This window comes from Lygodium microphyllum, chromosome 12, assembly GCF_053477565.2.
Source record: "Lygodium microphyllum isolate KBCC chromosome 12, Lygodium_microphyllum_v1.1.10, whole genome shotgun sequence".
Taxonomy (NCBI): Eukaryota; Viridiplantae; Streptophyta; class Polypodiopsida; order Schizaeales; family Lygodiaceae; genus Lygodium; species Lygodium microphyllum.
The window spans coordinates 129,977,061-130,110,946 of record NC_141146.1 but is presented as its reverse complement, the minus strand read 5'-3'; the positions used below and the strand labels follow the sequence as shown (position 1 = coordinate 130,110,946).

Here is a 133,886-nt window from a genome sequence, read left to right as displayed (position 1 = left end):
AAAGAAGTTCAATGACAAGAGGAGCTTCATCACAAAAGAAAAACAAGTTCTCTGAGTGGCTATGGCATTCTCACTATCACAACTTAAACAAAGGTATTCAAAGTTTGCTTACTATGGGCTTTACATGTTTTTCATGGGACACTCCTATTGTGAAGGAATTTCTTAAATGGTTTTGGAGCACATTTGGTGGTGGGGGCATCATTTTCACAATTTCATTTTGTTGGGAAAGGCTTTTTTGTGGTGGTTGTTGGCTCATGTGCTAAATGAGAGTGGATCATCAACTCGTCATTGGGATAGAGGGGCAACCTTGTACATCATTGTTGTGGACCTTTGAGTTCTCCCCAGACGATGTTCTCCTACAAGAATGCCTAATGTGGGTCTCCTTTCTAGGACTCCCCATGTAGCTCAATAACAAGGTACCAAACTTGGCAAAAGCATTGGGCAAAGTGTTGTACACTCTTGTGGTTGCTTATCAAAGTGTCACTCTCAAACCAAATAAAAAAGTGGCACTCTCAAACCACAAAAACCACAACTTGACATGCTGGAGGTCTTTGATGCCAATGGAATTGAGGTCGCCATTGACATCAAATTCTTTGTTTGCAAGGAGTATAGTCACTTTGCAAAGGAGTACCCCAATAAGATTGCTAAAGGTGAAATGCTCTAGAAGACACGTGAAGAAGCAAATGTTCTAGAGAAGCCAACACAAGGAAGAGAGATTGGCCCAGCTACAAACCCCTCCCACAAGTCCCATGTGCAAGAGGCACAAAAAGGAGATAGAGCAAAAGGACAAAAAGTAGCAGACATTCCTAAGACTCAAGAAGGAGAAGGGAGAGGCCCTCCTCCCACCAATTTTGCTACTCAATCGCCGCAAAATGAAGGTAACAATGAGAATATCCCCCCCAAGAAAGCTACAAAATGGGGTCAACTCATCCTCACAAGCAAATCACCCAAAAGGTAAAAAGAATATCTCGTTTCACTGACAACCCTTCTGGTTAGCCGTAACTATTTTGTACTGCTTGATGGAGTTGATGAAATGGGACATGATTTTTATAATTGCGACTACTAGAATGTAGACCCCCAACCTAATAAAATGCATAGCAAACTTGTGGAAAGTATGAGGCATGAGAGGTCTCAAAGGAGAAGAGAGGTTTTCTATGCACTACTTGAGAAGAGCAAGCCTAATACAAGAAACCAAACAGGGCAAGGATGAAGCACAATAGTTGCAATTCACAAATTACAAAGTATTCCATGATTATTGGGCTCAAGGGAGAAGAAGTGTCGACCGCTTTGAGGCACAAGATGTATGGGCCAAAGGAGATGGAGTTGCATGGAAGTCAAAGTATCAACTAGCAAATGAGGAATGGTGGCATTTATTGTATATGGTCCAAACATCTCTGTTGAGTGGGCCACCTTATGGAATTTGTTGCAGGAAAAACTCAAGGACTCAAATACCATACTCCTTAGTGACTAGAATATGACTATTGAGCAGGTTGATAGAACGCAAGGAAATGGCAACGCATTGAGCTAAGAGATCAAATGCTAGCAACTACTAGAGAAAGCACACGAGCTAGTTGATGTGACGTCCTTGGTTCATCAGAAAAAGACACCCTCCCCCACACTTGATACAATAAGCAAGCTAGTATGAACTAGAGGGCAACATGGCTTAATCGAATTTACATGTCTCAAAGTGGACATTAAGCATCTCCTAAATCAAAATACCACAACCTCACTGGGGTTATTTGACATGATCACTTTAATGTTTCTTTCCTAAATGACTCTCTCTTTGTTAAGGAGATGGGAGGTAGGTAGTGGAGACTATGCAATGAAACACATGATGATCCACTTGAGAAGTGGAATGCTACTATATAGGGCACTACCAAGCTAGCCAAATAGAAGGGGGGGCATAGCTAAACAAAGGCATTCTTGGAAAGTGCAAGAGATCAATTCTTAAGAGCCTAGCATTGCAGCCTAATGATACAATACTACAAAGATTGTTCAAGGAGATTGAGGATATTTAAAAGCAACAAGAAATAATCAAAGTAGATGTAACCAAAATCCAACAGAAAGGTAAGTGGATCCTCATGGGGGATGCACCCAACAAAATTTTCCTAGATGTTAAATCTAAAAAGCAAATAGAACTTATTTTAGCATTAGAGGATGAAGATGGAATAACGAAGAAGAGTGAAATATTAGAAACATTTATGCTTCACCTGTCCTCACTTGTAAGTTCACCACTAGAGAAGAATCCCAACTATGAAGAAAGACTATAGGCCTTCTTGGGGGTGAAGCCAGACCAAATACCAAAAGAGGAGGCCCTGCCAGAAAGACCATTTACAAAGGAGGACTTTCACTATGTGGTGCTAAAAATGAAATAAGAAACTTGCCTAGACTTGATGGATTGCTGGTAGATGTATTCCATGCAATTTGGGATAGCTACTTAAAGGATATAACTAGCCTATTGAATCACATTAGAACGCATGGCTCTTTTCTCAATGAATTAACATTGGCTTGATAGAGCTAATACCAAAAAATAGCACGTAGGAGGAGAATCATGCAATTGCACCCTTTGGATGTAATCTACAAAATAATGACTAAATGCGTGATCAACTAATTTAAGCATTCACTTGGGAGAATCATCTACCAATGCAAAGATAGGGAGGAAGAGATAGCAAGAAACACAAAGAGAGAGAGAGAGAGAGAGAGAGAGAGAGAGAGAGAGAGAGAGAGAGAGAGAGAGAGAGAGAGAGAGAGAGAGAGAGAGAGAGAAGGAGAGGGAGAGAGAAAGGCATAGTTTTGTCAAAGAAAGAAGGATCCATGATGCTATTTTGAACCTAATATTCTCAATGGGTTATGCATAATCATCAAGGTCAAATTTTATGTTGATTAACACAAAATTTTAAAAATCCTATGATAGAATACGCTGTGACTTTATCCTTGAAGTGATGAATTCCGTGGGTTTGGGGAGTAGGTTTGTGTAGATATCCAACACACTTTTTTTGAATGCTTTAGCTATAATTAGCATAAATGGTAATATCTCTCACCCTTGCAATTTGGCCAAATCAATGTGTCAAGGATGTCCAATTGCTCCTTTGTTTTCTACTATGTAGTTATAGATCCCCTCCTTAGGAATCTAGATAAGAAGATACAATGGGCAACAACGAAAAGTCTCCCATTCAATCAACCATCAACCTTCTTGGGCTAATTCTTTGGTGAAAACAATTCTAATGTAGTCAAGGCAAAGTAAGAATCAGTAAACAATCTATTAGGAATGTACAAAATATTCATTGAGCTCTCTAAATCAAAGATAAGTAAAGCCAAAACTAAGCTCATCCCACTGTATTGGAAGGACCCAAACCCATGGCTAGTTGTTCTAAATTTTAAGATAATTCATCCTTTCCAAGTATTTAGATACTTGGGCTAGGCACATTACCATGAAGTAAAGGGCAGACTAGCTGGCTACTAAGTCAAAGACAAGTTACAAATTATGATGATCTCCGGAATACAAGTTACGATCCAATCAACCAACCAACAACTAACACTGCAACGTAGCAAGCACTAATGCAAAATGCAATAATATCCATTCACAAATACTAACACAATTGCTTTTCACTCTTTTTTATAGATAAACAACATTTGTAAACGCAAAGATGACTCCAGATCAAGTACACACAACACAAATAAAAAATCTATTAAAAACCCAACAATATAAAAACATCTAATGACATCAAACTTTGCATAGGTGATCAAGCTATACATTCAAAACCACAAGAACCAACAACAAATCGAGCACTGTCTTGATAATGCACAACAGTGCAGGTACCTGACAACAAAATCAAATGGGAATGGCAAACACCTATGGCCATAGACCATCAACATACATCAATGGCTTTACAAACTACACCAACCTCCAAATTTTAATGGACACATCCAAGTGTATACTCAACAAAAATCCGATTGGAGAACATAATAGAATAGTAAATAGTACAAATACTACTATCATCTTCAATACTTAATTTTCCTAATAATCTAATCGTACTAGCACAAACACGTCTCATTGTGCAAGACTTTAAAACACATACTTGACAAATTCCAACTTTAGTATGAAGATATATAGGACAATCCACTATAAACAGTTTTCACCCAAGTTCTATTAGACACTAGAACAAACGGATTCTCCACATTCACAATTGAAATCTTGCATTATGGATTCAACATCTCACTTAAGGACCCATCAAAAGTTAAAAAAGGAGAAGCCAAAACAACACTAAAAATATATATTGCAGTGAATAAGTACACTCATGATTGTGAAAGGCTTGCCATGACCATCGAAAAGGTCATGTACTTACTTAACAAAGATGTCTACACCCTACTCCATGTACCCAAAGCAATCCATTGAGTGCTATCATATACCTTCCAGGCAGGTATTTAAAACATAGCTATTTTAAAACCCACAATATGTTTAACACAAAATATAAAATATATATCAAACAACATTAAGATTCCTTGCAAAAGAGCAAAATCCAGCAAACCAACAAGAAATCAAACTTCTAACAACACCAAAACACCAACCTCATCCACTACAAATGCTGCCACCAACTCAATCATAGCTATATCATCTAGCATCAACTCTAAGCAACACCTATCAACCAATCCAAAAATGATAACGTAAGGAGACAAGAGCTTGCACTTTATCTACAACATTAGATGTAAACAAAATGGAAAGGTCTACGTACGTCACACAACAAACATTCAAAAAAGATTCTACCAACACAAAGGATTACGTGCCAAAAAGATGAAAAAGGACATTCAAACTTACCAACCGTTCAAAGAAAAATTTGAGTTTAGCATTGAGGCAACAATGGATAGCTTAGAAAAGGCCAAGAACTTGGAACAATAAACGATTCTAAAAAAGAATTCAATTACTATTGGCTACAACAACTTATACAGATACCCAACAAAATATAAAAAATATCACTTTTAAAAAGAATAAACTTTATTTAGAATAGCAATATATTGTAGGTGATGTATTCAGTGCTTCACGACACTTAATAAATAAATACACCTATCACACTTTGTATTTAATTCATCTCCTTTAGATTTTTTAAAAGTCAAGTATATTCATCGTTTCTAATGTTTTTTGGAAATTATTATTTGTTAAAATAAATCTACTGTGCCTATGAGTGTCAACCTAGTTTGTAAAATGTCTCTTTTTGATATGTAAAAGCTTTGTGCCCATGTCCTCCCCCAGTTTCAAAAAAATTACATGCCTACACTTTGAGCAAGGGTTGGTTGCGTCTCTCATTTGGTGTGTAACCAACCTTAGTGTGTAATATCCCCTTCGACTTCCTTGGCCCTTGTTTTCGTGCGGTGACGGATCCGATCCCTCTCTCAAAAGCGAGCTTGGCTAGGGAACGTCTTATTATTATTTTTCTCGTAAATATGTGCACCGACCGAGGGGCACAATAATCGGTCGTGAGGGAAAAACTGAGTCCTTCTAATTTTTATGCGGCCCATCCTCGTTCTCAGACAATAGGTAGAGGTAGCGGCAGCGGCAGCGGCACGCAGACGCAGCGGCGGCGGCAGCAGCGACGACTCAACAGCGAAGCAAACGAGAGAGAGAGGAAGCGTGCCTGCGTTTTGCATAATCTTCTTCGGTTGGAGAAGATATTTCTTTAATATCGTGACGAGTACCGTAGCTAGAGCCAGAACCATAGCCATGACAAAACCCTGGGGAGGAGCAGGCGCCTGGGCTGCCGACTCCGAGCTTGCAGAATCTCAACAAGAGCAACCGTCGGTGTTTTCCAATGACGCAGCTTTCCCATCCCTGGGAGAGGCCGTCTCCGCCAAAATTCCCAAGAAGAAAAAGGGCCAAACCCTAAGCCTGTCTGAGTTCACCACCGGTGTCTATGTGGGGCCTGGGGCTCGCAGTGGTGGTAGCTTCACCGATTCCAAGGGGCTCACACCTGGCGAGCTGCTGATGCTTCCCACAGGTCCTCGTGACAGATCTGATGAAGAGCCTGCCCCATTTGGCGGGCTGGGTGGTGGTTTCAAGGATTACGGGGGCTATAGAGGAGGCCGAGACAATGGAGATGGTAGAGACAGAGATGGGGGGCGATTTGGCAGTGGTAGATCTGACAGGGAGGGAGGCTACAGGACAGGAGGTTTTGGAGGGGACAGAGATCGAGGTGATGAGCCATCTCGTGCAGACACTCATGATGACTGGGGCGCCTCAAAGAAGTTTACTCCTTCCTTGAGTGGGCAGTTTGATGGTGACAGGCGCAAGGGCGGCAGGATGAATGACAGGGACTTCACATCAAAAGCTGATGATGATGATCACTGGGGCTCTTCCAAGAAGTATGTACCCCCTGTGAACAGTGGTGAGCTTCGGAGGGGTTCAGGAAGGTTTGAAGATTTCCCATTGAGAGGCAGTGGCTTCCAGGATCATTCAGGCCTATCCAAAGCTGACCAAGTGGATAACTGGGGGTCTTCTAAGAAGTTAACATCCGGTGGTGGTTTTGATTCACTGCACAGAGACAGGGATTTTGGCCTATCCAAGGACCCAGATACTGATTCTTGGAGTCGCAAAGACTCTGAGAGGCCACGTCTTGTGCTGCAGCCCCGAAGTCAACCAATTGATTCATCATCGACCCCTGCTGCACCTGGGAATGATAATCTTCCAAAGGCAGAGGACACCATAGACCCTTCTTCCAAACCTCGGAAAGTGAATCCATTTGGTGAAGCAAAGCCACGGGAAGTGATACTGGAGGAGAAAGGGAAGGATTGGAGGAAGCTTGATGCAGATTTAGAATCAAAATCTCCTGACAGGTATTTAGCTATTTAAGGTTCCCCTATGAGATTAGTTAGTTCTGTATGCAAGTTTTTTCATTTGATCTTATCTTATTAGCACTGTATCTCATACTTATCATGCTTGTCTAACTATCTAGGATGGTCTCTTTTTGTCAAAGACCAATATTTCATTGCTAATGAAGAAAGGTTTTGCAGCAGACTGGAAACTTGATTTCTGCTATGTAACAGTCACGATAAGAGAAACTGCTATGTTGTGAATACACTCTGCCAAGATTCACTTTATGTATTGCTAAACTAAGAACTTATTTTGCAAGCGTTCAGCAGATATTATGGCTAGCCTAATTAAAATTTGGGCCTATTACATGTATCTTTGTGTTGATTTGAAAACTTCCTGTCTTTCTTTTGAACAACAACATGGTATGGACTAGCTATGTATCAAAGCCTGTTTCCTGCATCTTAAGATTTCAAGACCCAATTACTGTGCTGCATGGTAAACACATGGTGTTAGTATAGAGGCTTTGAAGGATGCATAGCTAGTACGAACAAGCCGTGCATCAAGGCTTGTTTCCTGCTTGTAAGATCTTATGATTGCTACTGTATTGCATAGGTAGTATGAACAAGCAAAGCATCAAGGCTTGCTTTCTGCCTCTAAGATCTTAAGATTTCTACTGTATATGAATGTTTGCTAAGAGCTTCAGACCCAATACTGTGATAGTATAAGGCTTTGAAGGATATATGTCCACACTAAATTTGTTTCCCTAGATGGTCTGGCGTGTTCCTCTTATGTTGTGTTGTGCCTTGTGCAGGAAGTTGACTTATGTTAATCCCTCTGATCTGATACCTTAGTCCTTGTTTCTCAGTTGAGATAGGCTCTAGCATATTGTGTTACACTTTGCTTATGAGCAGTGGCTGTAAGACACGAATGATTATTCTGCATCTACCCTTTCTGCAGGGTGGAAACTGAAGAGGAATTATCACTCAAAGATGAAATAAAGGCATTGCAAGCAGCTATAAAGTGTAAAGATGAAGGACCTACAGAAGAAGTGGAGTCAGAATCATTACAAAATTTGCAAGAGAAGCTTGTTCAAAAGGAACTAGAACTGGAGCAGCTGATGACATCATTGAATGAAAAGGCACGTTTGTCTGGAGCATGGAATGAAAGGCCATCTTCTCGATCGGGAGTCAGAGAGGTTGGCAGTGCTTGGGGCAAATCTCATGGTAATGGCTCACTAGGAATCGAGAGGAAGGGAGGCCGTTGGTGATTTTTAAAAAATCAACTGTCAATGTAGCTAGGTACTTATGGCATGAGTGTATTTTTGAGGATCTAGCTGTACAAGTAGATTATGGAGTGCTTTAGGCACCAACGGGTTCAATTTGTTAACATGTGTTATTAATACACTGGAATGGAGAGATGCTTCTTATTTCATGATCTCTTGAAACTGCTGTGAAATGTTTTTTGATGACCAAATTTTGAGTAACAGATTGTTGGTATCTTTCTGTCTCTTGTCAAGATTTTGTTTTGGCTTTTAGACCATTTGAAAGGTGCAGTGAGAATGGACTTTGCATTTAGCAAAGCTTTATATACTTGTGGATTACTCTTACTAACTGAAGTGTGCAGTAACTAACTTGAATCAAGTAGGTTGTGCCTGCTCTTTTTCCATGGATCAACAAAACCCTAGCATACACTCATGAACTGCTTGTATACGTTCTGTACCATTTGGTTATTCCTGAACACTTACATTCATATCGAGAGAGCCTTGAGAGCTTCCTTCCATCTACCAGTTTAAAGGTGACCATGAGTTTCATAGCATGCTCCTTACATTATTGTTGGTTTTTCGTGTACTTTCTTGGCATCCCTTTGTCATTTCTTAAATGTTATCAGCAGCCTTTCATGGACTTTATTGCTGTTGTGTGTTAGACCAACTTCATTGATCATTTGAAGTGTTGATTTTGCCTATACCTCGAGTTAGTTCCTGTTAAGGTTGAATGCAGTTTCTGGTTGTTGTTTTGATCTGAGCTGCTGCATTTTGGAACTGGTTTTGCTAAATCTATTTTTCCTTATGAGAGCAATCTCTCCAATCTAGTAATTTGTGGAGGGTTTTGCTATTGTTTCAGAGTTGATGACAACCAATCGTTAGCTTATCAGAGTCTGCTACATCTTGGAACTGATTTTACTAAATCTGCTTTTCCTTCTGAGAGCAATTTCTCCAATTTAGTAATGTGTGGAGGATTTTGCTACTATTTCAGAGTTAATGACAACCAATCTTAAATAATTGTATCAGAGTCATCAGCATTTCATATAGATGGAGAACATGTTTGTATAGGGAACTTAAATTTTAGAGAAGATTGCTTTGGGTCTTAAATATAGACAACTGAGTCCACTAAGTGTCACCACCGAAAAGCAACAAGTGCTGTATCAACAGTGCCGCAGCAACAAGGGCTGTACTGTAAGGAGTCTTAGACGGCTAACTTTATAGAATGCTTGGGAGAGTTTTTTTTGAAGTATGCTGAATGGAGGAGCTGAATGCAAATTGCAAAAGCTGCCTCAGTTGCTTATTTCACATGGATCGATTCACCTGTTTTTTATGACAGAGAAACTGCATAGTGGCTCTTGAATCCCAAATTCTTTTTCAAACTCCAGCAGGGGATTTCCCTGGGGGGATACTAGAACTTTGGATCAGCTGTGCATTGATGACTTCAAAGAGATGTTTTCAATGACTCAGTAGGAAGTTGATTGAGGTACTGGACCTTCTCGAGACGGTCATTGCCTTCTCTGTATAAGTCGAAGTGAAGATTCTGATCACCTAATGTCATCCTGCAGTTGTTTAAGAGTAATATGGAAGAATTTACAGAAGTATGGCCTACCTCACATCAGTGTATCTCAACTTTTAAACTAGTCTGGAATTAGAGGGGAAAGAGACTGCAAATGGATGCCTATGTTTAGTCATAGCCTTTTGTGTAAGAATGGTCCTGCAAATGTGCAACTCTAACTTGTAAATCTAATTATGTTGGGGTCAGAGGAGAGAAATGCTCCAAACTGATGCCTTATCTTTGGTCATTGTTTTCTATGCAAGCATGTAGTTCTGCGATTGAAGAAGTTACAGAAGTGGTTGCAAAAGGATTATCTGCAGGTCAGGCTGGCTTGTTTCTAGAGGTGTGGGGTTTAGCCTTGATATGTGAATCTGAGTTAGGCCTTCAGTTACATTTTTTTAGTGCCAGAGGATTCATAAGACGTTAATTTGTTGCTAATGTAAGAGGTTCCAAACTTCTTAGTCCAAAGGGAATAAATTATTGAATCAAGATTTTGTGCAAAAAGTGACGAGCAATCACATTGTACATTTAGGAACCAAATTAGTCTCTAACATTTTTAATTGCTTTGAGTAACATGTTTGGAAGTGAGCCTAGCAAAGCTATTTGGGTTTGTGATTTATCAAATTAGGTATGGGAGGTAATGAATTCAATGGCTTGTGGATAAGCAGCTTGGATCTAGTGCTGAACCTTAGGATAAATCTAAGTAAAGAAGTGCTATTTTTCATTCACGAAGAGGATTAAATGCCGACTAAATGGTAGCGAGGAAGGACATGTGGTGAACCTAAGGTGATCCAATAGCTTAGAGAAAGTAGGCTTGCTTATACATTATGGAATAGTTAGAACAATGCCTTGTAATACCCATTAGAGTCATGATAAGAAGGAAAGCCTAGAAATACAAAATATGTGAAAAAGGCCTAGGACTTATAAAACGAGTCATGAAGCATTAAGCAAGAATCTAATAAAATAGGACTTACAACCAACTCACAAGAACATATGATCATATGATGAAGCTAGGGAAGGAAGAGTTGATAAGGGCAATACATTTATTTTGTTAAGGGCAAGGTATGGTTAAGAGAACGGTAGTAGCGTTGAACTAAGGGGTGGTTCAATTGCAACATGAAGGGATCATATACTCCTATAGGCGAGATTATCTAAAGGTCTTAATTAAGGGTGTAGAAAAACATTAATTGATTGAGTTGCTAAGATTACAAAGTTACTTTGTACTCGTGATAAACAAGGAATTGTGGTACCTAGGGAATATAAGGGGTAGGATTAATAGATTAAACTATATGAAGAGGAATAGTGGAAGCCTAATAGAATGTGAATTTTATTATGCTAAGGAGATGTAGGATTGTTATAGCTTGGAAGGAATAAGGACACCACTTACAAATGATGTAGGGAGGATGAATCAAGACCAATTGTTGTGTTGGTTTGTAGAATTAGTATACAAAAGCATGAATTGAATGTTTTGAAAGACTAGTTTGGATTGTATTCACATGGGCTATTTTGCATGATATCTTGATGGCGGTTCTAAGAAAGATTATAATGCCTTATACTACACGTGTACAGTGGGGCAAGAGTGATATATAATTCAGTAGGACCTTAAGTTCTCTAGCCATATTGTCAAAAAGGGGAATTGAATAAAAATCGTTCGATACAAAGTCCGAATATCAAGCGATAACAATGGCCATGACAATGTAACCATATGGTGTATTGAGAGCTTAGTGGGACCCTAAAGTCAATCCCCATGGTCCAATTTAAGATGACAATGAATGCTTGCCATTGTTGGAAGACTCATTCTAGATTGTGGTTTTCTTAGATTTGGTAAAGAATTAAATCAATGAAGGGTTTTGTTGACCTTTTCACTCGATGATGGGACATTGGCAGAACTCTTATTGATTCAAGAAGAGTCTCAACTATGTTGGTTGCACTATCTCTCACCTAGTGGCAACACTCTTCTATCCGAGAGTTCATCCACTTATCTATCTTGCTGTAGTCTTCGTCATTCGGTGACTCACAAAGTGGCTCCACAATTCAAGTGTGATGGCTCTCAATCTACTACTCCGTAGCTCCTAATCGATCCGTGCATGCTCCAAGTGATTGCGAATGAAGAGAAGATCAAAAGAATACAACAAAAGATGGAGAAGAGCTTCTTTAATAGTTATACCCACACCACCCCCCCCCCCTCGGCGGCCCGTGTGTGTGTGTGTGTTCTCTAATGGACAAGGTAGAGGCAAGAAGAAGAACTCTCAAGTTTGCACATACAAGAATAACCTCTTTGTTCAATTTTCCACTGTTTAAACACGGATCCAATTATTAGGGTTCCCCCTAAAAGATGGGCATTCTAACCCCTTCTTGAGCTCTTAACTAGTCCTTTTAGTGTAAACATGCATTTAGAGGCTTAATTTTGGACTCTTCTCCTGATTGAGATTATTCCAATTTGGTTGAAAGTGAGCCTGACTCAGTTTTACAATTGAATATAATTATATTTTGAAGATCATTATGTATATTTCTATTTGATGAAGATCATGTACTTGTATTCATAAAAATTATCCTTCTATACTTCTTTAACTTGGTTCGAAATGAGGTTAGCATGACCCCCCTCCTAGAAGAGTGCTAGTCCCTTGGTGCAGAACATCATGAAACTTCATGTATGGGACAATCGTGAAGAGATGGCCTTGCTAGAGAAGTGGTTGCCTTTCTTGATGGTGCAGTAGGGTGGTTGTTGTAGCTCCGATAATGGTAACGTGAGGAGGTGGGCGATGATTCCATGGATATAGAGTCATTGTAGAGGATAAATGGCTACTCATGTTGTTGAGCATCCTTTTCTCAGAGTGAAGTAGTGTGGAAGCATATGATCAAGACAGAGAGAGAGAGAGAGAGAGAGAGAGAGAGAGAGAGAGAGAGAGAGAGAGAGAGAGAGAGAGAGAGAGAGAGAGAGAGAGAGAGAGAGAGAGAGAGAGAGAGAGAGAGAGAGAGAGAGAGAGAGAGAGAGAGATGGAACACTGAAAATTTGCAATGAAGAATGCTGTATAAGGAAGTAGATATCTACATGCACGAAGAGTGTATGTCTGTGTATGTCTCCCCCTCAAAGTTCTCACAATTCGTGAACCCCGAGGCAATCTCCATGATCAACAATCAGGAAACCTAAGATTAGAATTCGTGAAAGTGTGCTGAAAACAGGCAATAAATAGGCTATGAAAAAATGGGAAAAATATGATATCAATTGCATTTAATGCAGAGTGGATTGTACTACCCGACTGCCTGTGCTACTACTATCCGATTGGACCAACTGACATGGCAATTAGCTGTGCATTGCCATATGGACTCCTGCCTGCTAACGTGGCATACTTGCGGAGTGAACTAAATTGCAAGAACACACAAATGACAGGAAATGTCTGTATAAGAGTTGACAATCTCTAACATCTCCTCTCAGATCCTAGACAATAGGGCAAAAGGCTAAGGATTTGGAGTGCTATTGAACAACTAAAGCCTGAGAAAGCATTTTCGTAAACAAGTTTGCAAGATTGTCCTCTGTCTTGTAGCAGATCAAATCAATACTCATCTAGAAGCTTCTCTTGAATGAAATTGCATTGGATATGTATGTGCTTCATCTTAGCATGAAACATAGGGTTCTAGGCCAAGACAATTCAACTCTCATTATCGTAGTGAAGGATTGGTCCGCCTCGGTTGAAGATAGGGAAACCATGGGTTGCTTCTTCCTACTCCATGAAATAACACCGGCACCCTAAGGTAAAGCAATAACCTATTGTGGACCTCCGGTGATCCACATCATCAGCCTAATTTGAATCACTTCATTTTGTAAGTACCAAGTTTGCATCACCTATACTTGCTAGTGGATAATAGATCCCGAGATTAGGGATCCCTCGAAGGAACCTCAAAATCCTCTAAGCAGCTGCCAATGCACCATCTTGGGGTCACTCATGAACCAAGCTAGTACAGCTACAGCATAGCATAAGTCAACACGAGTATTGAGAAGCCATATCAAGGAGCCAACCAACTACTTATAATGGGTAGCATCCAACAAAGGAGAATTGGAATGAGCTGTAGCCTTCTCGTTTGGATCCACAGGAGTCATAATAGACTTGTAGCCCTCCATTGCACATGTAGTCAAGAGCTCTTGCACATACTAATGCTAAGAAATAAAGATCCCCCTCGAAATCTGATAGATCTCATGACCTAGAAAGAAGTGAAGAAGTCCCATATCCATCATCTTAAACTTTTTATGAAGTGATGCCTTCGTATGCTCAACTATCTAGGCATGGTTACCTGTCACAATCAAGTCGTCCACATAAAGGACAAACAACACATAACCTCCACCTAAGGAGTGAACATAAAGCTGGGGATTGGCCTTGGAACACTGATACCCCAATCTCTCTCTTGGAGGAACGAGTCAATCTTCTCATTCCAAGCATGGGGTGCTTGCTTAAGGCCATAGAGGGCCTTTCTCAACTTGTACACCTTAGCACCAGAAGAACCGAAGCTTGGAGGTTGCTCCAACATAGATCTCATTCTTCAACTCCCCATTTAAGAAGGCAGACTTCACATCTGGCTAATAGACTAGCCATCTCCTATGGCCAGCCAAGTCAAGAATTGCATGAATAGTGGCCATCTGAGCTGTAGGGGCAAAAGTATCATGGAAATCAATGCTTGGGCATTGTACAAAACCTTTAGCAACATGGTGGGCCTTGTGCTTGTCCAATGTGCCATCATTGTGGTACTTAGTCTTGAAGACCCATTTGACTCCAATGACTTTCTTATGAGAAGGCTTAGGCACAAGGTATCAAGTGCCATTCCTCCCAATCGACTCCATCTCCTGCTCCATCACTCTCCCCCAATGATCATGCTATAAAGCCTCCTTTATGGAGATGGGTCCCTGCTCTATCGCTCTCTGCCAATGATCATGCTATAAAGCCTCCTTTATGGAGATGGGTTCCCGATCCTACATAGCACGAGTCATCAAATAGTAATTAGTGTACACAAGCTCGTTGTGGTGTGGTTGGTTCCTCCGAGAATGCCGTGGGCCATCCTGCATGGCCACTCCTTAGGGACCCCCTCAATCCCTACATCACAAAGAGTGTTAGGAGCTCAACGAGGAGGAGGCTAGATCTCTCCTCATCACTCTCCATTTGTTGAAGTCTTTAGAAGGTCCACCAACTCTGTTGGGGCTCAACCGATGAGTCCGGTGTGGCTGAGAAATAAGCTCCTCATCCGAAGAAGAATCCTTAAGAGGCGGAGCTCCAGATGAAAAGTCGCTGGCGCCCAACTATCACCAGGATCTCCAAGAATGAGGTGTTTCTCACCCCCCCTCTGAGGCTAGAACTTCCACAATTCCAATGTCATAGCTTATTTAGACACTTTGCTTAATGGCATCATACAATCGGTAACCTTGAGACTGTGAGCTATAGCCCACAAAGACTTGTCTTTTGGAAGCCGCTTCAAATTTGTCATGTGTTTTTGGAATGTGAACATAAGTGTCACACCCACAAACCCGGAAATAAGAAACATTTGGCTTAGACCCAAAAAACACCTTATAAGGGGTCATACCAACAATAGCGGAAGTAGGGGATCAATTGAGAGAGAGAGAGAGAGAGAGAGAGAGAGAGAGAGAGAGAGAGAGAGAGAGGATGTGGGAACTCCAATAGTCAGAATGTTTGACGGGCCCTTTATTCAAATGTCACTAAAAGAATAAAGAACGATGTGACAATGATGGGCACCCGCCACACCTACAATGTGTAGGTGTGTAGGTATATGGATATTATTAGATTGACTAATACATGGGTGGCTAGGTGCATGCACCTTTACCCCCAATAAAAACTCAAAAGAAGATGTAACTACTAATCTATGGAGTCAAAGTACAATTCAATCAAGAGAGATAATTTTGTCACTTGAAGTATGTGAATTTGTTCTTACCTAGAGGCTTGGCATTTACAACAACTTGGACATTGGGATCCATGGTCTCATATGAACCAAAAGACAAGCAACACACAATCTTTTGATAGCCTCAATGTGCTTTAAATCCTCGTTTAAATACATGACATTATTTGTGTTAGTAAGGAAGTCACTATCTCTAAAATTGCTAACCATAAGAATCCTTTCATTGTTGTTAGCATGAAGGGCTCGAGGCATAAACAAACACACTATCCTTTGTGTCTCATAATAGTTTGCCAAAACCAAAGGTTTTTGGACTGGCAAGTGTCATGGATAGTAGGAAGTCTAGGATTTAGTATAATCAGACCAGTCACTTTTGGGCTAAATCTTAAAAAAAATGGTATCAATGTTGATATGAACACTCCTTATAATCCTAAGAAGCATTAGGGCCAAAAACGTTTCAAAAATGACACTTGTAAGAAAATGATTAAGTTACTAATTAGTTGAGGTTTTAAAATAATGGACCCTCCAAATTTGGCCATTCAGACGTGATTAATGAGAGAATTTATTATTCATTTAAGAGGTTAGCCATTAAATGCCTAAGGACGTTAACTCATGTCAGAGGTCACTTTTCGGCCATTATTCTTTCATTTTGAATATTTTACTATCACGTTTCCCACCAAAATCACGCTTCTTTTTTTGCCTCCATTCATTTGAATCATCGTTCTCTCCTATTCACTTTGTTTCTTAGTTCTTAAAGTAGATTTTACTCTGTCGTAAAATTTCTCACCAAAATCACGTCCGGTTCTTACCAGCAGCGTGCATTGGTCTTCCTTCGTCTCCCTTCCTCTCCTTTCACAAAATCTTGAGAAGGTGATCAACAATCAAAAGAATCTCTACACAGAGGATCAGTACTACTTACTTGCCGATTGAGCTATAGAGATATGGTCCTCCATGGACCTGAGACGAGATCATCTTGTTAGTTTTCAGCAGACTCAACTAGGTTGGGACATCCAAGCCGCATCTTTACTTCAACCCCTAAGATATCCATTCTGTAAGATTTTGTTTCAACTAAATCCAAGCTTTTTCTTCAATCTCTTCAATTTGATTCATAAGAAAATGGGTAAAAGAGTCCCATGGTGTTGATGCAAATTGGTAGGGATAGATATACTAAGGATAATCCTTAAGCTAATAGAATAGAAAGTGAAATTTTTCACTTTGATCTTGACACTTGAAAATAGAATATCTTCATTATACAGTGTTGTAATATCAACTTTTTAGCAAGGACTAATTAATAAGACAAGGATAATATATTATAATTAGAAGAAAGGAAGTACTTTGATTTTTGGGAGATAAAAATATTTACCTAGTAATAGATTAAAAATATTTATTATTCAATTTTATCTCTTAAAATATAAAAAAATTAAACAAGTAATAGATAGAAGTATTAGTGATATTGTGTATCATATCAACTTTAGGATTAAGATGATTTTATGTGTGCAGGATGCTTCGAAGAATATGAAGGATACAACCTCTTACTTAATATTAGCTCTTGGGAGTATTTTTCTCATCATACCCTCAACTATGATTAGCACTATGGGGTTTCAAGTTTCAATATCTTCAACTGTGATTCTTATTAGCACTATCAGATTTCAATACCTAAATGGTCACTTGATGTCATGGGGTGATACTACTCATGATATCATATCCTAGCAAATCTCTTAAGATCTATTCCCTTGATTTGTAAGAAGAAATAGAAAGGACTTGAATCTATTTCTTTCTCTTAAAACTCTGATTCTAAAGCAGACTGATTTTATAATTGAAAGCATCACTACATTATTGATGCTTTATCCTTGTATATCTTTTTTCAAATGTAATATATCTCAATTTCACAAAAAAAAGATCATCAAAATAATCAGTCTCCATTTCACAAATTTTTTTAATATAACTTTATTAGGCTCTGAAAAAATTTTAGAAAATTTTTAAGCTTTTTTTGAGCTTGTTTGCTATTTTAAAAATATTTTAAAGCAAAAAAGGCCCAAAAGAGACCCAAAAAATCACAAAAAAACCACCCAAAAAAAGCATTGCTTTGGGTCTCTTTTAGGCCTTTTTTGCTTTAAAATATTTTTAAAATAGCAAAAGAGCTCAAAAAATTCAAAAAAAATTCAATGAGTTTATTAGGCTTTGAAAAATTTTTAGAATTTTTAAAGATTTTTTTGAGCTCATTTGCTATTTTTAAAAATATTTTAAAGCAAAAAATGGCCCAAAAAAGACCCAAAAAATCACAAAAAAACCGAGACGCTCGGGTATCCATATTCGCGTTGTATCGGCAATGCTATTTTTGGGTGGTTTTTTTGCGATTTTTTGGGTCTTTTTTGGGCAATTTTTTGCTTAAAAATATTTTTAAAAATAGCAAATGAGCTCAAAAAAATCTTAAAAAATTTCTAAAAAATTTTCAAAGCCTAATAAACTCATGGAAATATTTTGAACTTTTTTGATAGGTTTAAGATCTCACAAAAAATAAGTCATTACAAGGGGGGTGTACTTTGCACGTGCATGTTTACTCCTTCACGATACTAAGGGAGGAGGACCCCTATGGAGATTTTGTTGTGCCACTCTTGCACCATATCAAGTCATCCATGATATGCAGCGAAAAGTATAGTACCAAACATTATGCTTTTTGCCACGCTCGCGCCGTATGAACTGCTCCACGATACGGTGCGAATATGACCCTGCGAAAATTTGGCTTTGCTGCTCTCGTGTCATATCAACTTATCCTCACATGGTTGAGTTTATGAATTTATGAATTATCCTTACATTGTTGCTGCTCATGCTTATAAGATCACCCTAATGAATAAATATTTTAATATGATTAGCGGAATAAGGTACCGAGGATGATGTTTGCAAGAGAAAAATCGATGTACTTGGACTTGTTAATTATAAGAGAATGGGTGAGGTGTATGGGCAAATGGTTATTAATGTTTCTTGCACTTCTGAGGAAGAGGACTATCTTAGCATATCTCATGAGGACAAGTCCATGCTAGTTATAAAAAGGATATTTAATTGTTAGATTCTGTAGTTTATTATTGCATAAAGTAATGCATTTTGACTCTAAAAATTTTTAGTATATAGAATAATTATGCTATTGATTGCAAATAACACTCCTTTATTTTTATTACATCGGATACACTCACCAGAGAAATTATCCTCATGAACTCTCTAAGTGGTATCCATGGCCAAGGAAGAATGTGGGTTGAATGGAATACTGCTTGCTTTTTGGTTAATTATTTATTTTATTTGATTATCTATTTTAGTTACATGTTTCCATTTGTAGTGTTGGCAGGCTCTTGACTACCTTCTTGGACACCACATATGAGGATATTGTTGATCCTAGAAAACCATATAACTCACTCTAACAAGAAGTACAATTGCAAAGTCACAAAGTCATACATATACTTATGGAAAAAGAGTGCTTTTCAAATGTCTGCAGGACAATAGATTCAAATATACTCAAGATAGATGGAGTGAATGTAAGTCTCTTTCATATTGTTGGTTTTTTAAGGGACCCCTTTTTACCAACTTGTTACATTTTTTCTCGCAGTGCTGGCAGGCTCCTCTTCCGAAAAGTTTCTACTTAGCCAGGATACCTTCGTTCTTTGTAAATTTGCTGTTTTGAAGCAAGCCACGAAGATATGGAGGGGTACAAACCATGATAAACGTATTCTTCTTGAGATCCTTCCAGCTGTCATGGACTTTTTAATATCCTGAGATATTTTGAATTTGAAACTCTGCACCGTTACCTTGTCAGGAATCTCCCAGTTTAGAGATGAAAGACTTGGCAATGGCAAATTTTCGATATTCCCATACCTATCCGCTTTAGAGGGAACCACATACTGTGCATAATATATAAAAAACTTGCATTCACTAAAAAAAGACACAGTTTGATCGGCATAAATAATGTCTGCCAATACTTTATGAATGGCATGGAAAGTCCCACTTAGGCTTTCCACAGGTTGCCATTCAATACTTGTTGACGGAAAGATATCTACAATGACGAATCGTTTGTTAAAACTTGCATAAATGGAAAAGAATTATATACGTTATTCAACTAATAACTTACAATGTGTTTGTTGGGAAACACATTCGTTTGGAGGCAAGTGCATATCCTTGGCCATGTAAACATGTTGCACCTTGACAAACCAGCCTTCGGGCATAATTTTGAAGGCAATGATACGCCCCTTCCAGTGATGTTTTATATCATCTCGTTTTCTTCTTCTCACCTTATGAGAGCCCTTGCAAGATGGCAGCATGGTAACCCAATCGTTTACAGCAACGGTTTTGGGCTCAAAATTTCCATCTGCTCCCTGGCTATAGACTGTGCAAGAGTGTATTAAACGAGAAGGGCGCCTGGAGGAAGCCATGAAAAGAATGAAAGCGCAGAGAAAGAAGCTCAAAGAGGGGTGGATGAACTAAAAAGTAGCGCCAAGAATACAAATGAGTATGTATTGGGCGCCAAAAACAATATTGAAAGATCTCTCGACTTTCAAAAAACTCATTATTAATTTCATCACATCTCTGTCACGTATTTTGTCAGATTTGTAAGTAAATAACGTCTTTGGGACTCCAAAACATGTCAGACTTTAGGGGTTTTGACTAAAAAAGAAGAGAGAATCACGAAATGGACTCCACTATCTCTAAAAAAGAGGAGACAAGAATACCATATTCTTGCACACGTAGTGAACTCTCTTTGGCCCTTTCCTTAATCCCGTGATTAACAAAAGTGCATTTTTTGAAGCGTTTTTGGCCCTAATGAGATGGAACTTCAATAACCAAGGTAGTGGTTATGGAGCAAGCAACTACTTGAGCTTGTGTATGTGCCATCGACAACAAAGAAATGAAACCCTCTCTTGAAGAAGAGATGGAAAGAGGCTTTGCCCACACTATACTGGACAACCATAGATAAAATCTCAATTCTCTATGATCTAAATCCCTACTACTTATAAAAATACTCCTTTTAGATTGCAATTGATTGTAGAAGTATCCACTCATTCATCTCACCATAACGTATAAAAATGCTTCAATTAGGATTAGAACCAACTAGAAAATTACTAGCCGAGTTAGCAAGTAATAAATAATTCCTCCTAACACAAGTTCTTAGCAATGTAGAGTTTCAACTAGGACTTAAAGTTTGTTTGACATCCAGTTAATATCAAACACAAAGCATGGAGGAAGCTATCCCAAAAATCACCTTCAATCCTAGGTATGGACATTATGATTCATTGTTATGTTCTTTGGATTAACCAATGCTCTTGTTACCTTCAATAAGTTAATTCAAAACATCCTTAGGCCTTATCGTGATGAATATGTACTCAAGTTCTTCAACAACATTTGACCCACTCAAAGATAGATAAGGAATACCCAAATAGTATTCAAATTGTTTGAGAAAACCTGAAAATGCACAAGCCTTATGCCAAAATGAGAAAATATGCTTTCTTTGAAAACAAGATTGAGTATTTAGGTTTTATCGTTTTTGAAGATGGGATATATAGTTGGTCCTCCCAGGGTCTATGATGTACAAAACTGGTCTTCACAGTAGAGATAGGAGAAAATAGAGGCCTTTTTAGGTTTCTTGGATGATACCGTATCTTCATCAAGGATTATCCTTTGATAGCAATACCTCTCCACTATATCACTCATGAAGTAGATTCAAATTAAGAGCAAGAGAGTTTAGAGAAATTAAAGGGGTGTCTTGCCACTATGCCTATCTTAAAGCTACCCACCTTCACTAAAGAATTTAAAACCATAACTAACGTCAACATCCTTGTAGTATCTTGCTACCATGCCTATCTTAAAGCTCCCCATCTTCACCAAAGAGTTTAAAGCATACTCCTCTTGCAAGTTAAATCCTACAATTAGACCTATGCTACCCATGACCTAGAACTTTTAGTAGCGATGCATGCATTAGAACTCTATAGACATTATCTACTTGGCAAAAGGCTTATTCTTGTAACTGATCACAAGAGTATCAAAAGTAGATATTCAGTATAGCCAGATCTTAATACAAGACAATGAAGGTGGATTAAAGTGCTTCAAGAGTTTGACTTTGAGATCAAAGACCATCCATGCAAGGGTTATGTGATTGTAGATGTGCTTTACTAGCAAGGCTTTCTTGAGTCCATTGTTGATGGAAGAGCCTTCAATGTATGGTTTTGCGCAACCTACTAAAGGAGAATCTAGATATGTTTGCATGGTCCTACAAGGATTTGAAGGGGATTGATCCTATTGTATGCTGACATAACATCGGTCTGGAGTTGAATGTCATGCAACTTCAATAGCACTAATGTATGAATGAGTCCAAACTACCTTGCTCTAGTGAAGATTGAGTTATTGATGCTCTTGGATGTAGATTTCATTTACCTAATGGTCCATAGTGAATGGGTTTTGCACATTGTGCTCATGCCCAAGAAGATTGGAAAGCTTCAAATCTATCTGGATGTTTAGAAGCTTAACTCCAAGACAAAGAAAGTTCATTCTCCTATTCTGTTCATGGATTAGTTATTGGGCACACTCGCAAGCCATGAGCTATACTCCTTATTGCTGGCTAGATTCTATGAATAGAATCAAGTGCACATTGCAAAAGAAGGTCGGTCTAAGACTACTTTTACAATAGAAAGGGGAACCTATGCATATAGTCGATATTGTTCATGCTGTGTAATGCCCTAATTACCTTCCAACATGTGATCATAGTAGCCTTTTAGAATCAGTTACATAATTTCATTGAAGTTTATCTAGATGAATTTTATATCTTCAATCTCTTCTACAAGCACTGGGAACACTTACAACAATGACTTGATCAATCCAAGAAATATGGGATATCTCTCAACCCAGACAAATGCATTTTTGGAGGGTCTTTATGAGGGTTTCCTCGCCACATCACCTCTGCATAAGGGATAGCAATGGATCCCAACCAAGATCATGAAGATTGCAACCTTGATTGTGCATGTAAACTTAAAGAAACTGATAGGATTCCTAAGTCATGTGGGCTATTACAGAAGATTTATTGTGCAAATGTGGAGTTTATTTGGACTTCTAAATGTGAAGAAGTTTTCAATACTCTTAGAGAGTGCCTGATTGAAGCACCCATCCTTCAGTCTCCTAATTGAATGAAAGAGTTCAATGTGCACAGTAATGCATTAATATAAGAAGCAGGTGCCATTCTACGCCAAAAAGGGTCTTCCAAGCACCAACCTATTATTGCAAGCCACAAAGTCATTGATAGAGAAAGGAATTACACAGATAGAATTGCAATGCTAGCTATGGTATTTACATTGAAGAAGTTTCAACATCACCTTCAATTGATTTTAAGTCCATGGATCATGAAGCTCGGACTTTTTTAATGAACAAATTAGATGTGAAAGACCGAATGATGCAATAGTTACTCCTTTTTCAATATTTTGGCTTAAAAGGGATAATAAACCCTAGCAACTTTCATGTACTTGTTGATTATCTATTGCAGATCTCTCAAAGTGAAAAAGAGGAGCATGTTGATCCAAATCTTCCAAATATGTCCTTATTTCTAAGGAGATTATTACCCCATTGTAGAAGGACATTGCCAACCTTTTGGCTATACAATAATACCCTCCTAGACTCTCTAGCAAAGAGAAGAAGAAGCTACTATTGGAATTTGTCTCCTACACTTTGCTAGGTAGTGCATTGTACAAGAAAGACAAAGATGAAGTGCTTCATAGATGTATCACAAGAGATGAGATTGGGGTCATATTGAAGGCTTGCTACTGTGAAGAGCCATGTGGTAGATATTTCATAGGAGAGATGCAATAGCCAGAAAGGCTCTTCTTGAAGGGTATTGGTGGTTTACACTACATAAAGATGTTTACGATTACTATAACTATTTTAATGCATGGCAACAACAAATGGGAAGCTAACCAAAACAAGCACAATATACCACTATAACCCATCCTTCCCTTAAAGAAATTCGAGAAGTGGAGCATCAACTTTGTACGGTCCATCAACCCTCCGATTAGAAGAAAGAATAACGAGTATATCTTTGTATGCATTGATTATGTGACAAAGTGGGGTGAAGCCAAAGCTCCCAAGTGAGATGATGGAATAGTCAATAAAATTGGAAGATCTCATTCAGGTGTATAAGTTCTCCATGTCCCCTTTTCCACCTTTTCCCACTCCCCCTTTTCTAGCCCCCTTCCTCACCCCTCCATCACAAACTCTCATCTTTTCCTTCCATGCCCCTAATTCTTTGGTGTGCACCCACCATATTTGCATTGTGATGAATAAGCTAGAGGTAATCAAAGTCCTTGAGTACCTATTGGGGGCCTTGAACAACCACTTGACAAAGTAAACTTCAAGCCCCTAAAGAACTCTTGGAAGATCAAAGGTGAAAGTGGATCAAGGAGTATGACTGAAACCTCGTGTACGATTGGGCTCTTTCAAACAAGAGGGAGCTCTATCAAAAGACCAAGAAATAGAAAACGAATCTTCAAAAGAAAAGTGCTTGGATAGTTACTAGACTAATTATGAATATGAGGAGGAAGCCTCTAACGTCGATATAGTGAGACCAAACACTATGACATAGATGGACAAGTGATAGAACAAGTCATCATAGACGCTAAACCAAATGATCATAGTGCTTTTTTCATTGATGGAGGGGTAATTAGAATGAATTGTGATCAAAGTGGCTTGAGTACCTTGAGGTGGTTGACTATGAATGAGTATGAATTGTGATAAAATTTGGCTATAGTACCTTGAGGTAGTTGACTATAAATGAGTAGGACTCAACCAAGCCAAATCCATAGTGCTATATGAAGTCAAAGTCGAATTTGAGCTATGACTCCCAAGTGATATACCCTCATCTAGTGAAGGATGCAATTTCAACTCTGAATCTGAAGTTAACTCAAAGAGTGACTAGAGATTCCTCAATCTTCGAAAACCTAACGCACGAAAGGCAACCTTTCTATCCATCTAAGGTGCAAAAGGTTGACGAAGGAGAGAAAGAAAATGATAAGGAGTCAGAAGTAGAGGTGACGTAGAAAACCTCAAGTTCTCCCCAAATATTTCACAAATTTCAAGAAAGGAGGTCATATGGTACTTCTAATAGGAACTAAACAAGAAGGACATGCCAAATCCTCAAAATCGCTTAAGAGAGTTCTTGGATGTGTTTGCTTGCTCGATAGAAGAACTCAAGGGAATAGATTCTAGTATCATCACACACTACATTCCAAAGGTCCTTGACACCACACCAACATGATAGAGAACATATCCCATGAATGCCAAGTATGCATGCATTGTCAAAGAAGAAACTGAGTCTCTTGAATACTAAATTCTTCTTTGAAATTGAACACACAGATTGGGTATCTCCAATCATCATATTGCTTAAGAAAATGGAAAGATTAGTGTGTGTGTCAATTAGAAAAAAGTCAATGTAGCAATGAAGTGGGACAATTATCCTTAGCCACATACTAAGCACATGCTTGAATGAGTGGTTGGGAAGGACATTTTATAGCTTTCTGGATGGAATCTCTAGGTACATACAATTAGGTGCAAGTTCATCCAAATGATAGGCACAAAATGACATTCACCATGAAGTGGGCAATGTTCGCTTATATAGTCATCCCCTTCGGCTTAACTAATGATCCGACCACCCTTTTCCAACTCATATATACAATTCTCCAACATATTTAAAGTGCTGAGGTATTTGTATATGATGTTTGCATTCACATCAATTGGGAAGAACACCTAGACAAACTTCAGATAGTTTTCGAAAGATACTGACAAAAAGGCTTGTCTCTCAACCCTTGAAGTGCTAGTTTTGGGATAAACATGACTACATTTCAGGACATGTGGTTTCAAAAGATGGTATGTGGTTCTGTTGTCCACCAATGACAAGGGTGTTCGATGCTTCCTTCACCATACAACATATGATAGCTAATTTGTGCTAAACGATGCACTGATTGCTACATGTTTGTACAAATTTCTCATTGCCTTTGAGTAGACCCTAGGATGTTAATATGCATACGAAACTTTGAAAAAGTTCGCACCATAACATTGGTCTTATGAGCTCCAAATTGGCAAATAACCTTTCATGTGCACATCAATGCTTCCAAGCTTGCTATGAGAGCCATATTATGCCAACCTTCAGAGTACAACATGGACTTTCTCGTGAGCTTCATAAGTAGACAGCTCACAGATGCTAAAATGAACTACTCAACCATCGAGGAAAGGTCTAGGAATGGTGTTTGTAGCTGCTAAGTCTTCCCATTATCTATTAGCAGTACCTTTCAGATTCTTTATTGATCATCAGGTATTATCTATTAGCACCACCTTTCACATTCTTTGTTGATCATTAGGCATTTCTATATCTCATCAACAAACCTTGCATAGCTGTGCACATTGTTAGATAGTTATTTCTTTTGTTGAAATTTGATTTTTCAGTCATGGTTTGCTAGGCCAAACTACATGATTTAGCAAACCATATGTTCTTGAGCAACAAATGGAGAACCCGCATGAAAAGGGATCATGGATAATCTTCTAGGTACCCATTTGTTTACTATTACTAGGGGAGAATAGTTATATAAAGCGGACCTTACTCCATATTGGGTTAATGCTATCATAGAAATCCTTAAGAAGGGATTCTAGAGTACCTAGTTGAAAAGGAAAGGCTCCAATGCCTACTTGTTAATATTTAACCCTATCAAAGCTGATTGCAAGTTAATTATATGGATTAGGATAGGATGGCCTCATGAGAATATGTGTCTATGAAAATTGGGTACAATGTGTGATCATAAAAGCATGTGGAGGAAATGTAGGAGGACAATTTGATAGAGACACTATTGTAAGGAAAGTTCTTTATTCCCCTTTGTGGTGACCCACCCTATTCCGTGACATGGCTAGATTTGTCAAGCATTATGACAAATGCCAATATACAAAAGTGTTGATTGGAAATCTAAAAGGGAACTAACACCTATCATAGCCCGTCAACCCTTCAAGTAGTGGGGGTATTGATTTCATTGGGCCTATTAGCCTTGCAACCTAGTACTCCTCACAAGAAAAATGTATCAATGTATTGACTAATTATATAAACAAAGTGGGCTTAGGTAGCCACTCAAAGAACTACGTGTCACCAAAAAGAAGGGTGTCTATATGGAGTAGAATTGATGCGATGAAAATGCAATAGAAGTTTGCAAAACCCAAGAAGAAGAGTTGCACATCTTGAATGGAGGTAGGTGTTCCCCATTCAGGAATGGTCTTCCAGTTCTTTGGGTCCATATCAAATTGTCCTTTGGAGATAATATAGCTCGAAAAATCCACTTGCATACTATGAAAAGTACATACAAGTTAGTCTTTTGCAATTTATCAAGAAGTATGCTTATATGATACTCATATTCCTCTTAATTTTATCATCTAGATACTCACGAAATATCATCATCAAATGTTAAAATTATGTTAAAACATTTCATAATAGTATACTAAACATAGTCGTATCTTATACGAAGTTGTCTTCCATTCATCTCCTTCTCTTATTTGGACAAGGTTATAAGCATTGTGAGGGTTGATTTTTGGTAAGCATCTTGGCTTTACCAAATCAGTCAATGAGTTCTAGGAATAATGGTAGGTGTAGGGGTTCACTTTCAAACCTATATGACCTCATTTTGTGATAACTTGAAGCTAAAAGATAGTTGGGTTTCCCCTTATACTATAATGGCACAATCATCGGGTCGATGCCCAAGACACAAGTCTACATTCTCCTTTTCAAATATTGGTGTTGTAACACTTCTATGCTCTTATCCATGGTAGAGTTATAAATTAAGAATGTTGGATTCCTTTAGTGCTACATGTAAAGACTTTGGCTCCAACAAATGGTTTTTCTTATCATAGTATGCTTCCTTTTCTTGGCTCTATCTTTCAAAGTCTCCAATTCTTGTTTGGGTTGTGTGACTCAAGCTAATGTAGACCAATAAAAGTGGAATTTGTTGGATAGTTGAGAATATATAAAATTATCCTAGATGCTTGCTTATGTAAGGTTGCCCCTCATAGGCATGGTTTCATACTTTACCTATTCAAAAGCAATCAATTGAACATCAATAACCCTTGTAATCACTAGATAGGGCTTTCCCGCAAGCATGATGTTTTGTTGCCTTGCAAATTTATTGCCTATGAAGCAAGTTACATCTCCATTGTTCAATAATGCTTGAACTTCCACTTGATCATTTGGTGTATATAATGGTATTCATATGATAAATCTTTATGTAGATCAAGAGGTAAAAAGAAACCTATATGATTTTGGGAATCTACATTGTGTAGCTACATGGTCTCCAGTGAGGTTGGTCATCCATGTTTTTTAGGTTGATGGGGTTGCAATGTTGTGCTCAAAATTTTCCCTTTTAGGATAACTTTGGGACATATGTCCATGTTTATTGCAATACATACATAAGCCATTCACCCATTGGCATCGTTTTCCTTGTGCTAAAAGTGACATGAACCAAGCTACATCAATTTGCGCAAGTTCACTGTTAAATCCTTCAATATTTTGGGTCTTAAGAGTTAGAAGAAGAAGTCAAATTTGTTAAGTTTGTCTACTATTACATTCTATTTCTTAGACAACGGATTCATTTAAATATTAACCTTTGGCATAGAAAGCATGAGTGCCTTCCCATTGTCCCTTTAGCCCAACAAACTTAACTGATGAAATAATCATTATGCAAAGTTAAATCACACATGACTTATCAAAACTCATGCATAGATGGACATTGGGAAGGACCCTTCTCATAGCTTTCAAAGCTTGGTTTCAACCACTCTTACTCTCTTATGGACACTAATACCTATATGGACAACAATATAACCATGGACAACATTCATGGACTTCTCAGTCATATGCTTCCCATGAGTACCATGGACAACATTCATGTACTTCCTAGCCTTATGCTTCTCATGGGTACCATGGACAGCAATATGATTATTCTATTGCTGATCTATATAGTGAGATTTGGGCAATATGTTTCGTGCTCAATGAGCATGAGCATGCATTACCCAAAAGACACGTGATAGTGTCACTATCAAAACCATATATATTCGTGTTTCGTGCTTATTTGGTTGGGGATGTTAGGTGAAAGTGTTCTCTTCTTAAACCTTGTTTTTGATGTTTCATAAAATCTTTTGGTGTGGTAGAAGTAGGCATTAACATTAACATTGCCTACTTCTATTACACATATCTACTCATCGAGTAACATTAACATTATTACTAGGCATTGCCTAGTAATAATGTTACTGGATGAGTAGAATGAGAGTCCTCTCTTCTTAAACCTTGTTACCGATGTTTCATAAAATCTTTTGGTGTGGTAGAAGTAGGCATTGCCTAGTAATAATGTATTTGCGATGTAGTTTGAACTTTCTCACCATAATAAAAATTGACATATATGTGATTGTGGATGTTTGCCTTGTGTCCAAGCGAAAACCTATTGGTGTGAGATGAGGAGAGGACTGATTGGTGGAGAGATGATCAACTTGTAGAAAAAGTTATTCCTTTTGAAAGCTTGTTGGCAACTAGTGCTCCATAACATTTCGTGGCAATCTATTAGCTTCACATAATGTAGGGAAGTAGTGTGGTCCACACGACTGCCACATTTGTGTTGCACCCTCTCAAGTTGCAATGATTTTTTAAAGAGTCTTGTTATGTAATGGTCAACAAGAGAGCTAATGCAAATTTGTGTTGCACTCTTCAAAAAGTGGTTGGGGTCCATCACCAAAGTCATAGTATACCATTATTGTAAGGTTGAAAAGCTTATGCATTGGTTAAAGACAACTAACATCTCAACTATTGCACTTTTTGGACATGAGGTTGAATTTTTACCAATAGTGGTGTTGCAATGTCCTTAGAATATTTTGCACAAGGTCATAGTAGCAAGCTTCAATCTTCTTCCACAAGCTATCATGAGTATCCAAAATTATTTTGGACCTTCATCCGATCTATTTGCTTTAATGTCTACAACTTTGGATTTGAAGCATATCATATATACTATACTTTATTACCTCTTAATGGTATGTGACTCTTGCCTTTGATTTCACTAACATTGTGTTGACAATGAGGTTATAAAAGATGTCCATCTTGTGAGCTAGCAGAAAAGGTGGTCATATTTGTGCAAGTCGATCAATAGTTGTATTTGAGTTGCTCTTGAGGGAACCTTAAAAGAGATGACTAGCACCATCAATTAAAACTTGGTAGCCTTGGAGCCCTAGACACTAGCTCAAGAGTATCGATCCCTTATTGCCCTATTCGATGATATCATATTCATCTCAAATACATAGAACGTAATGCTAAAAAAACCTTGGAGGCATTGAAGACATTTTGTTAGGACAAGGACCTCATTGTGAACCTTGTGTAGACTAATGCAACGACATTTTCCACCTTACAATGGTGGATAGGGCTAGTAGATTTCACTTTTAGTGATGAGATTGTACAAAGTCTTAAGTAGATAGATTTATTTGGCAATTATCTTTTCTGGATCACACTTTATAATAATGAGGATTGAAAGCTTTATTTGACTAAAGGTTATGCTACACTTGAAGCCATATAGAACCAATGTGCACATCCAACTTCACGAGCTTCGAATGAGGTTTTGTTTATTTCACACATTGTTTACACTTGTGCTTCATACAACACTTTGGCTTGGGGTTGAGCCCCTACCATGGACACAAAAGTGGATCCATAGTAGAGTATCCAAAATCAAACACACGAGTTCTATGATGTATGATTAGGAGTAAATGTAGAGACTATTGGTGATGATCATCTTGTGCTTGAGTAAGAGTAATTCATCAATGGAGCATGGTGTTGGAGTAGAGATGGGAGCTCCACGAACTTGGCAATGCTAGTTGCAAGACTCCTATGAGGTGAGTACTCTTTGTGTTCATGTATTCTAATCAAAATTTATATTGTATCCAAGTCTTCTCTTGTACATCTTTCTTGCACAATTAAGATATACCACTTGTATTCAATCTTACGGTTATAATAATGTGATTCTTAGTCATATTATCATCATGTATTTTTTGTTCTTGTCGTGCTCATATTAGTTTGGCAAAACTCCCCCTCTCATAATTGTCATGGTATCGCAAGGTGAGGTTGCTATCTTGCGAAGCATACAAGAAGAGATAAAATTGTAATGTGAAAGAAATATTGAATTGCAATTAAAAAACCCCCAATCCTGGAGTCCAATCATGCAAGAGCTCCAACATCAAGTCCAAGAATTATGTGAAGCTAATAGGGGCCGAGCCAAGCAACATCAGGCATCAATCTATCTGAAAATTTTGATAGGACAAGATCAAAGTTCAAAGGCCTTCTGTGACTAGTTCCGTTACTCATCTACATGGAGTGAGAATGTGGTCCTAATGGTGCTTCCCAAATCGGTCTATCTTGGTTTGCACCCTTGCTTAATAGAGAATCACCTACGAACGGAGATACTTGTAGACAAACCATGTGCTGCTATCATCGAACATCTTACGTTTGCTTTCATGGTGCAATCAATCGTACTTGAGCTTTTGTATATGCTATATGCTATGAGTGCAGTTGTTGGAGCTTCGCCGCCATGATTATCTCTGCTTTTATACGGCAATCGTTGTTACGCTTTGGTATATGCACATGATTCCGTTCAACCGGCTAGCTTGGTTCACTTGACAGTAACGGGTCTTTCATAAGGTTGCCGATTATAGCAATGGAGCAAAGGCTGTAAGTCGCACTAGTGACGTGATGTGCAATAGCTTCTCTAAAAGCATTACATAACTTTACTTCTCTGAACGAATTGCATACGACTCGTACCTTACATAGAATGCAAGGCACGATTTCACAGCTCCCCGAAGTCAGCACATAGACTCATAAAGCAGCAAAATATGATCTGTAAATAGGAAATTCCAAACGCACAACTTTACAACAGTTCTTTGCCCTTCGCGAAACTAGTTAGGCAGCAACCATCCAAACATTCCGAAGGGTGTGCTAACATTCTCTTTATACCTTTTGAAGCTTTCCCAAATTCTGCACTAGGCTTTTCATGTTTTAGAATATCCAGGACAATCTCTTCATTGAACCAAAATATATGCCGGGAGACGGAGATTGCTTAATGTGTAATTGGCTGCTGAGAACCTTTGCTGACTGATACAAAATCACCTGAAAAGTGGTGCAATTACTGCATGTGCATCGATATCCAGCACCTCAGGCATCCTGTAAATAATGGAAAACACAAACTTCAGTAAATGCCCACCTTAATAATGCATTATGCATTTGTGCCATAGTTGAAAACAATCGCCAATATGTAAGGTTGGCACACCTGCACACATGTTGACCTTTTTCTATCGTGCAAGGTATGAACCATGCTCTTCTCCAACAAGACAACTCCAATTGCATGAAAAAACCGTCGGACTGGCCATGCTTCCATTTTCTTGATCCAGAGCCTCTCCATACCTAACAAAGAGAAACAAAGTCCACAGCCAAGACTCACTCAGAGATCCAATATGTTCACCGTTAGGTCAGACCTGGTACCTGTGGGATATGTCAGACAACACACACGATCTTTTTCGGAGAAGCTTAAGATTGCTACTGCTTTTGTAACAGCATGAAATACAGCAATACCTGTGGAAATGCAATGCTTCTTTTTGAAACAACTAAGCAGGCTGCAATTGATGCGGTATCAACAGCATGTTGTCTTAGAAAAGAGACACAACTAGATAGTGTATCTGGAGATTCAAAGGCCTGTACCAATTAACACAGACAATAAAGCTCAGTGAATTACACATTACCAAAGAGGCTAGTAGGTTACAACAGAGAGCATGTCAATTTAAAAAAACTACATTGGAAAAGAGATTCTCTTTTCTTGTTTTGCTGGTGTTTTGCAACAGAAGATGGGGCATGAGACGGATTGCCCTAATAGAGAATAACATAATATGATGACATTCATGTTTTCTGTGAGAATATCTAAACAGCTTCAAGAAATCCAGCTGAAACATCTTAAGTTGCATGCACATAGACAGCTAAATACTCTACCAGTAATGAAGTATCATAATCTTTGTTCATCACCTACAGCAACAGACTTGACATATAGCTTTGAATGGCACCCGTGTTTGTGGTTTACAATACTCAAGGAAACCCATCATTAATCAAATGTGCGTGCATGCAAGACATAGAAAAGTAAATTGTGGTAATAAGCTCTATTGTCCATGTTGGACTATAACAGTTCCATCTATGGTTCACCATGACTTTATAACATTGTTAAGTGGCAAACATGAAAAAAAAAAACATGAATAGATGATATTTCTTTCGATTGCAGTGATGATTTCTTGGCTAATATAGAGGATGCATTACTTATGTTTCAGCATGGGATGCTGCACTCTCACAAGAATCTGAGGGAAAATTTTCAAAGGACAGATATCACAGGTTTAAAGGATTTCAGAAAGGTGAGGACACTTGGTCTCAAAAGGACACTTTCTGGTCCCAAAGGGAATTCATATGAAGTCTATCATAGTTCTAGAGAATTATTTCAGTTGCTAAAGATTCAAACTGACCTTTGGCAGCTATCTTGAAATCTTAACCATCTGAAAGATTTTAAGAGTAAAAGGTTTAGAAGTTTCTTTCTCTACAAAAGTGACATGTGGCATCCAAAATAAGATGTGTCATTTTGAAGAGACAATTGTCCCTACACCTGTCATTTTCAGAAAAAACTTGTCATTTGTAACCTCTACTTTCCACTTTTGAGCACCTAAACCCTCTTAGATATGCTCAATGCCCCACCCTCATAAGGTGCCACCAATGATCCATGGTGCTCAAAGTTGTAAGGCTCCCATTATGAGGAGAAACCACATGTAAGCCCGGATATTGGTTGAGTCTTGACTTGTATGTCAGATGAGGTCTATGTGACCGGATAGCAAAAAGGTGACCGTCGTGGGTCTAATCTTTGGGTTAGACGGAGTAGTTAAGCTGGTAGCAACTCGAGGCATATTGCATCTAGTTACGGGGTAAGGGAGTTATTAGGAGCCTTGATAGTAAAGGAAATATTCCTTGGCCGACTAGTGGAGGCTCAAATGGTAGGTCAGTCAAACTGATCTAACCGCCTTCGCGGGCCATAAAAGCTAAATCCCTTCACAACCATCTATCATCTATCTTTCACCCAATCAAAGTTGTTCCAGCTAGCCTTAAGCTCTTCACTCATCTTATGTCTAGATCGCCATCTAAGCTTCACAATGGAAACGCATGGGTGGACAAAGCTATCTTTATATCAGTTGTTTGGAGCTAAAGAAAATTTTTTCCTCCTCTTATCTATTGTGTACTCTCCTCTATCTCTTTCTTAGATTCTATTCGCTGCGCCGTGTAATTTTTTCAAGCCCCACAACTATATATTGAGGACCTCTCTCTTCATTTGGAATAAGTTCTCACGCTCAAATTTCAACCACATACTTCGAACTCTCCTATCTATCTCTCATCCAAGGAGCACTTTCTACTTAGCTTGATCTAATCTAAGCACTAAAGAAGCAAATCAACTTACTGCCAAGAGTTTCCAAAATTTAGGATTTCAAAACCCTCTTTTTTAAAATTACAGCAAATCAGTTCTTTTATATATGATTCAGGCACTCAGTACCTGTGGTTTGTTTCAATAAATTCTTGTGAGGGGGAGGGGCTGATTCCCCTCTCAAAGTGGTGTGTCATCTCTCTCTCTCTCTCTCATGTTCATGGTGATAATTGATGGAGTTGGCTAAGTTGAAAGAATTGTCATTCTCACGTTATTCCCTGCGCTTACATTGGTATTAGAGCAAGCACTTCTTTCTTGCAAGAACTTTTCTAGGGGGGACAAAGAACGTTGGGCCCAACTTTCTTACCATGTCAAAAGGTGAAAAGAATTTTGATAAACAACCAAAAGGCTCCTAACACTATATTTGTATGCTTCTTTGATTATGCGAAGATACAAAAATTGAAAGCTGATTCAAAAATTCAAGTTTTGATGGAGAGAAGGACTAAAGCACAGGCTGATGCAAAGGTTTTTGAAGATTTTCTAATTGAGAAGGCTCTTGAGACAGATGGTATTACCGCTGAGAAGGCTTACCTTAGCATGAAAAGGTATCAATGTCATTGATGCAACTAAGCCCGTGAAAGGTAACACATCACCTATCATTCGAGGATCCACCCAAGCGGTAACTTCAAAGTCTCATCATACACAAGCTGCCTCATCTTATCCCAACAATCCCTTAATGGAGAAGGGCAAGGAGAAAGTCAAAAAACCGCCTCTTTCTGTGGTAGTTGAAACTCCAAAGATGCTTTTAGCAAAGAAAAATGATACTAAAAGAGACTTTGAGCCTAGAGAAAAGAGCATTTGTTGAGAAACCACTTTTTTAGTTTACACTCTTCATTTAGGGTTTCGCATTGATAGCCCCAAAAAGGGATGGTGTCCATATTCTTATCATTTTTCATCAATGGACGTCCACTCAATGGTGCACCACCCTTGACAGCTTAAGTCCATAAACTAGACGTCACTTCATTCATTCTTAATCCACTTTAGTCGTTCTTCACTTCTCATTTTTCACTGCCTACATCTCTATTGGAGGACATCGCGGTTCGTGGGCGTCTCTTGTCACCACTCACCCTTGCGTCATCTTCCCTCGTTACACGTTAGATTTCCTTATCCAAGTGTCTATCTCAATCATTTGGCATCATTCTACTTCTTGCATTTGCAACATTTGGAGAATGGCTGAAGTTTTGCATGTTCGTCTTTCTCGATCTCTTAAAATTGTGGAATCCTCATATTTTTCTTTCATCGGCTTTGAATTTCTGTAAAAAATTTGCATTCATCCACTCCTTTTCGGCACTTTATGGGTCTTTAAATGCTGCCCTCAACAAGGCCCTCTTAGACTTGGTCACTCCATTTAACATTAGCTCCAGCAAGTGACAAATTGATTCCACATTTCTGTGTGGATAGCTGCAGTCACCAATCCAAATGGCAAAATGTCCCCATCGATCTAAAGATACTATAGGAGTTGTAAACAAGCTTCCAAGCAGAATTATGTTGCAAGAGGACTTTGTTGATAACATAGCTGCAACAACAAGATTAGATACTTTGCCAACTCCCATCAACTTTGCATCACCCTAGTATCAGCATTTTGTAGTTTGGAGGCCTTCCTTGTGCATGGTGTCAACCTTTAGTGCCTAACAGTACTCTTTTCTCCCTCGGCGTCAACATCTTGAGCCCTTGGCATTTACCTTTTGCTACCTAGAGACATCCTCCACATCTAGCGTTATTATCCAACACTTGGCATCAACATCTAGGCTTCTCTCTCTATGTTTGACAACACTGACACACTTAGGTATTTGCATTTGCTGCCCACGCCATCTCCTCAACATCTGAGGATTGTGCTATGCTCCCTCGACAGCTGGCGATCATCTTCCTTATCTTCAACGGTATCAGAGGATTGTGGTTTGCTCCCTGAACAACTATTCTTCTCCTTCCAGTGATTACTTCGATAGCGCATTGCCCAAAGAATGGCGTTTCGCTCCCTTCACTGTACAAATTCCCGCATGTGTTGCCATCTCATTCAAACAAGACAATACACTCATCTTTTGAGCTTCGACTCCCTTGTATCACTTTTTCTTCTCATGGCACGATTTAGTACATCATCACCATGTTCTTGTATTTTTGAATTTCTCTTCTCTCTCAATATTTGTAGTACACAGTGTTTCCCCCCGCAAACCCTACTCTCTCTCTGGACTCTTAGTCTTTTTTATGATATGGTACCAGAGCCAAAGGTGCTCAATGAGTCATGAAGATCCTCTGCATCAGAGAAGGCAAAGACAAGTTGTGGATTCGACATCATTTGCTGACTTTTCCCTCCCATTGAATCATTGAGAGATAGGGATATCCTTCTTTTCCTCTCCCACCCACCTCCCTTTTACATGTTGGCTCGCTAGCACTATGACTTTTCCATAGGTAGATGAATAGACCACTGGGTGCTTCTCTTCTAGTATCACTAAATGTCTCATTGATGCTTGCTGACAAGGACCTTTGCTTCCTACACCGCCATAGTAAATGCATCTACCCTTATGTACTCATTATGCAACCTCTCCCTTTTGGGCCACAGAGGTTATTCTACATCAGCTTTCAATTTTTTATGCTCGAGGCAATAAGACGCATGTGATGCACACTATGTCCTATCGAGCAACAAGAGGATCATCAAGCTCCAAGGCCTCCTTGCGACTACTACAATGGACTACCTACGAAGGCTGCCTTTACTTCTAGGGTTTTAAGAATGCCACCTTCACAACCTACGGTTCTATAGTTCACTCCGTTGAGAGAGTGTGATTGTTGGATATCGTCCCCTCATCAACAGTTTGCTATTTCAAGAGACTATGGTTGTTCGACACCTTTCATTACTTCAACTCCACAGTCCACTCCATTGAGAAATACTGATTGTTGCTGACCCTTTGCTTACCATTAGGCTCACCTTTCACCACCCTTGACTAATCCAGTTTAAGAGGCCACCTCGAGGAGTTCTTCAACATCTTCGACACCCCAAATACCTTCTTTGGCACGATCAACAACACTTCCTTCATTGTCAAATGATTCGAAGTTTGTGATCCATATGAAGGGAGAAGCCCAAGTGGAAGCATGAGCAAGCAAAAGCAAGAGAGTTGTGAGGTATGGCGAATGGAACAAGAGAGAGAGACTCAAGATATGGGAACTCCAATAGTTACAATATGTGACCGGCCTTTCCTCTATTCAAATGTCATTGTAAGAATAAAGAATGAAGTGACAATGATAGATGCCCGTCGCCTACAATATGCAGGTGCAAGTACTGCTAGTGTAGTAATACACGAGCAGCTAGGCATAGAAGCCTTTACCCCCAACGACCTCCCACTTAAAGGCGAATGTGCCTTGAGTGAAGAGCAAACAATAAAAAAAATGACAAAGTACAATGTATACATAGGATGAGGAATAGAGGTCATCTTATCCAATCCCCATCAACATCCTAAGAAAGGCAAAACGCTCTACTGAGAGACTTTTTGTGAGCACATTTGCAAGATTTTGGTTAGTTGAGATCTTGACAAGGTCAACACACTTGTCCTAAATGACCTCTCTGATAAATTGATACCACACCTCAATGTGCTTCGTCTTCGCATGAGAGAATGGATTCCTGGCTAACCAGATAGCACTCATAGAACCCAAATGTAGTATAGAGACCATGTCAATCATACCAAGGTCTGCCACTAGATAGCCTAACCAAAGAGTCTCCTTGCAAGCTTCAGTGGCTACAACATACTCGACCTTTGTAGTAGAGAGGACCATGCATTTCTGCAACTAGGACATCTAAGAAACAATACCCCTAGCAAAGCTAAACAAATAGTGAAAGGTGGATTCTCTATTGTCTACATGTCCTATATAATCAAAGTTACTGTACCCCACGACTCTTGTATCTTGGTCATAATAACATATGCACATATTTGTTGTGCCCTTCAAGTATCTCATGTTATCCTTGACAACATCCCAACGCCACCTGCCAAGTGTAGTCATATAGCATGCCACAACTACCATTATAAAAGCTATGTCAAGATGAGTGCCTATCATGGCATACATCAAACTGTCCATTGCGGATGCAGAAGGTATCTTGGCTATCTCGGCATCAAACAGTGAACAATCGACCTTGCTTGCCTTCATATGAGAAGGTAAAGGATAGCCAATATACTTAACATCCTGTATATGAAACCATTCAAGGACCTTCTAGATATACTCTTGTGACAAAGGAGTCCTTAAGAGCCGTTACATGTAATGCGCATCCCAAGAATATGGAGGCTTATCCCATGTCTTTCATCTCAAAGGTCTTCTTGAGCTCACTTTTTAGAGCATCCAGCTCATCAGGAGCTCTCCCAGTAATCAACATGTCATCCACATACAGTGTCAAAATGAAAAGACTGCCATCACGAGCCTTCTCCGTGTATAACACAGATCCATATCACTGCGTATATATCCCAGTGAATGCATAAAAGCATTAAACTTGTGGTACCATTCCCTAGGTGTTTGCTTAGGGCCATAAAAAATCTTTCTCAATCTACACACTAGGTGTTTCTTGCCTTTTTTCTCAAAGCCCTTAGACCGCTCCATATAAAACTCCTCGTGCAAGTCCCCATGTAAGAAAGCCCTCTTAACATCCATCTCATAAAGGTACATATCTAACTAAGTAACCAATGCAAGTACCACGCATAGGATAGTCATCTTGACTACAAGAGAAAAGACTTTCTTGAAGTAAATACCATGCTCCTGTTTAAAAACCTTCGTAACCATTCTGGCCTTATAGACAGACTTTGAGCATCCAAGGGTGCTCTTTAAGTTGTACACCCGCTTACATGGCAATCCATGCTTTTCACCAGGCAAAGTAACCAACTCCCATGCATGATTTGAGTCAAACTTTGACTGCATGGCCCTCCCCCAAGAGTGACTATCACCATGGCGCATGCCCTCATCATAAGTGAGAGGCTCACCTACATCTGTCACTGTCACATAATCAACATAAGGCCCAAACCGCTCAAGAAGACATCTGGCTCCAACAAAGTGTTTCAAGGCAAGCTTAAGAACCTGCACAATCGACTTAATATCATAGTTATGGGTCACTGGAGCATCAATTGCTATTACAAGTTGTCTAGTTGGCTGTATTGGAGTAGGAGACTCCTCTTAAAATATAACCCTATAATTCTCGACTATCCGCTCAAGCTGCTTATGAATCTTTTCCTCATGAAAAACTACATCATAGCTATGGATAATTTTCTGACCTGTGGATCCCATAGGCAATAGCCCATCTTACCTACATTCCTATAACCAAGAAAGATGCATTTCACAGACTTAAGATCCAGCTTTGTGCACTTGTCCTTGGATACATGGTAGAAAGCCTCACAACCAAAGACACGCAAATGAGCATATAAGAGAGGTTTTCTAGACCACACTTCCTCTGCAACCTAAAAGTTAATAGTATTGTGAGGAGATCAATTGATCAAGTGTATGGCAATAATCACTGCCTCAACCCAAAACTACTATAGTAAGCTTGCCTACCTAAGCAAATTACGAACCCTTCCTTGTATTGTCCTATTTATGCGCTCAGTCATATCATTCTGAGGTGGGTTATGGGGCAATCGATTGATGCTTAATATCCCTCACATAAAAAAACTACTCAAAGATTTTAGAAATATACTCACTCCCGTTATCTCTGACCATAGCCATTTCAGCCTATACCCAAACTGGTTCTCAACCAATACAAACCAATGTTAAAAGATAGCCAAAACATCATATTTCAGCTTTATGAAATATGCCCAGATCTTATGTGAGTAATCATCAATGAATATGATAAAATACTTCACGCTTTCAAACAATTGACAGGGCATAGGTCCACAGACATCAAAATGAACAAGAGCCAAAGGCTCACCCATGCATAGAGCGTCAAACTTCTTATGAGTACTACGTGTTTGTCTGCCGTACAAACAATGATTACATGACTCAAAACACTTATAGTCAAGGGGCGGAAGATACTGCAAACGAGTAAGCATTTTCCTTCCCTTTAAGGATATATGCCCAAGGAAACGATGCCAAAGAGATACATGTGGAACTGCAACCACATACAAAACATGATCTATGGATCCAGATACAATCAAGGGATATAAAGTGCCACACTTGGCACCACGTGCCACAACAAGGTTCCCATGGGTGATCTTCCAAGAAAAATCCCCAAAGAAAACAAAGTAACCCTTATCATCCAGTGTGCCAATAGAGATAACAGTCTTCGTGAGAGCCAAAACATGTTAAACATTATGCAAAGTAAACATACAGCTTGGACCAAACTGCAGCCAGATATCACCAATACCAACTATCTGTAATACCAAGTCATTCCCCAAACAGACAGATCCAGTCATGCTGCGATAGGAGTGAAACCACTCTTTATGAGGGGTCACATGAAAGGAAGCCCCTAAATCCATCGACCAACATTGAGTAAAACAAAGTGATGCATCAGTCAGTTGTGACTTATCCAAAGAAGCTACAAGTATGTAATTATCATGAGAGTTAGGTTGTTGCACTACATTAATCTCTTTGATTTCTCTTTTCTCTTTTCCTTGTGCTTGTCATCGTGCATTTTATGGCACTACGGCATGATATTTCTTGCTTTTCCACAATAATGGCATGTCAAATCGGACTTATGTCCACGAGACTTATTGTGAGACTGTCCAAGAACTTAAAATGAGACATCTACGAGTCTCTACCATGGCAATTATTCCTGCTCTTGCCATCGTGGCAACCTCGAATAGTCAAAGCATGAGAAGTGCCAGAAGCATCCATATTCTTCCTATTTATCTCCTTTGTCAAGAGTGTACTCTCTACATCATACAATTTCAAGCCATTCTCGGGCATATTTGTACACAACAATACGGAATGTGTCCCAAGACTTAGACAATGTGACCAACAATAACAAAGGTGCAAGGCTATTCTAAAATTCAAGACCTTGCGATGACAGTTGGCCAATGATAGCATGAAACTCATTCAAATGCTGAGAGACACTGGTACTTCCCTTCATACAAAGGTCCATAAGCTGCTTTAGCCAATATATCTGAGAAGCAAGGCTCAGATTATCATAGAGATTACGGATTTTCTCCCAAAGATCCCATGCAAACTATCCATATGTGACAACATTATAATAAACATGCTTGTTGAGGAACAAGATAATTGTGGATCTACAAAGCTCATCTAAGTCATCCCATACATCCTAATCTTGACCTTCAAGCTTAATGCTCTTGCATTTGATCAGCCTAATCTCAGATTTTTGTACCAAAACCTGCCAAATATGGGTCTTTCAATAGTCATAATTTCTACCATCCAACCTTTCAATGTTGAAGATGGCACTGTCATTTGAAAGACCAACCATGCTATAGGAAAAAGAGGGGCAGTACAGACTGCTGTAATAACTGCAAACAGCCCCAAAGCCACTGCCAAACTACCCTGAAAACAAGAGGTACGGACCAAATAACGAGTTGTCCACAAACTATGACCAAAATAGTATCAAATGGACAGGACTTCTCTTATAAATAATACAGCAATCTGCAATAACAGCATGCTGAAAATGAGGTACAACGGTAAAAAAATCAATGCGAAACAAGGATAATCACTGATACAAAACAACCTTAAGCACGCAAGTAGAAGTTGAAGTAGCTCAAGCTTAACTGCAAATAAAATCCAAAGCTCAATGTAACATCTAAGTGTCAAGTAAGTGGCTCCCACTAGAACAAAAGTCAGATGCCAAACGAGCAAACAAAGCTCAAATCCTCATGTGAGTGGCATCCAAGTATCCAAGATACATCAAGTACATAGCCGGGAATAATATCAAGATGGATTTCTTTTGATGGAGAATAAGTTATGTGTTACTAAAGATTTCAGTCTTGAAGTGATGGAATAATGTCATTTGGCTCCTTACATGGCCCATCCTTGTATTTTGGCCATAAGTAAGGCATGTAAAATGTATTTCTTTCAACCAAGTCTTCATCGATACATTCAATAATTTGTCGAAAAATTACTTGTGTTGAAACCAGTCTTCTTTCCGTGAATGGGTGGTAAATCCTTGATTACAACTTAATTACAACAGGAAGAATCAAATGCAAATCTAAAAATACAAATTTACCTATTGATCTTGGACAATGCACACCCGATTGGCCCCAAAATTGGGGTCCCTTTCGGTATTTCTTTAGCTTTATTGAAAAAGAAGTTGATTTACAATGGGATTCTCCCAATCCCCTTTGCAATCCAAAATCCCCTTGTTGTCCAAAGTGACCAGTAAGTCTTCAATCTGTTTTGCCCCTTGATTCAGGCGCTTAATTGGTCTTCACCCAATTCATAGACAATGGAAATGGCCCAAATTCAATGGCTGGCTAGTTCTCCACCTAGATTTAGCTGAAATTTACCTTCAGTCCTAAAAAATCCAAGTCTTGGAGCTTCCAATTTTTGGCATACTTCCTGAGGCTGCTGCCAAGTCTTCAACCTGTTTTGCCCCTTGATTCGGGCACTTAATTGACCTTCACCCACTTCATAGACGAAGAAAATGCCCCAAATTCAATGGCTGGCTAGTCCACCACCTGGATTTAGCTGAAATTCACCTTCAGGCCTAAAAAATCCAAGTCTTGGAGATTCCAATTTTTGGTATGCTTCCCGAGGCTGTTGCCAAGTTTTCAATCTATTTTGCCCCCTAATTTGGGCACTTAATTGGCCTTTACCCACTTCATAAACGATGGAAATGCCCCAAATTCAATGGCTGGCTAGTTCTCCACCTGGATTTAGCTGAAATTCACCTTCAATCCTAAAAAATCCAAGTCTTGGAGCTTCCAATTTTTGGCATGCTTCTCAAGGCTGCTGCTAAACCCTAATTTCTGCAACAAAGAAATTTGCAATTTCTCAGCCTCCAAGGGTCCAAATACTAAGATCTTTGGAACAAGGCTGTGAAATGATTGAGGGATGAGAGAGAAAGCTGTAAAGAGAGAAAATTCAGAGTTTTGTCGCAAAGAATGACTGAAAATCAGTCAAATGCAACTGCTGCCCTACCACAACAGCATTAAATGCTGTCGCCTATAGCTGAGACATCCAAATCAGCTGTCAACTTGTACTTGGATACAATCATCCCATTGTGGAGGATCCGAATATGCAATCGCCTTCTCAAATTTTACTCATGGCTGGCTGCAATGGCTAAAAATAGATTGGCCATGGCTGTTCACAACTCTCCTACATTTGCTACAGCAAGAATCCTCTCGTTTTTCCTCTTCTTCAGTCTTTTGCCGGCATGTATAGGCAAGTTTGCTAAGTGGCAGCCTTCCCAATTGGTTTTTCCAACATTATTCATCATTAAATATTAATTTTTAACCTTTAATTATTGAAAATTAATCTAATAATTATTTCGATGCCCAAAAAAATAATCTGACTCGACAATAATTAAATTGGCTAGACATCTTACACTCCCGAGTCTCTCTGTGTCATCTTTGACCATTAGATTGGCGTTAGGTACCATTAAACACCACATCTCTAGTGTCACCAACTGACACTTATGGCCAAATAAATGACCTAGGCCAACAATTGATATTAGATACCACCAAGTATCTATACAACATAACTTATAGGAACTTTTGTCTTTGACATTCCGTGATTTTCTAGAGTCCCGGGCTCATAGATTTCCTCTAACCCTAGTTACACCTCACATGTGTAAAACATTTACTTAATCATGTGATTAAAAATTAATCCACATATTAAGTGAGGTTTCAAAAATGCATGTCCTCATGATATGTATACCAAAAGATTAAGTTTTTTTGCCAAAAGTTTGCATGGCTTTTGCAAACATTACCAATTCCAAGCGAACCTTGAAAATGCATTGCTATGAACTTTATTTTTAGCTTGTCAAAATTAGCAAATGGCAATGATGGCATATGGACTATTATTGACAAGTTTAGCAAATTAGCAAATGGCAATGATGGCATATGAAGTCTCAACATATGGCTAGAATATGCTAAAGTACTATTACTATACAGCCAACCAACATATGGCTAGAATACACCTATGACAATACAGTTCATATTTCTATATCTATTGGACCATTTGAGATCATATATGGAAAACCACTCTTACTTTTCTCAAAATAGAGGAGATATTCCATGCCGATAAGTTAGTATGTGATATGGATATAGCTTTTGCCCAAGTTAAACAAGCTATCCAAAGATCTCAAGAAAAACAAAGAAAATAGCAGATAAACATCAAAGACATTTGATTTTATAAGGAGATTAGGTGTGGCTCAAATTTGACAAAGCACGTTTAAGAAGCTCTAACAAGCCTTCATCCCGAGTTACTAAGCTCATAGTAAGAAATTATGGGTCACTTTCATAGTAAGAAAAGTCATTGAAAATATTAATAGTGTTTGTTACAAGTTACAACTTCTAAAAGCATTGGAGAATTTACAATGCTTTTCATATCCATCTTTTGAAGTCTTATAAAAAACCTTCGCCATTACAACCTGTAATAGAAGATCCACTTGAAGTAGATAAACAAGAGTAAATGAATAAGAGATTTATATGACTTGAGTGTTTTAAAATATGATTAAATGTTTATCTTTCTATTTAAGGGTGGCCAAAAGCTAGAATACCCTAATATATTTGGGTCATAATTGACAAGATACCCAAGAGAAATTAAAAGTTTAGTCGGTCGATCAAATTGACCAAAAAGCTCAAATAACTAAGACATTTACACTCAGATAGTCACATTGACTAGAAGCCCATAAAATAAGTGGTTTCAAAAAGTGAAACCAAATACTCATGATCAAAGAAACAAACCATGAGCTAGTGAACCTCTATAATAAAGCTATTCGAAATCTAAATTTTGTGACTCCTAAAATTTAGAATGTTGCTATTTTTGAAAGTTGCTCAAACGAAAATTTTATTCACCTCAAAGGCTTTAGAATTTCATAAAGAACAATTTTATCTTCAGTAATTGACAAGATGCCCAAGAGAAATTAAAAGTTTAGTCGGTCGATCAAATTGACCAAAAAGCTCAAATGACTAAGACATTTACACTCAGATAGTCACATTGACTAGAAGCCCATAAAATAAGTGGTTTCAAAAAGTGAAACCAAATACTCATGATCAAAGAAACAAACCATGAGATGGTGAACCTCTATAATAAAGCTATTCGAAATCTAAATTTTGTGACTCCTAAAATTTAGAATGTTGCTATTTTTGAAAGTTGCTCAAACGAAAATTTTATTCACCTCAAAGGCTTTAGAATTTCGTAAAGAACAATTTTATCTTCAGTAATTAACAAGACCCCAAGAGAAATTAAAAGTTTAGTCGGTCGATCAAATTGACCAAAAAGCTCAAATGACTAAGACATTTACACTCAGATAGTCACATTGACTAGAAGCCCATAAAATAAGTGGTTTCAAAAAGTGAAACCAAATACTCATGCTCAAAGAAATAAACCATGAGCTGGTGAACCTATATAATAAAGCTATTCGAAATCTAAATTTTGTGACTCCTAAAATTTAGAATGTTGCTATTTTTGAAAGTTGCTCAAACAAAAATTCTATTCACATCAAAGGCTTTAGAATTTCGTAAAGAACAATTTTATATTTAGCAACTATCTCACATTCTTAACCATTTGAGAGATTTTTAGAGAAGAAGATTTAGATACTTCTTTCTTTAGAAAAGTAACATGTGGTATCTAGAATAGGACATGTGTCATATTGAAGAGACAAGTGTCCTTATACCTATAGTTTTTAACAAAGACTTATTTGTAGTCTCTACTTTCTACTTTTGAGCACTCAAGCCCCATACCTATATATTGAAGGTCTCTCTCTTTATTTGGAATAAGCTCTCATGCTAAAATTTCAGCTACATGCTTTGTACTCTCCTATCTATCTCCCATCCAATAAGCACTTTCTACTTAAGCTTAATCTAATCCTAGTACTAAACAAGAAAATCAACTTACTACCTTAAGTTTGCAGAAATTAAGATTTCAAAACTCCAATTTTCAAATTTACAACAAATCAACCTTTTTGTATATGATTCAAGCACTCAGTGCCTGTGGTTTGTTTCAATAAATTCATATAAAGGGGGAGGGACGAGTTCCCCTCTCAATGTGGTGTCGACTCTTTCTTTCTCTCTCTCTCTTTCTCTCTCTCTCTCTCTCTCTCTCTCTCTCGCTCTCTCACTCTCTCTCATACACACACACACGCACACACATTTTCATGGTGATAATTGATCAAGTTGATTAAGTTTAAAAAATAGTCATTCTCATGTTCTTTCCCATACTTACACGATGTTTATCTCATTTTGTCAGTTAACTCCACATTCTCTCCTCTCAATCTATTGCTATTCCACCATCTATCCGTTCCAACACCATCGCTTACACATTCTAGTTGAATGTAGGAGCTCATCAGGCAAACCAACCTTATATTCAACTTTTTACGGCAAATCAATTCAATTTGCTTTTTCATATTTTTATATTGTTCTCGATCTATTTTCCCTTTTGTCTCCATGTTCGTTTCTCTTCCGTTGCACACTCTCACTTGCTATCATCGCCAAAGGAGAGGACTCAAGGCTGCCCCAAAGAAAAGACTTGAAACCAGCCTTCCTTCTAAGATAGGGTGGTGAATAACTTGATTAGCACTAGTTACAACAAGCAACAAAATTCACATAAATTTAAAATGCAAATGTTTCCACTTAATCTTGGACACTAGCCACCCGATTGTTCCCAAAACTTGCGCCCCTTGCAATATTTCTTTAACTTGTACTGCGAAAGGTTGAAGTACACCGAGATCCAGTCTCATCTCCTTGAATCTTGAAAGCATTTTGATATCCTTACAGGGTTATCAAGTATGAAAGGTACGATACGACATGGTACGGTACAATAAAATACGGTACTAATTGGTACCTTATGATTTTATAAGGTACGGTACGATGTTAGTATGAAAAAAAAACTTGGTGATTTTGGATTATAGATAATAGAACACATGTTTAGAGCTAAAATAGGAATGTCACTTGAGTTAATAAGATGAATACATGAGGATAATAAGGAAAAACCTCATGCACAACATACCCAAGGTGTTACTAGAAAACAGATGGGAGTGTATATGTACTACACCAAAGAACAAAGCAAAGTTTAGGGTGGATGGACAAGCAGACTCTTCTTTCTTTTGTGTGTGTGTGTGTGAGACGAGAGACAGAGAGAGAGAGAGAGAGAGAGAGAGAGAGGAGGGGGGGAAGGAATGCTCTTGGAATTGCATACTTATCTTGGAAGTTGAAAGAGAGAGCGAGAGAGTGTGTGTATGTGTGTGTGTGTGTGAGAGAGAGATTTGGAATTATGATAATAAACATAAGGCTTAGGAGTTGGAAAATATTGTATGGTCTATTCTTCAAAGGCCAAAAATAGTCTTTTTTTTGTGTGAAAAGGTACAGATACGTACTGTACGGTACGAACTAGTCTGTACGTAGTACGAATGCAAGTATGTGTCCTTAGCAACCAATAAGTCTTCAAACCAATTTGCCCCTTGGTTTGCCTAGGGCTTGGCCTTGAATTTTTCTCCTTCGACAATGAATTTTGCCTTAAACTTAATGTTGCCTAGCTAACCTCTTGATTTATTGAAATCCATAAATTTCAATTATCAAATTTCAAGTACTAAGCCCTAATTTCTGAGCACTCTTCTAAGATGGCTGATAGACTCTAAGAAACTCTTCAATTATACCCACTTGGGATTGAATTTGACTAAGATCTAGAGGGAAGCTATGAATTGGCTAAGAGAATAGAGAGAAAGCTGAAGAGAGAAATTTCCGAGTTTCATTGCCAAAATTGACTCAAATTTAATGCTGCTTTGCTATGAATGTTTGATTGACTACGTCCCACTATCAACAAGAGCCCCACATGTAGTCACCTTCCCTTGTGGACTCCAAAATCACTATCACCTGCTTGGGCCTTGTAGACAAGCTACAAATGATGTCACCTACCTCCAATGGCCTGCTGATCAGCTGGAAGCAGCTCTTTGACAGCCTTCAAGAGCTGAAAAATTGCAGTAGCAACTCTCTCTCTCTCTCTCTCTCTCTCTCTCTCTCTCTCTCTCTCTCTCGTCTCCCAAGTCCTAACCTCTATAATGTTGGAATAAGGCTCCACCTGCCTCCTTTCCCTCACTTGCATAGGCAATTTTTGCCAAGTGGCAGCCTTGTAAATGCATTTGTCGACAATTTTTTGCCCAATTAAAATAATTTTCAGAATAGTAATTTTGAACAGTAAAGTAAATATTCATTCTTGCTCAAAAAAATGATTTTACCAACCAACAAATTAAATTGCTTATGCCACTTTGTCATCCAAGTATTCCTGAGCATTTCTTAACCCTTGAACTAGCATTAATGCATAGTTTCTAATGTCACCACTGACATTAATGGCTAATAAAATGATTTAGGCCAAAATCTATCACCAAATACTAGCTAATGTTTGACTAATATAACTTATTACAAATTTTGCCTTTGACACCCACTAACTTCTCAAGGTCCTTGTCCCATCACTGTGAAATAACCAACTTGCACATTACAAGAGCACCTAACATTTGCACGTTTGATTAACGACCAAATCAAATCCTAAGCAACACATCAAAATTCCACCTCCCCGTGACATATCTCCTCCTTGAAATCCGCAATATTCTCGAATGGCACTACAATGTGTTAAAAACATCTATTGCCACTATACGAAATACATTCTAGTATCACAATCAAACAACATGTGCACCTATTGCTTAACCATGCTCATGCCCTCTCCATACTTGAAATTCCCACCTCTTAAACCAATTACAATCTAGACATATGAATCATACTCGTTAGAACCATAAGAGGTGCATCCACATGCCAAATTCCGACACTACTCTAACTATCAACTTCCAAGGCAAAGCATACATTGGTTGCAAACCACATGTAATAGGCGAATGTACTTCTCTTACATAACCTACAAATGTACATTGCATACCATCCATGTTTCCCATACATGCCTAGCAAATCATCTATTCCATTTATGCTAGTAACCTTGCAAACCATACGCATTTGCATTCCAAAACACAATGACTAGTACATTGAATAGTGATCCCAGTGGCAAGACTTCTATAAACATACAATACCCTAGATGCAAACCAAATACATCACTGGGGGAGTGGAGGTGCAACCTCTCCCTTGAGCATCAAGCAATACTCTATACCCTCTATACTCTATTGAACATGAATGAGCCCCACCTCTCACTAAAATACATCAAGGTAAGGTGCAACACTAAGGATGATCTGCCAAGTCAACCTCCTCCATCCATTTGCATCTATCAATAGGTGAAACATAACTTAAACTTCACCACGAAGCATAAGGAAACTTTACTCTTTATTCCCCAAAGCTTGCACTAGCTTCTAGGCCTTTTTTCCCTCTGAAGCATGGAGATCCTTTGTACTTCACATTGCTGCAATTCTATCTTGACCAACATCAAACCTTACATCCAATTGACTAGCCCCTCATGTACCGAACATGCTAGGAGCACTAGATGCTTTAAGAAATGTTCCCAATTGTATACTTTGGACCATTGCAATGTATAGAAAATATATTGGGCCTTTTGTACCATGCATAGGTGGCTGCATACAAATACATTTGGTCCTTGCATTCCGATGGCTGAAGCATTACCAGCCATTGCTTGGAAAACCAAACCACCACCAAAGTACCCTAGGTGACCCACATTGGCATGCATGCCGTGTTGTCCAAAAAGCGTTGGATTGTCACTGCCAAATTAGCCTTGCATATGCATCAATTGCCCCACTAGCATTATTTGGTTATGCTCATTACCCACATTTGAAACATCATGTTGCTGCATTGGCTCTTCCTTCAATGCACCATTCTATCCTCAAGCCCTTGAAAATGATTTCCTCTTCTTGTGTTTATCTATAGGCTATCCCTTGATGAGCTAGCTGAACTCCACAAGAACACTAATAAGCACTTAGCCAAGGGGTTCATTAGGCACTCAAAGTCTCTTACTGGAGCTTCAATTCTCTTTGTGGAGAAGAAAGATGGGTCACTTCGAATGTGTATGGATTATCGAAGATTCAACAAGATAATAGCAAGTCAAGAATCAGTATCATTTACCGTTGATACCAGAGCTCTTGGAACACCTTGGAAAATCCAAGATCTTCTCAAAGATTGATCTACGAGGGGCTTACAATCTTGTCCGGATCAAAGAAGGAGACAAATGAAAGACAACCCTCCAGACAAGGTATGGTCACTTCGAGTATGTTGTTATGCCATTCGGTCTCACCAATGCTCCTACAATGTTTCAGCATATGATAAATGATATCTTCCAAGAGCATCTAGATGATTTTGTAGTTACATACTTGGATGATATCTTAATATTCTCAAAAGATCCAAAGGAGCATGAGCACCATGTAAAATTAGTTTTGGAAAAGCTCAAAGAAAAAGAACTATATGCAAAACTTGAGAAGTTTTTTTTCCATCAAACAGAAGTGGCATTCTTGGCATACAATGTCTCCCAAAGAGAAATCTTCATGGACCCCAAGAAGATCGAGACTATTCTTGAAAGCAAACACCCACATGTGTCCGTGATATCCAATGTTTCCTTGGCTTTGCCAACTTCTACAGGATATTTATTATGGATAACTCAAAGATAGTCACACCACTCACAAGACTTGCTAGAAACTCAAAAGTTTTCATGGACTCCAGAAGCGGAAAAGGCCTTCCAAACCCTGAAGACCACTTTCACCACTACTCCAAACCTAGTCCACCTAGATCCTACCAAGCCACTTTTTTGGGAGACCAATGCATCAAACTACACCTTAGAAGCCATCTTGTCCCAACATGGAGATTATGGTCATATGCATCCAATGGCATTCCACCCAAGGAAGTTTATGAGTTTCAAGAAACTATTTGATTATTATACTATAAGAATCTACTTTACATCACTCCATGAAAGCTAAGATTCCAGGTACTCCAACAACGCCATAACACCCCAGCAGCAAGACATTTTGGATTTAATAAGACCTTAGTGCTTATTTCAATAGATTTTTGGTGGCCACATATGTGGAAAGAAGTTAAGGAATATATAAAATCATGTGACACTTACAACAAGGCCAAGGTACTGTTAGCAGATTAGTTAGCTCAGTTGTGAGTCTGTGTTGCAGAGGCTGTGGCATTTCATTCAGCATTTTATGTAGTATTTATCTGGTATTTTTTGGTGCTTTTTTTAGGGTTGGGGAGCATTTAATGCTGTCCGACCAGCATTAAATGTTGGCCTACTACATTTATTGCTCCCCCCATTTTATGCCTATATATTGCTAGGGCTCCTCCTCCTCTCGTGTACTTCAGCCGTCATTTGTGGATTCTTCTAAGGAGAGAGGAGCCGGTGCCAGGGTGCCCCTACAGCCAATGACTCACTATTGTATGCTGCTATCTCGTGTTCGATATGGATTCCGTTTCCCAAGCATACATCTGAGTTCTCATCTATATTTGTGTTCATTCATTCATTCTTTCTCTTGTCTTATGTTTCAGCAGTTTATTTCAGCATGTTGTTTATGCTTCCATTGTTGCACCACTTCTGACATGGTATCAGATTTCAGGTTGTGCACACCTTGTGCTGTGTTTTATTGCTGATTTCAGGACTGATTTAACCCTCCACTACCCTAGCGACTGCTGTCAACCTGATTGTGACAAGTTTTTGGTTTCCATACTCTATGTTTTGATCAGCATCTACATCGCCTCCCTATCCAACACCCCCCGCTGCCTGTGTTTTCATCATCAGGCTGCTGGTGACAGTTCCCTACACCCGTTTACATAGTGTACAGCCTGGGTTTTGCTGTATTTAGTACTATTTTGGGCTGGGCAACTGGCAGAACAGGCCGTTTTTGCTGTTTCTGGCAGTTTTGAACTGATTTTTTGACTTTGTGCAGTAGATTTTGGCCTATTTTGGTCAGATTTTGGGTTATATTGTATGTGAACTCTTACTTTTTGCAGTCTGTGCTCGTGGTTTGTCTATGTTCCCTCTCCCAATCCCTTCTTTTCTCTATTTCTTTTCTAAATGCTCTACAAATAGCTCCTCCTTGCACATCCACTGATGACAAGCTCCATGGACCTGATTATTACACATGGAATGCGGTCATGAAGGCTTGGTTTATTCAGAAGCGGTTATGGTACGTGGTTGGCGGAGCTATGGCACGTCCTCGACAACCTTCTCCTGTTCCATCTGATTTTGATAAAGACAACCATGAGGAGGCAGTGCTTACATGGGATTCGGATGATGCTCATGCTTATTCGGCATTACTTCGGTGTATTTCCAAAGAAGTCCTAACAACGGTCACCTCCTGTACAACAACTTTAGATGTATGGTCAAAGATACAGTTGATGTACAAGGATCCTTCTGCCATGAGGGCTATTACTCTCTATGGCCAACTCCAGCAACTGAACCCAAGGATACGATCCAATCATTTCTACTTCGAGTTACCCAACTCCAGGACCACCTTTGCACTATGCAATCTGCCCTATCAGAGGCACATCCAGTTGGTACACTACTCTACAAGCTTCCTCGGGAGTTTAATGGAGTGGCGAATGCTTTACGAGCCCAAACGTCTACCACTCCTATCAATTTTCTTCATATGTCCTCCATGCTACTTGAGCATGAGGCTACTTTGCGACTCCAGGGGAGGCTTCCGTCACATTATGGAGGTTCAGGTGAGGCTCTTGAAGCTTTAGAGAGGGGTTTGACGAAGAAGAAGTCAAAGGCCCAGTGTTACCACTATGGCAAGAAAGGTCATTTACGAAAGGACTACAAAGAGTTCGCAGCTTCCAGGAAGAAAAAGGAGCAAAAGGCGTCGCGGGATGTGGACTCCTCCAACAAGTCATCATCTGCCTCTGATTCCGACTCCAATCCTCCGGCCACAACGAAGTCCAAGACGCGGAAGTGATCACCTTCTTTGGATCATGGGAAGGGCTTGATGGCCCCTTCCTTTGCTGCTTTCTAGTGATTGCATGATGACATCCCTCATGACTCTTCGGTGCCAGTGAGGGAGTGGTGGTGGGGGAGGCATGCGTCATCTATATTTTTCTACAAATGCACTAGATCCAGAGAGGGATGTCCCTGACGCATCATCGTTGTTTGGTAGTGAAATCCTAGAGTCTGGATTTGACATTTGCGTTCATGATGGGCTGTTTTTTTCTTGAGAGAGAGCGGGAGGCTTTCGTCTGGAGCTCACATGAGGGGACACTTTGGCAGTTTTGGCCAAAGGCAGGGATTCCATGGTCACATGTTCAAAGACATGTTTGGCAGATTGGTCTTGTATGTCCCGAGTGACATAGGTGACATAACACAGAGAGCTGCTATGATTCTTCTCTATTTTCAGGTGGTGCTGTTATGATCGACATTGAATCAGATACTCTCCGAGGCATCTTGGTGGTGGGCTGGCCACTACTACTTGGATATCCATGGTTCTTCTGGTGGTTCTATGTTGTATAGTTTATAATTCTCTATCATTGTACTATTGTATTGTATCAGATCACCCCTAATCTGAGAGAGGGTGTTAGCAGATTAGTGAGCTCAGTTGTGAATCTGTGTTGCAAAGGCTGTGGCATTTCATTCAACATTTTATGTAGTATTTATCTGGCATTTTCTAAGGTTTTTTTTAGGGTTGGGAAGCATTTAATGCTGTCCAACCAACATTAAATGCTGGCCAACTGCATTTATTGCTCCACCCACTTCGTGCCTATTTATTGCTGGTTTCCTCCTCCTTTGGTTGTACTTCAGCCATCACTTGTGGATTCTTCAGGGGAGAGAGGAGCCGGTGCCGAGGTGCCCAGACAACCAGCGACTCATTGTTGTATGCTGTTGTCTCGTGTTTGATATGGATTCCATTTCCCAAGCATACATCTAAGTTCTCACTTGTATTTGTGTTCATTCATTCATTCTTTCTCTTGTCTCGTGTTTCAGCAATTTATTTCAGCATGTTGTTTATGCTTCCATTGCTGCACCACTTCTAACAGGTACCTCGTCACAAATCACATGGCCTCTTGAAACCCTTGCCCATTCCAACGCAACCTTGATCTTCTCTGTCCATGGATTTCATAACAGATCTTCCCAAATCAAACAAATATGGCTCTATTCTTGTTGTGGTAGATAGGTTCACAAAGATGACACATTTCATCCCTACCACCAAGACTATCACAGTCATAGCTATTGCTATACTCTTCCTCAGATACATTTTCAGATTACATGGACTCCCAGACGACATCACCAGCAATCAGGGTCCCCAATTCATATCTAGTTTTTGGAAGAGCCTTTGCAACCTCCTTGGAGTCCAAGTTAAGTTATCCGTAGCTAATCATCCACAAACTAATTATCAAACAAAATGGGTAAATCAAGTCTTGAAACAATATCTCCATTGCACCATCAACTACCATCAGAATGATTGGTTTGAGCTCTTGCCTTTGCAGAGTTTGCTTATAATAATAGTATCCATGCATCTAGCAAGCAAACTCCTTTCTTTGCAAACTATGGCTAGCATCCAAGGATGGATGTACATCTCTCCAATCAAGTAAAATACCCTACCACCCGAGATAAAGCTCAACACCTAACAGATATACACCAAGAACTCAAGCAACAAATCCAAAAGGCTCAAAATTAGTACAAGCACTATGTGGACCGTCTCCAACATCTAGCATACAAAGTTGGTAATAAAATATGGTTACTCAACGCATAATGTCCAACCAACAAGGCCCTCCACCAAGCTAGACCACCAAATATTTGGGCCCTTCACTATCGTAGCCCAAATTAGCCCAGTTGCTTACCAACTCCAACTCCCTAGCACCATGAAGATCCACCTAGCCTTCCATGTTTCCTTGCTCGAGCCATACCATAGCTCACCACTGAGAGGGGAGAGATCTAATCCCCCACCACCTATCCAGATTAAAGATCATGAAGAATTTGAGATCGAGTATGTCTTAGACTCGAGGATCTTCCGAGGTCGATTGGAATATCTTGTTCACTAGAAAGGATATGACATCAATGATCGCACTTGGGAACCTACAAAATATCTCCAAAGAGCACATCTCAAAGTTTAAGAATTTCACAAGAGGAATCCAACAAAACTTGCACCAAACCAACAAGCCGCTCTTCATGGAACTCGTCGGTAGAGAAGGGAGTGATGTCATGAACACGCCATGATCAAGTAGACGGATTAATTATTCCTTATACGAACCTACCCTTGCCATGTCATCATAGAATCTTCTAGAAGATATGTCATGCCAACACCTACATCATCGATGATATCATCATAGAACCTTCTAGAAGATATATCATGTCATCGCCTACATTATAGAAATGATGTCATCATGGAACATTCTAGAAGATCTTTAGCCGCCCTCCAACACTTATAAAAGGAGGGGCTCACCATAGGGCTCCTTAATCTTGCCAATGAGGGTCTTGGGAGCTTAAGGAGTCGAGACCTCCAAGTAAGTAACTTCGAGTTACAATCCTAATACTTGTCTAGTCATGCTATATCTAGTCTTGTCTTGTCTTCTATTATACTCCGTTGTCTTATCACCTTGTAATCTCGTAGTACAAGATCTTATCTAGTACTGTCTTGTATCTTGTTCATCCCGGTTGAGAGAGATCTTGTAATTCTGATATCTTGTATCTATACCTACAGTCCCGAGTTGTGGAAACCTTCATATCCTATCGAGTCCTATTGTTTATATCTACAGTCTAGGGATGTGGAATTTTCTGTACCTTGTTAAGTTATCATTGTATCTTGTGGCCGTACGTGGGATTCTCTTGTAATCAGAATTCTTGTAATAAATCTTGCATCTATACTAGTCTCTCGAGCATAGTCTAGCGCTCCCATAACACTAATAAAATTATCTATTCTAAAATTAATGCCCAAGTATCATCTAGTATCTAATTAATATAACTTATTACAATTGTGCCTTTGACACCCACGGACTTCTCGAGGTCCTTACTCCATCATTGTAAAATAACTAACTTTCATATCACATGTGCACCTCACATTTGCACAATTGATCGATAGCCAAATCAAATACTAAGCAAAACATCAAAAATTTATATTCTCATGACATACCCCCCTTGCTATTGTCCCCTTATGTCAAAAGCATACGTTACCACTACAAGAAATACGTGTTGGCCTCATAGTCAAACAACATGTGCACCTATTGCTTAGTCATACTCATGCCCTCCACATGCTTAAGATTCCAGCTTCTTAAACCAGTTACAATCCAAATATGTGAATCCTAATTGCTGTCAGAACCACATCCATATGCCCACTAACTTTAATGGCTAATAAAATCTTCTAGGCCAAAATCTAACACTAGGTACCACTGACTACTCAAGGTCCTTGGCCCGTCATTGTGAAATAACTAACTTGCTCATCACATGTGCACCTCACATTTGTACTTTGATTAACCACTTATATCACGAGAACGTGTATTTTTAGCGCTTAGCTTTGGCATTATTAAGTTGTGGACATGTGAGATCCACATGTGAAATACAAGTTAATTAAGTGACAGTGCAACCTTGGTAACCCTAGCAATTAATGGATGTCATTGACAAAAGTTGTAATAAGCTATGTCTAGCAAGTACTAGGTGGTACCTGATATCAAAACTTAGCCTAGAAACATTTAATTAGCCATTAGTATCAATGGTATCATTAGATAATTGGCAATGAATTAATTAATACAACTTCCAAGCTAATGAGTCTTCAAGATCACTTGGGTGATAAATAAGTGTTAGCTAATCAAATTATTTTTTTGAGCCATAAATAATTAAATTAATATTCAAAAAATAATTTAATAAAGCTGGATAGTGCTAAAAATTATTTTGCAAGGTTGCCACTTGACAAAACTTGTCCATGCAAGTGGAAAAACATTTTTGAGGATGTGGAGAGAGAGACAGAGAGAGAGAGAGAGAGAGAGAGAGAAGGCTACTATTGCTGCTGCAACAGTTGAAGGGTCATTTCTAGCTAGTAGGAGACTCTCCAGGAGTTGATGACATGCCCATAAAAGACTATAACAATAGATGATAGCAGTTTGAGGGTTGTTTCAGTCAAGAAACATCATATTCAGGTTCCATCAATGGAGACAACTTTCATGGCTGTCTAAACAGAGCAACAGTTGATTTCTTCCATTTTCTCACAACAAAATCTGAATTTTCTTTCTCCTTAGCATTCTCTCTCATCCTCTAACCTATTCTCATCCTTCCTTAATAATTTTCAGTAATATCAGCCTAATCTCTACTATAAACCCTAGTTTACAGCAAAATTTAGGGTTTGACAACCATCTCAGAAAGCATGCTTAGAAATTGAAGGCCTAGATACTTAAATTTCAGTCACTCGAATCAGGGCAATTTCAACAGATCCAAGTGGTCATTTATACAACAAATATTTGGGGCCGAATTTGTCACCCAAGGAGCACAATTAAAGACCAATCCCTAAGCAAACCAAGGTGCAAATCGCTTAGAAGGCTTGTTGGTCATTTATGACAGTAATAAGAGGCAATTGGAGAGCGAAGGAGATTCCGAGAATATCATTGTATTCCATCCAAATTGCAATTTTAGATAAAGAAATACCGCAAGGGCACTAGTTTTGGAGCCCATGCATTGTCCATTGTCCAAGATTAAGTGATAACATTTGTATTTTCAATTTATGTGAATTTTATGCTTTGGTGTAATTAGTGCTTAATTAGGTTAATTACCACCCTATCCGAGAAGAAAGGCTAGTTGCAACTTAATCAAATGATCATAGAATCAGACATGCCAAATCCCAGTAGGGTACATCCAGAGCATAAATCCCAAGCTATCTCAGACCCGTAAAGCATAAGCCTGAAAGCATTCAAATAGCATGTAACTGACAACCAAGTGTAATGCCCAATGCTCAAATACATCTGAAGACGAAGGTCCAAGTGATTGTCAAGCATGGAAAAACCAAGTGGCATCCATATTTAACCAAAGCATAAATGCTAGAAGCCTAAATATCAAACAGCGACAATAGGCATAAATTGGTTCAAAGCATGCAAATTGAAGCCAAATGTCAGTGAATGACGACCAAGGCGGAGCCTAATCCAAGCTCAAAAGCATTCCGAAACCAAAAAGAAGCATTTGACAATCTCCAAATACATCAGTATAATCATTCAAATCTCTTATAAGCACCCCGGATCCAAAAACCAATGGATGCACCAAGCTCGAGGGGTTCACTATATATATATATTCTCTATATAACGTGCGTTCATGGCCTATTTATAAATATCCTAATCTATAAATTTTTCTTGAATAAAACACAACCCTTTTCTATTTAATCTATAAGTAACCCCTTTATATAACACCCTTTTGTATGTAAAAAATATATAAAAATGGTGTTTTAAAAACCCCTTATTTTGAACTCACATTATATATACATATATTCATGAGTGTCCCCGTCGAGACACCAAGTAAATGAGCTTCAATCCACTGTATTATAATAGCATATTTACTATCAAATGAAGCTCAATCAATGTCAAAATCTGCTCCAAATCAGTCCCAAAGCGTAGTCATAGCATCTCATAACATCCGGACATTACCAGGCATCAATAGGCATCAAATGGGCAATACCAAGAAGCATAAAATAGTAAATGTCAAGTGCTGCCATGTTTTGATAGTCCTGGGATTGTGTATATAGCAATGGTTGAAGGTGGAAGCACTCGAATCGATCAACGAGAGCCAAGAACTAATGCTGGGGAATCCAACGATAGTGGGGAAGGCTGCCAACATTGCCGCAAAGCCGGGGAAGGAGCTGGAAATGCGAGGAGGAGATCAGCCTAGTGCCCTAAAAATGCACCACATTTTGCATTGGCTGCTCCTGGGGGCAGCTAGGAAGTCTTCACTAGTGCTCTGGAGCACTTGGCAATCTTTAGGGGGCTCTGATGCAGCCCTGCAAAGTGCCAATGGAAGGCGGAAGATCTGGGAGGAGGCAAGAGATCAAAACATACTTGCAAATGAAGGTGCCATAACTGCCATTGAAGCTCGGGTTGAAGCTCTCCAAATCTAGGCTAAAGAGAATGCCGGGCAAGCTCCAATGCCTTTGCTCTGATACCAACTAAAAGGAAAGTGTAACCCAGGAGGAAGAAGCTTGGCGGTGAGAGCTACGGTGGATGGAGAGCAAGAGCAAGAGAGAGAGTGAAACTCAGAGTGAGAACTCCAACAACCCCAATGTGTGGCCGAGCCTTCCTTTATTCAAACTGTCACTAAAAGAATAAAGAATAAGTGAGTGTGACGGGCGCCTGCCACCTGCAGTGTGCACTGGCAAGTACTGCCAGTGTAGCAAAGCATAAAATTTTCACAACCCCATGATATAAGACACCCAAAAGTATCACTTTACACGGAAGCACTTCTAATATCTCAAATACATCAGCTTCAGTATTATGATGGGCAACCACTACCAAGACCATCATCCTAATGGTCGACATCCAAGTTATCATAGCAAAAGTCTCTACGTAGTCCAAGCCAAGCTTCTCAGCAAAACTCTTAGGAACAAGCACAAGCCACCTCCAATATAATCCTGTTTTGTAGTTGTAGTATACCATGTGTTAAAACTAGCATACTCCACTTCAATGCCATAGGAATAATACTACTGCTGATACTCATGGGAGGTAAACTCTCCACCTTAATCTACTCTCAAAATTCCAAAAAAGTATGAGCAAACTACAGAATCATTAACAATTAACATGAGGTAAACAACCTTGATAAACAAGGTGCACATGGGGCCACACAAATCCATGCAAATAAGCGCAAGAAAAGTGCTAGCTCAACTAGATCCCTTCTATAGAAACGGCTCTCTATGTTGCCTTATATGCAACTCATACAAAGTGGCGGTTAGTTCCCTAAAACTTGAAAATTTTCAACAAGATACCCATAGCTAGCCTATCACAAGGCTTCATAATACATGTGGCCATATGGTGCCCCATAGCAACGTAATATGCTCAACATCATAATATTTGTCTATTCTTGAGACATGAAATTTTAGGAAAAAACGAGAAAAACAAATACCTAATGTTGAATATGACAATTATCCAAAGAATTACAACCATGGAAATATAAAAGAAAATCCTCAACTACATGTCCATGGCTAGCCTATTGCACTTCTTCATAATGCATGTGGCCATATTGCAAATGCCCAATAGCTCGTATCATCATTGAAGCTGTGTTTACTGCCATTAGGGTCCTCTGGACATGTCCCCATCATCTAGTTGTTGTCGCCCACATCAAATTGCCGTGTTTCGTCTTCTCTCTCCTCTGTGGGGTTAGCCTCACTATCGCCTACACTCTGCACACTATCACCCAACATCAAATTATTTGTGTTTGCCTCCCACAGTTTTCGTCAAGTTCTCTCTCTTCTCTACAGTTTGCATTTGCTGCATATTTCTCTCTCCTATTGTCTTTTTTCATCAGATCTAGTCTTCTGTGGCTGCATTTGCTAGTGCTCGACACACAAAGGCTGCCTTGCTGCATTTCGGGATCCCTTTTGGAGTACGACAAACTCTCCATCTCATAGCCTCTACCTTGATCCTAGAGATATGAGAGTTCGAGATTCACTATTCACTGCATAGTGTGTTTGCTCATGAACATCGTATATTCAATAGTCCTTCACTTCATTATTCATTGTGTTCACTGTCTCTAAGTTACCCTAACCCTAATTGTGTTTTGTGTTATCAATTTGTGCTTTGTCATACGATTGGTTTTATGTTTTTTGTGTTTATAGGATTTCTTCACATGGTATCAGAGCTAGGTACTCTCTAAGAAACCTTAGCCTTTAATCAAAAAGCTCATCCGCAAAAGCAAGAACAATAGAAGGGTCAGACGACTTCGAATACATTCACACCATCGCTTTCATCTCCACAACTAAATATGGACAAAAACGATCAAGAGTGGATCTCCTAGCTTGCAACTCCTCCATCTGACATGGAAAGAGAACCATCAGACTACCATGGAGTCCAAAGACCATATTAGATTTCTGCTATTGAGTATGATCTCATCCTTATGCATAGGGCTCAGCAAGAGGCTAGCCAAAGTTATCTCATTTAAATTCAATGCACAAAACTAATGATCTTGCATGACCTTCACAATATCCACTACGAACTAGCCATTCACAAGTGGAACCTGGCTCCGATTACACTCCACTTCAACAGTACTTCTTTTCTCCAATGCCAAGTATGAACCCTCTTATATCAAATTCTATGCCAATTGTTTTTGTCTTTTTTGTTGGTCCAAGGAATACTCATGAAGAAATGACTCTTCAAAATTACCTTTGGCTTTGGAGTCATGAGAAAAACAAGTAATTCTTTATGAACTCAAAACTAGGTAAGAACTTGAAAGAAGAACTTGTAAGTATTCCTTCCCTTTCTTTTTCTTCAAACAATTTTGTTTCTCATGGTCAATTTGGAGTAGATGTATCTTCATCCAATTCTTAAGTTAATGCATTTGATGGACAAAAGAAACCAACCATGTTTCCCACAACAATATCAATCACTGATCCATTAGGACTCCCACCCATCCCTCCCTCTCATCTTCCGTTGCACCTTCCTTTCCGCTTCCATTAACTCCATCACACTTACCACCACACACCACACTGACACGTTCTACACACTTGAGCACGGTCTTTAGGACCTCTACATACCCATTTCTCGATGGTGTACTTGTGACGAAAACTAAGCCTCCCACACACACACTTTCAAGTCATCCATTTGAAAGTGGATCCCAAACATACTCGAGTATGGATCATTTGGTATCACAATTTGCCTCTATGGCATTGCCTAGTGGACCATCCCATCATTATGTTGTGCCCTAAACAACATTTGAATAGGGTTATCATGTCCCTGTGTCTCCACCTCCACCTACAGTACAGTATGAAACGATAGTTTCAGTACCTCCGTATCAATCGACACTTCTTGGACATCAGCAACCTACTTCTGCATATCCACCATTACTTGCTTCTCCTTCTTATCCACCACCATGACCATCTTATCCTCCCCCCTAACCCACCTATCAATCTTCACAGACACCTCATGGTTCTAGCTCCTTATCCGCCAAGCATGCTTTTAATGACAAGACTCGTTTCAACGAGTCAAACTACACCACTTGGTCTAACTTTATGAGACATGTCTTAGACTCTCAAAACCTATGGGATTTAGTGCATGTGTTGAAACCCCAACCTAATTCCATACTTGTTTCATACGAGGTCATCCACTCATGGAGGCCAAGCATTGGGCACGCTTGACTTACCGCTATGCAGATCGGGTTAGGACTTGTCACATCAATATGAATCATGAGCTCTAAAACTTTAAAATCACAAGGATGACTCAAAAGTCAAGCTCGTTGAGTATTAGTGTCTTCTCATTGAATTCTCAACCACTAGGGCTCCTAAGTCCTATTACAATCAAGTTACCTTGTTTCTTAACAAGCTGCCAAGAAAATATTTCCATATTGTGCAGCAAGTGATTTCATAGCCTCAAATGCGCACATTTTATGGGTTTGAGTGTCAGTTATTGCCTTATGTGTGGTTATTTGATCAATTTCATAAAACATCCACGATAGACGGGGCTCTCATTGCATCTTCTCATAAGGGGCAGCAGAGCAAGGACAAACCAAATTCAAACTCAAATCAAAATCAAAACCAACACAAGGTTAGTGAATCCCAAGGAACCACACAATCAACTCTCAAACCTCGATGGCAGAATGTACCTAAGAAGAATAGGTATTGTCAACATTGTCAAAAGGCTGGTCATTATGGCGACAAGTGTCGATCTAAGGCAAGAGACACACAACCAATATCCAAGAATCAGACCCCTACACCCCAAACAAGTAACCCCTAGTAGGGGAAGCAAGGTGGTGACCAACCCCAACAGGGGCAGTGGTGAGGCTATCCCCACATTGCCATCAACTAGCTATCACAGTTGGCAAATATCTCAACTCCAAAGGGTTTGTCTGACTAGCTTGTAGAGGCCCACATTGTCTCCTTAGAGACATTGGATGCGAATCTCGTTCACATCAATGAGTTGCCTCTCGATCAGATGACAGCGGAGGCACACTCGTCATAGCCAAGCACATCAACACCTATTTCGTTCAAGGACAATGGACCCACTCATCACATGACTCCTATAGAGGACATTTTCATTTTCTGAGCCCTTGACGCCGCCGAGAGAGTCCCCGTAGAAAATAACTCCTCGATCAAGATTCAAGCCTAGGGTTGCATCAATTTTGCCACTAGCCAAGGTGCGGATTCAGCTTCGTTGAATAATGTCTATCATGTCCCCCAGCTTGGGGTAAACTTGTTATCCGTTCAATAGCTTTGCCCATTGCAACAAGTAGTTTTCTTCACAACGACCACATTTGAGGTCCTCAATTCTCAAACTAATTTAGTGAATGCTCGTGGCAAGGCATAACCTAATGCCCTTTATCACATGACCCATTTTCTGACCAACCCAACTACCATTGACTCAAAGTTCCATCACTTCCAAGCCATGGCTACCACACGAGAGTCCATAGATTCTAAGCATCTTTGCCATTTTCACTTAGGAAATCTTAGCTACAACTCTCTTTATGAGCAGTCATATCAAGGGATGGTTAAGGGCCTTCCACGCCTAAAACTAGCTCAAGGGGTCTGTAAAGTATATCAACTAGGTAAGCAACATCATGCATCCTTCCCTCATCAATCTACCACACATACTAAGGAACCCCTTAGGCTCATTCATGTAGATCTTTGTGGTCCCACATCCACTGCCGCCTTGATGGCATGTTGTACTTCTTTTTTATAGTGGATGATTTCTCTCGGTACATGTGGATATACTTTCTCAAGCACAAATCAAATACCTTCACTTATTTCAGTGCTTGGGTATTTCCGGTTTATAACCCAAATGGTCATCGTAACCTTCTAGGACCCTCCATAGTGGAATCCAGTGAGAGAATCCCCAAATCTTGCATGGTCTGCAGGTATCAAAATGAGGTAACGAGTCTCACGAAGGGGGCATAAAAGTTGAAGTGTCTTTAGGAAGGTCAAGAGCAAGCAGTAAACCTAGCTTGAAAGATACGATCTCATGCTATGTGAGCAAAGGTGAGGATGCAAGGCCTAGCGCAGAAGACTATACGATTATTCAACATTGTCCATCATTAAAGATTAATTTTCAGCCTTTAATTAAAGGCAGTTGAGCACTTGAGTGAATTTACTGGTATTTTAAATCAGCTCAAGGATGCAAATTTGGACTTTGATGATAAGTTGAGGGTAATCTTTCTGATCATCACACTGCCTGATTCTTGGGAGACTTTGGTGATTTCCCTCAACAATAACCCTAATCTCTCATATGATGGTGTGAGGGGTTCAATCTTGAATGAAGAAATTAGGCATAAGCCTAGTGGAGAAGGCAGCAACTTAGCTTATAATATTAGAGGCAGGACTAAAAGGAAAAAAAACAAATGTTGGACAGAGAAATAGAAGCAAGAGCAAACGAAAGGGAAAGAGTGATATTACTTGCTATCAATGTGGTCAGAAGAGCCACAAGAAGCCTGATTGCAGATTCTACAACAAGGAACAAGACAGAAAGAAGAATGCAAGAGACAAAAAGAAGAAAGAGGATAAGACAGATGCATCTGAGGCAACCAAAGGCAAGGAAAAGGCCAATGTGGCTTCCAGTGTAGTCATAGAGAAACTTTCGGATACAGAGGTTGATCTATTATGTGTGGTTGACTATAATGCCCTTATATGTCACATGCAGGATATGCAAATTACCAAGGCTCATGTGATCGATGCACTTTTGTCAGTTGATGATGGTGTCACTCAAACTTGGATTGTAGACTCTGGTACCTCTTTCCATGTAACTCCTTGCTTGGAGTGTTTTGCTATGTTCAATGCAGGCAGTTATGGAAAGGTGTATCTTGAAAATAACCATGCTTGTAGCATTGATGGGATTGGCACCATACATTGTCTTTAGATAATAGGCAAGAGCTTGTGTTGAAAGATGTCATATATGTGCCTGGCATTAAAAAGAGTTTACTATCTATAGGTCAACTTGACTTACATGGTTACACTACACTGTTTGGCAGTGGTTTGTGGAAACTGTAAAAAGATTCCATGTTGATTGCAAAAGGAACCAAGAAGGACACTTTATATTGTTTGCATTGTAAAGCTTTGAATGGCAAGTTTCTTGCAGTAGTTGAAATTGGCTATCATTTGGGATTGTGGCATAAGAGATTAGGCCATATGAGCCAGAAAGGACTTGATGTCCTTATCTCCTTGAAAAGGGTTGGTGGAAAAGGCTCTAAACTTGACTTTTGTAATGAGTGTCAATTTGGAAAGCAAATAAAAATTTCATTTTACTCTGGTGTCACTCGTAAGTCTAATGTCTTGGACTTAGTGCATTCTAATGTATGTAGTATGTGTCAGAGTGACGGAATGCGGAAGTGAATGACCATAACAAAGAGTGAACGGAGAAAGAAAGAGACGGTGAAACGCACAAAATCTGCAGTGAAGAATGTTGTATAAGGATGCAGAATTATACATGGGTGCAGAGAGAATATCTGCGTATGTCTCCCCCTTGAGGACCTTGATCTCCGTCAGCCCCAAGTGTTGTCTCTGTCACCAGCAGGCTAAAATCTGTCCAATACAAGTGATGAAGTCTGTTGGAAACTCAGCCTTAAAAAGGCTGAAAAGAATGCCTCGAAAAATGCTCAAAAAAGGCAAGTCGGCTGCATTTAATGCAACCGAATACAATCGCCCCCAACTACTGCCACGTGGCAGAACTGCCATATGGCACTGCTTACGTGGCAAGGAGCTAACTCTTGATACCCCCTCTCAGATTCTAGACAAGTTAAGAAATGTAGGGATCTAGAATGTTGATGAAGTAAAGCCTGGAGAACTGCCTTCGTAAACAAATCTGCAAGATTGTCTTCAGTCTTACAATACTCCACATCAATGGTCGCATCCAGAAGCATCTCTCTGATGAAGTGATACTGGATCTCTATGTGCTTCGTCCCGGCACGGAATAGGGGATTCCGTGCCAAGGCAATGCAACTCTCATTGTCGTACCGCAAGATAGTAGGACGAGTTTGGTGGCAGCCAAGCTCCTCCAACAATCGTTGAAGCCACACAGCCTCACATGTGGTAGAAGACACACCCGATACTCTGCCTCAGTCGAAGATAGGGCTACCGTGGGCTACTTATTGCTACTCCAAGAGATAGCACCAGCACCCAAGGTAAAACAATAACCTGTAGTAGACCACCTGTGATCCACATCACCAGTCCAATCTGAATCACTCCAACCTACAAGAACAGGATCACAAGCACCCATACCTACTGGATAATGAATCCCTAAGTCGGAGGTCCCCCTCAGATACCATAGAATCCTCTGAGCAACCTGCCAATGCACCTGTTGACGTGCACTCTGTTGAGAAACCCTTCACCCACAGTTTGCGTTTTTGCATTTTTGAGTTTTGTGTTTAGGGTTTGCGGCCCCAAAAAGGGGCGCCATCCTAGACTGACTGTACCTATTTATAAGCCACTCTCTCACTCATTCTTCACAACTAATTCATTTAATCTGTCACCTCCTCTCTCTAGCCTCTCCACTGCCCTCACACCCCTTCAAGAGGACATTGTGGTTCGTGGTCCGTGGCTGTCTTCATCATCTTCCTTGTTCTACGGCACCCTTGTTCCCTTGTATCACATTCACTCCATGATTCACGTCTTCATCATTCCATTCATCAGAGTTTCTTCTCTCTTCTCTTCTCTTCTCCATGTTTGCCGAGTTCACTCCGTGTTCATCCCCGCAAACCCTACTGTCTTGCCGGTACGTCATCCTTTGACATGGTATCAGAGCTGCATCTGCTCAAACAGCAACAAAGATTCTCCACTCCAATGAAGGCAAAGACCGGTGACGAGTTCGGCATCCACTTCTCTTCTTCTTCTGCTGCATCAAAATCTTGTTTTTGCAGGTTTCAAGTGTTTTCAGCTTGCTGCCCACACCCCTTTCGTAGAGGACATCGTAGTCTCAACTATCCCTTGTTGTCATCTACAGTATGGCGCCTGTTTCCAGCCTTCCACCCGCAATTTGCAACTGTTTACAGTAAAGCGACTATTGCTGATCACTCTCTAGTCAGAAAACAATCTCGTTTTTGCAGATTTCAGGTATTTCAGCTTGCTACCCACACCCTGGACGTTGAGGACATCACGGTCCAAGCTGGCCATTGCTATCTACAACAGTCTGGCGCCTGTTTCCAGCCTATCACACATTGTTCGGAGCTGATTTCAGCATATTGACTGCTGCTGCTGTTTTTTCCTGCGTTTCTAGTCTTTCTCTCTCCTCACCTGCGTTTTTCTACTAGTTGCAACCTCTTACTGCTGGTCGCATCCTCCTCCCGCTGGCAACTCACTTCCGGCCCTTCCACTGCCCTCCCACCCCTTAAGACAGACATTGTGGTTTGTGCTTCACATTGCCTTCACACCCCTTGAGGCGGACATTGCGGTTCATGGTTCGTGGTGGTTGACCTCTTCTTCCTTCAGCAAGGCACCATGGTATCCATGGCTTCTTTACCAACAAATGACCAGACTACTTGGTGCTCCTATTGTGGCATCACCGGACACACCACCGTGCTTGCCGACTTCGACCTTTGCTCCCCACCCCCTCGGAGTATATGTGTCTTCCATGAGGCACTCCTTATGCCACCACTCCTTTCTAGGCCACAGAGATCGTGTTGGAAGAAGAGGAGCACAGCTGAGAGAGATGGGAGTCGAGCAAGGTGAGCATGAGATTGTGATGGCTGGAGAGAGTGTGAGCAAAGTGAAAGTACGAATCGATAAGAGTGTACCAACAATGTGTTGGTACACAAAGAATAAAATGTATTTATACTTAGGGCATGTAAAGGGTACATTCACATGTACAATGTGCGTATACTATACACGGGGGGTTAAAACCGAGCCTTTATCCCAACAACGTTCCACTTAAAGGTCCGATATGAACCTCTATCTAACTAACTCCCACTAGTCGAATGCAATGCTCGTACTCAGCTTTGCTTAGACTTATAGTAAAACCATCTGCAAGGTTATCATGTGTTTTAACTTGGTCAATGTGATTTGACCATCTTCCACTGCGTGAATGATACATGGCATTCTTAGCCAGATACACAGCACTCTGACTATCACATCCCAAAACTGTAGTACCCATAGACATGCCGAGATCAGTTGCAAGTCTGCTCAACTATGTAGCTTCCTTAGAAGCTTCAGTAGCTGATATGTATTCAACTTCAGTGGTACTCAATGCAACAATGTTCTACAACCTGGAACACCAAGAAACAACCCCATCAGCAACTGTAAAGACATATCCGTTGGTGGACCTACGAGTGTCCAAGTCACCTGCCATGTCTGCATCACAACAACCCTGCAAAATAAGTACACCTTGCCCATAGCAAATACTTTTTCTTTGTGTACCCTTAAGGTATCGAAGAATACACTTGACAGCCTCCCAATGTGCTTTGATACAATTTGACATAAACCTGCTAACAACTCCCACTGCATGAGCAATGTCTAAACGAGTAGCAACCATAGCATACATAAGAGAGCCACAAGCTGATCCCACCCTTCATAGCATTTGCTTCCACGTTATCTTTCAGGCTGTAGGCTTTGCTAAGCTTGAGATAAGGAGGTAAGGGTATCCCAAGGGCCAAAAGGCTTAGCTTCAGCCATGTTAAATCTGTCTAATACTTTTCCAATGTACTTTTCTTCAGATAAAAACAACAATTTCTGCATTCTATCTCTACAAATCCTCATGCCCAAAATATGCTCTGCATTCCCCAAATCTTTCATGGAGAAAGCTGATTTCAGCTGATTTTTTAGAGAATCCAAGCTAGTCTTTCTTTTCCCAGCTAGTAACATATCATCCATATACAAAACAAGTATGATGGGGCTACTACCATCTGTATCCTTTTTCATGTACAAGCAATGATCTGCATGGCTGCAAGTAAACTCATGAGATAGCATAAAAGTGTCAAACTTTTTATACCACTACCATGGTGCTTGCTTCAGCCCATACAAGCTACGTTCTAGCTTACACACCATCTGCTTTTTTCTAGGAACTACAAAGCCCTCAGGCTGTTTCATGTAGATTTCCTCATCAATGTCACCATGCAAGAAAGCTATTTTTACATCCATTTGATACAACTCAAAGTTAAGTACAGTAGTGAGAGCAAAAAGCACACGTGAAGTGGTCATCTTCACAACAAGTGAGAAGACCTCTTGGAAGTCAATCCCTTCCTTCTATGCATACCCTTTGGCAACTAATCTTGCCTTGTACTTGGGTTTCCCATCAACTGTCTTTACTTTGTACACCCATTTGTTTGAAAGTGGCTTCCTGCCCTTGGGTAATAACACGAGATCCCAAGTATCATTTGCCTATAGAGATTTAATCTCTTCCTGCATAGCAAGCTCCCACTTACTGCTGAACTCACATGACTTGGCCTCTTTGTATGTAAGAGGCTCACCCTCATTTGTAAGCATCACATAATGCAAGGAGGGGTCAAACCTATGTGGTTGCCTTCTTACGCGTGTAGACCTTCGTACCCAATGATCAACCTTTTCAAGAATTGGGTCTACATCTAGAGGTTTATTATTTTCAGCATTTATTGGCTGCTGTAAGCCATTTTCAGCATGTTGTTCATGCTGTACAACACCATCATTTTCATTTCCAGCACCTACATTTTCATAATTAGCAAGCCTATCTTGCTGTCCATGACCTCCTTGTGCTCCTGTTTGCTGTCCATCATCATCTGGCTTAAAAATAACTAGCTGATTATCAGTTTCAGCCTGCGGTACAACACCATGAGGCTCATTTTCTGAAGTAATAGGTGGCTGCAAACTCTGAAATTTGACCTTTTTCATATCTTCATTAGAGGCTAAAGTACCTTTGAGCAATTTTGCCTCATTAAACACAACATTACGGCTGCGAATAATTTTCTTGGACTGAGGTAACCACACTCTATAGCCAAATTCACCCTCATCACCATAGCCCATGAAAATGCCTTTGGTGGATTTTGGGTCAAGTTTATTCCTCAGCTCAATACTAACATGCACAAAAGCATCACAGCCAAATATGCATAAATGGTCATATGAGGCCAATTCGCTAGACCAAACCTCCTCAGGGATACCATTATTTAAGGACCTGTTTGGAGAGTGGTTGCAAATGTGAACCACGGTTTTGAGTGCCTCTCCCCAAAATGCATGAGGAAGATTAGCAGTGGACAACATGCACCGCACTCTTTCACATAAAGTATTGTTATATCTTTCAGCCACCCCATTTGAAAAAAGGCTATAAGGGGCTATAAGCTCCCTCTTAATACCATGCAAGTCACAAAAGGACTTGAATTCCGTTGATGTGAACTCACCCCCATTATCAGTTCTCAAGCATTTCAGCTTTCTACTTGTCTGAGTGGTCACAAATGCATAAAAAGTTTTTAAAACAGCAAACACTTCACTTTTCTTTTTCAACAAGTACACCCAAATCTTCTTGGAACGGTCATCAATAAAGGAGATAAAATATGCAGCACCACTCCTCAACGATTTCATGGGCATACTACATACGTCTAAATGCACTAAGTCCAAGACATTGGACTTACAAGAAACACCAGAGTAAAAAGAATTTTTTATTTGCTTTCCAAACTAACACTCATTACAAAAGTCAAGTTTAGAGCCTTTTCCATTAACTCTCTTCACAGAGGTAAGGACATCAAGTCCTTTTTGGCTCATATGGCCTAATCTCTTATGCCATAACTCCAAGTGGCTGCAAATTTCAGCAACTGCAAAAAACTTGCCATTCGAGGCTTTACAGTGTAAACAATACAAAGTGCCCCTCTTGGTTTCCTTTTGCAATCAGCATGGAACCTTTTTTCACTTTCCACAAACCACCACCAAACAGTGTGGTGTAGCCATGCAAGTCAAGCTGACCAACAAATCGTATAACTCTTTTTAATGCCAGGCACATATCTGACATCTTTTAGCACAAGCTCTTGACCATTGTCTAAAGACAAGTGTACTGTGCCAATCCCATCAATGCTACAAGCATGGTTATTTCCAAGATACACCTTTCCATAACTGCCTGCATTGAACATAGCAAAACACTCCAAGCAAGGAGTTACATGGAAAGAGGCACCAGAGTCTACAATCCAAGTCTGAGTGACACCATCATCAACTGACAAGAGTGCATCAATCACATCAGCCTTGGTAATCTGCATATCCGCATGTGACATACAAGGGCATCATAATCAACTACACATAATACATCAACCTCTGTATCTGAAAGCTCCTCTATGACAACACTAGAGGCCACATTGGCCTTTTCTTTGCCTTTGGTTGTCTCCAATGTATATGTATTTTCTTCCTTCTTCTTTTTATCTCTTGCATTCTTCTTTCTCTCTTGTTAATTCTTGTAATACCTACAATCAAGTTTCTGGTGGCTCTTCCGACCACAGTGATAGCAAGTAATGTCACTCTTATCCTTTCCTTTGCTCTTGCTCCTATTTCTGTGTCCTGCATTTTCATTTTTCTTTTCAGCCCTGCCTCCTACATTGTAAGCTGAGTTGCTACCTTCTCCACTAGACATACGACTAATTTCTTCATTCAAGATAAAATCCCTCACCCCATCATATGAGAGATTGGGGTTATTGCTAAGTGAAACCACCAAGGTCTCCCAAGAGTCGAGTAGTGTCATGATCAAAAAGATCGCACTCCACTTATCATCAAAGTCCAAATTTGCATCTTTGAGCTGATTTAAAATCCCTGTAAATGCACTCAAGTGCTCAGCTGCACGCTTTGACTCATCCAATCACATGTTCACCAACTTGCGCATTAAATGCACCTGATTAACAGGTGTGGTGATCTCATAAGTAGTTTTCAGCTTCTCCCATATTGCATAACCTGTATCTAAACCCTTAATGTCTGTCAGAATGTCATCAATGACACCCATCTTTATGTAAGCCACAGCCTTTTTATTCACTTTGGCCCAATCTGCATCACACATTAGTGCGGGTTTATCTTCCTGCAAAGCATCCTCACAATCCTTTAGGAACAAAATGCCCTACATACGGTCTTTCCAAAGGTCAAAGCCATGACCATCAAACCATTTGATTTCCATCAAACTCTTGATGTCTGAACTGGAAGAAATTGCAGTCATTTTATCACGAACACAAGAGTAAATGCACTAATCTGCAAAAGCACAAGCTGAACCAGCAAAATACACTTCTGTTCTTTCTCAACCAAAAATAAATCTTTTGTACATAAACCAGCCACCACACGGGCAAAAATGCAGAAATTTACCAAATTCTGTGCAAATCCCCAAAATGTCAAGTCTAAAATTGCATGAATGTCAGCCAATCTGACCCAGCTGAGCAAAACCTTGCCAATACATGAAAAGCCCCAAATTTTTGGGACCCAATGTCAAGAAATTTTATTCAAAAGAGCAAAATTCTGACTAATTTGGCAAAATCCCCAAATTAATTGAGGTCACCGCTCGCAATGTCTACAATTTCTGACTCACAAACACTGACGAGTGTAAGCAAAGTCAATTCTGGGAAAAGCCTCAAATTTCTAGCTTGATTTTGCACAGAATTGCCAACTGTGCTTCCAATGCGCGAATCCCTGTCAAAGGCAAGTGGTAGGAAGAGATTAAAGAAAAATTTTGATTTTTAAAAAACAAAGGAACTGCCCCGTCACACGTCACGTCACCCATAGAGGTCGCCTGCCTATTGCCCGCTACCCAGTTGCACACCACCTATTGGAACCGTCACACTAGTCTCCAAGAACCTCTCGCATCAGGGTCGCCTTGCTGGACCCGTCGCTGTGGTCGCCACGAACTTCAAGCGTCAGTGTCAATGGGCCTACTCAATGGACGTCAACCCTGTCCCACAATCACTAGACTGCACCTTGATCTCGGAAGTGCGCAGAGCCCTATGTTCTAATACCAGTTGTTGAAAGAAGAGGAGCACAGCTGAGAGACGTGGGAGTCGAGCAGAGGTGAACGTGAGAGTGTGACAGCTGGAGAGAGTGTGAGCAAAGTGAAAGTACGAATCAATAAGAGTGTACCAACAATGTGTTGGTACACAAAGAATAAAATGTATTTATATTTGGGGCATATAAAGGGTGCATTCACATGTACAATGTACGTGTACTATACACGGGGGTTAAAATCGGGTCTTTATCCCAACAGATCGTTCTGTATCGACTATCAGAGTACTATGCTCAAGGCAATAACACGCATCTGAAGCGCACTAAGTCCTTTCGAGCCCATGGAGGAGCGATTGGCACTACGACCTCCTTGAGATCATTGCAATGCCAGCGGCAATATTCTCCCACTTATTTTCAAGTATAGTGGCTTCCACGACCTATGGATCTACAATCTCCTCCATCCAGAGACAGTGATTGATACCATCTCCTCATCAGTCCGCTCCTTCGAGAGATAGTGGCTACTCAACTCCTTCCTCTTCTTCGGCTACCCAGTCCGCTCCACTGAGAGACAGCGATTGTTGCCCACCTCTTGCTCATTCTAAGCCCCACCCTTCCCCACCCTCGACTACTCAAATTCGAGAGGCTACCTCTAGGAGCTCTTCGGCACCCCAGATACCTTCTTCGGCACGACCAACCGCACTTCCTTCATCATCAAACATTTCGGAGTCCGTGATCCATAAGTTTTTGGATTCCCTATCTACTTCAAAGGGGAATGTTATTTCTTTGCCTTCAAAGGGGCCATCTACTTCTTCTTCGACTTTAGTGTGGGCCCCTCCACCTCTCACCTCAGAGGGGAAACCTACTCCACATGAAGTTCTTCACCCATCCTCTACTTTCTTGGGATGGCTGTCTTTGACCAATCATCTCTTCTATTGATACCCAGGATCTTCAGGTACCACCTAGATCGGGACCTTGAAGGTTCAACCGTGACTTGGTGACGAGGCCTTCATATTCCTTCCAGCATGGATACACGAAGCTAGTGGCTTCTCTCCCGAGGTTGAATTTCAGGTTCTCCAGTTCAATCTGTCTATTGTTCTTTACTGCAAGTTCCTTTTCCGATGGAAATCTTGGATCATAGGAATCCTCTACATCTTCTTCCTCCTTCTCTTCTTGCCTTGGTCACTTGGTCAGCATGGAGCCACCTCCCGAGATCGAGTACAGGCATATCCTTCTGGTTCTCAGCACCACTACAAGTTTGACATTCCTCCTATGCATTGCATATTTTCATCATCTTTGTACTAGGGTTCTTGGGCAAGTGAACAATTTTCCCACGAGGGACGTTGTCCAAGTGACACCTGCTGCATGAGCATTCTTCAATATGTAGCATTGCATCTCCACCTCACTCGCTACATGAGCATTCTTCAACATGTAGCATTGCATCTCCACCTCACTCTTCTCTTGTTCCCTTTTTGGGCCTGAGATTGGCACAATGTTGAATGTCACATAGTTAGGAGGAGGAGAAAGATTGGAACAACTAAAAAGAAAACTAGAACTGGGAAGGAGGATGCTACAATATGGACTCTATGCCAAGGCACCTAGGCGTAGCACCAGCTTCGGAGTAGAGCAGCAACATTCCCACCTAATCTCAGCTAGCTTAACCTCACAGGAACTCACCTTGCTATAGGGCTTGGAAAGACAAAACAGCAAGTTCAACCAGCTCAACAAGACCTAATGGAGCCAGTCCAGGAACAAGGGCCCAAATTTGAACCAGACCAACAAGTGTAGGCACCAAGCCTCCCTCTACAACCAGAGGAGTAAGGGGAAGAAGTTGGGTCACATGAAAAAATGGTGGAAATGAGACATAAACACAAAGAATAGGTGGAACTCACCCCTAGAAAGCTCCAAGCCAAGACACTATAAGTTCCACAAGTGGCCATCCCTCAAAGCAAGAAGTGTGACCTTGTCAAATGGGGCCAAGAGTCTACAATGTGGCAGTAATGGGAAAACCATGGCCGCCCCTTCGACTTCTCCTTCATCTTCCCTCATACATTAGATAGAGTATTATCTCCTAGGGTGTGGTGGAGGACGTCATTAAGCTTTCAGCAAGGCTAGGAAGGAGATGGCTAGAGGAACAAATGAGACACCTCACAAGGTAGCAATAAGAACCTGAAAATTACTAGCAAGATAAGGCAGTGGAGATACCTCGGAGGGTGGAGGGACATGAGGCATAGTCTAGGTGGTATAAGAACATTTGGGACTCTAGCTTAGAGACTTGGATCACTTTCTATAGCACCATATCATATGAATGGGATGATCCTACCTACATGCCCTATCCGAGAAGGATTGGAGTTGACTTCAACTGAGAGGTGCATGGTAGATATGACTTCCCTATGATCTACAACGTAAATGTCTCAACCCCTAAAGAAAGCTTGATCTTCACTAAAAGGAACCTCCGCCCTTCTATAGCAGGTTTCATCAACAAAGACTTGTCCTCATGTCTTGATCCTACCTTCATCACCACATGTAATTACCTACGCCTATTGTGAATATTATTAAAACAAAAACTTGCTATAGAAGAAGAGCGGTTATAGCCCCTCTTTTTTTATATCAATGCTAGAATAGATAGCTGTCCAAATGTGTGTCTCATGATAAGAGCCACCCTCTTACTAACATTTTGTATGAACCTCTTAGAAGACATGATTGATAGTCGATTCACTGGGTGTAATCACTCGTTCTTGTCATATACTTCACTCAATGTAAGAGCTAACTTTAAGCGGTATGTGCAAAGGAGGGCCTTCCTAAGCAAAGCCCTCAAGCTGCCATGCAATTTAGCCCTTAGTCATCAATGAGATGCTTCTTTAGGGTGTTGAGAAACCCTTCACCTCCAATTTGCATTTTTTGCATTTTTGTATTTTGCATTTAGGGTTTGCACCCCAAAAAGAGGCGCCATCCTACACTGACTGTGCCTATTTATAGGCCACTCTCTCACTCATTCTTCACGGCTGATTCATTAAGTCTATCACCTCTTCTCTCCAACCTCTCCAATGCCCTCACACCCCTTCAAGAGGACATTGTGGTTCGTGGTCCATGGCTGTCTTCATCATCTTCCTTGTGCTACGGCACCCTTGTTCCCTTGTATCACATTCACTCCATGATTCAGGTCTTCATCATCCCATTCATCAAAGTTTCTTCTCTCTTCTCTTCTCTTCTCCATGTTTGCCGAGTTCACTCCGTGTTCCTCCCCACAAACCCTACTGTCTCGCTGGTACGTCATCTTTTGACACACTCATGAACCCAACCAAGAGACCTACAGCAAAACATAGATCAACCCATGTGTTGAGGAGCCAAATCAATGATCCAATCAACTGACGGTAGCGAGTAGCATCCATCAAAGGAGAAGTTGCGTGTGAAGTGGCCTTCCAGTTCGGATCCATAGGAGTAGAAAGGGACTGACAATCCTCCATCTCAAAAGTCACCAAGAGCTCCTGTACATATCTCTGCAAAGAGACGAAAATCCCCCTCTAAGACTAATAAATCTCATGGCCCAAAAAGAAATGAAGAAGTCCTAAATCCATCATCTCGAACTTCTCGTGTAGGGCTGCCTTCGTCTCTTTGACCTTCTAGGTATAAGCACCTGCAATAATCAAGTCATCAACATACAAAACAAACAACACACGATCTCCCACGGAAATGTGCACATAATGCTACGGTTCAGCCCTAGAGCACCGATATCTCAACTTGGCCTAGAGAAACGAATCAATCTTCTCGTTCCAAGCACACAGAGCCTACTTTAGGCCATACAAGGCCTTCTTTAGCCTGTAAACCTGCCCATCTAAAGAACCAAATCTAGGAGGCTGCTCTACATAGATCTCCTCCTTCAAATCACCATTCAAGTCCAATCCAAGAGGCTGCTCTACATAGATCTCCTCCTTCAAATCACCATTCAAGAAGACCAACTTCACATCCAACTGAAACACAGGCCATCTCCTATGGCCAGCCAACGCAAGAACAACACACCATGCGAACTGTAAGGGCAAAAGTATCATGGAAGTCTACACCTGGGCACTGTGCAAAACCTTTAGCAACAAGGCGAGCCTTGTGCTTGTCCAAGGAGCTATCACTATGGTGCTTGATCTTGAAGACCCATTTGACACTAACCACCTTCTTATGAGAGGGATGAGACACAAGGAACCAAGTGCCATTCCGCTCAATAGCCTCCAACTCGGGTTCCATTGCCTTCCGCCAATGATCAGACTGTAAAGCCTCCTTCACTGATGTAGGCTTTCTATCCTGCATAACACGAGACATCAAACAGTACTTAGAGCAAACAAGCTCCGTAAAATGTGCCTAGTGCCTCCATGACCTCCGCGGTCCATCCTACAATTCGCACTCCTCATGAACCCCCTCGATCCCTGAATCACAGTGTGTCACCGGCCCAACAAGGAGAAAGGTCGTATCTCTCCTCGATGCTCCCCATCTACTGAAGACTCGGATAGATCCACTAGCGGGAACTTCACTGGGATAGCCAGTGGAAGAGAAGACTCAGAATCTGAAGAAGAATCTCCATCGAGAGGCGCTGGCTCCAAAGGAATTGTCTTAGGAGCCCAACCCTCCCCTAGATCTCCAAGTACGGGATGCTTCTCACCCCCGTCAGTGGCCGGAACTTCCACGAACCACACATCTCACCTCGTGTAGACATTCCACTTTACGAGACCATACAAGCAATAACCTTGGGACTGGGAGTTGTAGCCAACAAACACTTGTCGTTGGGAAGCCGCCTCAAATTTGTCACGCTGCGTCTTGAGGATGTGTACATAGGCATCACACCCAAAGATCCTAAAATAAGAGACATCAAGCTTAGTCCCAAAGTAAGCCTCAAAAGGTGTCATCCTGTCAACAGCCGAAGTGGGAGATCGATTTAGAATGTGGACTGCCATAGCCACCGTCTCGGCCCACAGAAATTGAGGTGTCTGTCGATGCTCCATCATGGTGCGTGCCATCTCGATCATACTTCGGTTCTTCCACTCCAAAATGTCATTCTCTTAAGGAGTATTGGTATTAGTAAACTCCTAGTGAATGCCCCTATCTAAACAAAAACGAGCAAACTCATTAAAAACAAATTCTTAACCCTTGTCTGATCACAAGGTCTTTAATCTCCGGCCCGATCGGTTCTCCTCGAAGAGAAGCCAATCCTTGAAGTGGGAGAAAGCATCCGACTTCAGTGTCAAGAAGTAGACTCGTGTCATCCTGTTGTAGTCATCTACAATCAATATGACGTACAAGCTCCCCTTCAAGGACTCATTCCTCATCAAGCCACAAAGATCCGTAGATACAAGCTCCAGAGGTGAAGTAGACCACCTCGAAGCTTTGTTGGGGATCGCATCCCTATGTTGTTTCCCACGAATGCAAGAGACACATCACTACTGGCTCACCACTATGTCCGACAAACCTCAAACAAACGATCCTCGCGATCGCCTTCCCAAGATACTCATAGTTCAGATGGCTAAACCGAGCATGCCATAGCTTGGACTGTGTCTGAGAGGTAAGAAGAAGAGAGATAAAAGTGAAAGAAGACTTCAATGTGTAGATACCAATCTCCTCATCACTGTCAAACTCCACCAAGAGACCAAGAGAACAAATCTTATGGACCGAAAACAAATGATACCCTAAACCTGGCACATCCAACACCTCGAAAGTGTGGATTCCACCACATCTATTTGGAATGAGTTGCATCTCACCCCATGCAGCAATAGACACAGAAGAGCTGTCTCCTATGAGAATTTGCCCACGCAATGGTCGCAAATGGGTAACACCTATTATCAAAGGAGTCATGTGTCGTGGGGCACCACTGTCCGCGATCCACTCTCGAGCCTCGGGAGCTGTCATCACAGCATTAGAAGTCTTTGGTGTAGAGTCCTCAATGACCACTAAGTGTAGAAAAGCAGTTGATGAGGATGCAGCCACCGCTCCAGAATCCTTCGTATCCTTCTTCTTGGTGTCCTTCTTATCCTTGTCAGGGAAATCCTTCTTCCAATGGCCAGTCTTACCACAAATATAGCATGTCGATTATTTTTCTTTGTCCTTCTTGGTTTTGTTGTTCTCCTTCTTCTTTTGGTCCTTCCCCTTCTTCTAAGAGGCCTGACCGATCAATGCCTCCGATTTGGAAGCATTCTATCCCTTCAATTGTTCCTCTTGGTTCAAGATCATAGGAACCAACTCTTCCCATCGAAGAGTCGACTCCCGCCCTGAAGTAATAAGAGCGGAATAAAAAGTATTGAATCGTGGCAGCAACCGGGACAATAAAGTGATCGTCAAGTCTTTGAAGGAAATGGGCTTCCTCGCATTTTGAACTTGCATCTAAAGCTGTCGAAGCTTGTTGATGTGTTCCTGAAGTGAAGAAGACTTATTCACGTACAAGGTCCGCATTTGCACCTCCAAAGAAACCCTCTTCATAAGGATCATCCGGTTGTACATCTGGTCAAGTTCCAGTCATATCTCCCGAGCCACCGATAATGCTCTATATGGGCTAACACGGCTGTTGTGCAAGACAAAAAGAGAAAAGAACAAATCCTGGCATTCAATTTGTCCCAATGAGACTGGGCTTTGGTCAACTCCGCACAAGAACTAGAAGAGAGTTTGGACTCATCTCTCACCAAGGGCCAGTTGATCTCCTCCATCACAAGCTCCGCCAAATCATAAGACTCCAATATGGCCAACATCATCACACGCCATATACGGTAATTGTCACCATCGAGCTTTTGATATAATGGAAGAGCCGATAAGACAGACACCTTCCGGTCCATGATCGCCTAGAACTCCACGTCAGTCTCTGTAGACATCTTCACTTGCAATGTTTGCACAAACGCAAAAGAAACCCCCTCTGACTGTGAAAACGCAGCTTGCCAGAGCTCGTCTCCGTGTCTCGAACCTTCTACAACCGCCGGAGGCGATGAAAAGGTAAAATCTACACTTGAAGGCCAAAACACAGCCTTCTTCCTTCTCTAATAGCAAAAAAACAACAGCAACTTCAGCAATTCTTCTCTTTTCTTGCACGCCCACGCTCGCTTCAGCCTTGTTCTGATGCGCAGCCCACCTGCTCGCACTTGAACGCTGAAAACGCAGCCTTGTGTCGCGCTGAAAACTCCTCTTCAGTTAGATCCACCCTAGGTCAGTCCTTCAATGCTCTGATACCATGTCAGAGTGAAGCAATGCAGAAGTGAATCACCGTGACAAAGAGTGAACAAAGAGAGGAGAGAGAGAAAAAGAGACAGTGAAACACAAAAAATCTGCAGTGAAGAATGTTGTATAAGGATGCAGAATTATACACAGGTGCAGAGAGAATATCTATGTATGTCTCCACCTTGAGAACCTCGATCTCCGTCAGCCCCAGGTGCTGTCTCTGTCATCAGCAGGCTGAAATCTGTCCAATACAAGTGATGAAGTCTGCTGGAAACTCAGCCTTAAAAAGGCTGAAAAGAATGCCTTGAAAAATGCCCAAAAAAAGGCAGGTCGGCTGCATTTAAGGCAGCCAACTGCAGTCGGAACAATACAACTGCTGCCACATGGCAAAACAGCCATGTAGCACTGCTGACGTGGCAGGGAGCTGACTCTTAACAGTATGCCCGTGAAATCGTTGGGTGGTGCTGCATATTTTGTCTCCTTCATTGATGATTGTTCTAGAAAGATTTGGGTTTACCTATTGAAAAAGAAAAGTGAAGTGCTTGCTGTTTTTAAAACTTTTCATGAATTTTTGACCACTCAGATAGGTAGAAAGCTGAAATGCTTGAGAACTGATAATGGGGGTGAGTTCACATCTACTGAATTCAAGTCCTTTTGTGACTTGCATGGAATTAAGAGGGAGCTTATAGCTCCTTACAGCCCTTCTTCAAATGGGGTGGCTGAAAGATATAACAATACTTTATGTGAAAGAGTGCAGTGTAGGCTGTCCACTACTAGTCTCCCTCATGCATTTTGGGGAAGAGGCACTCGAAACCGCGGTTCGAAACCGCGGTTCACATTTGCAACCGCTCTTCAAACAGGTCCTTAAATAATAGCATCCCTGAGGAGGTTTGTTCTGGCAAATCAGCCTCATATGACCATTTATGCATATTTGGCTGTGATGCGTTTGTGCATGTTAGAGATACGCTGAGGAAAAAACTTGACCCAAAATCCACCAAAGGCATTTTCATGGGCTATGGTGATGAGGGTGAATTTGGCTACAGAGTGTGGTTACCTCAGTCCAAGAAAATTATTCGCAACCGTAATGTTGTGTTTAATGAGGCAAAATTGCTCAAAGGTACTTTAGCCTCTAATGAAGATATGAAAAAGGTCAAATTTCAGAGTTTGCAACCACCTATTACTTCAAAAAATGAGCTTCATGGTGCTGTACCGCAGGCTAAAACTGATAATCAACCGGTTATTTTTAAGCTAGATAATGATGGACAGCAAACAGGAGCACAAGGAGGTCATGGACAACAAGATAGGCTTGCTGATTGTGAAAATGCAAGTGCTAGTAATGAAAATGAAGGTGTTGTACAGCATGAACAGCATGCTGAAAATGGCTTATAGCAACCAATAAATGCTGAAAATGTCATACCTCCAGATGTAGACCCGATTCCTAAAAATGTAGATCATTGGTATGCAGGTCTACACGCGTAAGAAGGCAACCACACAGGTTTGACCCCTCCTTGCATTATGTGATGCTTACAAATAATGGTGAGCCTCTTACATATAAAGAGGCCAAGTCATGCAAATTCAGTACTAAGTGGGAGCTAGCTATGCGCAGCCATTGCAGCCAGCTATGAGTGAAATTTGAGGAGGTGATTGCATATTCGAACCCTCCACAGCCAGGCGATTGCATCCAAGTACAAGGTGACAGCTGATTTGGATGTCTCAACTATAGGCAACAGCATTTAACGCTGTTGTGGCAGGGCAGCAGCTGCATTTGACTGATTTTCAGTCATTCTTCACGACAAATCTCTGAATTTTCTCTCTCTACAGTTTTCTCTCTCGTCTCCAAGCCATTTCATAGCCTTGCTCCGAAGATCTCAGCATTTGGACCCTTGGAGACTGAGAAATTGCAAATTTCTCTGTTGTAAACCCTAATTAACAGCAAAAATTAGGGTTTAGCATCAGCCCCGAGAAGCATGCCAAAAATTGGAAGCTCCAAGACTTGGATTTTTCAAGGCTGAAGGTGAATTTCGGCTAAATCCAGGTGGAGGACTAGCCAGCCATTGAATTTGGCGCATTACCATCGTCTATGAAGTGGGTGAAGACCGATTAAGTGCCCGAATCAAGGGGCAAAACAGATTGAAGACTTGCTAGTCACTTTGGAGAGCAAGGGGAGTTTGGATTGCAAAGGGGATTGGGAGAATCCCATTGTAAATCAACTTCTTCTTCAATAAAGCTAAAGAAATACCGAAAGGGGCGCCAATTTTGGGGTCAATTGTCACAACTCTATAGAGACAGAATTTGTATCCTTTTTCATTAATTTGTCTATATAATGATTTATTAAATTTGTTTCCTTTGCACTAATTAGATATAAAAAAAAGTGCATTGAAGCTGGCCACTGATGAGTGGTCACAGGTTATGGTGGACCCACGCGGTGGGTTAGAGAAAAGATAGTTCACACTTCCACCTATATGGCCCGATTGGGCGCCTGTGACCAGAACTCACGCATATCAGGGTTAGACTCGCACACAGAAAGGATTGATGCCTTGAAGTGTGGGCTAGATCCACCAAAACAGACAGTTACAATCAACAAGATGGCATGATCATGAAATGCTTGTACAATGTGCATGTGTGGGCTGAAATCTTGAAATGCACATTTCTTTGCATAGGAAAGTCGCATGAAGATTCTGATACCGTTTTTGCGATGTACACGGAAAAAGCTTTCATATGACACCCATATTGAGGCGTCCCTAAATTTTAGGAGCCTCGAAATAGCCTAAAAATACTAGTCCTAAAAAATAGGGATGTCATTCAAAAAATAGTAAATTATGTACTCTGACTGTGCTTACTAAATTTGGTTGTTTCTATTCTTGACAGTATTCAGCCCAAAAAGGAAGGCCATAGAGAAGAGACAAGTGTCAAGACACTTGTCACACAAGTTTCCAAGTGTCCCACCACTTGTCACATCTCATGACATGTGGCTGGACACTTGTCTTGTGCTACTCCACTTTCCCCTTTTGTACTAGCTCTTCCCTCTCCTATAAATAAGAGCTCGTTTTTCTTCATTCAGCATCATTTTTCTTTGTTGCAAACTCATGTACAGCACCCACAAATAGCCAAAAACTGGCTCCATCCATCCCCATCCCCATCACCATCCCCCACTTCTCCATTATCAAATTCCTCCATATTCCCTCTTCTATCACTGCTGTTTTACAGGACAGCAAGCCTGTAAATTCATTACAGCACCTCCTTCTCGAGCTCTTTCTTCCATTTTAGCAACAAGAAGCAAGCCCTATCCATGTACTGCTGATCAACGATGGAGAAAGGCTGATTTCCCCTCTTTCTTCTCTCATACTGTAAAGAAATCAGTTCTTATCATTGCATAATAGATAATGCATGTGTGTTTGTACATCTTTGCATGATCTTGTGAGAGTGAGAATTACTTCTCACTCTCAGGTTGATTGTAACTGAGCTCTTTTCTAAGGGACTTGGGTTGAGCAAAAATATATTCGTTCGGGGGGCTGCCCATCTTCAACCCTCAATCTTGTCTCCATTACTTTTACATTTTCATGGCTGTAATTTTGTGAGTAATTTTCATTTTCAGCTTTAAGTGTTTATTCTCTTTTATACTAAATCTCGAAAACAAGCGAATATCATAATTGTTAAGCATACTACGTTGTTCGGGGCGTTTACATCAATCGAGTGTCCATTGTCCAACATCAATAGGTAAATTTGTATTTTCAGATTTGCATTTATTGTTTGCTACTGTAGTTAAGTTGTAACCAGGGATTTACCACCCATCCACGAAAGGAAGGCTGGTTTCACCAAGAGCCAAAAAATGCCTCATATGGAGTCTTTTTAGGGACCACTGTAGTCAGACATCAAATAAGGATAAACATTGAAGTGTACCTCAATCCAAAGGCGCTTAGGAGCTCTTCTATGAACAACATAGAGCATGCCAAATTCGTGATTGTCCAATTCCTTTGCTCTACAACTCAATTTTGGGCAAGGGAATTGATAGAGGTGAGCTGGCATGTGATAAACTACTCCTATAGAAACTCAGAGAACTCATGGAAGGTAAACTCCACACCAAAATCACTTCTCATAAAAAATCTACACAGCTTGCCCCTTAGGATTCCTATACATCATTGTTTACAACTGATTACATTGCACATTTCGAGCCGGACAGTTGACAAGAGGCTCTCCAAGACCCTCTATAGCATGAGGCCATGGAAAAGAAACTGGATAGTATCCATTGAAATGGAACTTGGACCTTGGTGGATCGTCCTTGTCACAAGCCAGTTGTCATCAAGATAAAGTGGATCTTTAGGACCAAGCTAAATGTTGATGGTACTTTAGACAAATACAAGGCTCGCCTTGTAGTGCAAGATTTCAGGCAAAAGCATGACATTGACTATGAAGAAACATTCGCACCTACCGCTTGGTTCGTACCTTTTCGTCTGTTGGTTACACTTGTCACTCAGCACGGTTGGCCAATCTATCAGATGGACATCAAAGGTGCCTTTCTGAACAGTTATTTGGAGGAGGATGCCTATGTGGAGCAATCTCTCAGCTTTTCTTCTACTAACTAGAAAGATAAGGTATTTCGCTTGCATAAAGCTCTTTATGGACTAAAACAAACATCGTGGTCTTGGTACCACACAATGGACAAGTTCTTCCAGCCTCACGAATACCATTCCACTTTCTATGATCCAAATCTATATGTGTGCACCACAAGCATTGGTCATCTATATCCTGCTATACGTTGATGAGATACTTCTCACTAACTCACATTCTACGGACATAGTAGAAATCAAGGCAAAGCTTTGCACTACATTTGAGATGATCAACTTAGGTTTGTTGTCTTATTTCTTGGAGATGGAGATGGTCCCTAATCCAAGAAAAGTATCGTTCTGTCACAGTAGTGTTAGCAGATTAGTCAGCTCAGGTATGAGTCTATGCTGCAGAGGCTACAGCATTTTCTATAGTATTTATATGGCATTTTCTGGAGTGTTGTCTAGGGCTGGGGAGCATTTAATGCTGGCCGATTGCATTTATTGCTCCCCCCATTTTATGCCTATATATTGCTAGGGCTCCTCCTCTGGTGTACTTCAGCCATCATTTGTGGATTCTTCTAAGGAGAGAGGAGCTAGTGCCAGGGTGCCCACATAGCCAATGACTCACTATTGTATGCTGCTATCTCGTGTTCGATATGGATTTCGTTTCCCGAGCATACATCTGAGTTCTCATCTATATTTGTGTTCATTCATTCATTCTTTCTCGTCGTGTGTTTCAGCAGTTTATTTCAGCATGTTGTTTATGCTTCCATTGTTGCACCACTTCTGACATGGTATCAGATTTCAGGTTGTGCACACCTTGTGCTGTGTTTTATTGCTGATTTCAGGACTGATTTAACCCTCCGCTACCCTAGCGACTGTTGTCAACCTGATTGCGACCTGATTTTGGCTTCCATACTCTGCGTTTTGATCAGCATCTGCATCGCCTACCTGTCCAACACCTCCTACTGCCTGTGTTTTCCTCATCAGGCTGCTGGCGACAGTTCCCTACACCTGTTTAGGCAGTGTGCAGCCTGCGTTTTGCTATTTACAGCACTATTTTGGGCTGGGCGACTGGCAGAACAAGCCGTTTTTGCTGTTTCTAGCAGATTTCAACTGACTTTTTGACTTTGTGCAACAAACTTTGGCTTATTTTGATTAGCTTTTGGGTTATACTGCATGTGAACTCTTGTTTTTTGCAGTCTGTGCTCATGGTTTGGTTGCGTTCCCTTTCCCAATCCCTTCTTTTCTCTAGTTCTTTTCTGAATCCTCTCCAGACAGCTCCTCCATGCACATCCACTGATGACAAGCTCCATGGACCTGATTATTACACATGGAGTGCGGTGATGAAGGCTTGGTTTATTCAGAAGCGGTTATGGTACATGGTTAACGGAGCTATGGCACGTCCTCAACAACCTTCTCCTGTTCCATCCTCTTTTGATGAAGACAACCATGAGAAGGCTGTGATTACATGGGATTTGGATGATGCCCGTGCTTATTCGGCATTACTTAGGTGTATTTCCAAAGAAGTCCTACCAGCGGTCACCTCCTATACGACAGCTTCAGATGTACGGTCAAAGTTACGGTTGATGTATGAGGCTCCTTTCACCATGAGGGCCGTTACACTCTACGGCCAACTCCAACAACTAAAGTTTGAATCCAATGATACGATTCAATCCTTCCTACTTCGTGTTACCCAACTCCAGGACCAGCTTCGCACTATGCAATCTGCCCTATCAGAGGCACATCTTGTTGGTACGGTACTCTACAAGCTTCCTCGAGAGTTTGATATAGTGGCGAATGCTTTACGGGCACAGACATCTACGACTCCTATCAGTTTTCTTCACATGTCCTCCATGCTACTTGAGCATGAGGCTACTTTGCGACTACAGGGGAGGCTTCTATCACATTATGGAGATTCAGGTGAGGCTCTTGCAGCCTCAGAGAGAGGTTCAAAGATGAAAAAGTCAAAGGCCCAGTGTTACCACTCTGTCAAGAAAGGTCATTTAAGGAAGGACTACAAAGAGTTAGTGGCTTCCCGGAAGAAAAAGGAGCAGAAGACAAAGCGGGATGCCGACTCCTCTGACAAGTCATCATCTGCCTCAAATTCCAATTCCGATCCTCTAGCCAAAGCGAAGTCCAAGGCGCAGAAGGGATCCTCTTCTTTGCCTTGTGGAAAGGGCTTAGTGGCCCCTTTCTCAGCTGCTTTCTAGTGGTAGTGATACTGACATCCCTCACAACTCTCCAGTGTTAGAGAGGCTATGTGAGAAGGTGGTGAGATGGGGCACCCGTGCCTCATCTATATGTCTATATAGATGCATAGGATCCAGAGAGGGACATCCCTGACGCATCAACCGAAGTCTGGTAGATACAAATCCTGAAGCTAGGATTGACATCCAGATTCATGATGGGCTGGTTACTTGACAAAGAGCGGGAGGCTTTCGTCTGGAGCCCACATGAGAGGACACTTTGGCAGTTCTGGCCGAAGGCGGGGATTCCATGATCACATGGTCAGAGACATGTTTGGCAGATTGATCTTGTATGTCTTGAGTGACATAGGTGACATAACACAAAGAGCTACTATGATTCTTCTCTATTTTCAGGTGGTCTTGTTATGATCAACATCTACGTCAAATACTCTCCGAGGGATCTTAGTATTTGTTTTCCAAGTATCTTTGAGCAATTTGTCACCACTAATATTAGTGGCCAATAAATTGGTCTAGGTCCAAATCTAACATCAAGTACCACCCGGTACCTATCAAGAATAACTTATTACAACTTTTGCCATTGGCACCAATTGATATCTCAAGGTCCTAGGTCCCACATTGTGAAATAATTAACTTGCACCTAACATGTGCAAGTCACATTAACACATTTGATTAACTTTAAGCAGTAAAACTTCACGTCCTCATGACACATAATCAAGCCCTTTGTATCACATGGACATGAAATTTAAAATGCTTTAATCTTGTCAATAACATTTGATCAATATATTGATCAAATGTGCAAGGTCGTTTAGCACATGTGATGCATATAGCAATTATTTCATTGGTAACAGGCCAAGGACCCCAAGGATACAATGGGTGCCAAAGGCAAAAGTTGTAATAAGTTATGTGACAGGAACTAGGTGGTACCCAGTGTCAGATTTGGGCTTAGAAATTTATTGGCCACTAATATCAGTGGTAACATTAGAGACTAGGCGTTAATTAATTAATTAATTAATGTCAATCTAAGGGTCCATAACTACTCCTGGATACTTGAAAAACAAATTGGCCTACCCAATTTAATTATTGGTTAGTGAAATTAATTTTTTAAGCACTAGAATAATTATTAAATTAATCTTTAAAATTAAAAATTAATTCAATAAGCGGAATAATGCTGAAAAATGGGAGGGATTAGAAGATTGTTGCTTAGCAAAAATTGCCCATGCAAGTGGGAAAAAACGTTTGTAAGGGCTAGTGGAAGTCTATTCCACCACTCTAAGAGATAAGAAGGCTATTAGAGAGCAAGCAAAGGCTACTAGTGTGGTTTGCAACCACCATGGATCAGTCCTACACATAGTAACATGGGACAAGGAACGGGAACGAGGTTGGATAAAGGACCATCTCGGGGACAAGGGAAAAAACGGCAATTAAAAAGTTTTTTTTTTAATTTTAAAATCACACTTAATCTACTCTAAGAGAGGAACATTTGAAGGACACATTTGCACCAAATAGAAGAAAACAGAGCATCATATTAGGAAATCCAAAAGACTCGTGACCACTCGTCACTCAAGAGTCAAGAGCCAAGGCTCATGACCACTCGTTACTCAACATTGGCAAGAGCATGGAGGAAATGGCCGTTGACAGCCAAACAGTCTTTTTTTTTTTTAATGACCCAACGGCTCCCTAGGCCGTCCTCAGTTGGCGTCCCTGGCACGCACGCATTCCGGGAACGCATCCTCGCTTGACTCACCGGCGTCTCCACTCGGAGACGGGACATCCATCCGTTCCGAAACGTCTCCGCCTGATCCCGTCCCTAGAACTGCGTCCCCCATCCCACACTGTCATCCCCTATTACTATGGTCCTACAACATATGACAACAGTTTGGAGCCCTCCAAGAGCAAATGACAACAGCCCAAGGTTCTTTTGGTATAGATGACAACATACAGGGGAATAGCATTCTTTCTAGTGCTCCTAAGCTATAGGTGACAACTTCCATGGCTATCTAGACAGGGTAGCAATAATTTTTCAGTGCTTCTTGTGATGAAACTCAGAATTTTCTCTCTACAACATTCTCTCTCATCCCCCAATCATCTCTCAAGTTATCTCAGCAAAATTCAACCATTTGAGTCATCAGAGATAGAAATATTTTGAAAATCTCTATTATAAACCCTAATTTATAGCAAAAATTAGGATTTTGACAGCCACCTCACGATACGTGCTTAGAATTGAGGGCCTAGGACTTGAATTCGAGCAACAAAAATTGAAGAATTTCAGGAAGATTCAAGAGGCCAACCAACCAATATCAGATTTGGGGCTAGATTTGTCTTTCAAGGAGTAGGATGAAGGCCAATCCCCAAGCAAACCAAGGGGCAATTGGTTTGGAGGCTTGCTGGTTAGTTTTGACAGCAAGAGGCACTTGGATTAGCAGAGGAGATCAAAGGATCTCTGTTGTACTCCTTCCATTTGCACTATAAGATAAAGAAATACTACAAGGGGCACCAATTTTGGGACCAATAGGGTGTCCTCCAAGATAACTGGTAAAGTGTGCATTTTCAATTTATGTGAATTATATGCTTGTTATAATTAGTGCTTAATCAAGTTATTTACCACCCATCCAAGGAGGAAGACTCGTTTCACTTTGAGTTTATCATCAATAGAACATATGGAGGTGCCATGAGAGTGAATGAAGATAGGGATTAGATAGAGATACCTAGGGCAATTTGTGATCAAAATCAGCCCAAACAATAGTTCAGCAATTCAACAATTTGTAGACAATGAATGGAGCAATAATGAAGCGAATGTCATGAAGTATCACAACAAAGGACACATAAGGCCCTCCCTAAAACTGAAAATGCAAAAATGCAGAATGCAAGGTGTAGATCAATTAAAACGCAGGTTTTACCAATCAAAGCACAAATGCAAAGACTTGGAGTATGCAACACAGCAAGCGACAGGTGGAAGATGCTTTGCAAAGTAGTCCAATCCCAAGCAAGGTCATAGCAACACATAACATAGATTAAAGTTGGTTCTCAAGGTAAAAAACAAGTGCCCTACAATTGCTATGAGGTCGCTTAGCTGCTCAATAGGTTGCCAACTAGAGACAACGGAATAAGTAGTGAGTTCTTTGGAAGCTTTGTCGCTATCCCAATATGTCAAACATGAACATGATCCAATCTTCTATCAAATTTTCTACTTCTCTCCTTTAGCCACATCCACAATTTGAAAAGGGGTGTTAGTAAAAAAAAGGTTATATATTGTCTTCTTCTTCTTCGTATATAACCTCCTTGAGCCCCAATCTAAGTTAGACAAGTTATTTGGGAGAGTTATCATTATCCCACTCGGTTATTCATTCTCATGTGTCAATCTTCTTCATTTCAGGCACATAAAGGTGGAGATTAGAGTGAATTTGCTCCAATCTACTTAGTATGTTCACACTACACGCTTATGATCAATGGGCGCATTTGCTTCTTATTCCATGCCAATATAGAATCACCCTATTTTCAGCTTCTAGGCAACCACAAAACTAGTCGACTGCATGATGATCAATACAGCCTATCTACCAATCACTGCCTACTTATGGCTGCCCCAATTCATGCCTCCCACATCACATTATATGACACATGAATAAGCTTTGGAATCAATAATGAAAACATAAGAAAGAGTACAATACCACTAGGGTAACCAACACTCTAATGGCTGGCCACAGTGCTTTCAATCTCCCTCTCTCCAAGGATGTCAAGCGATGCTGAATGATCTAAGGAGTGGATGTGAAGAAAACCGCTAGGGTTTGCACTAAGGACACCCAGAGTGTACGACCACGATAGAAACATAAAGAGACAAACACAAACATAGAGGGCAAAACTCAAACCCTAAACGCAAAACTCAAAACTCAAACACAGAAACTCCAACACAAACAAAAGAAGGAAGAGAGAGAACATGACTCTGAAGTGAACGAATGTTGTAAATGAATGTAAGAGTGTATAGTGTGCTCAAGGGCAAAGCAATGTCAGAGTGTGACGTCCACTGGAGACGAATCCCAAGTCTGTGACCACCAGTCGGAGTGTAGGAGTACTGAATAGTGAATGGCAGCAGGCTGCTCACCAAAACGCAGCAATCTAGAGGTTGGAAACTGGTAAACGCAATAGTGTACTGCCGATCGAAGGCTGGAAACTGTGCACATTCTGCTGTAACAGTAGGCTGAAACAATGTCTAATGTGGCTGGCGATGACTAGATGATCAGATCGCAGCAAATGATGATGTCACTAGCAACAGATGTCAACATGGATGAAGGCACCAACAGCAGGAGCAAACACGGATGGAGTAGCAACAGTCTCGACGGGCTGGGCAGCCACGTGGGAGGAGGCTGATGGCTGAAATCTGCACGCGGAGTGAGAAACCTGCACAGACGGAATGAGGCTGAATGGGGGCAGCCTGTCTATTTATAGATGTGGAAGGGCACCTCAAATATTAGGGTTTCCACTAAACTCTCTCAAACCACTCCCCGTTTTAGGGTTTTTACTCTAAAAGAGCATTTTTAGTGTGTTTTGGAGACGTTTAAGAGGCTAATCAACAAGTAATGCATGTTTTAACTCAACAATGGAGTGCCTATGAATAGGCCATAATGGGAGAGACTGAGAGGATCAAGTTAGTCAGTGTCCAAGCGCCCAATAACCAACAAGTCAGCCATAAATCCAACCCCCAAGAAGAGTAATCAGCTGCCCAACTGCCGATTAAAGCCCAATGAAATGCACATAAAAATTGTGATTTAATACCCATGTTATATATGCAGCTAATAAGTTAAGGGTCTTGTAGTGACCTAATGGTCAATGACCAATGGCCAATATAGCATGTACTTATCTAGGATGCCAAGGATGTAACAATTCTGCCCTTATCAATGATTTGTCTTCAACAATAACCTCAGGGATGAATTCAAGGAGGCAACTCTTGGGCAAGCAAACCAACTCCCATGTCTCAATCTCTAGGTGGTTCTTCCACTTAACCAAATACTTGGAACAAACAATCCAATATGATTGCTTAACTCTATGGTCAAAAACCAATCTGAGTTCAATGGCGATAATGGTTCCCCTTGTCCTTGGTGTCCATTCAAACAACAAACATGGGACATAAGGTGAACATGGTACCCAAATGGTCAAGAACTAATTCAAGTTCAAGTGGATAATCAATTTACCTTGCCCTAGGCTATCCTTCAAACACATACATGGAGCACAAGATGGACATGAAGAACCAAATGAAAAACTAGTTGAGATAATACATTATTGATTTCACAATACTCAACATATTAGAGCCTTTCTATATCTATAGGTACTTCCACATGCAGTTCAAGAACTCACTAGGAATATAGTGATGGCTTACAATCGTCAACATTTTCTACATATTGTGTAGAAAGTTAATTATGGATTGCATTTTCATTCCTTTGACTCCTATAGAAATCAAAGGTTTCCCTTAATTGCACTTCACTGAGAACAGCAGTAGCCAAGTGCTTAGTGCTATTATTAGTAAAAGTCAATTGTGTCATGTATGATGTCATGTGTGAGGATTGGAGATCTATGCATTGTGTGTATATACCCCATTGTCAATCCGATTGGGAATTGGGAGTATTATCTTTCACAGACAACAAGCCATACAAGCCTAGAAAGAAACATAAAAGAATGGGCATCAACCTCACCTACAAGCTTCCACTTGAGCCTAGGACCAATACCACATCACATCAAAACCTCCTCATAAGAGTTAATGACACATATAGCAATATTGCATGAAATTTTTTCCTCTGGCAAGAGAATTATTTCTTGAATTTGTTGTTGATTGTGTATGGTTGTTTTTTAACTTTCAATCAATGCGTGCAAGGGCACATGCACTCCCAATCCTTAATTATTTTAGTACTAGTGTCTCATACCACCATGTTTGAGAGTGGGATAGACCTATTGGCTTGCATTATCACCATTCCATGAGCTTCAAGTGGTTTTGTGCGCATGGGAACGTAGAATAGAGCAATTTGTTGCTCTAATGACATGAAACATCCACATGCATCTCCAACCTACACAAAAGACAAGGCACAATCCATGGTCAATTCTAATAATAGCTTCTACTTCATCTTAACGAGAGTTCACAAGGGTACTAGCAACTATATTGATATAGGCACATTTGTATTATGTGCATACCATGAGGTCATAATTTCCACTAAAGCAAATGAGGCATCTTGCAAATTAAGATCATCTAGTTTGTCTACATCCCCTTGAGGAGGTTTGGATGTATAGTCAGTAAGCACATGGAAGCACCTAGGATTAATTATCGATTCAAGGCCAAGCCTTAGGGCACATTATTCCACAGCTAACGCTGTGGGACGCCCATCTAAGATGCCCAAGGATGTATAAGAAGAGGTACTTCAAAACTTCTTTCAATCAGCAATGAGACATACTATATGTTGTACTACACAAATGTTGTACTACAGCCAATTCACAAATGTTGTACTACACAATGGAAGATGTAAAGTAGTAGTAGCACGTAGTTTGAATGGATGACACAAGCCTCAAACCTTCATAAGGCCACCTTTTTGTAAGCTGAAATTACTAAGTGATAAGTGAATAGGGCACAAATTATTATGGGAATACAAGGCCGGCCAAATCATTGCTTTTTATGTCCAAAATTCAGCCAATTATGTACCGTTTAGGCGAGGTAATCTCATTCAACCACCTATCTTCTGAAGATGCTCCTAGTAGCCTCCAAAAACTGCAAGATTGCCTTGTACAAACATCTTTTTTCGTCCAAGGAAAGTCCAATCTATTTGTGTGTGCTATTGATGAAACTCTAAATTCAATTGATGTTTGCTCTCCTTGCGAGTGCTTGAAATGAATCCTCCAAATTCATCGCATGAAGGTATGTGAGTCACACAGGCAGTAATATCTATTGGAAACAAAGGCACATCATGGTCAAAAAGATTCATTTTGAAGAATATATCTTCCAATGAAGCCTATCTAGAAAAAATAAAAACTCACAAAACAAACAGTAAACTTAAGTGGGAGCTTAAAATACTATTTCTGATCTCCAATGTACTTGGAAATAATTGACAACAATTTGTCAGATGCTACTAGCCTTGGGTTAATTGACATAAGTTTCACCCAACTATTTATGCAAGTTAGACCTTAAATGAAAACCAATTCACAAACCATGCAACATCCAAAAGATAAGGTGTTTGATGATCTTTTTACTTACCTTGTCCACTGCCACCACTGGAATGGTTTTCTGTGAGTTATCTTTTTTCTTTTCTGAATGGAAAAAAACTTTGGCATCAAGTTTACCACCTTTTTCACACCACTCCTTTAAGGAAAGATCAAGCAGCTCCTTAAAAAACTTGTATATACTCTCTCCCATAGCTTCACTACTGATCTTTTGAACCTTCAATACATCAGTATGAAATTGTCAGCTTGGAATGTAAACCTGCGATCTGAGATCATTTTTGCTTGACAAATACCCAAAGGGCTCTACATAGATGTTGGCATCAGAACTTTTAGGGTCCAGCATTACCAATTCAGATTTAAGTTCGGTAATACTAGTGTCCATTTTAGAAGTAGCAGGCTTGGCGGCCTCTTTCTCTTGTGCACGCTTTTTCTCACGCACAACTTGAGACAATCTTTTTATCTTTGTGGCCACCTCACTACTTTGTGGGTTTTGACCTAGTGCGTCTTTATAAGCTGCAAGAGCCTTTAATGAAGACAATGTGAACGTTATTGCAGCTACGCATACCTTGATAGACAGCTTGATTGACTAACTAAAGAGATCCCTGCCAGCATACCTCTTCTAGGCGATCCATGGCTTCCAATGCAGACCCCTTCCTAAAGTATCCCTGGTAAATGGTTCGTAAGGTGAAGGGACAGATCACTGACAATAAATATTTTGGGACACAACCAGTTGCAGGTAATGAACAATACCTTTTCCCATGTAGGTCGAAGTTTGATGGTCATTTCTGCATCAGCAAGCGCTTTTGTGACTTTCAGCAGACTTAAAAATGCTGCTGATCGGTTACTGCATCACCGCAATAAGGGTCTTCACTACGTTCTCAGGAAGAACAAAAAGCGCCTCCCAGAAAGACATCTAAAAAATGACAGGAAAGACAAAAGGAGTAAGAAAGAATAAATGCAGACCTGGAGGAAATCTGACCTGTATAGTGTAGCATTTGAGGGGTCGGCTTTAATGGCCTGCGTGTAAACAGCGGCTGCCTTCAGGTAATTGCCAGCTTTAAAGAGAGCATTTCCCTGGTCCTTGAGGGATCCATTGTTCTCCTCCGTCGCCATGCTCGCAGATTCTCGCTTCAGTAGCTACATTAGGCTAGCATCTTGCTTGCCATCAAAGCTACACATGGCTTAGCTAGGCCTAAAAAACATTCCTAGTTGATTTCTACAACATGCGTAAAATACTGCCCTGCAGGCTCCAACAACTACCGTTCCAGCGAAGCTTTAGTGTCTTACATAAACTAGGGCAGACCCCCATCAAGAAAACATGTTGATACCCGTGCATGAAGCTTGGAGATAGACTTTATCCTCATCAACATGGATTGGGACAAAGGGTGAGCTAGTCGTTTAAGTTGGGTGTGCTCTCAGCAATGAAGTTTGGCCCAATGTTTTGCAACATGGTGGCAACTTTATTCGAGAATGCATCAAGTGTCATCAACATCTTACGAGGGTGCCAAGGGTGCCCTTATTCTCATTGATCATTGACCCTCTACTTCACAAGATTGACAAAGCTGTTCAAAGTCGTACAAATAAAGGCTTGCCTCTTCCTGATGGTTCTCATGCAACAATGCAATTTTTTGATGCTGATAGTGTTTCAATGGTTGAGGTTAACAAACATCTCTTAGAGATTTACTGTGAGTTTTCTGATTTATTTGCCTCAAGAATTAACTAGGCTAAGACTAAACTATTTCTACTCTAGTGGAAAGACCTATATCGATGGATTCTCCGAGTTGGCTTCAAAATCATCGAGCTGGGGGAACTAATTTGCTATTTGGGTGCACCAATAGGGGTTGGCATGACTCTGTCTCAATGCGTTAATTGGTTCTTCAAAAAATTTTAAGATAAAATGAAGAAGTGGATGGATGCCCCTTGCTCATTTGTTGGGAAATTGATAATAATCAAGACAATTCTTGCTTCAACAACGGTGTATGTGGGATTTCTACTCCCTTTCACGTCACTCAGCCTAGTGTAGGATTGAAAAGATATTGCAATACTTTCTCTAGTCTTAGAAGGGTAGGAGGATGCAACCCCAGATCAACAAGGATGTTCTAGCTGAATATAGAAGCAAAGGGGGTGCATGACTCGAAAGCCTAAGTGCTAAGTCTCTAAGTCTTAACTTGTCCTTACATAAGAGGATGCAAGAGTCTCAACCCTAGTCTATCATCTTAAAGCATTGGATCTCATCAGTTAGGATAAGAGACACACCTTGGGCCAATCTACCCTGGCAGGATGTGATATGTTGCTTGCAATTGAAGATAAGAATCCCTCAATATGATGTAGCACAAGCTTTGATTTCCGATTGGCAAAAGGTGCTTTTAGATGCAACCTAGTCTTCAAGGGGTCAAAGACAAGGAGACTTATCTTTGAATCGAAGTATATGGCTATCTCCATTTGCCTTTGACCTTGCACACTCACTAGTCCATAGGTATCCCAGACTTGCAAAGTCTTTGCATGAGAAGGGAGTTAGAAATTGGAATGATGTATGGGATTCAAATGGTGGTTCATGGCACCAAGTAGAGGAGATCTAGAATCGGTTCCAACTATTGGAGTGGGAAAAATATATGCTAGACATAGTTATCCAACAAAGGAGAGATGATTGGCTTATGACAATAGTAAAAAAAGATAATTCTTTAGTGAGGGATCTTGTTAGTCCAACAAGAAACATCGTTGGCATTACAAATCGGCTCGAGATCCCTACACTCCTTCCCCAACAATCTCCATGAAGCTTGAAACCAAATGGAAAAAAGAGTATTGAAAAACTCCCTTTGCAGCACAATAAGTTGGTTAAGAGATTCCAAGTCTTCCCCCTATACCCCTTCTATGGAAGAGTGAAAAAGACAAAAAACATCTCTTTTTGGGACTGTTTGTATGTCTCCCCAGTCTAGAGAAGGCTCAAAAGATGGCTTAGTAAAGCCAATTCAGTGACAACTTCAACTTGTTGGTGGTATTCTTTGTTGATCAAACCTCAATAGATGATAGTAATTGGAAAGTTGATAGGTCTCCTAAGTGCTATAACCATCAAATTCATTTGGTCACTAAGGACTAATTTCATATTTGGGTCTTATGGTCGTATGAAACCAAATAGTGTAGAATATTTGTTAGTTTTGAATGTGCTTGCACATTGGATTTTCTAATTGTCTACTAAGAAGCGAAGAAACTTGGCCTAGAGCCACGTGGCATCTGATGGATGTAGTATGTAATAACCTTTTGTGAATTAATATAATATGCATTATAAAAGCAATGATCAACTGAGATGATGTACTCGGTAGGTCTATGAAAGAAAAGAGGCCCCAAATTCATACTGGTTAGATGCACATGTAGAATGCATTCACAAAAAAGTCACATGGTTTAAGTTGGTGGTTTCCTGTTTACCAAAAATCACCGACTCGATTTCTGATGTGGTTATCCATGACTAAAGGGGAAGATCTACCAACTTTGATCGACTTGGCATCAAAAAATATAGATCTATCATGGATGCAAACAACGCAACTTGTACCTTTTCTCTCTCGTTGTCTTCCTCTATCTTCCCCCCAACATCTATTCAACGTGCATTTGCATGTACACATGCACATGCATAGACATGCACACACACACACACACACACACACACTCTCTCTCTCTCTCTCTCTCTCTCTCTCTCTCTCTCTCTCTCTCTCTCTCTCTCTCTCTCTCTCTCTCTCTCTCTCTCTCTCTCTCTCTCTCTCTCTCTCTCTCTCTCTCTCTCTCTCTCTCTCTCAAGCAACGAGGATTTTTTTTTCTTTAAGTCACGAGAACTCAATCCATAACTTAACAACACCAAATTCGATACCTAAGACCATATAAAGTGTTCAAAATTAGTAAAACTAAGTGTCTTAAACAAAGAACTTGGATATAGAGTTTTAGTTATTATACTCATTCCACTATGCAAGTCTTGAGTCATGAGAATTCAATCCACGACTTACCAAAACCAAACTTGATAGAAGCTAAAACCATATAAACATGTAAGTGCTCAAAATTAGTAAAACTAAATGTCTTATACAAAGCATTTAGATATATAGTTTTGTTTTAGTCATGATAATTGAATCCATGACTTACTAAAACCAAATTTGATAGCTAAAACTATATAAACATGTAAGTGCTAAAATTTAGTAAACTAATCGTCTTAAACAAAGCATTTGGATATAGAGTTTTAGTTATCGTGCTCCTTTCGTCGTAGTCAATATACATAGGTCAAAGTAATTGTGCAATTTTTCCCCATTGTCTCAAAAATCCATATAGTCATTGCCAAAGCATATGGATCATGAAGAGCACAATGGCACCTAGTCATGATATTGTAGGTTGTTGAGTCAAACAATGCTTCTTCCATGACACTGTTTTTGGGAACCTTCATGTACATGTCTATCCTTCTTCCATGTGCGGTGACACATGCAGCCCATACATGAAAGTATCCTTCAAAGTGGTGGATTTTCCCTAAACAACATGATTAATGGTCTGATCTACAAGAAAATATTTGATTTCGAGAAATCATAGCATGCAATGAACTCTTTTATAGGCGCATCATAATGCGCATCATGAAAGTATCCTTCAAAGTGGTGGATTTTCCCTAAACAACATGATTAATGGTTTGATCTACAAGAAAATATTTGGTTTCGAGATATCATAGCATGCAATGAACTCTTTTATAGGCGCATCATAATGTCACATGCATCATTCCAACATTGGCTTGAAGAAGGTGATGGTGATAAGGTGCACCCACGAATAGAACTAGAGAGAGCACTAAGTTGCACCCTTCTTTGACTAGCTCATAATGACTTGATATCGCATAAAAGACACTTTTGGGATTGGTGAGTCTACTATCCAAAAGTATTGTTTTTTATCATTATCAAAATCCTTGCAAACGAAGTTGAGATCCAACTTTATCTCTATTCCATCAAGAGACTGTCTCCGTAGTACCAATCCAAGCACTAAGATTGTTCCCCGATGTATGTGGGGCAATTGATGGTATTCATATTAAGCTTGCAAGAAAACCTAACATTGAAGACATACCTACCCAGTATTGATGTAGACACCACTTCCACTCAAGCCTTTCCATGTATGCATATGGGATGTTTGTGTGGTTATGCCCAGGGGTGCCAATGATGCAAGCCACTAGAAAGCTTCCTCCATTTATAGGCATCTCAAGGAGACACAAGTGCTATAGGAACCTGTCATTTGTCTCTAAGGAGTTCACATTACACTTTACTTCCTTGTGGATTTTGGATACGAAGCTTGCATACACCTAGTTATCCCTTCAAAGAGTCCTGCCCTCTAGTAAGATGTGACTAGAAGCTTTTCAATTGACACCTATCCAAAGGTCACGTGTGCATTGAAAATGGGTTTGGAATGCTCAAGAATCATTGGTATCTTCTTAGGACCATAGATGTTCATTTGGATCATGTTTCGATGTACATTGTTGCTTGTTATTTTCATAATTGTATTCTAGAAAATGCAAGCGATGACTTCAAAGAGAATGATTGTGGTGCACATTGTAAAAGAGTGGTAGTAAGTAGTGTTCATAAACTGTGCATATGCCCATCTCATCTAATTTGAAGTTGTATCAAACTACAAATACCATCATCTTCTCATATGGAAACATACATTTATCTAATCTCATGTCCAAAAGTGCATCTCCAAGGATTAGAGCTCTCCATGGCTAAGTTTGGGATTGGCCAGTATGTATGTAGACTACAAAGCATATGAGGTAATGGTCATGCTTCATTGATCTGGCTCTTGAAGTGGACACCTTGTCAAATCAAACAAATAGCAAACTGTGTTCTTTGAAGCCAATATTGCTTATGAAACAACATATAGTGAACTATGTATTCACTTCCTTTATGTCATTTTCAAGCCAATGTTGCTGATGAAACATTCAAAAAGGTAGTCCCACACTTTGTCACAATAGCTTTAACACGAAGAGTTCTTCTAAACCTTGGGGGACCAAACATGAGAACTCCTTTCCATGGCTCAGCATATGTCCTAAAGATACTATGGCATCCATAGTGGCAACACAACAGGAGAAGCATTAAACACTCATGTCTCACAACAAATTCTTATGTCCTCCAATTCAACAAGAAGTAGATTGGGAGGTCAATGGAGGTACTATTGCCTACTGAAAGATGTTAATGAGAGTACTCCTACAAGGCATTATACTTAGGACACTTATATTGAATGTCTTCTTAAGAAAGGATTTGGACAAGGGGGATCCATATGAGATTCTCAATTAGATGTGCATATGGAATTTTCAAAAGCTGATATGCTCAAGGCAGGCCTGCTGTAATTCATCAAAGTGATTTACCCACTATTATCCTTGTCAAAGTATGAGAAAGCATCAAACAAGTTTTCCTCTTGGTCAACCTTGTTAAGGTTCAAGGTGGCTCTAATAAATTCTCCATAATCTATGCTACCACTCATGTCAATGTCTACAACTTTGCAGTGAACAACACTTCGGATGATGAGGAGGGAGAAGGAGCGATCCGGGAGAATTCTAATCAGGCATCTTTGGGTTTTACCCCCCTTTTGGAGCCAAGAGAACCATCCGATTTACCATCTGAGTAGTAGAGTAGAAGCTAATGCTTGGTGCGAGTTTTTGGGTATAACAAGGTGAAACAGGACATGGTGAAGAGGAGACTCATTGTAAACATGTTTTCTTAATTGACGATTGGTTTTGAGATACTTGGAGCCTTTGATCTCTTGCATGTGTGTTGTTTCATCTCTCATTGGTCTCTACTCTATGTAATCTCTATCATCATCTCTACTCTCATACAAGAATTCGCCAAATCTCTTGCTATCATTAATCCTCCTTAAGGATCTCTCTAACATCATATACATTTATCCATCCATTACTACTCCTATTCACTCCCACAAACAAAGACAGGGTGTCTTCGACCAACTTGATGATGTACCATTTGGTCTTGAGTAGCTAGGATAGGGCCTTCGTGAGATAGTATCCACTCCTTGGTTTCTCTACAACTAAAAACTCTAAGTATGCCCTCAATGACTTGATTTACCCACTCAATTTTTCCTTTAGTTTGGGGATGGTAAGCTATGCTAAAGCAAAGCTCTATTCCAATGGCTTCAAACAAGCACTTCTAAAAATGAGAAGTGAAGAGAAAATAACGATCACTAACAATCCTCTTAGTCAATCCATGAAGCCTAAAGATCTCCTTAACAAAGAGTCTTGTGATCTCTAAAGCCTTGTAGTTGGTCTTAACTATCGAAAAATATGAGCAACCTTGTTAGCATATCCACAATCACTAAGATTGAGTTGTATTCTCCTTGAATTGAGGATAATCCAACTTGAAATCCATGCTGATAAAATCCCATTTCATTTGAGGGATATCAAGAGGCTGGAGCTTACTCGGTATCCCTTAAAGTACATCACCTTTAAGTTTCTCCTAACGATAGCTTTTCCTTATAGCATTGAGAACCTTTACATAGCTAGGGTGTCTTGAGAATGGGGATTTGTGAGCTTCTTAAAGTATCTTCTTCCTGAGTTCTTAGCTCGACAATATGTACAACCTTGTCTTGAAGTAGAAAAGTCCTTTGTCAATAGAGAAATTCAGATACTTGAGCTTGAGTTTGTAGTCTATCTCTTTGGTTGGTATCTCCCTTAGCATTTGTTTATACTTTATATCCTTAGTTGCTTTCTCTTTGGTCATCTCTAGGATATGATAACTGGGTAGCAGCTAGAGATCCTACTTTAGAGGGTTTCTCTAAGATGAGAGCATTAAGAAATGTTGGGCAGCTTGAGGCATTTGCTACTTCTTTCTCTTTTCCAGACTTGTACTTGATTTCAAAATCATATTCTTGCAAGACTTCTATCCATTGATGCTGCCTCGTGTTTAGATCAAGTTGAGTGAAGATTAATTTGAAACTTTTGTAGTCACTGATGAGAGAGAAATTATTTGTAAGAAAATACTATATCCATAGCTTTAGTGCACAAATCACAACAAGTAGCTTTATGTCACGAGTAGCATAATTCTTTTTTATAAGTCTTCAATTTTCTTAAAGAATAGGCTATTAGATGACCTTCTTGTGCATGAGTACACAACCTAATACAAAATAGCTTGCATCTATCACAACTTTGAATTTTTCATTTAAGTCAGATAATTTCAAGATAAGAGATAAGCTTTGCTTAAGCTTCTCAAAACTGGACTTCTCAACGGGAGTACATATAATAGCACCCTGATTCTTGAGTAAATCAATAAAGGGTGTAGCCATCAAGACATGGTCCTTAATAAAGACTCTATACCATTAGATTAGATCCAAAAAGTTGCACATTTCTTTAACTATTACTAGAGGTGCCTATTCTTGCATGTCCCTTACTTTGGTAGGATCCACCACAATTCCCTCATTGGATACTATGTATCCAAAATACTCAATCTATCTCTTGAAGAAAGCACATTTCTTCTTCTTGGCATAGAGTTTTTGTGCCCTCATTGTTTCAAAGATGTTGTGGCTCGTTATCTCTCTTAAAGTAGGCTAGGATATCATCAAAGAAAACAAGGACAATGTCATCAAGATAGGGCCAAAATTTATATTGCATTAGCATATTAAAGATTGCAAGAGTTGTTGAGAAACATGGATCCTTGAGCAAGGTTTAGCTATGGAGGATGAAAGTCAATGACAAGAGACATGATGACTGAGACTAGACAAGACTCTTACTCAAGTGAGTTAGGATCCAAGATAGTTTATCTTGGAGTCATAAATACAACCTTGAGTAGACGTGGATGAGACTAAAAGTACAAAGTACAATAGCATTGTCATAAAATGATAGTCAAGTACATTACTTTATAGTTCCATCATGATAGCACTTTCCCACACTGTGCTTGGGGAATACAAACAGTTTCTCCTAAGCTATTGCATGCACCTTGCCCTACTGCTCCATACAAAGAGGCTATCATAGGGGTGTGATTGCATATTTCTCAACACCCCTCCTCAATCATAACCATAAAAACATTAAGTATACATAGGCTATCATGAGCAGAACCTCCTCAATCATAAAAATACTAAATATATAGAGGATTTCATGAGTAGAACTTTGCTAAGTGTAAACATGGAGAAACCAACCATATAAATCTAGAGACTATCACAAGGCCTCATCAAGTGTGTAGAGGGTGTAGTGCATAGGTTACATGAGGGTTACGAGGCTTATAATTGGAGCATTAATGCAAGTACATACAAGGCTTTAAAAAGTTAGTTTGGATAGTGGGAATAGAAGGACAGATGAGGCTTGTCCTTCTGCTCTGAGTGTCTTCTTCTTCTTCTTCTTCTTCTTCTTCTTCATGGTCTTCTTTGTATTTGACAATTGCAAGGTTGGCCTTCTGTGATATTTTCCTGGCATAACAATTTTTTCAATGTGCCCAGTTCTTTTACAAAAGTCACAAACATGTCTTTCTTACGTGTTGTTCACATAGAGCACATTTTCTTCTTTTGAAGTGCTTGCTTCCTCTTTACCTTTGAGCTTCTTCTCTTCTTCAAGGAGAGATGTTTTGATGTCTACTAGCTTTGGATTTGGCATATTAATTAGTGCGGTGGAGACATTACCAAAGTTTAAGCTAATCCCTACAAGTTGAGTTAAGAGACTGAAAATATAATTCAAGTGAGTTGCAAGGGGTGTATTAGCCTTCAAAACCAACTTGAAAAAGTCAATCAACAATCCATATTTTAATGATTTAGATTGGGCACCACAAACAGTGTGTCCCACTGTTCCCAAGTGGCATGATATATGTCAATGTCACACATGTCAACATGGTGGATATAATTGTCATCAAGCTCAAGCTTGGTGATGGCTTGGGCTTTGTCATCACCCTTTTTCCATACTATTGCAAGAGTAGTATCTCTAGGTTTTTCTCTTGGCCAATGGTTATTGACCAAAGGCCCTTCTTCACTAGGATCAATGATCATTGTATACCAAGTGTGGAAGCCCGTTCCTTTGAAGCAACATGATAGTGAATCTTTCCCCATATTGGATGGCAAGGGCAACAACAAATCGGCACAAAAAATCTTAGATTAGACTAGCAAAAGAGTTGAAAGCAATTGTGTCAAAGGACACAAAGAATGGCAGTGTCAAATAACACTATGTAGTATCAAAATATACTAGCTTGAATCTTGATGATGTTTTTGCTTTCTCTCCTCCTTGCCGATTTGAACTATAAATCTTGTTGGGAACTGAGTTCTGGCTTAGACTAGAGTGGCAGACACTTGAGTAAGCTAAGAGGAGTGAGAAAATGGAGTGAAATATGAGCTTTAGTGAAAGGTGGCTATGGCTTCTTCTTTAGGATTTTTAATAGGGCCTAGTTTTCTAGTCGCAACAACATGTATAAGCAATCATTGCTTGAGATATTTGGTGAGGAAGAAGCTCATATAGTGTCCTAAAAAAGCCCTAAGCTCATAGTTTGAACTGTGCTTCATATCAATGAGAGAAATTGTACGACCAAACAAGGCACAATGAGCATGAAATCATGCAATCCTAGGGTAGGGAGTCACCAATGTCAAGGCTTGTGGTGCTCAAAGGTGACATCCTAAGTTAGGAAACAACTCACCAAAAGAAGGCTAGTTGAGATATGGCTTGTGTGAGGAGATCCAAGAGCTCCAATAGAGCACGATGCTGGCTATGGTAGTCAAGAGAGGTAGAGTGAAAATGGAGTGAGAGATGAAGTCATCTTGGGACACTAAGTTAACCAGAGGTTGTGGGGAGATGGATGGACATTGAGCTAAGTTAAATCGAGCTCACCATGGCTCTAATACCATGTTGAGAAACATGGATCCTTGAGTAAGGTTTAGCTATGGAGGATGAAAGTCAATGACAAGAGATATGATGACTGAGACTAGACAAGACTCTTACTCAAGTGAATTAGGTTCCAAGATATATTAGCTTGGACTCATAAACATAATCTTGAGTAGACATGGACAAGACTAAAAGTACAAAGTACAATAGCATTGTCATCAAATGATAGTCAAGTACATTGCTTTATAGTTCCATGATGGTAGCACTTTCCCACATTGTGCCTATTGGATACAAGCAGCTTCTTCTAGGTTATTGCATGTCCCTTGCCCTACTACTCTATAAAAAGAGGATGTCATATGAGTATGATTGCATATTTCTCAATAGGAGCATCGGTCAATCCAAAAGGCATCATGATGAACTCATTATGGCCATATCTGATGTTGAAAATAGTTTTTGGAATGTCTTCTTACTTGATCCTTATCTGGTAGTAACTTGATGTGAGATCAATTTTGGAGAAAATAGTTGCTCCCTAAAGTTAGTAATGTATTTGATCTACCCCTAGAATTAGATACTTATTATTGATTGTCACTTGGTTTAGCCTTGTGATAGTCAATGCAAAGGCAGAGGGTTTCGTCCTTCTTCTTTTGAAATAACATCGTGGCTCCCCATAGTGAGTTACTTGGTCTAATGTATTATTGATCCAAGAGTTGCTTGAGACACTCTTTTAACTCATTGGATTCTAGGATAGACATTCAATATGGTCTCTTTGCAATCGGAGTAGCTTCTAGTTCTAGACTAATCTCATGATCAACTTCCCTATGTGTCGTGGAAGTTTAGTCAGCTCTTCTAGAAATACATCTACGCATTCCTTTGTCATGAAGGGAAAATACAACATTAATATTTGCACCTTGGATTAATTCCAGCCTTTGTAAATTTAGCCCTAGCCTATGTGTACATGTGTGAACAGCCCTTAAGTTTGGAAGAGGGTTAGAATAAAAAGGGACTAGAGGCCAAAGGCAAGATATCTTTTGATCATTCAATAATCTTGGCTTTACCATTTTTCTTGGAGTTAGCTTCTTCTTAGCCTATGAAGCACTCAGCCATGGCCGTCATGTATTCTTGAATCCCCAACCATTAATACATGATGAGGATGTCTTGGTGCAATAGATTTGTTAATTCTTTGTTGTAAGCTTAGTTAATTTTCAATTTCAGTTAGATTTCATTCCATGGTTGATTGCTTTCATTACATTGGTATCAGAGCAGTAGCTTAGATCCTGCAGAAGTCATTTTCAAGTACTAGATTCAGTTTCCAAGGCTAGAGAGAGCAAACCATAGTTAGGAATTTGAGTGACAGGACTTGACAGGACATGAAGGCTTCAAACCGGAGTTACATGTGAAGGTCTGCTACAAACAGGGATGAAGATGGTGATTCTTGGCATTACCAATGGAAGAAATGGAAGGCTCCAGCCAAAATAGCAGGACGTGATCAAGTTTTGAGCAAAAATTGGGGTAAGTGGACAAACTAATGGTTACAGGACTTAGAGGAAGGAAAAGTTAGAGTTACTTTTCATGAAACAAGGGTTTCTTCTCTTTTCCTTCAAGCTATCCACAAGAATCCATGGCCAAGACAACATCAGATCTTCTCCTTCTCACTTCTATCATGAGAATGTATTGGATGACCTTCTTCCCTGCTTCAAGAGCTTCAAGTGGAGTAGCTAATATAGCTACTTAGTATCATCATGGATTTCTGGTACATGAGTATGTACTCACGCTGTTTGCGCTGCCTGCACATACTCCCTTACTGCGTGGAAAAATTTCAGAGATATGAAGTTTCTTAAGCATTGCTAATGATCTTCAAACCCTGGGCAAGAGATCTCTCACAAGTTTCTTCAAGATTTTTACTAGTTTGGAGTTTTCCCTCTTCTTCAAAACCCTAGCTATGGCAGTTTGGAACAGCATCAAAGATTCCTGAAATTTTTAAAGCAAATCATGGGGCTTTTGTGGGCAAAGCATCTCTGAAGCTTCCTCAACCATTTTCCCTCAAGAATCTATCAACATTGGACCGACATTGAAGGAGATTGAAGCCAATGGAGGTCTAGGTGTTCAATGGACAGCATGAAGCTTTCATGCCATTAAATTTTGGCATTCCCTCTCAAATTTCGGGATCTCTTGGACACATTGAATCCCTCTCTATTACCTATTGCAACCTACTTCAAGTAGAGAAGGTAATTGGTCTTCATCAACCCTCATTTGGAGCTTTCATGGGATTAATGAAGCTGAAGCTTATCAAGGAAGGGATTATTCCTGAATATTGAAGATCTCTTGGACTGGTTTTAGAAGGATTATCAAGCTCAACTCATCTATGTCAAGCATTATGGATTGAAGGTCATTCCATCAACAATACTCTTCTCCAATCAATCAAATGAGGTACTCTAATCACTCTTAATTTCTCTTTACATCCAATTGCTGATCTCATTTCCAATTGTTGAAGAGAAATGAGAGGATTAATGAAGCTTTCATTCATAGCCTAATGCATTACATGAAGCCTATAGGTTATGTCAGTCATTGTCTTTACTAAACCTCTTCAATTTACTGAAATGGCCATCTCTAAATGTCTCAAACTCTTCCATAATGAATGAGCATTACCCATCTACTTTCATTCACTGAAATTAGTAATTTCTTGAGCTTCATTACTCAATCTTTATTGCCTAACCCTGACATGAAATTGATTGCCTATTTTGCCTCTTGATCATAAGAAATCATTACCCAATTGGTAAGTGAGAAAAGCTTTGTAAGCAGTGAGTCACTGCTGAGGTAAATACCTCTCCATTTCTCATTGACATTTCAGCCTTTTCAATTCCAATCTTGCATATCATGAAAAGGGCAAATGAAAGGCAATTGTATTTCCTTCCTATTCCATGCATATCATACTGATTTTTAGAGCTAGAATTCACTTGCCATGTACTTGCCCACGAGGAAAAGTGGATGCCGGGCGAGTCGGTAGGACAAAAGAGAGGTGACCCTCCCCTACCGACGAGGACCCTGAAGGGGAGCGCAACCTGGCCCGAGAGGGAACTTTGCAAACCCCTCGGGTCTCGGATCCCACGTATTTTCAAGTTTAGGTGCAGGTACAAATCTCAAAGGCACTTGAAATCAGCCTACAGCATGAGTTATGGGCAGTGAGTTCTTGAGATATTGGCAAATGTATGGTACTCACGAATGTATGACAAATATATGAAGACATATGGCTACAGTAAAATGTATGCATCCTATGGTAAAGACACTATGGTTCAGCATTAAAGTTTAGGATAGAGTATGTATGCATACCCTCATTAAAGATTGCAGTCTACATTGAGTTAGACAGCCATTTTACTGGTTACAGAGGTCATTTTTCAGTATGGGCAGATGTATGAGACTCTCCTACAGGGTTATGAAGTTGGTACATGCTTGGTATTGATGGTACAAGCCATTAATTGACTAGAACAGGGTATTCACTGCCTGCAGGAATTTTCAGACAGCAACAAAAAATCCCTTACAGAAATTTCTGTACTCATCCATTTTCTGCACTTGATAGATCGTTGGATAGAGGGCTCTTCAAGCGAACAGAGCCAGAGACCTCGTAATTTGGAGCTCTAGAAGTGAAGATAATCAAGTTTTTCTACTGCAGGAAATTCAGGACAGAAATCAACCCATGGCTAGGAATAAGAAGAGAGACCCTGTTTTGGATACTATCAATGAAGAATTGAAGGAATATCAACAAGAAAGGGGTGAACATCAACAGGAAAGGGGTGAACATGACACTTCTCAAGATGCCATTTACCGAATGCATTATGAGAACGAAGAGGTCGATGCAAGTTCCACCCACTCCCCTACCAATCAACCCATAGAGATGTCTCATATCTCAATGAATTCAAACAGTTTTCAACAATTGTCAAATGACATAAAGGATATGAAATCAGGTTTCGAGGGTATGAGGTTGGATATTGACAAGCTTGTAGCACTTCTGGGTGAGAAAATGTTGCCTACAGCTGGTCTTAATGTCCCACATCCTCATAGGGCTGAAGAACCACCTAAACCACCTACTCCTAAGGTGGTAGGTCAATTTGAAGTTGGAGAGTCATCTAAAGCTAAGGATTTTGTTCAGCCCACTTCACTTCAGCCACAATTCCATCAACAAAAGGGTCACTTTCAGCCACATGGGCAGGATCCTCAAGAGAGAGTGCAAACAAACTCAAAGCATGATGAAGACATCCATGGGTGCAACTCTTTCTACAAGCAATTTAACCCTCAAGCAAATGTTGGTGGCTATGACCAAGGGCATGTTAATTCAGCCCTGCTTTTGGACAGCCACAACATAATTTCTCTACTCAAGTGCAGCCCAATAGGCCAAGTTCCATGTCAAATCATGGTTGGAATCAGCAAAATAATGGGCAACAACCACCTTTCAACTCACCTATGCATGGACAACCTCCCAATGTGAGCAACACATACTTTCAGCCTCAAGGACATTATTTCCAGCCACAAAGTCATGGTATGCATTATGGACAGCAAACTCCTTATGCACAAGGGCATGGAAATAATGAATATCCTAGGCAAGGACCTTTTGGCAATTCTTTTGGGCCACAACACCATAGTGGGCAGCAGCACCATAATGGACAACCTCCTCAATATGAGAGAGAGTACAAGGAGAAAATAATTATTTCAAACTTCAAGGGAGATAACCCTTCACCCACGGAGTTGGAGGAGTGGTTTGACAAGTTAGAGATGTATTTTTCCCTTTACCCAAGACTCGAGAATGCCAAAGTAAAATTTGCAGCCCTTCATCTAAAAGGCTATGCTCACACTTGGTGGAGATATATGGCGAGGATGGGACATGACTTCTTGTCTTGGGATGCATTGAAAAATGCTATGATTGAAGTCTTTGTTTCCCCTATTGAAAAAGAGCGATTAGAGAAGAAGTGGTATGCACTTGAGCAACGTGGTCTCTCGGTTAGAGAGTACTCAAATCAGTTTTTGAACCTTTCGATGTATGTTCATGGGGTCTCCGATAGTGCCAAGTTGAATAAATACATATTTGGTTTGGAACCTACTCTTTCTTCCGAAGTTGGAGCCATGAACCCTACATCCCTACAAGCTGCCATTCAATTGGCTTAACGTTATGGGCAGAAATACAAGGGTTTTCAGCCAAAAACAGGGCATTATTTTCAGCCTACACAGTTCCCAAGGACATCAGGCCATTATGGGCATGCTAAAACTAATTTTCAGCATATTGGGAAGCCATCAAATACTTTCAGCAATACCTACAGCAAGATACCCACTTTTCCTACTGTTTTTGGGTCAAAACAAAGCAGTAATTTCAGACCTAATGCTGAAAATAGATTTGATGGAAAGAGAACTGATATAAGTGCCAAAACTTCAGCCCCTACTCAAGGCAAACATGTATCGAATGACAAGCTCAAGGATATGTATGCTAAAGGACTATGCTTCAAATGTGGAGAGAAATGGTCACCCGATCATAAGTCCAAATGCAAGGCCAAAAATATGAAGATTAGCATGATGATCGAGGATGATTCCGATGTTGAATCTATTGAAGGAAGCTTGGCTCAGCTTGATGTCACAACAATTCAAGAAGAGGCTAATGAAAATGAAGAGAATGTCCATGATGAGTTCTATGATCCGATGGATGGGTTTCCTTTTGACCCGGGCGGTCATTATTTGGATGATTCATGGACTGATTTACATCCATCGCTATGTGCCATATCAAGTGATGCATGGAGTGGTTCAAGAGGGGATAATACCCTATGCCTTAAAGGTCAAATCAAGGGAAGGACCGCTCATATACTCATTGATACGGGAAGTACACATAGCTTCATTAATGCTAAGTCACTCAATGGGCTGAAATTGAATACGCATGAAATGTCTACATCACTCAAAATCCAAGTGGCAAATGGAAATTTTGAGAAGAGCAATCAATGCTGTCCAAATGTACCTATCACCCTTTCTCCATTGTGCACTACATCAGTGAGCCTAATTGCATTAGAAATGGGTCCCATTTATATAATACTTGGCTGCAACTGGCTGAAATCTTTGGGCAGATTTACCATGGATCTCAACAACATGGAAATGGAGTTTAAATGGTGTGGACAACAAGTAACACTACATGGAGTTGAAAAGAAAAGAATGGAGATTATCAGCCCCAAGAAGGTTAAGAAAGAGATAAATGCAAAGGCATGTATGTTCACCATTCTTCTTTCTAAGATTGAAGAGGATCAGCCCTCTTCTCCTACCAACAACATGGACCCATGTCTTTGTAAATTGCTGAAAGAATATGATGACATTTTTCAGCCACCTACCTCTCTTCCTCCCAAAAGAGAAGTGGATCATCCCATTGACTTGCTGCCCAATACAAAGCCCATCAACAAACCACCATATCGCCTCTCCAAAGTGGAAAGAGAAGAGGTAGAACGCCAAGTCAAAGAGCTTTTGGAAATGGGTCTCATTAAGGCAAGCCAATCACCTTTTGCTTCTCCAGTTCTTCTTGTGAAGAAGAAAGACGGCTCCTTTCGAATGTGCATTGATTACCGCGATCTCAACAAGGTCACTATCAAGAATAGATATCCAATAACTAGAATAGATGATCTCTTAGATGAATTGAAGGATGCCAAGGTGTTCTCCAAAATTGACTTGAGATCGGGATATCATCAAATACGCATGAAGGAAGGGGATGAATTCAAAACAGCCTTCAGGACGGAGAGGGGTCTTTATCAGTTTATGGTTATACCTTTTGGGTTATCAAATGCTCTAGCCACATTCCAGTGTCTCATGAATAAGATACTTCAGCCATTGCTCTTTAAAACTGTTTTGGTATTCTTTGATGACATTTTGATCTATAGCAAGAATAAAGAAGACCATTTGCAGCATGTAAAAGAGGTCTTTGACATATTGAGGATACACAAACTGTTTGCCAAGGCCACTAAATGCTCTTTTGGCTAGGGCCCTCGTAAGAGATTATAGAGTCTTCACAAGAGATGAGCCTTCGAGGTCACAGAGTCTTTGCGCAATCCTCTTCTTCTCCCCCTCTTCTAACTATTTCTCTCTTAACCCTCTCTCTCTTCTATCTTCTTCTCCCCCTCTAATTTCTCTTTTCCTCTCTTTATCCTCTTCTCTTCTTCTCCCTATCCTTTTCTTCCCTTCTTCCCTCTAGCCTCCTCTTCTCTTCTCCTCTGTCTTCTTATTCTATTCTTTTGCAAGTTCTTCTTCTTCTTCTTCTTCTTCTTCTTCTTCTTCTCTCTCTCTCTCTCTCTCTCTCTCTCTCTCTCTCTCTCTCTCTCTCTCTCAAAACTCCATGTCATATATAGTGGGGGGTTGTAGAAATATTACATCCTCTTCCTCTTAGAGTAATCGAGATATCCTCATCTCAAGAAAAACTAGGGGTATTGCTTATACAATGCTTCCTCACATCAATCCAAGTGCATCCATTAGGATATTCCTTCCATTAGATGAGGTATTCTCTAATGGTCTTGATTCTTAGGGTTCTCTTCTTTAGATCAAGTATTCTCTCATGTTGAAGAGCTTAAGGACTCCTTGGCTTGGCATTACAATTTGTTGATCGTCAAGAGTATGACGAGGATTGACTACATAACTTTTCAAAAGTCTAACACGAAATACAATGTGAACTTTCAAGTGTTCAATGAGTTGTAACTTGTAAGCATTGAGTCCTATATACTTGAGGATCTGCTATGGTCCACAATAACTTGGTCTTAGTTTCTTCAATTGTCCCAAAGACAAGGAACTCTTCTTAGGGTGGATATGGACAAAGACTATGTGTCCTTCTTTTTGAAGATCCACTATTGCCTCCCTAGATCAGCATATGCTTTGAGTGGTCTAAGACATTCTTACATGTATAATGCTTGAAATGGAGTGATTTGAATGCTTTTATAATAGGACACATTGTGGGAAAATTCAACCAAGGGTAGATATTGTATCCACCGCTTGGGTTATCTGAAATAATTACCTCTAAGTATGTCCTCAACGGCTTGATTTACTTGATTATTTTGTCCATCAATGTTGTTGAATGGTAAGTTGTACTAAAGCAAAGCCATGTTCCAATGGCTTCAAACACGCTTTCCCAAAAATGAGAAGTGAAGAGAGAATCACAATCATTGACGATCCTCTTAAGTAATCCATGAAGCCTAAAGATCTACTTAACAAAGAGTTGTGCAATGTTTGAAGCCTTGTAGTTGATCTCGAGTGGCATAAGATAAGCAACATTTGTGTTCATCAAAGTGCAAAGAAAGCAAAAATAAAAGTAAAAATATATAGGGTGGCAAAACAGAAAAAGGTGGCTCAACAGAGGAAATAGTAGGAAAAAGACCAAAAGCACAAGGACAACCTTAAAAGTTTGGGGTAAGCGCAAAAGAGAATAGACATATTTTAAATATAAAAGCACACTCTAAATCCTTGTAAAAGAGCATCATGCTCCCTCATGTGCAATTTGTAAATGTAGACGGGCATGGGTGAAGGCACAATGCAAATAGAAAGGGAATAGGAAAAGAGGACCTAAGCTAAAATGGCCGAGCATGTTAAAAAGGGATGGGTGTCCAAAGGGGATTAGGGTTACGGTTTTGTATAAAAGGAAAAAAGTGAATGAAGAAGCTCATTCTTGTGTGTCACCAAAACGAGCTCTCATCTTCTTCTTCTTATTCTTGCTTGCTTGAGCTTGTTCTTGAGAGAGGGAGTGTGAGGGAGTGAGTGGGTGAGGGTGAGGGACCATGGTGGAGAAGCTCTCCATCTTCTCCTCTCTTCTTCATCTCTTCTCTTCTTGTCTCGTGTGTGGCAATGGAGTATGGAGCTTGGAGCTGAAGGATTGAACTTGCTTGCTCTTGCTCCTTAGATTATGGAGCTACTAGAGTTCTTGAGGGAGAAGGCAACTCGATTGAGCACGAAGGTAAGCTCACTACACTCGTAGGTGTGACGGCATATGGCTATGTGAGAGGCAGCCATTGCACTTGGCTTGAAACGCTTGAAACAATAAGCAATCCGTGGGTCTTGGTAGTTGATCGAGAAGCTCCCACATTTTGGTTCTATTGCCGAGATCAACGGATTCAAGCTTTGAGTGCTTGCATGCTCCGAATTGAGCATTGAAATAGGGTTTGCCCCAAACCGGTGCTTGAGATAAGTAGGAAGAGAGGGAGTTTAAGAGGTATTCAATCTCCTTTTCAAGTGAGTTTTTTATTTTATTTTTCGGATTTAAGTAGATTGGATTAATGTAAGTGGTCGCTTGAGATTAGATGCATTTAGGTAATGAAAAAACAAGGAAAACAAAGAAATACACAGTAGGGTTTTTGTTGTAATAGCAGGCCCAAAACAGGGAAAAACTGGGAAAAGAGACATTCAAGCCATTAGGACAACAAAGAAAGAGAAGGGGGAAGTAAGAAGGCAAGAGAGAAAGGGTTTAAGAAGCCAAGAGGACAGGGGATCTTGTTTGTCATTTCTGAGCCGAGGGAGAGAGCTTGACAAAGAGAGAGAGAGCTACAGGACTAGAAACCATTTCATGCTTGGGAATCTTCACCACAGTGTTTTTGAGCCCCGCAGGTAAGCTCTGAGTGTGCCTTCATGTTGGATAATTGCTCCCAGGACCATAGATGGAAGATTGATCAAGCACATGTGAGATTCGGCAAGATTTTCATCATTTTGGAACTTTCACCATCGCAGTCGGATGAATTCCATAGTTGTTTGAGTCCTACTACCTCTCGGATAGTCCTAGTCACAAAAGTCCACTCAAATAACAAAAAATTATCAGAGTCCAAGACTCGACCTTGGACCCTAGACCTAATTCATTCGGCCTCGGCTGAGTGTCCATTCATTAGGACCACTCGGTCCAAGTTAGGCAACTCGAACATAGGCACTTGGACAATCCATTCAAACTCAGACAATCCACTCGAACTCAGACAGACACTCAACTTGGACCTCCGAGTCTAAAACTCGGATGCTACAACTCGAACAATAGGACTTGGAGAGGTACTCAACTTGGAAGTCTGAGTCTGCAACTCGGACACTATCACTCGGAGAGCTATGTAGAATCCGAATTCTGGAAAATTGGACCTACCCCAAGGCATGAAAAGGCTAAGACCAATCTAGATGACACCCTCATAGGCCTCTAAATGCGTAGAACAATTCATAGGGCTACTAGACTCACGAATCGCAATCTAATGGCCTAGAAAATGACTGTGACATCGACCCTCAATCGCCCCGTGTTCGAATAGAGACCCGAACTCATTGACCAAATCTGCTACCCCTCAGAACACATGTCTAGGACATTGTAGAGACCAAAACAAACCAGCTAGAGTTGCTGTTAAATGCATGAAAGGATCATAAAAAGTGTATGTTGCATTGTGTTGTTTCCATTGAATTTGCACACTACATCAATTGAATATTTGACGTGTACTAGAAAAGTTGAAAGCCTAATTTTGCACATCACACTTTGAGGAGCACACCACTAGCATCCGAGTGCTTATAACATTGAGGATTGCTTTAAATAACAAGGAATTCACGTGAGATAAGATAAGCAAAATGAACCCACTAGTAGGAGGAGACCCTTAAACATTGAATAGTGGCCAATGATCCCAATCACCGAATACTAAGAAACTTGAATCCTCAAGTTGATTCAGGAGCAACAATGACATGCATGATTAGAAATGTAGCTCTACCTGACTTGATCAACCTGATCGACACCCTAGTTGCTCAAGAAGTCAACAATATGTTAGAAACCAGTATCCACATGGAAAATAACGAGCTTGACTTGGGAGAATTTCTAGTCAACATCCAGCAAAAATGATGACTTGATATGACCTGCAAACTAAAGTGAAGTATCATGGTAAACCAGCTTAGGACATAGCTAGTCTAGAGGAGGAGAGAAGGTTGGCAACAAGGAAAGTACTGCAAAGCATGGCCACCTACAATCGAGAGCAATGAGCTCAAAAGCTAAGATAAGACATAAAAATACGTGAGGTTCAAGGTGTTCTAGTCTCGTGAATAGAACCAGAACAAGACCAAATGCTAAGAGGGAGAGAGCCTTAGAGGCTGATCTTATACTAAGCGAGCTTCTCACAACGCGACTCTTAGACAACATAGCTGCGGAGCAGAGCAAAGTGGCTCTAATGATGAGTACATTTCTAGTAGGACTAGGAATCACCTTGAATTCTAGGAGCCAAGCCAAGCTACCTATGGTTGCCAAGCAACTCGACAAGCATCAGACTGACAATGACCTATGTTGCTTTGTGGAGTAGTTTGAGAAAGTATGCGAGGCTAATGGCTTCTCCGACCTTGCTCAACATGCACAAGCTTTTGGACTTTGTATAGGAGACAAAGGACGGACATGGTACACTAGTTTAGAAAATGCCAAATGCAATGACTTCAATAACCTCAAGAGTCTCTTCGTCAAGAGATTCCCTAAGGTGGGGTACTCTGACAACCTCATCATTAAGTTGATGAATGTCAGCCAAAAGGACAAGGAGGATATCAAAGACTATGTCACTCACGTATCAAGTCTCTTTAAGAGAATCCCAACCGTGTGAGTGACCTAGCGAATGAGCGGTCTCCACTGTGTTCATAAGCGAAATCCAAACCGAACAGCTTTACAAGGCCTTGGTGAGCAACTCAACCATACAAAGGGATGTGCTAGCTAGGGTCTTCGAAGAAGCCATACGAGTGGATGACCTACTCAAGGAGAGGAGCTCAAGACCCACAATGTGAGAAAACAATGTCTCTAGAATCTCAGAAAGGGCTATGACCATTGGTGAAAGATCTAGCCAAAGCATCCAAGATAAGGGAAAGAGAGTTGACTAGAGCTATGAGTTGGTGGATGTGAAGCTAGAGTTGGCTAGGCTTCAAGAGATGATAAGACGGCTCGCACAACCTCACATGCAATGCATGCATTGCAGAGGAAACTAGTTTTCGGCTGAGTGCATGGATCCTAGATCCAAATCTTGTGCCAATAGTGATAGGTTCAGCCATGATGCAATGCATTTTTGATTATCGAGATGATTGCCATACTCAAAGCCATATAATCAATGTTACTACCTAGGGAGGAGTAGACTGCCATATTTCAGAAGGGGAGCTCCACTAGCTCTCCTAGTATACCCAATGATTCAAAGCCAATTGTCCCTAGGATCGATATCAACCCTACAAGGATACCTAGACCACCTGGACCCATCGTGACCCACCCATCGAGTGATGCTCTGATACATTATGTAGAGAAGCCAAACGAGGACGAAATATATGTAAATCCTTACATCTCGTATGATGAAGAGGGCAATCCCATCTTGATGGATTTTAGACCAGTGCCAGTGATGGTGTTGGGTAGGGGAAGAGGTAGAGGTCTAGGAGAATAGAACCAGGAACCCATCTCATGCTAGACTTGCAGTCACCCAAGACAAATCTCATCATGATGCCTCAAAAGGGAGCAAGCCAATCGAGACAAGGCCAATGTGAGATGCCTTGAGTGTGGGATCACACACTTGTACAACATCAAGTGCCCTAGGCGAAAACCTTTCACTAGTTTAGCTATTGTGCCATCCATACCATTGGGACTATTTGGAGTTGAGACACTTGATGGTGAAACCACACCAATTTTGTTAAATGTCATGACCCGAGCATAGGCAAAGTAGGCCAATATTTCATTATCTGGACCTAGCAACCTCGATGCAGCTTCCATAGGGAAGAGAAGCCATAGAAGAAGGAAAAAGAGGGCTGAGATGAAGATTATGCTTAAGATAGATAGTGCCACCACATTACTAAAGGGGAAGCAAGTCACGGACACAGAAGCAGAGACATTTGCTCTTAAGACAACAAAAAAGAAAAGTACCAAGGTTGGAGAATATCCCAATTTGAGGCAGTGGTTGATAAGGTCAAGGAGTGGGTGAGAGAAGCCCAAGTGCACCTAAAAGATGCAGAACCCATTATTGAAGATGAAATTGATGAGCTCTCTAGTATGAGCACACCGGTCTCGCCTACTCAATTCAAATCAAGAGATGCATCTGTACCCCATGTAGCACTGCATAGACAGAGCCTAGATGCCATAGGTAGGCAGATTGCCCAAGATCATTAGCACAAGAGTATAGAGCTTAATGAAAAGCAGGCATTTGGCAACTTGCTCAGAACGTTAATATCAGCCCTTGTGACCCTACCTTTGGGAGAGTTGCTCAGACAGAACCCAACGCTATGGCAAGGGTTGAAGTAGTAGGTAGAATGACATGATGAGCTTAGAGTGACCGACTTGCTTGACCATGATGCAATAACGCATATACCAAACTTAACTTTGAACTCAATGCTTAAGTCTTTTCACATAAATGCCCTTTGGGAAGGCACAAAGATGCACACAGTCTTACTTGTCAATGCATTAGGAGATGCTACAAGGAAGAGCATTGTAGACACATGAGTAGGAGTTAGTGTACTCAACCATGCAATCCTGCAGGCTTGGGGTAACCCACCTATGAAGATTGCAAGGTTTAATGTCATGTTGGCTAATGAAATGAAGGTTATACCATTTGAAGTGCTAAAGGACTGGCCCTTGAAGATAGCGGGAGTCTAGTTCTCAGTGAACTTCATAGTTATGAAGGGAGTGAACTATGACATCCTGTTAGGCTGACCCTGGATGCAAAATGTATGAGTGATAAAAGACTAGAGGAATGGTCTAATGTTCTAAGGCAATAGATTGGAAGCTATGAGAGTCAAGATGGATACTTCGAAGACCACTCTGGTTGACCTAGATGCCATCTCCACCATGTTGAAAGGAGAGCACAAGTTCTCAAATCTTATGGGCCACTAACAAAGTATATTCCTTCCCAAGGATGAGCAAGATTAGATGCATGTGCTAGCCACCATCGATCTACCATTCTTAGATGAAGAGAAGGATTATAAATAAGCTGCCAAGGTAGCTGATGAGTCCCACAAAGTCATACCATCTCGAGTAGGGTTCTACCATCAATAAAAGAAAAGAAAGAAAGAAAGAAAAAAGAAGACCCACACAAATATAAAAGAAAGGAACAAAGAGCCTTCTCATGTAATGTCAGAGTGCCACAAACACTCTACCTACGCATTCTCAAATTAGATACATCGTTCGGTGGCTTTGGTAACCCCCTAGCCCTCCCTATCCTCCTACTTCACACTTAGGACACATAAAGGGTAGGACACACCTAGGAAGTTTGTGCTTGCCTATTGGAGCCCCAAGAGGAATAGCAAGAAAATGGAGAATCTACTGCATGAAAATCTATATTGTATCATTAATAAGCATATTCTTCATATTTAATATGACCACAACAAGGGAAAAGAAGGCCAATCTTCTCAAATCTTCATGTACCTTTCTCCCACGGATTTAACTTCAACAAAATTGATTATGCTCTTCATATTCTTCATAGAATTCATCAAGAGACCACAAAAACACAAGAGAATACACCATTTTGAATGAAAATCATCAGATAGCATTCTTCTTCAATAGTTCCATAGTTTTCTATCACAATCTCTCATCCATAGATACATTGTTTTGCATAAATTAATTTGGATATTACACACACACACGCGCACGCACGCACGCACGCACGCTCGCTCGCTCACTCACTCACTCTCATACATGCTCTCTCTCAATGGTACAATGGAATAGTAAAGAATAATCATCCATAACCCCTCTTTTATCATGGATACCCCTCCTAGGAGGTATATCTGATTTGAAAGGTCACCAGAGCCACTACAATGTCCCTTCGTAGCTTATTAGTGTCACTCTCACTTCAGTCTTTACTTGATTCTTCAGCATCTACTTCTTCAATTGATTTGAGCTATTTTGAACTTATATTCATATCTTTCCAAGGTTAGAAAACTTCGACAAGCTACACATTCATCCCACATAACACTTACGGAGACTATGTTTCTGTAAGGGTGTATAGAGGGTCTACAATACCATATAGAAGGTCATGAGAAAGTCTTTAGGTCAACTATAACCCATTCAAAACCATCAATAATCATTCAATAAGCTTATAAATACTCAAACTTCATCAATCATCATTCCAACCTCTCATACAAAAAGAAAACAGAAGCTCAATAGACTCTAATCATTCAATAAGCTTATAAATACTCAAACTTCATCAATCATCATTCCAACCTCTCATACAAAAAGAAAACAGAAGCTCAATAGACTCCATCGGATACTAACAGAACATCTACAAAACATGTGAAAACATCATATCTCCACTATAAAATATCATGAGCTTCTCAAACCTAATTAACCTCATCCAAAACACTCTTAAACACTTTCAAAACAACTAATCGTCATATAAAATCAACCAAAAATCAGCCAAGTAGTCCTAAAAAATAACAAAAATCAGCAAAAAAATCAAGTCATTTCAACTCCCCACAATTAATCAGGGAGCGTCCTGGCAGCCTAGGAAAAAGAGAATAGAAGTTCAAAATATAGATCAACTTGATCTTCCATAACATCATCAAGAAACACCATTCAAGCATGACCCCAATTTATAACTTGCATCATGTAATAAAGAATTGCAACAAAAGGAAAACACCTTATCCATTAACTTAGCTTAGAAACATACAACCATAACAAACTTTTAAAGGATATAAGAGGTTTTGCATCCTTTACATATTGAGCTATCCATCCACCACCACAAATCTTAAAAAATGTAACTTGTTGAATAGTATTGAATCTTCAACCACCACGATCCCATCACAGAACAAAATAACCATCATGCACACATACACAAAACACAAAACAACCATCTGAATGGCACCTCCAAAAGAGAGATATCATTATGAATCATAAAAAATACATTCATGGGTATCAATAAAGATGAACCCTTTTAAAAACTTGATGATTATAGAAGAGATCCATAGATAAAGATTCATCTACAAAAGTATTGGGAGGATTTTGAAAAAATTGTAGGCAACACATCCTATCCACCAATACAAGATATCTGCTAGGCAAACAAAGGGCATGAAAGTACAAGATATCCAATTGTTGAGGATCAATAGTCACATTTACATTCATGCACATCTTTGGGATTGACTTCTAATCATTATGCAAATGTCGATGCATATACACCAAATACCAAGCAAAGTAAGTAATCAATCTCACTTAAGGATCTAAAGACTGAGAATACTGCTGAGAAAAATACATGTAATTCTGAAAAGCTTGGCTACTAGTCATCCATTCTCTTGGAATCAGCGGGGCCAATTGATTTGAGGTCCTGTAAGAGAATATGTTGAACTCCATCCCCGTCGTTGTCTAGGAATCTTCTGATCAAAGCCTGTATAGCCACTAACCAACTAAGGGGGATGAGGGATAGAAGTGTTAGGAGAGGGAAGAGGAACAAGCGAGAGAGGATGAAGGGATGGGTATGCAAAATCATAAAATGAAGAATGAGCTAAAGAGGGATTAGTGGAGAATTTAGGGGAATCAATTAAAAAAGGTGTTAATAAATGTGCTGAAAAAGTGAAAGGAATAGTTATGGATGGGGAAGGACAAGAAGGAGGAGGAAAAAATACACGATCCTCAATAAAAGAACATTGAGTGGAAATAGAAATTTGAGGAGCACTTTGGGGTTGAAATAAAGGAGGTAAAATAACTTGTGGATTAGATCGATAAAGGGAAAAATAAGCTTCATATCTATGAGCCATTTGTTGATAATAAGATAAACAAGGTACTGATGGAGCTAAAGATCTATGATGATAGGCATCAAAGAAAGATGAATCGAAAGGAAGTTTTTTGGAAAGGTGGGCTAAGAGGTCCACCCTTAGTTAGTTAGTATTCTATACATGAACAAAAGCTTTGTTTTGATGTAGATTCAGAATCACAGAATCAATCATGGTAGACCAAGAAGTCTCAGGGCAATCAGCCAATTTGGAGGAATATGTCTGGAACATCTGATCTATGTGCAACTCTAAATGTTTGACATATAAAACAACTTGTAATACCACATCCCCCACATATCAAGCTAAGTCTTCATCATCTGGGATCAATGAATCACATCGCATGTATATATAAAACATAAGCATAGTATCTGTAGTCACAAAATCTTCAAAAACCATTCTAACCACTTCAGCCAACAAATTAGAAGACCAAGCTTCACTCCAACCATCCTTTGAAAGAGGCAAATCCATAATTAAAAACTTAATATAGAATGCTAGCTTGTGTTGTTGATAATGAATAAAGAAAGAGTGATCTGGAGGAACAAACTCCTGAAACTACTCAAATGAAGACCACAACAAATCCATTCTTGATTAAATCCTTTCCACCTTAGCTTGGAACAAAGGGCATAATGTGGCATTTCTTTGAAGGACCACTAAATCTGCAGGGAATAAGGAAGGAATTGGCTATACAGAAGGACTTTGTGAAGTAGAACGGTGTGAGCCAATTGTTCCTTACGCTGTTGAATTTGAGTATTGCTTTGTTCTAGGATGGTATTAGTTGATGTAAGCTCTTTTGTGTCTAGGCAACTATATCAAAGATTTTAGCTCTTTAGACTCCTTTAACAACCTATCCCTCTCCTCAGTCATAGTAACAACTTGGGATTTAGTCTCCGCCAACTTAGTTTGCAAATTAGAAATTTCCTTTTTGTGGGCATCAATGACCTTCGTCTACTTCTCCATCTGTGTGTAGAGTACCAAAAAAATTCCTTGAGCAAAGGCTAGCTCATTATTAGCTTTATTCAACTCCTCCTTGGTCTACTGAACCTCTTCATAGTAAGAAGAATAAAGCTGATGGATACAGGTAGTAACTGAGAGTTCAATAGAGCTCTAGATGTTGCTGCACAAAAAAGGAATTGCGTCTCATGTCATCAGGCGTTGCACAGAGGAAATGAAAATATTGAGAGTACCATCTCTATGTGCTTTGAAAAGATTTGGCATTGTGAGGAAAGCAGGTAGTTGAACTGCTAGATTGAATAGGAATTGAAACTAGAGGAGTGCAAACTGGGACATAGTTAACCACTTGCTTAAGTCACTTCCTCTGAATGACCACAGGAAGGAGGGGATCAACATCCTCAATGATTGAAAGGTGAGAAGGATCAAAGCTTGCACGTGAGAGCTATGGCGGGAGAGCAAGAGCAAGAAAGAGAGAGACAAGAAATGGGAACTTCCACAACCACAATCTGTGGCCGGGCCTTCCTTTATTCAAACTGTCACTAAAAGAATAAAGAATAAGTCACTGTGACGGACACCCACCACCTGTAGTGTGTAATGGAGGGTACTGTCAGTGTAGTAATACATGGGCGGCTAGGCAGAGGCGCCTTTACCCCCAACAACCTCCCACTTAAAGGCGAATCTGCCCCAGTGAGAGATAGAAAAAAGAAAAGATAGTACAACATGTACACATGTATAGCAGGATGAGAAAAAAGATGTCATCTTATCCAATGCTCATCAATCTCCTGAGGAAGGTAAAGTGCTCAGTAATGAGGTTCTTCATGAGCAAGTCTGTAGGATTCTGCTCAGCTAGAATCTTGACAAGGTCAACAGACCTGTCCTCAACGACCTCGCAAATGAAGTGATACCTCATCTCAATATGTTTTGTCTTCGCATGGAAGACCAGATTCCTGGCCAACTGAATGGCACTCATAGAATCCGAATGTAGTGTAGGCATAGCATCTGTCATACCAAGGACTGCAATCAAACGGCCTAACCAGATAGCTTCTTTGCAAGCCTTTGTGGCTGCAATATACTCGGCCTCTGTAGTAGAATGGGCCGTGCACTTCTGTGCCCTGGACATCCAAGAGATAGCCCCTCCAACATAAGTGAACACATAGCCATAAGTGGACTTCCTACTATCTGCATGTCCTGCATAATTAGAGTCAGTGTACCCCACGACTCCTATATCCTGGCTCCCATAACAAAGACAGATATCTGCTATGCCTTTCAGGTACCTCATGATACCCTTCATGACATCCCAATGTTTCTTGCTACCACGAGAGTAATCTTCCATGCAGAGTCTCCAAAAGACACAAAATACCATGCATCATCAAGCTGTCCAACTGACATAAGGGTGCGTGTCAATGTAGGTACATGGAGTACATCATGTAAAATAAAAGAGTTGCCAGAAGAAAACTGTAGCCTGACATCTCCAATGCCCACAATATCAAGAGACCTATCATCACTAAGACACACAAAACTAGACATGGTACGATATGTATGAAACCAATCTCTATAGGGTGTCACATGGAAGGACGCACCCGAATCCAAGAGGCAACACTGCGCATACGTCGAATGTATCTCCGAAGTTTGTAAGGCATCACATGCAAAAGCTGCAAGTATGTAATCATCATCTGAATCAGTGGCTTGCATGACATTAACCTCTTCTATCTTTACACTAGACTTTGCAGGTACAATACTGCGCTTAGAAGACTTTTCTTGCACTTTTTCTTTTCCATTTTCCTTGCGCTTATCATTGCACATTTTATGGCACTGCGGCCTAATATGTCCTGCTTTCCTACAATAATGACAGGTAAGATCAGAATTTCATCCACGAGACTCACTACAACCATGTGACTTGAACCTGGACTTTTGAGAGTCCCTGCCCTTATGATCATTATCATGCTTGCCATGTCTGCCACCTCTAACGGTCAATGCATGTGAAGAGCGGGAAGCATCATTGTTTCTCCTGTTGATTTCCTCAGTCAATAAAGCACTCTCAACATCTTTGATTTTTAGTCCATCAAGCTTGTTCGTACATATGGTAGTACGAAAGACATCCCATGATTCAAGCAAGGTGCCAAGCAGAAATAACGGGTGCAAGTTGTCTTTGAACTCAATACCCTGTGACAATAGACTCTTCATGATAGCATGAAACTGGCTGAAATGAGATGAAAGGGAGGTCCCCTCCTTCATGCGAAGGTCCATTAATTGCTTCAGCCAATACATCTATGACGCAGGACTTTGCTGTGCATAGAGCTCCTGAATCTTCTCCCATAAATCCCATGCACTCTGATTCTCATCTTCAACAACATTATGATGGACCTCTTCTGAGAGTGACAAAATAATAGTAGACTTGCATAGCTCATCAACTTCCATCCAAACATCATCATCCATATCCTTAGATTTTACACATTTGAAACACAAGGGTTTAATTTGCAACTTCTGCACCAAAACCTGCCATATTTGGGACTTCCAATATCCATAGTTGGTACCATCCAACTTGGCAATGTTAAAGAGAGTTGTGTCTTTCAAATGACCAGCCATACTGTCCCAAATCAACACAAAAAGGCAAAATTGCAGGTTGCTGTAATTAGCAAAAAATACACTAAAACCACTGCTAAAATTGGCTGAAAGAGTGGATTTTACCAAGAGAAGCACTTGTCCACCAAATATGACCAAGATAACATCAAATAGTAAGCATTACCCTCAGAGAAGTGCTCAAAATATCCAGATTTCAGCTTGCTGTAATAAATGACACATTTCAGTAAATGAGAGCTAACTATGCCAGAAGCGGATCCTAAGTCAATCATATACTGCCAAGACCATAACCAGCATCATGCGAGCATAACATAGGCATATGACAGTCGAGAAGCATGAATCCAACACCCAAACATGTCATGAAATATCTGATAGTGAGTAGGCACACCCCCCAGTCAATGGAGCAAAATGTGCATGCCACCACCAAGACTTGACACAAGTAGGTGCCAGCTCACAATGAAAGGGACCCAAGTCAAAGAGTCAGCTTATAAGCATCAAAAGGAACCAAGACATATGAACCATGCATCATCCCAAAGGGTAAGAAATCCCAAATAGTCTCAAAAGGTCAAATAGCATAGACCGCATGCTCAATCTTTGTCAAGCATCCAAAGACACTCCCATTGGCACAAAAGTTGTAAATATCAAGCAACAAAGCTCGAACAAAGCATGTACAAGCACCAGTGAAAAGTGTCCAAGATTAAGCATCAATGATACATCCTGAACATGTAGCTGGTAGAGCATCCATAGACATCAAGTACATCCCAAAATAAACTTTGGGAAGCCAGTAAATAGCCCAAGTAAGCTTTGGGAGTTCAAAGTTAAGCCAAGACAAAGCTCCAGTAGCAAGCGGCTCTAAACAATGTAACTAGCATGCATAGGTGACATAACCCGTAATGGCGGTCAAGGTGGTCAAGCATAGACCAAAGCATGCCATAAGTGCATCAAAGACGGAACATCCAAATGCTTTCCAAAGCGGAGCTCAAGCTCAATCAATGGTTCGGAGTGTAAGCCAAGCTAAAAGTCAGTCCCCAAATGTCAATACATCACTATGTATGCCCGAAACATAGCCCGAATAGCATAGGCATAACCAAGCATGAGTTAAATAGCTTCAGCCCACTATATTACAACAGCGATTCACTATGCAAAACTGAATATTTCATCATCAAAATCAGCTCCAAAATGGTGGCAAATCAATAGGCATGCATCCCCGAATCAATAGGCATAAATTAGGACCAATCGGGCATCAAATAGCAATGCCGGGCAAGCATAAACATCAAATGCCACTGTAGCATTGTTATAAATTGCGCCTTTGCAAGTGCCTAATGCCTGGGAAGCTGGAGATGAGGAAGACCAAATTGTAGCTACTGGAAACAGGCTGAAAAATTGGCACAACCTGATCTGGGGTCACTGCAATGCCAGGTGGCCTAAATTGCAAGTGTGGGAGGTAGGATAGGCACCAACGAAGTCTAGGAAGAGGCCTCAACAAGCCACCATGAAGGGGGAGCAAGATATGAGCTCCATGAACCTTGGATATGGCTGCCCTATTGCTTGCACCCTATGGACTGAATAAAACCTAGTAAAGAGTGAAGCAATACCTTTGTGTGAATGCCCTGAGGGTGCCTCAATAGGCCAAGAGGAAGCTCGGGAAGCCGAGGAGTGACGGGACCTCAAGGGAGTCGACTATGGCTATCGGGATGGAGACCCAATGCTAGTAGGGAGTCGATGGGAAGCTGAGAATGCCATGAGCCAAGTTCAAGAGTCGAAAAGTTGAGCTTTGATACCAGTTGAAAGGTGAGAAGGATCGAAGCTTGCACACGAGAGCTATGGCAGGAGAGTAAGAGCAAGAACGAGAGAGACAAGAAATGGGAGCTCCAACAACCACAATGTGTGGCTGGGCCTTCATTTATTCAAATTGTCACTAAAAGAATAAAGAATAAGTGATTGTGACGGGCGCCCTCCACCTGCAGTGTGCAGTGGGGGGTACTATGAGTGTAGTAATACACGGAGGCACCTTTACCTCCAACAATGATAACATCATTATCTTCAGTAGGGGAAGGAAGAACCTTTGGAGGATCAATTGGTAATGTAGGAACTTCCTTTGTAGGGGTAGCATATGCTAGGAAAACAGAAATGTAAGAACCAAATGTGACATTAGTTACATTACCCCTCGTGGCTCTAAGAAAATGTTGATCCATATTTGCTAGGAGATATCAACTCTAATCAAGGGTAATTCCTTTTAGCACCATGTAGGAAGTTGAAAATAACTCCTTCCAAGGTAGTTAGAAGGGGTTTTGGCAAGCATAAACCTGTCCTGACGGAATTGGCACAATTGCTTCCATATAGGATTGGAGATCATGGACACACTAATGCTCGAAGTAGTGATAATCCTCTTAGGATCCAAGATATCCTAGGTCGGCTTCTGTAACAACTTTAAAATATCCTCATTGGAGAACAATTGACAAGCAGTAGGAAAAGGTTCTCCACGATATAGTAAGGACACAGCTTTGCCCAGGCTCTTAGGCATCATGTGGATAATTGTACCCCAAACAAGACTAGACCTCTTATTGTAAGAGACTAAAAATTGATCACATACATCAGAATCCTCTGGGATAAGTGGCAATGAAAGTGTCACAAATTTGGATAACCTCGCCTTAATAATAAGGTCCAAATCTAGTAACAATGAGTTATCACGAGACACCAAGGGAACATACTGGACTAGGGGAGGAGTACGAGGCGCCATTAAGATGGTTTACACACACCACACTGACACACAGACAATCACAAAGAATGCCTGTAAAAATTATATGTGATAAACCTTAATAAGAAAACAACAGTTTATTTTATCCATTAAACACATTAAGTTGCACAGTACTTATTAATGTCCCCAAACTACGTCCCGACTCTGGGTCTCTAAATGCAAGTTCATTTTTACAAATTTATGTGTGTGTAGCACCTTTTTTTTAGTGTGCACTTGTGACTGTGGGTTTATTTTATTATAAATTAAAAAGGTGCGTTTGACATACAAAGCGCATGTTATGTGAATGGCTAGTTTATTTTAATTAATTAAAATATGTGTTTAGTGCGAATGTGTGTGGAAAATGTGATCAATTGTTTTTTTAAATAATTAATTGTGATATTTGGTTTAAAAAGAAAAATAAGAAGAGGAATGGGGTACTTTTGCAGGAGGGTGTGTATGCAAATGAATTCTGAATCAATAACTAGTGTGATGGGAAAATCGCAACCACAACACAAACCAATAAGCAATCCAACTAGCTGAAAAATGGATATCATTAGAAAAAAAAACAAAACACCATGTCTAAAACTTTCAATATATTTAAGTGTTTTGTTTTAGGGTTATGCTTTTTTTTTCCCATTAATTCACTTAGAAGTTTGTAGTTATTTTTATTTTTTTAGATGTTGATTTGGCATCCTTCTATTTGATTTTTATTATTTGTCTATTAATTTGATTAAATAAAATGTTGACTGAGAATTAAATAGGGGGATCCACATTATTTTCTGGCATTTTCAATAAAAATTTTGACTATTTTACGAAATTTGAAAATAAGTTTTCAAGGATTTTTTGATTTTAAAACTTAATTTATTTTTCAAATAAATATTTTTCAATTGGTGTTGAAAATTTTAGGTCATTTTAATGATCCATAATTATGAAAGGAATTTTTGGTAATGTTTTTTCTAATCCTTTTATGATTTTATTAAATTTGTACAAAATTTTAAAATTTTTGAAAATTATTTAATATTTTCTATTTTTTATTGACAATGTTCAGTTGGTAGGACATTTTTCAATTTTGGAGAAAATTTTCAAAATTTTGGGATTATTTTTAATTTTATTTAATGGTTTTTAGACATTTTTAATGTTTTTATGGTTTTGCAAAGTTTTAAAATATATACAAAAGTAGGGTACTTGATTGTAGACTACATTTTGTTGTGTGTGAATAGCTACAAGCTCTCCAGTGAGCAAAAAAAAGAAAACCGGCACATGCATCCTTGTGCACGTGAATGATCACTAGTACAAACACGTTCATGAGGACCAAAGCCCTGCATGCAAAGAAGACCTTAGGAAGACAACACGCGAACGAGGCGGTGGGAAAGCTGGTCAGGGGCACAAGAAGGAAATATATAAAACAAAGGGAAAAAAATAAAGAGGTGGGGATATTGTTTTTTTTTTTGGTTTGTGTGTGTGTTTTGTTTTTTTGTTTTTTGCTTTTTGTTTAATTATAAAAAAGGGGTGTTTTGGGGCTTGCTTTTTTTTGGAAAAAAAAATATAGGTTGGTGTTTTTTTGTGTGTGTGTGTGTAAAAACTATTAAAAATGGGGGGGGGGGGGGGTGGCGGGGAGATCAGGGGTGTTTTGAGTGGTGGGGGGGGGAATGGGGGTGGGTGGGAAGCGGGGTAGAGGTGGGTATGGTGGGCGGGCAGAAGGGGAAGGGGTACGTTGGGGTGGGTGGGAGGGAAGGGGGCATGGGGGGGACCACAGGGGTGGGCACACATTGGCATATGGTGGGTGAGGGGAAGCACCATAGGGAGTCGGTGGCTTGGGTAGGTGTGTGATGATGCGATAGGGCATATGGCGGCACGTTTGGCGGCTGCTGTGCAGTCAGCACTCCTTTAGATAGCACGACGGCGGATTTCTTTTGGCCGCATTGTAGCCAGTTCCTTTTAGCGGGCACAGTGGGGCTTGCCGAGCGACTATCAGCAACCAGACAGTGATTGGCGGCTGTAGGACGATCGGCGGCATGCCCGACGATCTGTGGCTGAGTGGGTGGTGCCATTGGCTCTTGGCATTTCCAGCAGTGGATGCAGCTCTTATGGCATGGTGGGCGGGTACTGTGGTGTAGCGGGTGGCATATTGAGAGAGAAGGGAAGGAGGAAGAGAGGACAAGGAGGTAGGAGAGAGGAGGAAGGGGAGGACAAGAAGAGGACAAGAAGGGGAGGCAGAGAGAGAGGAAGTGAGAAGGGGGGGGGGGGGGGGGTAGGTGGAGGAGATGGAGAACAAGGGGAAGGTAGGAGGGGAAGAGTAGGAAGGGAGAAGAAGACATGGGAGAAGAAGGGGAGGGGGAGAGAGAGAGAGAGAGGGAGAGAAGGAGGGTTGGGGGGAAGGGAGTGTTTTTTGTTTTTTTTTGTTTTTGTTTAATTTTTTAAATTTTGTAGGTTGGGTTTTTGTTTGTTGTTTTTAAAATGAGGATCCCCCCCTTGTCTTGCACCATGAATGCTAGCTTGGGAGGCGGGGGGGGGGGGGGGGGGGGGGGGGGGGGAGGGGGATTTGCGCTAATGAGAATAATCAGATGCAATGAAAAATTCAAACACTTGAACGCGATGTGGTGAAAATCGAACACCTCAATCAAAGTGAAAATCAATTGTTTACGCGACACGCGGGGGTGAAAATACAAAAGTAACCAAAAATATTAATTGGGAGAGATTCGAGCATTAGATCAAGATGCTGAAAAAAGAAAAACAGGGCAGGATGATGGGGGAAGGGCATGGATAACACGTCTGGTGCGTTTGACAACAAAAAGGAAGCTCACGCGAGAAAATAAGAAATATTGAGTATGAAAACTCACACAAAAATTAACTTCGTAAAATCCATCAATTGGAATGAAGTGAAAAAAGAAGAAAAAACATATGGAATAAAGAGATGGACAGGTGTATCATGTCAAAATGCAGTTTTGATGAGAATAGTACCTGTTTGTATGGAAAAAAAACACCAAAAAATAGAATTAAAAATAAAAAATCAAAAATCAAAAAGTCAAAATGGGGTGTAGTGAAAAGGAAAATTGTGTCGAGGAACAAATGGGAGAGGGCTATCTAGTTGGAATGGGGTTTTGATGACAAATGGGGGGTTCACATGGAAAAAATAGTAAAAACACTTTCGAAAATTCAGACAAAAATTAATTCCAAACAATCTGTAAGTCGGAATATGGGCAATGAAAATGAAAAATATTTGAGGGATGGGAATTGATAGGGTTTTCATGTCAGAATACGATTCTAGTGCAAGAAATGTGTGTTCATATGAAAAAAATATTAAAAATGGGAACAAAAATACATATAAAAATTAATAACATCAAATCGGTGGGCCAGAACATGATGGAGGAAATAGGAAAAATGTATCAAGGAGCAAGCCAGACAAGGAAATCTAATCAAAATTGAGTTTTGAGGGGAATAAGATAGGTTTACATGGAAAAAGAGCCAAAAATATCCTTGAGAATACCCAAAAATACGGAAAAATTAATAATAGACAAACTGTGAATCATAATGACAAACATTAAAAAGGAAAAATGTAAAGAAAAAGGTGTAGGTTAGGGTTGTCACATCAAATCATTGTTTCGAAGTGAGAAAGGCACGTTCGCATGGAAACACGCCAATTTAACAAAAAAATTATAACTCATGAACCGTTGGTTATAGCTGAGGGCTATAAAAAGGAAAAGTGGGCAATTCAAAGGGGTAAACAAGGCTATAAGGTCAGAGATTTGAATTTAGATGAATGTAGAATGCGTTCAGATGGAAAAGAGGCTAAACAAAGGATAAAGACAAACAGACAAGGAATGGCCTCGGGGCTGGGGCGAAAATGGGATGGTTGGGTGGGGAAGGGACCCTATCAGGACAGAAATAGGACATGGTATACTTGAAGGATTCAATAGGGACATTTCCATGAGGGTATGCAAAATAGATGCGCAGGGACACATCCCTACACTTAAGACCTTAATAGAGAGGGTTGACTAATCAATAGGGGCCTAACACTTAACCACCACACATACATGTATGTCCCCACACTTAAAATATGATTGATTCTTGTAAACAAAAGGAGGAGGGTTAGAAAAACTTGGTTTAATTTTGCAAATGGTTGAGGGGAACAATCTCGCCTGACACTTGAAGAATTGTAGTCCTCGGAAGGAGGTACCACGGCTTGCCATATCACACTTGTCCAACGTGTGGTAGGAACCATGCAGCAGCACCTAAGGAGGTAGCATCATTGTTGATGAAGAGCTAGTTAAGTTGTTGATGGCGAAGTATACATCACTCAATCTTGACAGTCACATATGTTGGAATATTAGATTAGTCGCTTGCCTCATAACTCATGTCACTCAATGGGAAGGATTGAAACCAATAGCTCACACCTGGTTTAGAAATTGACAAGAGGGACAGTTAAGAGGGAGTATGCCAATGTGCACAGTTGATGGTGCATTAGTGCATCCCAACCCATTTGGCATAGATGCAAGAAGGAAGGCCATGGAGCCTTGTCGTGCAATAGTGTACCAAACAAAGTGATGTGTGTAGTGATAGCAGAGAAGACTCGTCGTCTTGTGTATGCATAGGGAAACGAGAACATACCTAACTCCAATTGTCGTAAGGTCCCTCAATCCTCACCTCTTAGTTAATGAATGGAAAATTAATCATGCTCAGCCCCCTTCTATCTCATGCTCTGTTGATGATTACATGAGGGCAACCTGTTCTTCACAGCCATTAATATAAGCGTCACTACTACTTGTCTGAAAGTTGTATGTCTTGTGCGTAATTGATGGTGCAATAGTGCATCCTGTCCTATGCCAACATACGGTGCGAGAAGGAAGGCCAAGGAGCCTTATAGTGCCATGCATGGAACAAATTGTGCTTTGTGCATTGAGAGGCCCAACCTGTGCATGCAATGCTCCATTCACACATCTTACCTCTCTGTTGAATATAAAGGGTAAGGACTAGTCACTCACCCCACCCTCTATCTCACACTTTGTTGATAAATACAGAGGGTAGCTCATACTCACATCCCCATCCGGTTAGGATAAAAGCTCACTTTGCTCAAGGTTTGTTGATGAAGATCGGCTTCGTCTGGTTAATAATGTCAATTTGTATTAGTTGTGATGAAGAGGCATACCTAGGGAGGTAGCCAACAAGTTTGATACTTGGTTTGCACATTGGAAATGTTGTTTGTTGTAGGAGTTAGAAGCACTGATGAAGTCGCATGATACATCACACCAAGGGAGGCGGCTTTGGAATTGCTTTTGGAAAAGTTCTACTCTAGTGATTCAGTGATCTTGGACTGCAGGGTGTTATCACCTTGTCCAAAGCCAGCTTCTCGTCCAAGGGTGTGTGGCACCTTTTCTTGGAAAAGGCTTGGTATGAAAGGGAATTTCTTCCTTTTTGCCCATAATAGTTTTGATTTTTTTTTCTTTTGCCCTACTCTCGAGGGTGTTTCCATCTTTTCTCAAGAGAATAGGTCGGCATGACAAGGACCGAAGTCCTTTTCTCTCATGATTGATATATATTAATGTTTTTTTATTTTTTCTTTCAAAGAGAAAAATGGCAAGAACTCTATGTGTCAGAACCATCTGCGTCACCTTTGCTGGATTAGACAGAAAGGGAGCAACAATGAGATGAAATATGGTGGTGAGGGGCTAGAAGAATGGGGCTACCCATCAAGACAAGTAGGAGGGCTATCAGGAGCAATAGGCAAAGCTTTGTCAACCGATGTGCAAGGAATGAAGGGGTTATCGGCGGTGTGTAATAAAGCATAAAATACCTTAGTCTAGAATATGCTAGGGTTTGGTATAAAAGGTGGAGATGTAACATGTGAAGGATCTTTTTGCCATTTCAAGAATACAAGATTCAGGGATCCTTCCTCCCACCTATCATAGGGGTGTGTA

General features: G+C 40.3%; 2 protein-coding genes across 4 annotated transcripts; one reads left to right on the top strand and one right to left on the bottom strand.

Moving 5' to 3' along the window:
* The first annotated feature begins 5,440 nt into the window (after positions 1 to 5,440).
* LOC148028267 (eukaryotic translation initiation factor 4B2-like) lies at positions 5,441 to 8,300 on the top strand. Its single transcript, XM_087690056.1, has 2 exons — positions 5,441 to 6,825; positions 7,760 to 8,300. The coding sequence occupies exons 1-2, from the start codon at positions 5,717 to 5,719 to the stop codon at positions 8,067 to 8,069; spliced, it is 1,419 nt and encodes a 472-aa protein (XP_087546182.1). The 5' UTR covers positions 5,441 to 5,716; the 3' UTR covers positions 8,070 to 8,300.
* A 23,107-nt stretch (positions 8,301 to 31,407) lies between these two features.
* TPR3 (Tetratricopeptide repeat (TPR)-like superfamily protein) lies at positions 31,408 to 95,544 on the bottom strand. Of its 3 annotated transcripts, none has more exons than XM_087690054.1 (8): positions 95,174 to 95,543; positions 94,961 to 95,054; positions 94,825 to 94,875; positions 94,557 to 94,733; positions 94,245 to 94,427; positions 32,156 to 32,275; positions 31,854 to 31,987; positions 31,408 to 31,747 (listed from the first exon to the last, which is right to left on the bottom strand). In XM_087690054.1, exons 1-8 carry the CDS (start codon positions 95,203 to 95,205, stop codon positions 31,690 to 31,692), a joined length of 849 nt encoding a protein of 282 aa, XP_087546180.1. In that variant the 5' UTR covers positions 95,206 to 95,543; the 3' UTR covers positions 31,408 to 31,689. The 3 variants fall into 3 exon arrangements, with proteins under 3 accessions (XP_087546180.1, XP_087546179.1, XP_087546181.1); XM_087690053.1 differs by having other exon boundaries at positions 95,190 to 95,541; XM_087690055.1 differs by lacking the exon at positions 94,557 to 94,733 and having other exon boundaries at positions 95,190 to 95,544.
* Positions 95,545 to 133,886: the final 38,342 nt, after the last annotated feature.

Coding starts and splice junctions, on each gene's coding strand:
- TPR3 (XM_087690053.1), bottom strand. CDS start 95,323: ATGGCGACGGAGGAGAACAATGGATCCCTCAAGGACCAGGGAAATGCT. Junction 94,876..94,960: donor TTCGACCTACATGGGAAAAG/GTATTGTTCATT, acceptor ACCATTTACCAG/GGATACTTTAGGAAGGGGTC. Junction 32,276..94,244: donor CAGTGGTGGCAGTGGACAAG/GTAAGTAAAAAG, acceptor TAATTGGTACAG/GCCTTTGAATCTCCAGATAC.
- LOC148028267 (XM_087690056.1), top strand. CDS start 5,717: ATGACAAAACCCTGGGGAGGAGCAGGCGCCTGGGCTGCCGACTCCGAG. Junction 6,826..7,759: donor GAATCAAAATCTCCTGACAG/GTATTTAGCTAT, acceptor CCCTTTCTGCAG/GGTGGAAACTGAAGAGGAAT.